This window comes from Syzygium oleosum, unplaced genomic scaffold (genome assembly GCF_021117445.2).
Source record: "Syzygium oleosum isolate NSW1041296 unplaced genomic scaffold, Sole_v2.1 Sole_v2.57, whole genome shotgun sequence".
Taxonomy (NCBI): domain Eukaryota; kingdom Viridiplantae; phylum Streptophyta; class Magnoliopsida; order Myrtales; family Myrtaceae; genus Syzygium; species Syzygium oleosum.
The window spans coordinates 130,531-274,709 of NW_026607541.1; the positions used below are offsets into that span (position 1 = coordinate 130,531).

Genomic DNA, 144,179 nt, shown 5'->3' on the forward strand with positions numbered 1-144,179 from the left:
ATTTTGTTGGCTTGGGTGAATGAGGTTGGTTCGGTGAGAGGGGTGGTGGCAGTATTAATTTGAGGAGGACGAGAGCGAAGTTGCATGGTGTAGGTGCGTGTTGGCCTAGGTGGGGCCGGCGGCGGCGGTGGTGGAGAGGATGATGAGGAAGGAGAGTGACAAATGTCATGGAGGGGGTTTGGTTCTTAAGGTAGGGGAGATGAATGAATCGGTATTAGACGACATTGTGGGAGTCAGTAGAGGAGTCTGTGTTCTCACTATATTGGTAGGCGGAGGAACGCCAATAGGGGCTGAAGCCCACGGTACCAGGACAGGTGTAGGAAGTGATGAATTAGGTGATGGACCGAGAATGGAAGGAGTTGCAAAGGGAAAACAAGTTTCATCGAAACGAACATGTCGAGCAATGTATAAATGATTAGTGATAGGGTCAAGACAGCGATACCCTGTGTGAGAGGAACTGTATCCCAAGAAAATACAAGGAATGGAGCGGAAATCCATCTTATGGGCATTATACGGATGTAGATAAGGGAAACAACGACACCCAAAGATTTTTAAGAAGGAATAATTCGGAGGGTGATTGTAAACCATTTGAAAGGGGGAGATGCGATTAGTGACCTTGGACGGCATCCGATTGATGAGGTAGACCGCCGTTTCAAATGCGTAGTGTCAGTATTGGTGAGGGACGGAGCCATGAGCTAATAATGTTAAATCGGTTTCAACTATATGCCTATGACGACGCTCAACTGCCCCTTGCTGTTCATGAGTATGAGGGGCGGAGATGCGATGAGCAATACCAATTTTTGAGAAAAAGGAGGGGAGGGTACGAAATTCCCCACCCCAGTCTGTTTGAACGGCTTTTATTTTTCGTGAAAATTGACGTTCAACAAGAGCTTGGAATGTATGAAAAATAGAGTAAACATCTGACTTTACTTTAAGAGGATAAAACCAAACAAATTTGGTGCAATCATCAACAAAAATAATGCAATAGCGATGACCATCAGTTGAAACAAAATGAGAAGGACCCCAAACATCACTATAAATTAAATCCAGCGGAAATAAACTACGAGTTGGAGACAATCTTAAGGACTGACGACTAGCCTTGCCCAATTGACAAGCTGTACATAACTGACTCAACCGTGTTGATTGACACGACAAATTATTCTGTTTGATCATAAACCGTTAGAGACGCTCATGGGGATGGCCAAGACGTTGATGCCAGCCATCCATGGAAGTCCGTTTCGCAATACTGGCAGTAGGCATTGAATATTGTTGTGGTATGGTGTAAAGACCACCACTACTCGGGCCGGAGAGAAGAACCGCCTTGGTCACTAGATCCTTAACAAGAAAGTGGGTAGGATAGAATTCAAAGAAGACATTATTGTCAGACGCAAATTTTTGAATCGAAAGTAAACGTTTAGAAATATCAGGGATATGAAGAACATTATTTAAACATAAAGAAAGATTTGAAATAGAAGAGGGAATAGAAGAAGTACCAATATTAGTGATTTTAAGACCCTTACCATTGCCCACGTGTAGTTGATCCGATCCATTATAGGCTTCGTAGGAAGAGAGGGATTGTATGTCAGGTGTGACATGATGGGAGGCACCAGTGTCAGGGTACCAAGGTACAGTGTTGGTAGGTGTAGGTAAAAGAGGGGGAAGGGCATGGCTCAGGTTGGCATTAGGAGAGTAAGAGGGTCGATAAGATGAAGTATTCGAAGGGGTATGTGTAGGGGGCGGGTAATAAGGCATACCTAGAGGGCGATAGTAGCATGTAGCAGCAGTGTGATTTGTACGTTGACAGATGGAACACCATAACTGACCTTGTTGAGCACCACGGGCACCACGACCACGGCCAAAGCGACCACCACGACCCCCACGATCTCTGGACTGACCACGGCTAGAGAAAGAGAAACCAGGATGGGTGATGGCATTTCGTTGAGCAGAGTTGGCTGTAACAGAGTTAGCCAGAGAGGAAGGCTCAGAGATCTGCAACTTTTGGAAAGCCTTAATACTCTCGTGACTAAGGAGAAGACCTTGAAGATCCGTAAACGAGATTGGTTCAGAACGGCCAAGTAATGTAGGAACAATGTCTTGGAGATCAAATCGGAGACCACGGAAGATGTGGACATAGAAATCCTCCGGTTCAAGAGGCTTGCCTGCAGCACCCATCTCATCGGCAATGGATTTAGCACGCTGGAGGAAATCAATAACTGATTCGTCCTGTTTTTGTTGTAGACGTTGGAGACTAAGATGAAGAGAGAGCATATGCGTAGCGGAAGCTGAGTCAAAAGAGGCATTAAGAGCTTCCCAAATGGCTTTACTGGTTGATTTATCAATAATGAGAGGTAAAACTGATTCTGAGAGGGACGCAATTAGAAGACTCATGATGGAAGCATCCTGTTGTTGCCAGAGAGCTGCTTCAGCCGCATCAGAGGGACACAGTTTGGTTCCATCGACATGACCATAGAGGTTTTGTCCCTTGAGAAATGGGATAACATGTGCTTTCCATAGCAAGTAATTGGATGCCGTGAGACGTAGGGAAAGAAAGTGATGAGCAGATCCGAATGGAGGAAGTGTAGAAGATGGGTTTGTAATAGCAGTTATGGTGGTGGTGGTGGGGGGATTCTCTAGGGCCATATTGACCACCAAAAAAAAGAAGAAGAAGAAGAAGATGATGAGGAAGAAGAAGAAAGCTAGGGTTGAAAAGAGGCGTTAGCCCTAGATGGCTCTGATACCATGTTGAAACAGAAATCGTTGTATATTTCCATTAAGCTTAGTTGGGGTATATAAATACCCAAGAGTACATTCTAGAAGATTTACTAGCAAGAAAGAAATAAATAAAATACAAAAACTTTCTAATTTCTAAAGATAAGATTTCAAATCTTCTAAAATTGATTACCCTATATTTGGTAGATATATATTTGGTTGATAGTTGGGAAGAGGGGCACTTATAGATTTCATCAACCAAATATTGAAGCGCTCCAACGCTTTCCTGACGGAACTCCTCCGAGTTACTAACAATATCCCAGTAGTCTTCCTTTGTATCTTGATAACCGACACTTCTATTTCAGTAACTAAATCGGTCATATGTATTGGGTAGTCTAGGGTCTCTCTCACCCCAAAAACAAACTCAAAAGGTGAGGCTCTCCATCCAATTTATATACTGACAACCAGCTCCTTCCACAATCGATATGAGATAAATCTCAACAATTTCGTCCTAACATATTGGACTTAGGTCAGAATAGCAACAACCCTTTTCTAGTGAGAATTGGGTTCAGACTTGTTGGTAACATGGGCTCTAATATTAGTGTTGGGTGGTTTTGGACTCTCTCACTTCAAAAGTTAGCTCAAAATGAGTGACTATCACTTGCACTTAAAAACTGACCACCAATCCTTTTCACAATCGATATGGGATAAACCCCAATAGTATGTACTCCTGCATTCTTAACTGTTGCTCCAATTCATCCACCTTTGCTGACCATTGCGAAGCCTCGCATTTAGCTCGTGCATCAGAACAATCAGCTGATGTGAAATTCCGCAACTCTATAGAATCTGTCATATCTCTAGGCTCCACTTGCAACTCCACCTACTTTTTAGATCTCTCTTTGCAACTGATCTGTGACTCATCATCCGAAACAGTAGAGACTTGTCAAAGGTGACATATTTACTGAATATAAAATTAGGTGAATTCTCCGTAGTGCTCCATAGCCCGTAATTCTTCACCCCTATGTAAATGGATGGTTTTGAAGTTCGGAGACCACATTCGACATAAACCCCCTCGTCAAAAATCAAAGATATAATAGAGAAATGAGCTTTGAAGAGAATTGACTAAAGTGTTGGAAATCGCAAAAGATTTTTCATATCTCAAGGAGACTCTTCGTAACCCAAGTTCATCTTGATACTTGGAATCTAGAAAGTTGTTACCTAGGAGGTTATGTCTTTCAAGATAGCCTTTAATGTTATGAATCTAGACGTGTCTGTTCATGTGACTAGAGTAAACGTAGAGTCGTGTGTTAATCCTATATATATGTGCGTCTTGTAATCTTTTTTTTTTATATACAAGTGAATACAATAGTATTTTTCAAATTTTCTTCTAACATTTGGTATTAGAGCCAGTTGGCTAAGTTTTGAAAGATCTCGAGTCAGATGGCTTCTGTGAGTAGTGCCGAGAATGTCCAACCTCAACTCCCAAGGTTTGATGGGAAGAATTTTGAGCATTGGAAGATCCAGATAGAGGTGCTGTTCGGATTCCAGGAGCTGACCGAGATTATCGAAGAAAGATTCGTCGAGCCAGAAGAAGCGGCAGATTCGACAACGGAGGAGCAGAGGACGATAAAAGAAAATCGTAAGAAAGATCGTAAGGCTCTCTTTTACATCTTTCAAGCGATAGATTCATCAATCTTTGAAAAAGTGGCGAATTCGAAGACGGCGAAGGAAGCATGGGATACTCTCATCAAAATTTACAAAGGCGTTGAGAAGGTCCAGAAGGTTCGGCTTCAGACTCTTCGTCGACAATACGAGCTCCTTCAGATGGAAAAGTCGGAGTCCATTTCTGACTATTTCTCACGCGTATTGGCTCTTGTTAATCAAATGAAGGCTAATGGTTAGACTTTTGATGATCAACAGATCGTCGAGAAGATTTTTCGAACGCTAACGTTGTAGTTCGAATATATTGTGACTTCCATTGAAGAATCCCGTGATCTCTCAGTTTTGACCGTGGATGAGTTGATTGGCTCTCTACAAATGCACGAGCAATGACTCAAGGAGAAGTCCAAGATGGTGGAGGACGCTCTACAAAGCCAGTGGGTGTTACCCGATGAAAAGAAAAATCTTTTTACTCAAAAGAAAGATAAAAGGTGGCAGGAGAAGCAACCTCGACAACAAACAGATAAGTCCCATATTCAGTGTTTTAATTGTAAAAAGTATGGGCATTATAAATCTGAGTGTCGAAGCAAAAGGATTGGTGGTCAAAAGTTTCATGCTAAAGTAGCAAGTTCTGTCGATAGATTTGTTGAAAGCAATGATGAGCATGGTAATGCTCTTTTATTCACGTGTAATGCTTCAGTGGAGAACCATAAGAATGTTTGGTACTTAGACACCGGATGCAGTAATCACATGTGTGGCGAGGAGTTATTCTCGAATTTCGATGACACCTTTCGTTCGGAGGTGAGGTTCGGGAATAATGCAAAATTTCCTATCACGGGAAAGGGGAGCATTAAAATCAAAACAAAAGATGGGTCGGTTCAAAACATTTCCAACGTTCATTATGTTCCCGGTCTTTGAGAGAGTCTCTTGAGCATGGGACAGTTGTCCGAGCGAGGCTATCACATGATCATCAAGGATGAGGTTTGCACGATTCATGATGGCAAAGGAGGATTGATTGCAAAGGTAAAAATGGCCCGAAATCGCCTTTTTCCTTTGTATATTAATTATGCTACGTCATGTTTTAGTGCCTTAGTGCAAGATTCTTCATGGCTTTGGCACAAGCGGTTCGGACATGTGAATTTCGACAGCTTGAAGCTATTGTGTCGAAAGAAGATGGTGCGAGGTCTGCCCGAAATTTCTTCTCCAAAGGAGATATGTGAACCATGCGTCATTGGGAAGAAGTCTAGAGAAAGCTTTCTTTCAGGAAAATCATGGAGAGCGTCGAAACCATTGGAGTTAGTTCACTCTGATCTCTGCGGACCACTTGGTGAATCGTCGAATCGCGGGTACAGGTATTTTGTTACCTTTATCGACGACTTTAGCAAAAAAACATGGGTTTATTTCTTGAAGCAGAAATCCGACACCATCGATACTTTCAAGGAGTTCAAAGCCTATGTCAAAAACCAAAGTGGGCACAAAATTCGGATTCTTTGAACTGATCGTGGCACAGAATATTTGGTTGGTGACGGCTTCTTCAAGCAATGCGGCATCAAGCATCAATTGACAGCACGATATACTCCTCAACAGAATGGAGTAGCGGAGAGAAAAAACCGCACTATTGTCGAAATGGTACGTACTATGCTTTGTTATAAACATTTGCCGAAGCATTTTTGGGCGGAGGCGGTTGCTTGTACTGTTTACTTGTTGAACAGATGTCCCACTAAAGGTCTTGAGTTCAAGACATCGACGGAGGTGTGGAGTGGTCGAATCCCTTCAGTTCAGCATCTTCGTGTGTTTAGGTGTATTGCTTATGCCCATGTGCCAAATGAGCTTCGTAAGAAGCTTGATGAGAAGAGCGAGAAGTGCATCTTCCTCAGTTACAGCAATGAAACCAAGGGTTATCGGTTGTATAATTCGGTAACGAAAAAGGTGGTAATCAGTCGAGATGTTACCTTCAACGAGGAAGGTGAGTGGACTTGGAACACGGAAGAAAAGAAGCAGTTTCGCTTTGTCCTAGATGAGGAGGAGACGGTTCAGCCCGATTCATATAGTCAATCTGAACCAGTAGCGGCTTCGGTGGAACCAGGTTCGATAGCAGATTCGATAGTAGAGACTTCGACAGCAGTTACTTCATCGAATTCTGTTGAAAATCCTATCGAAAATCTTGCTGAAAGTTCTTCACGTCCACGGCGAGAACAAGTTTTACCGGCTCGTTTGAAGGATTGTGTTTTGTCCAATGATGATGATCCCTCTGATGAAGAAATTATCAATTTTGCTCTCTTTGCAGATTGTGATCCGACAAAGTTTCAGGAGGCTTCCCAAGATAATGGTTGGGTTCGCGCGATGAATGATGAGATCCACGCGATTGAGAAAAATGATACGCGGGAGCTCACATCTCTCCCGGAAGGCAAAAAGTCCATCGGTGTGAAATGGGTCTATAAGACCAAGTACAAGCCTAATGGTGATGTTGATCGGTTGAAGGCTCGTCTCGTAGTCAAGGGTTACAAACAAAAACCCGGGATTGACTATTTTGAGGTATTTGCTCCAGTTGCTAGAATGGATACCATTCGTATGATCTTTGCCTTGGCTGCTCAGAAACATTGGAAAATACACCAGATGGATGTCAAGTCCGCATTTCTCAATGGCGTACTTGAGGAGGAAGTGTATGTGGATCAACCTGAAGGTTATGTCAAGAAAGGACAAGAGGGCTTTGTCTACAAATTGAAGAAAGCTCTTTACAGCCTTAAGCAAGCACCGCGAGCGTGATATACTAGAATTGACTCTTATTTTCTGAATCATGGTTTTACTCGATGTCCTTATGAGCATACTTTATATGTTAAGAATGGCTTGAACGGTGAGATGCTCATTACTTGCTTATATGTCGATGATCTCATATTTACTGGAGATTGTCAAGAGATGATTTGTGATTTCAGGGAGGTTATGACTCATGAGTTTGAGATGGTAGACATGGGTCTGATGTATTATTTTCTCGGACTAGAAGTTACACAATCAGAGGATGGTATTTTTATTTTTCAACAAAAGTATGCCAAGGATATTCTTGAGCGTTTCAAGATGGCTACTTGTAAACCAATCAGCACTCCCATGGAAGAAAGGTTGAAGTTGACAAAAGACGGAAGTGGTTCCGAAATTGATCCCACGTAGGCTAGTTGGAAGTCTGAGATATTTGACTTCTACTCGGCCAGATCTTGTTTTTAGTGTTGGGATGGTAAGCAGATTTATGGAAACTCCTAAACAATCACACTTGCAGGCGGTAAAAAGAATTCTACGGTACATTAAAGGTACTGTGGATGATGGTATATTCTACACTGTTTCTAATGATTTTCAGCTTATGGGATATACAGACAGTGATTGGGGAGGTGATCTTGGAGAAAGGAAGAGTACTTCCGGTTATGTTTTCTCTTTAGGAAATGGAATTTTTTTCTTGGTCCTCGAAGAAGCAACAGGTGGTTGCTTTGTCCAGTGCAGAAGCAGAATACATAGCAGCAGCTTATTGTGCTACTCAAGCAGTTTGGCTGCGTTCGATGCTCGCTGAGTTACAACATAAGCAGGAGCATTCGACGGTGATTTATTGTGATAACAAGTCAGCAATTGCCCTTGCAAAGAATCCAGTCTTCCATGGAAGAAGCAAGCACATTGATATAAAATACCACTTCATTCGAGATCTGGTGAAGTCCGAGGAGATTGTGCTGCAGTATTGCAAGTCGGTAGACCAAGTGGCTGACATCTTTACTAAGCCGTTGAAGATAGATTCCTTCCTTAAACTTAAGAGAATGATCGGCATGGTCAAGATGAACTCGGCTTAAGGGAGGCTATTGGAAATCGCAAAGGATTTTTCAGATCTCAAGGAGACTCTTCGTAACCTAAGTTCATCTTGATACTTGGAATCTAGAAAGTTGTTACCTAGGAGGTTATGTCTTTCAAGATAGCCTTTAATGTTATGAATCTAGACGTGTCTGTTCATGTGACTAGAGTAAATGTAGAGTCGTGTGTTAATCCTATATATATGTGCGTCTTGTAATCTTTTTTTTTATATACAAGTGAATACAATAGTATTTTTCAAATTTTCTTCTAACATAAAGTCACTCATAGCAAGATGCATGTTCTTGGACAGACACATGTAGTTCGCTTCATTAAAAGTACAAACAATAATAGGAAAAAAAAGCAGCTTGAAAGCATGCGTGCAAGATGATTTGTCGAAGCCGCTAAGATGGCCTTCGGAAGGGAAAGCATTTGCGAGTTGCACGAATGAGAACCTGCCCCAAATTGCCCCAGAATCACGACAAAAAACTTTTGAGGATCACGCATCTCCCTTAGAATAAGATGGTTTAATGAGTTCATGACAAAGATTGGATTTGTATCTCTTGAAGATCTAGGTTATGGCTGTAGGACCGCAGAAAGAAGGGAGATCTCGCTCTTTGATTTCTTTGTTTTTAAAAAATTAAGTGGCGAACAAATCATTTTCTTAGATTTTCTTATCAACTTTGCCAATGAGAGGTAATGGTGCGAAGACACTTTATTGATGAATCTCGTTATATCATATAATGGTTAATTTCCCAATACGAAAATGCTTTAACTAATGATGCTGACTGTTAGAACTATGCATGTGGTTATAAAATATTTTAAAGTGGAGCACATCTGTGAAGGTAAAACAGAAGATATTCCTCTCGAGCATTCACTGTATTTATGGTCAAGTTTGAAAAGCAGCGAGGGAGGGAGAGACTGTTGTTGATCCATCGCGTGCTAGTAATTTGTTTTGATTTATCAGTTCATGACAACTGGAGTCTAACTGTTCTCTAAATTAGCAACGCAAGTGTACGTATCGAACAAGTAATAAAGTGATGAATTAAAGTATCGTTCCCATAGAGATTGTAGACAAATCAATCAAATTACTTACTAAAGGTGAACAATTCTCAACTTTATCTAACCGATTAAAGATTTAATAAAACAATCGAAATTATAAAGAAAACTAAATTAACCTATTACGATTGAAATTTCCGAAAGCTAAATTAACCAAGGCAGCAAACCAAAATTGAAAATAGAAATTCACAAACTAAACCTAGAAATTTCGAACATAAAGAAGCAAGAAGCAAAGGACTTTGATCAAGAATTAAAAACGTTAGAGCCTCCGATTTCACTTAACCAATCAAGATTAATTAACCAAGCTCGTCATGCAATCAAATTTAAATCATAGTGTGATGGTAGAACTTCCTAATTTAAATTACTATCCTTGGTCTGGTATAGCAACCCTACTTAGATTTACCAACCCACACTTGGTCCATGTGAATTTAAGTAAACCTAAGTGCATTAAAATCTATGAATGTTCCCGGATTCAATAAACCACCTTCGATTTACTTACTACCGAAACCACACAAACAACCTAGTATATCTCTATCTAAGTTAAATTCATCGCTATATATCATAAAGCACTCGCAAAGAATCTCCTTTCGGTTTCATCATGCAATAAAAATCATTCAAGTGGTGATCAAGCACTTCAAATCATTAAGAACATGATATATAACTCACACATACGAGATCTAGAATTGCATCAACAACTCTTGAAAATTAATCAATCATAGTTAAGCTACATCGTAGCTCTAACAACAAGTAGTCTAGAACATAATGAACATTAAACTAAAAACAATAACTAAACTAAACATGATGAAGAACTAGAACAGGTTCACCAAGAATAATCAAATGCTTGATGTTTTTGTCGCCTCCTCCTTCCTCTTCCTCTTCTTCTCTCTTCTGAAATCACGTTTTTATACCTCCTCTTGTTTTCCAAGAAACCTTAATCACAATAGGATTGCAATTAAAGGTTCTTCCAAATTAGGACTCCTCTCAATAATAAAACTCCTTTTTTAGCTTGGACTTTGATTTTCTTCCCAAAATAGGCTTGATTCTTCTTGATTTCAGATTTGCATAGCTTTGATCTCCAATTTGGGAAGCTTCTACACGATTTAGGAATAATTGGATTGTTATGGATACTTTCACGCAGCTTAGGAAGACAAAACGCGTGGAAAGCCGGCAAATTACAGAATTAGTCCCTAAGCTTCCTTTAACTTCAATTACCTACAAAAATTAATTAAAATAAATAAAGTAGGCATCAAATTCAATTAAAACTAAGCAAATATTAAGTTAAAATAATAAATAAACTCTATATAAAATAGAATTATCACTAACGTTCGAAACAACAATAAAAAAGCTAGATCAATAAGAGGAAACTTTTTACAGTGAATACAGAAATTCCTAGCTCTCTCTATGCCATGCATACACCGTTATAAGTGTTCAAAATATTAAATCACGTCTTCATTTACTTTTAGAGTAGTTATTTACAATGATCTTACATAATTCTACATTGATATTCTGCATTCCACACCAATCTAAAAACAATGGCTTCGAGTGATCCTCCTTAAGCAAAATGAAGAGGCCATTGAACTTTATTTCCCCAACTAAAACGATTTCTCTTTGTTACAAGATACGAGAGCAATCGCGATAGATAATATTAACACCATAAGTTACGTTGTATAGTATGCGACTTGCGTCAATGTACGTACATTGGCAATTAGGGGTGTAAGAAAAAATTGCCCGAACCAAACAAAAAAATTTGGGCATGGAAACTTGAATGCTCACATCATTCTGGAAAAGAGAGAGATGTCAACTATCGATTGACATGGAATAAGAGTAGTAGATGAGCTCAATCAAGATGAGGCAATTGCTAGAGAACAAGTAGAAATGACATTCACCACTGTGCATTGTTGTGGCTGTCGAGCCAGTAGCCATCGCGACCTCCACACCGCTCACCACAGCTCGCCTTTGCTAGCGAGACCCCGACCCCTTGGCCCATCATCTCTCTCTCTCTCTCTCTCTATTTGATTTGCTGCATCGCTGACAAACCCAACAGCTCCTTCATTGCCATTGGACCTTGGCCTTGCTGTCAATCATCGATGACCATGGAGGAGCCGTCGCCTCTAGATCTGCAGGCTCGACAGCTCTATGGCCCATCAAGCCTCCAAATCTGGAGGCATCTCTAGCAGATTGAAGGAGATGACTCCACCAGTGACGACACGCTGCGGTCCTGCATGGTGCCTGGCTAGAAGGTGGTGGTGCAATGGTGCCAATTTTTTGTGTACTATGGGTGGCTGAGAGAGAGGGGGCTCCATCGTTGGCGGCGGCGGCGGTGGCGAGAGTGGCGGTAGTTTCGCTGGAGGTAATGGGGTGGCATTCAATGGCGGTGGCTGGTGGTAGGTCAGAGGAGTTTTGAGATTTGTTGGTGTTTTTAGAGTTTGGAGATTTGGGAACAAGGAGTTGAGGTCAGTGATATGAGAAGAAGGGTGAGCTTGGTGTTAAAAAAAAGATAGATAACCGGATCTGAACCGAATTGATCCCATTGTTTTGCTTCAAATTCTATGAAGGTCGGGTCTCGGGTTGGATCACAAAAAACATACTAAATAGTGTCCAGGTTGGGCCGAGTATCAGTGGCGGCCCGGCCCGTTGACACTCCGAGCGGCAACAATGTATCCACTATAATAAACGGATAATTGCTAGCTCAATGGTCCAACTCATATTGACCAATTTTATCCGTTTTGACCCATTTTCATGCGATACAAATCTAGTGACTTAAATCTGACCCGACCCATATTGATAAACACTTCTATATTTAACCAAATTTAGGAAAATTTATAACCAAACTAAGGTGAAAGCACGGAGTAAGCGAGCGTGAGATTGAGAGAGGACGAGAGAGAGTGAAGAAAGAGTCATAGATGTGAGTTTTACCAATTTGTTTTAAATCCATTTATGACCTATTTAATGAATCTAAATAATATCTTAACCCATCAAATATGAGTTAAGAAATAGGCTTGACAGGTCTACCTACACATAAATATTAATAATTCATCTTTTTTCTTTTATTTTTCCTTTTTGGTTTGCTAGGAAGATATAGGGTGGGGAGGGACGACCAGATTAGCTACTTTAGTCATTACCATGAGGATCCCAAACTTGCCACGGAATGTCCCAATAATTAGAATCGTGGGGTAGACTTTATATTCCATAATACTAGCAATTTATGGATATGAGGTAGGCGACTTTGTCACTGTAGACGCACCAAAGTGCTAGAGGTTGAGGTTTCACTCACCAGTACAAAATATACGCTCTACTTCTGCAAGCGAGCAGGCCACTAGGAAGATTAACCTCGTGCCACTATGCAACCACCAACGCAAGTCGTCTATTCTATATGCTGATATATCTTTGTTCTTTCTCTTATAATCTGTCTTTAAATGAGGATCTCGATTCTTTCGGTTTGCTAATGGGAAAAAATACAATATTACGGTGTTTGTTAGTGCTTAAAGAGTAGCAAATCTCATAACCCAATCCCAGCAAACTAAGAGGAGGAGAGGCTACGGTAAACAAAGGAAATTTATGATCCTAAATTGGACAAAATTTAAGTTGTTGAACCAATCAGAATGTCAAATTCATTTTAAGCTAGTTGGATCCTATGACAACAAACTATTTTCACAGGATTCATGTAACATAGATATTTTACCTCGGATTTTCGGAGTGTTCTTAGCTGGCATGCTTCCTATATTTCATTATATATGAAATTATTTTCCTAAAAAAAATATCGGATTTACGTCCATATTGGTCTTTCCAAAAGGCTATGCTCGCCAGGATAAAAAAAGAAAATTTAAATAACATGCCTAATTTGATGTAAAAGCATATCAACTCTTAATGGAGACTCCTTAAACAAATCAGACCTTCCTTCTTAGAATCGATCTTTCTTGTATGTGCTCATCTATAAATACGTGTGGTCCTTCTCTTGATGTTCTCGTCTCTCTTCTTTCTTAGGTTGTTCTTCCTACATCAGTGTGTCTTGGTAAAGGTCTGCTAATCTCGGATTTTGTATGCATTTTGGGATTGACTGAAGCAGGAAGTCTTGGACAAGCATTGCAATTCAGAAATCGGCTCAATCTTCGTCGTTTCAGACCATCTCTCGCAGGTGGTGCCAGAATAATTCAGCAAAAGATGCTAAAGTGAAGCATGCATGGCTGGTGGTGATGGGAATCAGGTTTGTGACATTATAGGTTGAAGTCACGCTAGGGCTTCGGGCATAATTGCAATCTATGAGTTGGGCAACGAAAGTAGACTCGAAAACGATTAAAAAATACAATTCGATTACTTCATAGGAGGGTGTGAATTTGGAAATCTCTCCAAATTTTAGTCACGGACCGCGCTTCTTCAAATACATCAAGAGTACATTGATGAGAAGGGGATAGGGAAAGCTTGAACCCAATTCTTATCACGGCTTTTGGAGTGTTTCTCACCTCTCACATTCATCATGAGCATCAACTGCATGTAAGCCAGTCCAATCGAAGTGGAACGAGGAAATCAAATGGCTATTGCGGTTGTGGATGAACTACCCAAAACAGGAGAACCAAAGTTTTATGATGGAACGAAGTTCAGATTGCCAAGGGAATGGATAGGAGAACCAAAATGACTAACATTTATCACAAAGGTTATCAGCAAACAGAAAGGTTGATTTAAAAGGGATTGATTGACAGCTTATCGGAGAGATTGTCAACAACAAATGAGTAGAGTTATCAACCAGTACCATTGATAGTTGACATCCCTTATTGATGGTTCGTCAAGGCAAAATTTACAAATGATGTGTCGATTTCGACAGCAAATGATGTTCCAATACTATTGACAGCTAATTATCCTAATGACTTTGGAAGTTGTAATTTCTAGTGGATAATGATTATCATCGTATGAAAAACATGCCTATGATCTCCTTGTACGTAATTGTTGTTAGTAGGCTATAAATAACCACGTTGAATATTGTAAAATCTCCCTCTCTTTTCACAGACACTCCAGTCAATATAGTTTTTTATATTCCTTTTATCTTGTTCCTCGCTAATTCACTATTCCTGCATTTCATATTCCAGATGTTATTATTTACATAGCTTAATTATGAGCAAAGTAAAATCCTTTCCAAGATGAACACATAACCCCTTTCTCATAAAAAAAGTAAAATCAACCTTTATGTTGAACGATTTTTCACTTTATGAGTGAAACGCCATGAAAGCTTTGCCAACTCTAGCAAAAGTGATACCTCCCCTAGAGTTATATAGTTCATTACCTTCACATGGTAGCTTTAATTTTTTTTATTTCTTGCCAGAACTTGGCATTGAGTTAATTGATATTCAAAATCTCCTGCAATTATTACTGATAGAGACCATTATTATGCGGACAACATGAAAAAAAAAATGGTGACAGGTGAAATTGCAAAAAAAATGCGAATCTGATTTTTCGTTATTTTCTAATGAAAGTTGCAAAGTCTAGAAATATGATTTACTACTGATACTGTAAAGTGCCTCTGTTTTTCCTTTCCTGTAGAATTGGAAGAGTAATGGACACTGACTATGGAGTTCAATTTTTATTGCAGAAACTAGAACCTAAAGCAGCCATGGAGTTCAAAACCAAAGATCCGCGTGCAAATTTAGAACGCCAAGTAATGCGAATGAACATACTAGTCTATACTTCTGTACTTAATTAACTAATGCTAACAATCTCGTGACTTGGGCGAACGAATTTGATTTTATCATAAGGGCGACGAGAAAAGACATTTGGATCAATGACAAACAGCTTTTTATCCACTGAATCAATGCTACATCATGAGATCAATCGATTAGTACTGAATCATGCCGTAATGTACGAGTGAGAAATCTCCATCTTTCCAGAATTATCTTGACACCAAAACTCTCACAAAGCAATTACAACATCCAGCTCTGCCTACATTTGCATAGTCACTTCATTCTTAATCTCAAATTAGAACCGACTCCACATATGGTCTCTTTGATTTCCATGTCCCAGATAAAAAAGAACGTCGTTTCTTTTGTCGTATATGGCATGATATAGTATATCTCACAATTTCAAAGGTTCATTTCGAGTTTCAATGGAACAAATCTTGCATAAGGTAAAAATTCTAATGCTTGAAAATATTACATAAAATCAGGAGATGATTTTTCCAGACAGGATGAATTTGATCGATATTCCATCCTCGGTCAAATTCGACATGTAAGTTTAATCATTTACTCCAAAATGGCTAGGGAATTTTGTGGAAAATTATATCATTATATCATAACACGCTAATGATTTATCATGAAGAGTGGTTAAGGAATTAGATAACCAGAGTTAAGGGATTTCCTGAAGAGCAATATGGCTTATTTGGAGAAATTGATCTTCCAATTGAACATCCTCGTGGATAATATGAAATTGAAAGTATCTGCAGAAGTGAATAAACATAACCAAATAGATTTCAAAGGGAGAAAGCCAATCATTCTTCAAAAGTAGTACTTCGAGTAGATTATAACTCAGATTTGCTTGCGATAGTCATTGACAGCTTATCCAGGATCAACAATCTTCGCTTGATGACTCATGAGATCTGACGTACATGGAATGCATTCTGATCATTGTCAATGTTATCAAGAGAATGATTTCTTTGAAGCTTAAAACTTCAAAACTTCACAGAATAGCTTAAAACACATGTGGCCACCCATTTTAAGTGAAATTTAAATTTTTTGAGGTGCCCAAAAAAATATCAAAAATTTCAAAACTTCACAAAATGGCTTAAAATACCTGTGGCCACCTACTTTGAGTGAAATTTAAATTTTTTTGCGGTGCCCAAAAAAAAGAAAAATAATAAAAAAATTTAAAATTTCAAAACTTCACAAAATGGCTTAAAATACATGTGGCCACCCACTTTGAGTGAAATTTAAATCTTTTGAGGTGCCCCAAAAAATAAAACTAAATAAAAAATTTCAAAACTTCACATAATGGCTTAGAATACCTTAGCCACCCACTTTGAGTAAAATTTAAATTTTTTGAGGTGCCCAAAAAAATAAAAAAATAAAAAAATTCAAAACTTCACAAAACGGCTTAGAATACCTGTGGCCACCCACTTTGAGTGAAATTTAAATTTTTTTAGGTGCCCAAAAAAAATAAAAAAATCAAAAATTTCAAAACTTTACAGAATGACTTATAATACCTGTGGCTACTCACTTTGAGTAAAATTTAAATTTTTTTAGGTGCAAAAAAAATCAATAAATCAAAACAGATTTCTGTTCCAGAAATCAATTTCTGGAGCAGAATTAGTCATGTTTTACCAAACAGATTTTTCTTCCAGAAATCAATTTCTGGCAAGAATTCCAGAAATCAATTTTTGGCAAGAATTTGATTTCTGGAGCAGAATGGTTACCATTCGCACCCTTAGTGACTCCGGCCAAAAAGCTGACCTAGCATTTATATTAAAAAAATGGTTTGACTTGTACACGTGAAAATTATGTGGCTTTCTTCGAATTTTTTGATTAAAAAAAAAAACGTTGCAGTAGCGGCGAGGGAGCCCTCGCCGCTGCTGCCGCCAACCCACCACCGCCGGGAAGGGCCGGCGGTGGTGGGCGGTGTGGTCGGCGAGGGCCAGATCCGGCGAGGTGAGACCTCGCCGTCGTGACCAGGCGACGGCGAGGTCTTGCCTCGCCTCTCGCCCAACAAAGGCGAGGCCGACCTCGCCATCGCCCGGGTCGCGACGGCGAGGTTGGCCTCGCCTTTGCTGGCCGAGGCGAGACCTCACCGTCGCGACCTAGGCGATGGCGAGGTCTCGCCTCGCCCAGCAAAGGCGAGGCCAGACCTCGCCGTCGCCTAGGTCGCGACGGCGAGGTCTCGCCTCGCCGGATCCGGCCCTCGCCGACCACTCCGCCCACCACCACCGGCCCTTCCTGGCGGTGGTGGGTTGGCGGCAGCAGCGGCGAGGGCTCCCTCGCCGTTGCTGCAACGTTTTTTTTTTTTTCTATATAATTTTAATTTTTTTTCTAAAAAAGTACACGTCAGCGGGCTAAACGACGTCATTTTTGGTTTTTAATGCTGACTGGACCTCTTCGGCGAGCCATGGACCTCTCCGGCGAGCCATGTTAGCGCCACATCGGATTTCCGGCGAGCCACGTTAGCATTGGCACTAAAATGATCGTTTTTAAAAAAAGTTGGCACCAAAGTGTTCCGAAAAAAAGTTATGGCACCAAAGTGATCTCCGTACACAAGTTGTGGCACTTTTGGTGTCCTTTTGCCATGAAAAATGATTAAATCCAACCTAATTATTTTATTTAAAAGGAAATAGACAAATTGAAAATTTTATCAACAATTCCCTATTTCATCAATAAACGTAAAATTTTGGATATTAAGCATTTTTCAGCCGCATTTTTCGGCCCTAAACGAAAAATACAAATAAAAAAAAAGAACTAGCGTACCCAAATTGCAGCTGGTTCACGAAAAGGAATGTAAAGGAATAATAAAAGATTCTTCATTTCTCCTTTTTTTTTTTGTTCTCTTGAAATTATGTTTGGTTGTTAAAAATAAGAACTTCGTATAGGAATAAAAATTTAAACTTGTTTGTTGTGTCTTTGCAATCCATCATTTTGTACTTTCTTTGAACTAATAATCCATCTTTTCATTTGGTGATTACAAAGTACCATAGCGGGCTATCAAGAAAAATGGTCTGATCAAGTAGGAAATGCTGATGATATTGGCAATAATTCTCTGCCATGAATATTGTGGCCTGCTTTATTTACATTCGAAATGAAACTGTTAAAAAGAAGTGATCCATTTTCAAGAAGCATCGAAACCTCTCCTCTCTATACATGCAACAAAAATCTTGGATATAGTCAAAGAGCCTATAAATTACTTGAGTACAAATAGCCTTATGTCTTTGACCACATTTACAAGGTAACTCTAGAACTTGATGAGTAGGCAAAATTCCAGCCAATGGCCTTATAGTAGAGTCTGTGGATAGACATGCTTGACTTTTATTGGGTACAGTAGCTTAAAGAGCGATGTGGTTCGGGGTCGCCAGTCTCTTAACTCTCTACTTTTCCAGGGGCGGATGTAGTTACTGATAAGCAGGAAATGCTAACACAAAACTATGGAATCCATAGGGTACCCTTTGAGGCAGAGTGATTTTTCCATTGGCTCGCCTTCAAACTTCTGCGCATCAATCCTGAGACTGTAGATTTCACAATTTCAAAATCATATCAAACATCATCACCGGTAGGCAAACCTACATGATGATTGTATTGAAACTCTTGAACTTAACCTGGGACACATCTGTTTCTTCATTACGTACCCAAGAGACAATGCAACCACTGTCCTCTCCGACACCATCTTTCTTAGGGACAAGAATACACCCGTTGCAGAAGCTATCCTTTTCGAAATTATGGTACTAGACCTTCGTCAACTTCTCGTGACATCTTCCTCTCTAATTCCAGGCCACAGTAAGGTACATTTCGACATGTACAATGGATTATCAGAATAACTTGAAACACTTTCACTAATACCTCAGAGTCAAACAGCCCAGGACAAGGTTCGTCGAAGTATAATTTCACTAGATTTCCATATTTAGCCATTCCTGAATCAAACAAGTGATGCATAAACAATAGGAATCTGATCTTATGCACTACTTTGGGCAAGTGGACATGGACTAGAGAGTAGAGACTAGCATTGCATTACCCCATTCAGAGCTTGACTTTGAATTGATGACTTGAGCATAACCACACTTGTTAAGCAAGCCGGTCAAAATGGCATTTATGAAAGGGAGGTCCATAGAGAATTTAGTGCCCATAAGATTCGACTTCTGAACTTCCCCAATTTCCATTTTCAATCTCCACTCGTAGGCACGGGTAAACAGATAGCCTCTATGTTTGTTAGCATTTGCATCCATTGGTTCTCTAAAGTTGAATCCTCTCGAGAACCAATCGAACTTGTTCATACCCCAATTGGGACACGGAAACACCAATGTAAGAGCTCTGCATCTTCTCACCACAACCTGCATTGTTGGGCAATATCATTCAAATTACGTTTAGTCTAAGAGGATTTTAACCTTCAAATTAGGCTTCCAGGAAAAATATACCTCATAACCGTCCTGAAAGCAGCTGAATATGTGAATTGTGCAGCTTGATTCTACATAAAACCATCGGACTGAACTCATGTCTCCAAAATGTAGCATCACCCCTATCCTCGCATATCTTCCTCGTCATACTTCAGTAACCTACATTCCAAGAAAACGATTAGCTGCTTCAACAAACTAAAATATCAAGTAATAGTTCAAGAAAAGATGGGCATTCATGAATTCAGATCCGCTCTCAAACATTCCAGGAGTGAAGTAAAGCACCCGTTTTAATTACTATGATGGACAACTCCTGTTCGTAAAGCAGGACACAATGTAATCGGCTTAAAGAACATCCCGTCGCATCCATATCCGAGATATTGGCTCGGATCACAAATCATTGCCAAAATTACAGTGAAGCTCTTGGTCATTTAAAGCATCACGGGCATGAGAAATTGTCATCACCAAATGAAGAATGGACAGAAGGATGCAAGTTCGATACGTAAAGACACGGACTGATGGCACAAACTTGTGAGATGGATATAGGCATGACAAAAGACAAGAAAGAGTGCAAGATGATTCCTACCAGTTTTTCCACCGTACAGAATGTCACTCTTGACAGCATCAAGGCCATAAATCCACCTTCAGATTGAGAAACCTATGTATTACCATCTCAATTGACAAACAAAGTAGAATATAGATCCATGGAATTTCATCATCTCAACATCAGTGTCCTATATCTGAGAAAAGTAAAAAATGTTATGATGGTGTCTTTGGTGGCTTATTAATCCATGACAGAATAAGTGGACATAAGCTACTAAAAATGCAATCAAAACCACATAGACATGAGTAGTTGCCATGATCATCAATCGTTGAAGTATTATTCCACACTGGTTGAATAAAGGGTTTCAACAGGGGTTATATACATTGAGTCTTCCTATAACTAATAGTTTAAGCTTTTGGGTGGGACTTTTGCTAATAATGAATGAAGTTCTATTTTATTATGCATGAATAAATGAAAGAATCACATAATAAACATCCGATGCTCTAGGAAACCAACTTTAATAGAACTTGGAAAATGGTATAACTCTCTGTTTGCATAAGAACATATTCATGTCATGTCAAGGATTAAGAGTCTTTCTCTGTGACTGATGACGTATAATGACATGCAATGTACTTCGAAAGCATTCTGATCTATTTTCATTCCCACCAGGATCACAAGCCAGATGACACTGAAGCATCACATTCACGTGGTCGACCAATTTCCCCAAGATTTGTTGAAATAAGACAGAAAACAGTGAGACATCGACACAAAAAGCCCCATGCCAAACTGAAAATACTAATGTGAGATGGGTACTCTCAACTGAATATGATAATAAAAGAACATGATTTTTCTCATCAGGATTCAAAGACACGCATCAAACTATTGTGCAAATGATAATGAAAGAACATGACATGTATCTTCCAAGTCAATTTGCGCTCCTAATATTGCCAATGAGCTATTCCTATGTCAAGATGACGGTTGTAGTTGGAAGTCCTCGCTTCTGATGCAGTACCAATTAAGCTCTCCACAGATTTAAAAATCATATGCACAACTCATGCCACTTCATTTCAGTGCCATAAACAGCTAGGTGATACCTAAACTCTGACGATTTTTTGTCCCCGCCATCAGTCTAGCCAAAAATGGTGCACATTTCTGGCTAAAACCACAGCTATTGCAGGAGCGGCTTTCCAATTTCATTCAGTGGCAGCTGTAACAAAACATTCTGATTTGAGCTGCAGTTTAAGAAAGATGGCATTAAGAGGTCTAGATTAGCTTTCAAAAATTAAAGGACTTAAGAAAATCACCTTTCTAGCCACCCATTGATTACTTGTCATGTTTATCCGAAAAATGTGGAAGCAATACGGTTGATTTAAGGACTTCCTCCATACTTCTGGTTTGGATCTCACACTGTTATCCACAATACAATGGAAATCTTCTGTTGTTCTAAAGCCTCTAGGGCATAGACATCATCATCACCAACAATGACCAAACTGAAGTAATAAATTGCGAATGATGTCAAGGTACGAATTTGCAAGATGATTCATGAAGGCATAAAGTCAAACAAGGAAAGAGTCGCGACATGATTTGTACCGGGTTTCCACCGTTGATGATAATACTTTCAGCCTGATCAAGGCCATATATCTTCCTTCAGAGAGAACAACCTTCACATTGGCATATTAAGTGACGAACAAAGTTTGATACAGAATTCATCATCTTGACATTAGTGCCCTGGCTTTGAGAAATTGCAGAACACGTCTATGGTACCTTCACTGCCTACTTCCATGACCAAATAACGAGTTAATAAAATGCACTCAAGATCACATATGCATGAGCAGTTTCCAGAATCCATCAGATAGTGAATTTCTCTACTTCATAGAAGTTGGAGAGGAAGTATTACTTTATTTACACAAACGCAGATTGAAACCACGTCAAGAACGAAGAATCTTGTACTGTTTGACTGAAGACATCAAATATCCTTCTGGAGGCAATCTGATCTTTTTCATATCATGATCATGAGCCGGATAAAACTGAAGCATTACAATTTCTTTGCTCAAACAACTTCCTCCAGTTGCTGGAATTAAGACAGGAAAATTATCACGTGTCAAAGAAAAGCCTCGTCCAAACTGAAAATACTAATGAAAGCAGGTAATCTCCACAGAAAACGGCACTATACCTGCTATATTTTTTGTTTAGTAGGAGACGTTAGCTATCTCCAGAATCAAATCTTTTTCTCTCTTCTCTCCATTTTCCTTCTACATGAGCTCTTAGTTTAAGAGGCAGCCGAGCGTCTCTTTTTTCTCCCCTTAAGCCGATGTCCACTTCCCTTGTTAAGTTGACTTTTCAACCTTCTCTTTTGTTTTTTCGTTTTTTTTTCACGGGCCCCAGAATTGTTTTTTTTTACTTGGTCAAATCCCAAGTATTACAGTAACTTCATCACGATAATTCAATTACAACATACTGCACCAAACTACCAGGGATAAAAATTAACACCAAATTAGTAACTCACCTACCAACCGGCGTGCTTCAACTTTAAACTTGCGGATGAACACCTCAAACAACCTTTTATGTATTAATGTAAAAATAGAGTACACTTGTTCAACAAAAGCGGATTTGAACAGTGACACATAATTATCTGCAACAATCAGATTGGACAAAACAAATGTCACTTATTTTATGGTGGCAACATCTAAAGCCACCACGCTAAGCTCCAAAGATTGATGTTCTTCCTTAACATTCCCCAATCAAGCTTCCCAAACAGTACATATGGAGTTTTGCAGGTGAATTGGGGAGAGATTCAACGATGGAACAATGCAGCACCAGCGATCGAGGGCACAGCACAATCGTGGACCAACCTTCTTGCCCAACATGAGAAAAGAAAAATGTTGAAAAGCTAAGGAACAGACAATAAGTTGGCCAAAGCAGTCTCCACCCCTGCATCAAACATAACCCATCCCTGCTGGAGACGCAATCCTCAAATTCATAGTTGAATTGGCCAACGACCAGATATTTCTCAAGCACGACTCAACTCAACGTCATTCTTCGACGCCTTTATGTGAACTGAAATCGTCAGGTAACTTAAAAGAAAAGCCACTTACTGTCAGATTCAGTCAGTTCTGTACTCTGAATTTCGCATTGGTGCGGGCAACAGTCGACTAGCATAGAGTTTGTAACCTTCAAAAAGCAAGACCATCACATTATAGAGGATCCATATAGAGGATGACAGAATGAAAACCAGCCATGGAAATAGAAACAAATTCAATGGTGTTTCTGTTTCAACATTAGAAATCAAAAGGTATTTCCTGACTTTGTCAGCAAGACAATAATTATTTTGCTATAATTGGCCAAAAAATGCAAAGTTTTATGCTTTGTGAAGGTTTGAAGCACTGAGCATTGAACAAAAGACACATTGCAAATGCTAAAAACAATAGTATATATGAAAGTTAAAAAGCAAAAGTTCTTCCAAACACACCACAATGTCAGAGCCCGATAAGGAGCAATTCCATTCAACTAGAAAGCTAGCAAAGAAGAAGTAAGGAAAAAATGAACAAGCCATATCACCATCACAACAATTCAGACACTAGCGTCCTTTTCCATGTGAAATTAGAAGCCTTCAACACCATTTCACTTCGGTATTAGCTAACTGGGATGAGTGAGGACATCCTTGGAGAATCTTATGAGAAGGAATTTCCACATACTCATGGAGAAAATGCTACTTTGGATCATAGTTACAAACAAAGTCTGGTCATTTCTTCATCAGCTTCCTCATCAACCTCATCAGCTTCCACATCGGATTCCCCATCAACCTCGTCGGCTTCCTCATCAGACTCGTAGTTGAATTCCTCGTCGGTTTCCTCATCAACCTCGTCGGCTTCCTCATCAGACTCGTAGTTGAATTCCTCGTCGGCTTCCTCATCAGACTCGTCGGGTGGTAAAAAGTCTGGTAATTTCTGGAGTGACTCGCACCCATACCTTTCAAAGCGCTTTAGGGATTTACTAGGGCAGCGAATTTCAACTAAGCTTTTGCAATTCCTAACAATCAACTCCTTCATATGCTCTGACTTTGAAAGGTCCAGTACTTGAATGTGCTTGCGCCCAGAGATATTCAACACTTCCAGGGATCCCAATTTTTCAAGGCCTCCTATCGCATGGAGATTATCTTCCTCTTCTTCAAAACGGAAATACCCTAGGTCTCTGGATAGGCGTAACACTCTTAGGGATTTCAAAGCTTCCAATCCATCCAATTCCTTCAGCCCATAGCAATCCGCGAGCCCTAATTCCGACAAAAATTCCAAATCGGAAAGCTTTGGCAACCTTTCCAATTTGGGACAATCGCCAACGATAAGCGTCTGTATGCAGGAGGGGAGCCCTGGGATGCTTTGAAGAGACGTGCAAGACCAAAGCCAAAGCTCCTTTAGTTGCTTGAGGTGAGAGAGCGATGGGATGCTTTGAAGAGATCGCAAGAATCAGTGAGATCCAGATGCTTGAGGTGAGAGAGCGATGGCAGCTCATTGCTCCGACAGGTGAGCTTCAGGGATGATAAGCTAACAGGAGGTTTTGGGAGTGACTGAAGCTCTCTACAGTAATATAAATGGAGGTGTTCGAGAGAAGAAAGCTCGCTGATATTTTCTGGCAAGCGTGAAATTTTTGTACCCCATAAACCAAGGGTCTTTAGAGAAGACAATCCACCTTTATCAACATGAATTTCTCCTTCCAGTTCAAAGCATCCCCAGGCATCGAACTCTTGGAGGCTATGCAATTTTCCAATAGAGCTCGGTAACCTTTTTATCGGACTCCCATTAATGCTTAGAGTTTTCAATTTGTTCAATTCTCCAATAGATTCGGGTAATTCCATAATCCCAGTAAATGACAAGTCCAGCTCAACCAACTCTCCCAACTTCCCAATTGAAGAAGGGATCTGTTGCAACGCCTCGCAATATTCTAACGACAAACTTACAAGGTGCTTGACATCTCCAATGGAAGGGTGGATTTCCATCAAACGAGTACAATCTTTTAGGATTAGCATCTCTAAATTTTTAAACGCGGAGAGATTAGGGGTGCTCTTCAATCCTAAGCACCATGAAAGATTGAGAACTTTCAACCTCGCCATCTACAAGAAAGAAACATGTTCCAAGATTCGTTGTTAGAAAATAGAATGATTTACCATCAAATGTAACAAAAGAGAAAGCCTTTTTCATCTTTACCTTAATTGAACTCCATCCTTTCCAATTTTCACTAATACAGTTTCCACTATATGATAAATCAAGTATGACCAATTTCTTCAAATGAACGTTGGTTGCCTCGAAAGAGTCAAGACAACTCTCCCACTTTAGCCATCTTAATTCAGAAAGTGATTCTTCGAAATCTCCAGCAAAACCCATGGCCCTCAAATGAAGGAACTTCAGGTTAGGCATTCTTTTGAAGCTCTCTTGCTTCGTGAACTCTTTGGAGCCCTTTTTGTCCAGACGTAGTGCCTCAATATTTTCATTTTCCTTCTACAAAAAATAAAATAAAATTGAGGATTGTAAATACCATCCAACCTCCTTTTGTTAGTATACTCTGCATGTTATTGTGGCCGATGCATTTTGTCTACACTTGTAGGAAAAAAAAAATATATGTGATCTTTTATAATTACATGATCATGTACTACGTCAATTTTCACTCGTATGCCCCAATTTTAATGTTTTATGTGAAATTCATATATGAAGTTAGTCAAGTTTTCTTATAAATTTTGAAATTAAATTTTGTTAAATCCGTAGTATTGACAACTAACTAAATATGGTGTCCCTTTGACATATGTGAGAACTGTTACACGTTTCAAAAACAAAAAGTACCTAATCAAACTTATGCATTCATAAAGCATGACAACTCATTCCCTTCTTGATCATAAAATATTTTTGGTTTTGGCATATGGCTGGATGGAAACGAGAATTTGGTCTTTTGAAATGGAGACTTCGTTTTTGGATATTCAAGCTGTAAGCTCAACAACTAATCCTTAGACGAGGGAGAAATTGTCCAATCAATTCTAAACTTTTCAATTTTGCCGATTTCGTCTTAAAATAGTTGCGTGAAATTCCAATGTAGTTATTGCGGCTAATTTTTGCAGGAAATTGCTGATGTGGCGGTGTGCCATGTAGGACAACCGTAAATGATCGTGGCGAAAATTGATCGGAAAGACTACATTGGAATTTTGCACAAAAGTTTAGCACTAATTAGCAAAATTGATAAGTTTATGATTGAATGGACATCCGCACAACAAATTTAGGACTGATTAGGTAATTTTCCCCTAAGATGAGTGCACTACTCAATTAGTCATCATTGAATTTGCCCCAATCAGTCATAAAATTTGGCCCGATCTTAAGAATTTGTTCGTGCATTTTTGCATTCACCAATTCATACAAAAATATATGAATTAATAAATAAAGGTTAGCGATTATTATCGTTTACCTCTTTTTGCATTCTCTCATTTATTTTTTTCTCCTCCAGTTATCTTATTTGATATGTTAATTATAATGTTTTTCTTCGCTAATATCTAACAATAGATTTTTTGTCTCTTCTTTGTCTGTGCGCGCGCGCAAGGACACAATTATACTTACCAAGAAGGCTTGTTCATTACAGAATAGAGGTGGATATCATATTACACTAAAGACAAATAAAATGAGAAGAACACAATTTCTTTCACCTTTCACTACTCCGTCACTTACTTCCTACAATCATTTAATTTCTTAATTTCGATCTTTGCTTTTCAGTTTTTTTATTGGAAATTACTTGTATGAATATGTACAAAATCATATGCCCGTTGTTATTTAGTTTCTTATGTCGTAATTTATTGTTGTTTGATTTTGCACATCATTTGTTAATGTTGAATTATGTGCTCAAAATACCTATGACTAGATCCGTGCATAGCACCAGTATAAACACAAGAATATATTATGAAAGCTGGGTAGAAATAGAATAGCCTTGTGACGTCGCATCACGTTGCAAAATCCTGTGAGTTCTCATCTTTCATATGAATGAACATGATTGATCCATTGTACACATGCAAAGCTCATAATTAAAACTAAAAATCGTTAATTATGCCACTTCCTTTATAATTAATGTATTTTGAACAATCTTCCAATTTTTTTTATGTAATTTGTTAATTTGACCGTAAGTTGATATAGGCGACAATAAAAGAAAAGCCAAAAGAGAATTTGAATTAAATTTTTATTTTTAAATTTACCAGTCCTTTAAGTGAAAAGAAAAATAAGAGTTTTCTATTTATTATTGACTAAGAGGCATCCAAGTTATGTAGTGCTGTTTCAAGTTATCAACTAACCCAACCATGTTATTAACATACTTATGTATTTCTAAATTACTCAAAAAAATTGATATATTTCATGGTGCTTCCTTCAATTACGTTAATAACATTCACTGAATAATACAATTTAAACTAAATCTTTACTTTTCATTGTATTAAGTACACGTAGTTCTACATTTACATTATCATATTGGATTTACATCGTGAACATGCATAATAAATCCTAGAAAACAAATTGTAAAAATTCTTCATACGTATAAAACCACTGCATAACATCTTATTACTTGAAATTGAACATAATCTTAAGTTGATAGCCAATAGTTGAGGTGCAAATAATATAACTGAAATCTCTCTTTTTGTTGCAAAAAAAGTAGAACCCGCACACGAGCAAATTGCATGCATTCACGGTTGGAATTTGAAGATAGAATAATGTATTCAATTTTTGGAGAAGGAGACTATCACATATATCATATGAAAGTAAGATTTCAAGAGTGAAAAAGGTGGATTATATGTGATCCATGTATTTATCCTCACGACAACTTACTTCAAAAATAAATTGATGATATATTTTGGGAAGATAGAATGAAAGTCAACAAAGTAATGATCAACAGTAAAGCTTTTGTTTTTTGGTTGAATAATATAAACCAATCAGCATAAGGTTATAATGACTCTTGTGTGTTTTAGAGTGTGAGGGACCGGATTTATAAGTGGCTTAAAGTAAACTTTCAAACCTGTGTGATGCTTGGTCTTCAACAAGTAATATAGTAAGAAGCAGTATTAAATCTGCTAGAAAATGATTTTAAAACGACACGAGCAAAATAGAAAGAGTTAATAATACACAATTTTAATAGCTCTTTTCTGAGCCTCATAATCACGAATGCAAACTTTTCATGAACAAAAGGCCGAAATCGGATGTAGCTTTTACCAAGAAAATGCTAACAGCATGTTGAGAATGGTCAAATATCTAAAGCAAAAGAGCAGAAACAATAATAATTAGGGACTACCATTAGAGAACATGAGATAGGCCAAAAGTAGACGCCATTGTTACCTTGCGTCGTAGGACTTTCATGGCGGCTTCGTTGTCCCATAGTCTGCTACAATGCCAAGGCTTCTTATCTACTGGACAAGCGATAGCTCTGCCTAAATCTCTTAGTTGATCATGCATTCTCAACTGATTCTGATCATCAATTTTTATTAACGAACGGTTAATCAATATTTTCAATCCGATTCTTGGGCAGAATTTGAGATCCTCCCATAAGAAGGTGGCAATTCTTTTGTCAGTTCCAATGAAAAAACATGCTATGTCTAGAAACATTTGTTGTTCCTCATATTCTAATGAATCGTAACTTATCTTCAACTTTTGTAGTACTGTCTTAACAGGCGCGTTCCTCAATTTCTTTAACATTTCTCCCCATATATCTTGATTTTCTTCTCCTTTGAGACGTGAACCTATAACCGTGAGAGCTAAGGGAAGCCCTCCAGTGGTGGCAACGATATCATGAGAAAGAGTCGCTAGTTCTTTTGGAGGTGGTTTGCCTTCAAATGCATATATGCTAAACAAATGCGAAGAGTCTTCCCTATTCATTTCTCTGAGTTCATACCTTTTATATTCGGACTTCAAGAGGGCCTTATCTCGACACGTAATGATGATCCTACTTCCCGACCCGAAACTACAACCTCCAATCAATTTATCAAGGTGGTCCGGATGATCCACATCATCAAGAAGAATAAGTACCTTCTTATTTTCACAACTTGATCGGATTTTTCCAATCCCTATATCAGAATCACGTACACTACTAGTAGGGCTTTTTGTTATATCTGAGATTAGTAGAGATTGGACATGCTTGATACTCTCGCGATTAATTGTTTCCCTAGTATCCTTGAGAAAGCTGCGCCACTCAAATTTGTCAAAAAGTTTGTTATAGACGATCGTAGCCAGAGTTGTCTTACCAATACCCCCTATCCCATGAATCCCAACAATTGGAGCGTCAGGACGAGCAGTATCCATCAATTTCATAACCTCAGCCACATAGTCATCAACTACAACCAAGATCTCGGGAAGACGTGGCTGAAAATCTCCTTGTTGCTCACGCAATACACTTTCTATGAGTTCCTTCACTAATTTCCCCTCATGCCTGTCCAACAAACAACAGATGAGAACTTATTAACGGCTCCACAAGACAAGGATCACGGATGATAAATTGAAAAATTCTTCTTCCGACAAGAATATATGAAAACAAGGTAAACTACGTACCCACTAGCAAATTTCTCTGATTCGAATACTCTAAAGTCAAGTACTTTTTTGAGCGCTTCCTTCCCTTGTCGCTTGACCTCTTTATCAAATCTATGCTTGCGGCGTCGGAAGGCATCTCCGAATTTTCCCAGCATGTTTCGCACATCATTACATTCCACCTTGTAAAGCACGGGCAGGACTTTTTGCTCTCCTCTTTCAACGCACTCTACTATTTGAATGAGCTCACGGAGACACCATTGACTAGCAGCATAATTTTCCGAGATGACCGGGATTGAAATCTTAGAGTGCTTGATTGCACTGATAAGATTTGCAGCAACGTCCTCACCGAAGGGGAGGTCCTCATCATCTCTGAACGCGAAGTTTGGATGGAACCTCAGGCCCACATCTTTGAGTTTATGGTAGAGGTGATCGACGAAGCCATTGCGAGTATCGGGGCCTCTAAAGCTCAAGAATACATGGTAATTGTTTCCAATCACAGGAGTGGACGAAGCGGATGGGTCAGAATTCGCTCCGTACGCCAACGGCACGTGGATCTTCTCCGATGAGTCCGAAAAGGGAAGAAGAAGAGGCGATTCGCTCACGCGATCGGGCTGTAAATCAGACCTTTCTTCGAGGACGTCAGGTCTTGGTCGCTTCGACATGGTCGGAGTCGAAGCAGCTTGGGTGAGTTCAGCTCGCTTGAGTTGTCGTGTCGAGGGATGGTCTTCCATTACAGTGCACGACTCTCTCTCTCTCTCTCTCTCTCTGAGACTCACAGAGGTGGATGAAGCAGGGGCTTTAGCGTGGGTGAGAACAGAGGAGAGGATGGCTCTGTTCGGCTGCTAGGGTTTGAGCTGTGGGTAGGAAGCGTCGCTGGTAAAGAGGCAAAAGTGAAAGCAGGAGGCGAGACCTCATTATTCGACTTTTATGGACATTTTATTATTCTCTCCAAATACGTTTGTGGTTTTATATTTCGTATACTCGGTTGTTGGAGTTTGCGTCGTGCACGCGCTTTTTAATCGAGTAAAAATAATTCCTTTCACAGCTTTCTGATTGATTCTTCCATTCGCTATTTTAAAGCATGATAATTATTTTATTTCTAGCCAAATTTTTTTTCTTTCAGAAACATATTTCGAACAAAAATCCGTTTTATAATGTAATTTCGTTCTTATATTTCTAGAACAAATTAATTTTCTCACTCTATATTTCTCCAAAAGAACATAATCGCTATATTGCCACTATAATTATATTACCGTGATCACAAGAAGTAATTATTCAAGAAATATACTTTATCTTCTTGAGAATAAGAGATTTCCGTAATATTGAAAGTAATTATACACCCATTGAATGAAAGCCGAAAAATACATAGTTCAATTATAGTGGAAAAGTAGAAGGAAAAATTTTCAAAAAAAAAGTTAAGATAAACATCAGTCATAGTGAGTGTCACATGTCAGTCATCCATTGAAAGTGTTTTGCAGAAGTACTTTTACATTTATCTAATAAGATAGATTCGTTGTATTCATTTTAGATCTATATATGAAACATATTTCATTTTATAATCTTAATTCATAGCTCCAAGAAATTATGCTCTCTTTTTTGTGCAAGCACATCAAACAATTTGCTTTAAATTAACTTATGAACTTTGACACATGACAAAAGATAAAAAAAACTTAACTATCAAACACTCATGTTCTTACTTACTTTTCTTTGATTATTGGCCCAAATGACATTTAGCACTATTGGTTTTGAGACAATAGCCACCATCACATTATTAGAAAGCATTCGCCAATTATTTTTTTCATCCGGCCCTACCACTCTTCTTTCTAAGTCTGCAAGGCCATCACGAACCTCTTCTTTTCAGGGTCAATGTGAAACGCACTGGTTGCCAGTTCGAAAGAAAAACGAAAGAGCTTAAAGCACCGCGAATGGTAACCATTCTATTCCAAAAATCAAATTCTTGTCAGAAATTGATTTCTGGAATTCTTGCCAGAAATTGATTTCTGGAGGAGAAATCTGTTTGATAAAATATGACTAATTCTACTCCAGAAATTGATTTATGGAACAGAAATTTGTTTTGATTTGTTGATTTTTTTTGCACCTAAAAAAATTTAAATTTTACTCAAAGTGGGTGGCCACAGGTATTATAAGCCATTCTGTGAAGTTTTGAAATTTTTAATTTTTTTTGGGCACCTCAAAAAATTTAAATCTCACTCAAAGTAGGTGGCCACAGATATTCTAAGCCATTTTGTGAAGTTTTATTTTTTATTTTTTTGGGCACCTCAAAAAATTTAAATTTTACTCAAAGTGGGTAAGCCATCTTATGAAGTTTTGAAATTTTTAATTTTTTTTGGGCACCTCAAAAAATTTAAATTTCACTCAAAGTGGGTGGCCACAGGTATTCTAAGCCATTTTGTGAAGTTTTGAAAATTTTTTATTTTTTTATTTTTTTATTTTTTTTTGGGCACCTCAAAATATTTAAATTTCACTCAAAGTGGGTGGCCACATGTATTTTAAGCTATTCTGTGAAGTTTTGAAATTTTTGATTTTTTTTGGGCACCTCAAAAAATTTAAATTTCACTCAAAGTGGGTGGCCACAAGTATTCTATGTCATTCTGTGAAGTTTTGAAATTTTTGCATTTTTGATTTTTTTTTGGACATCTCAAAAATTTAAATTTCGCTCAAAGTGGGTGGCTACATGTGTTCTAAGCCATTCTGTGAAGTTTTGAAATTTTTGATTTTTTGATTTTTTAAAATAAAATTCACCAAATTTCATATTTTCCCAAAAATCTGATTTTTTTTATTTTCTGGAAATTTTTATGAATTTTTCTAGAAATTTTCAATTTTTATGCATTTTCTGAAAAAAAAAAATTTGTGAGAAAAGAGGGAGAATGCATTCCGGAAGAGAGAAGCTATTTGTAGCTTCTCTTTTTCTTGCCAAAAACTCATTCTGGAATCAAGTATTTTTAACAAACACATTTTTATTTTAGAATGCAAAAATCGCTCCAGAATGCATTCTGGAATTTTTTTAACAAACACATTTATGTTTCGAAATGCATTCTGGAGTAGAAATTCTGCTCCAGAATGAATTCCATGCGCACCCTAAAGCACCGACGCAATCAGTACGTTCGTCCGCGTGAAGTTTCGTTCGTAGAGCCTTATTTCCTCTCGATTGAACTTCTGTGCAGCAAGGGCATCATTGGATCGACAAATCAACGTCTATAGCAAGTCTAACAATAGGGAACTATTTGGGAGAATATAGCTCTTGAAGTCGCACGTGAAGGTAAAGCTAAGGTTCTTAAAGTTAAAGGATTTTGCCTTTCGAAATTAGGTTAATATAACGAAAAACCCCAAATTGATACATTTATAACAAATATACTTCAAATTAATTTTTTTACCATAAAAAGCCACAAATTGGTACACCTTTGACAAATTTACCCCAAACTGATACATTCGTAACAAATTTATTATCTTTTAGTTTTCGTTAAATTTTACCATCAAATTGCTGAGTTTGATGACACGCGTGACAGTTGACCGGTGTACCAGTTTGGAATTTTACTCTTCGTTTCTCACAGTTGTATCAGTTTTGTTGTTTTTTGTAGTATTAATCCAATTTAACATAGGGTATATGTGTTCAAATGTACCAGTTTAGAGTTTTTAGTGGTCAAAAATTAGTTTGTGGGTAAATTTGTCAGTTTAGGGGTTTTTTTGTGGTTATTTGAGGTAAATTTATCACATGTATACTAGTTTAGGGTTTTTATGATAAAAAAATTAATTTGGGATAAATTTGTCTTAAGAGTATCAATTTGAGATTTTTTTCGTGGTATCAACCCTTCAAAATTTATGGGCTTCAATGAATTTCTTGTTCAGGAATTTTGGCTACACATTTCCTCATGAAGCTGTTAGTGGAGCAGCAACAATCTCCAATTGAGCAGTAGATTGGAGCCTATACTAGGGCAGTAGAAAGCTTCGGAGTGCAAAGCTTCACAAATAGAAAGAAAAAGAGGGTTGACTCCTCCGTCCGTGAGGGAAAGAAATGTTCTTACTTTTTTGCTTTAACTTTTGGGCCGACTGTTCCAAATAATATTGGTTTTTGCAATTTTTTATGATAAACAGTTTTAATATTGGGACCTCATGTTTCACTTGTTTATAATTTTTCTTGTACCAATTTGCAATTTTGGAAGGGATCCAAGCGGCGTCACAACTCAAAATATGACATGATCTTAAATTGAAGAAAGATAGAGAACAAAAAGCAAAGTGAGTTAGGTGGCCACACGTCTACCACTTAGAGGTTCTGTCTCTGTGCACCAAAATACGTATATTCTGGAGTATTGCATGATGGGTCATATTTTCCTTTATAAATGCAATCTCTAAGATACAAATATAGATATCATCCGTAATTTACTTTAATTAAGTTTGCATATGAATATTTTTATGAGTTGAATACCAGTCAAACATATGGTTGGTAGAAATTTTCTCCAACAAGTACGGAGGAAAATCTGATAATGCTTAACAATGAGGAAAATCACTTCAAATCAGGCACATTATGATGATGAAAAAGAATGAGAAATCTCACTCTTACAATTTAGGGAAAGTTTCATTTTACCCTTCACAACTTCGAAGTGGGTGCATGTCACGTCTTGAACTTAAAAAAAGTTGCATCTCCTATATACCAAACTTGAACTTGTATTTTGTTACGCTCGTTAACACCGCTAACCTTTTTCCATTAACATGTACCGTGCACATGTCTTTAAGGGATAAATAAGTTACATATCCTATATAATCTAAAATCCTTTGTTAGATAATCTACACCCTCTATTAAAATATAGATCCTTTAATAAGGGGAGGATCAATTGTCTAATGCTTTTTATGGATTACTCATACGAGATGTTATTTTGTTGCATTTGTGTTGCCATAAAAGTATTCGACTTTGTGAATAGAAGTAAGGTTCTAGAGAATCAGCAAACTTTGCAATGAAATTGACATGATCGGCGAGTTTCAAGATGGGCATCAGAGGCGGCAGAGCAACTTATAGGCTCCAAAAGTTCAAAATTGGTAAGTACTGAGTGGTTGTGCTACTAATCCTATACCCCCCATGTAGCCTATACCTTGTATCTTTGACAGGATGTCCTTGAGAGGGGTAGTAGATTCAAAATTTATTAATTAAATAATCATTAACTACTTAATTGTTCATGAAATTATCTTTTACGTCTAGATTTTCATGTATAAATTTGTAAAAAACCATTACTAGTTAACAATCTCTAGCTCCGCTTCAACCCAGTCCTCTCTCTCTCTCACTCCCTCCAACAAAGCTCTCACTTTCTCATATTAACAGATAAGTAATTTTTATAAGGTGACATTTATTTCTTCATGTTCTAATTTTGCAATTAAAAACACGTCATTTATTTTAGAAAAAGTAACATTTAATGATAATATTAAATGGGCAAAGGGAAAAATCAAAAGTCAAGTGACGCCAAACACTCATTCAATTACAAAATTATCTTCGTACAAAGTTTTTTTTTTGATATCGAGATCTTCATGCTAAGTTGAAGGAGTACCTTGTTGGCTTTTTCAGCATTGTAGAAATCATATTTACAAAATGAATACTACATCTCCATTCGGATGTTCTCTTTTCCATTTCTCCCCCTTTTCTCCTTCCTTTCCTACCGAAGGAACCTCCTAGGCTACTACTCCTTTCGTGCGTGGCCATAGAGAGAGAGAGAGAGAGAGAGAGAGAGAGAGAGAGAGAGAGAGAGAGAGAGAGATAAAAAAAAAGGTTGTCTTTGGGCGTGAAACGATGGCTAGAAGAAAATTGAAAAAAGAGAGAGGAAAGTAGAAAACAAGAAAATAAGGATATAAGATGAGACGTGAATGAGAAGGAAGGACTCGTTTAAGTCGGGAATGGGATGTGTGGTGGGCCACACATTACATCTTACAAGTCAAAAGTGATGTCATATCTCCATTAGATTTGAATGAAGAACGACCAAAAACCACTTTATTTACTGAATCAATTACCAAGCAATGCAACATGTAATTACCCGTACACTGCATCAGTTGGGTGGCCATTTTCTATTATTGAATTTTGCAAATGGGAAAATCGGTCTTTCCATCATAATAACCGGGGACCTTTGTCACTTTCCTCATCCGTTTGTACTGCTCTTTTTTCCGAGTCTGCAAAGCCATGGACCTCTGTTTCTTGGCGTCAATGTTTCGCACGTTGGTTGCCTCTAACTGTTCAAAAGAAAAAAAAGGAAAAGAGGCTTAGGCTGCGCATGACAACTTGCCAAACAGTGTTTGATTCTGTTCTTTTGTTCCCAGAATCAGTTTGGGAACAGAAATGCGTTTGTTTAATTTTTTGATTCTGGGCACAATTTTGTCAAAAATTGTTCCTAATCGTTTTGAAAGAGAATCAAGAATAAAAAAAAGTAGCTTCTTGATTCTGGGAACAATTTCGAGAATCAATTTTTTTTTTCTTCTTCCTTTTCTTGGTTTTTAATTTAACTTCTAATGTCCGGCCCGAGGACCGCCTCTCGGATGACGACGAGAATAAAATATTTTAATATAAAATATTATTAATAAAAAATATTTTACCGGCCATGACATGGCCGACTGGCCATGGCCATAAAAAGAAAAATATATATTTTTAATAAAAATATTTTAATAAAAAATATTATTAATAAAAAAAATATTTTACTGCCCATGGCGAGTGACCGAGCCATGGCAAAAAAAGAAAAATATATATTTTTAATAAAAAATATTATTAATAAAAAAATATTTTAGGCCATGGCCAAATGACCTGCCATAGCTAAAAAAAAATAAAAATGTATATTTTTAATAAAAATTTAATAAAAAATATTATTAATAAAAAAATATTTTACCCGCCATGGCGGTGACCAGTGCCATGGCAAAAAAAAAAATATATATTTTTAATAAAAAATATTATTAATAAAAAAATATTTTACGTACCATGGCGACGACAGGCCATAGCTAAAAAAATAAAAATGTATATTTTTAATAAAAAAATTATTTTACAGGCCATGGCCGGCGATCAGGCCATGGCCAAAAAAAAGAAAAATATATATTTTTAATAAAAAAATTTTAATAAAAAAATATTTTACCAGCCATGTCCGGTGATTAGGCCATGGCAAAAAAAAATAAAAATATATTTTTTTAATAAAAAAATTATTAATAAAAAAAATATTTTACCGGCCATGGCCGGCAACCAGGCCATGGCCCAAAAAAATGTATATTTTTAATAAAAATATTTTAATAAAAAATATTATTAATAAAAAAAATATTTTACCAGCCATGGCCGGCAACCAGGCCATGGCAAAAAAAAATAAAAATATATATTTTTAATAAAAATATTGTAATAAAAAATATTATTAATAAAAAAATATTTTAGGTCATGGCCCGACTGTGCCATGGCAAAAAAAAAAGAAAAATACTGTTAATAAAAATATTATTAATAAAAAAATATTTTTCCGGTCATGGCCTAGCGAGCATGCTATGGCCAAGAAGGAGGAAAAGAAAAAAAAAGAAAAAAAGAAAGAAATATTAAAATATTTAAAAATATTATTAATAAAAAGAAATTTTGTGGCGTTACCAAACGCATTTACGTTCTTTTTTATTCCAGGGATGGAATTTTGGGCCGTTAACAAACGCCTTAAAATGCCCAGAATCAATTCTGGGCACAGAATCAAAAAGAATCATTTCTGATCAGAATCTGTTCCCGGGCACAGAATGGTTGTCATGCGCAGCCTTAAAGCACCCACATCAATCAGTACATTCATCGAATTGTCCGCCTGATGTTTTGGAAAAACAATGTCAAGGGAGAATTATTGGAGAGAGTGACAAGGGGGGACCCACTTTGCTTTGTCTACATCATGGCATGACCATCATTACGCGTTTTGTGGACCATCTCTCGAGATCTTTTCCCGATTGGGGTGAAGGCATGTGAACCTTCAAGAAACCTATCTACACAGTAATTGTCTGGGGGGCTTGTGTGCTCTACCTTGGTCCAGCGCATCGACTAGAACTACACATACATTTCGGGCCTCAACTGCTATATTATGACGCTTGAATGAACATAACATAAAATCGGAACATGATTTTTTCCAGACAAAATGAATTTGATTGATATTCCGCGCTTGGTCAAGTTTGACACATAAGTCCGATCAAGAAATCCAAAATGGCTAGGGAATCTTGTGAAGAAAATAGAGCAGTTGATAAAAAATATACTCATGATTTACCATGGAAAGAATTGTTAAGAAACTGGGATAGCTAAGCTTAAGGGATTTCCTGAAGAGAACATATGGGTTAGTTGAAACACTTGTTCTTCCAGTCGAGCATCCTCATGGATAATATGAATCGGAAAGAATTTGCATAAGGGAATAAACATAACCAAAGAGATTCAATGGAGGAAGCGAATCATTCTTCAAAAGAAGAGAAAATTATCACTCAAATTTGATTATGATAGCGCTTATCTATGACTCCTCTAACACTTCGCCAGCTTCATCAAAGCCCCAAATTTCATCAATGAAGTACTAATCTCTCCGCTACATGCAATTTTGAATAACAAAAAAAGAAACCACACACGTACATATATACATATGTCTCAAGAAAATATGGTACAAGGAAGCACTAAAAATAAACAAAAACAGGAGTACTACCATTGCATATACATATTAGAGTTTATAGTTCTAGACTAGATGTTCATTACATAAATGAATAATACATGCTGACTGGTGATCCTCGATATAGTGATAGTATAAAAGTTGAGCACGAAATGATTACTCCGACGGTCTTCGCTCCACATTTATAGCACTGTTGGTAAAAAGGAAGGGAAAGCAGGAAGATGAAGTGCCAGATAGGGATTGACAGATAATTCAAAAATTTCTCAAATTAAGCTTGTCGTTTCATATATTTCTTTGGTTCATATTGAGAATCTGGAGATGCCTTCATATTTGGACTAAGAATATGATTGGTAATTGACTTAAAATAGTTCTTTCCTCATTGCCTTCTTGTGATCCTCGATGTATGCTCCCTAATAGCCTTAACAATTAGTAAGGGTGTCAGAACAGAACCAAAAAATCGAACCGAAATTCTATACATTTTCAGATTAGTTTCGCTTTTGATTTGGACAATGAAAAAATAACCGTTTGTTTTTTTTATTTATTTCGGTTATGATATTAATCAAATCGAACTGAAAATCGCATCTCTTTTTAATATTACAATTTACACAATCTCTCTCTATTCATTAAACCTCTTCTTAATATTAAAATAAAAGAAAAATTAAAAGATCGAATTGGACCGAACCAAACCAAATCGAGTCTTTGGTGCACACTCAAACGGTTCAATTAGGTTTAATTTTCCTAAAAATCCGAGCCGAACTGTCGATAGCCTTAACAAACAGCGAATTACTCTTATTGGCTCTCAGGAGTCACCATTTCTTCATTGATAATGATTACAATGAACTAATCTAATTGAAGTAATTAGTTAAATAAACGGGTCAATTGACCTGGATTTAGAAAAGTGCTGGATCTGCGCCTTCTTGGCATTATTCAGTGAATGATCAGCATTCCATTCACTGCTCCAAGCGGAACTTTCCTTTTCACTTAAAGTTTTCTTCCTCTGCGCATGCTTAGCCGTTGCCTTCTAGGCATTGTCCAGCGAATGGGGTCAACCGACATAATCATACTCGATCGTCATAAGAACATGGGACTTTCGTGATATTGAAAGGAATTGTATGCCCCTTGAATTAAGATGGAAAATTTTTAGTTCAAGTAAAATGAAAAAATAAAAGGAAATTTTTTAAAAAAAAGGTAAAGAAAGATGTCACTCGTGGAGGATACCACATGTCAACAACACATTGAAAGAGCTCAGGAGCACCACTATGCGTTTATCTAATAAGATGGATTCATTATATGTATTTTAGATCTGCACATGAGATGTCTTTGATTTTATAAGCTTATTTCTAAGCTCTAAGAAATTTTGCTTTCTTTCTTTTCGCAAGCACATCAATAATTTGATTTTTATTAACTTATGAACTAAAGAACAAAACTTCTGACCAAAAAAAAAAAAAAAACTAAATAACAAAACTAAACAATTTTACTCGAGGGTACTCATTTTCTTGCTTCTTTTCTTTAACTTTCGGCCCACATGTTCTTAATACTAGTGGTTTTACAATTAAGCAACCCATTTTAATGACAAACAGTTTAGTTATGGGACCTCACGTTCCACTTGTTTATAATTTTTTTTTGGTGCCAATTTGCAATTCTTGAAAGGAAGCCAAGCAACACAATATATGACGTGGCCCATAAATTAAAGGAAAAAGGAGAAAACGAAAACCAAAGTGAGTTAGGCATCATTTCGGGCATGATCGATACCGTCTGGGAACCTCATTGTGCCTAATGACAGGCACCACAATTTCACATGGGATCCGATGCTTTCTAAAAGTCTTATATAGACTGAAGCAATTTCTCAAGTCAAGGATCAACAAATTTACCATATGGCTAATTGAGTCAGGAAGCCCAAACAATTATTTGCAGCCATAGTCATTAACCAATTAACAAGTCTAAGTTCGCAGAAGTTCGAAAAGAGTTGGGCATCACAAGCAGGATGAAGGTAGTACCACTACCTAGACTACCATGTAGCAGATAATAAGGCTAATAGCAAAAAGATATGAAATAAATGCTTCCGTCAGAAAATGAAGATGAGGAGCTCTTTAAGTCATACATGAAGCTAGGCTCCTATAGTTAAGGGTTGTGTCTCTCGAAGTTTGTGGGCTTCGAACTTTCTGGCTGACACAGAGCGGTGCTAATGAATAATGATATGTATCGTTGGGTATATATGGTCGATTCAGGAGTAGGATCTTAAGGATCTTAAGGGAAAACTATTAACAGGTATTCTTACTCTTTGTTACACAGCAGATTAATTGCAATCCTTATATGCATGTTTATAAATAGGGTTAATACCCTGAAAAACTCTAAACTGGTACGCCAGTGACAAATTTACCCAAATTAATTTTTTTACCACAAAAAACCCCAAACTGGTATACCTGTGATAAATTTACCCCAAATGGCTACAAAAAATCAAAAACTGGTACACTTGTGATAAATTTACCCCAAAACTAATTTTTTTGACCATTAAAAACCCCAAACTGATACATTTGTGATGAATATACCCTATGTTAAATTGAATTAATACCACAAAAAAACACAAAACCGGTACTACAATGACAAACGGAGAGTAAAATCCCAACTTGGTACATTAGTCAACTATCACGTGTCATCTAACTCAGCAATTTGATAATAAAATTTAATAGAAACTAACATAGAGTAAATTTGTCACAAGTGTATTAGTTTAGGGTAAATTTGTCAAAAGTGTACCAGTTTGGGGTTTTTCGTGGTCAAAAAATTAATTTGAGGTAAATATAACACAAGTGTACCAGTTTGGGATTTTTCAGGGTATTAACCCTTATAAATAACATAAAGTACAATTTACGAGCCCAAATCTTGATATTTATGAAAAAGTTACAAGTGACATAACCAAAATTTGAGGAAAATTACTATCCTTCAAAATAAAAAAAGTTTACTATGTATCATTACAACCGAAATAGTAGACATTTCTAGCTGGGACCGTAGTTGGTCATTACTGCGGTCCTCTCGTATTTAGTAGGTTGAACTTCCAATTCTGTTCTGCTGCGGTGGCATTTGCAAGAAAGTATTCTGATTTGATTAAGTAATACTTCAAGAAAAGATGGGCATTCATGGATCCATATCAGCTCTCAACCGTCCCAGGAATGAAGTAAAGCAACTGTTTTCATTACTACGATGGACAGCTCCCGTTCATAAAGCATGACGCAATGTAACCGGCTTAAAGAACGTCCCTTTTGCATCCATATCCCAGATATTTGGTTTGGATCTTACACCATTGTCAAAAATTACAGTGAAACTCCTGGTCATTTAAAGCATCAAGGGCATAAGAAATTGTCATCACCAAGTGAAGAACGAACAGAAGGATGCAAATTCGATATGTAAAGACAATGACTGATGGTACGGACATGTGAGATGGACATAGGCATGACGAAAAACAAAATAGAGCGCAACATGATTCCTGCCAGTTTTTCCACCGTACAGGATGTTACTTTTGACAGGATCAAGGCCATAAATCCACCATCAGATTCAGCAATCTATGTATTAGCACCTCAATTGACAAACAAAGTGGAATATAGATCCATGACAGAATAAGCTACTAAATTATACAATCAAAACCACAGAGACAGTAATTGCCCTCGGTTTGGGCTCTTTGTCTATGAACCTTTTATCTTCAATGATATCAGTCTCCACCAATAACAAAACACACACAGAAATGAGTAATTACCATGATCAATCAATTGTTAAAAGTATTATTCCACGTTGGTTGAATAAAGGATTTCAACAGGGGTTATATGCAAGCAGTCTACCTCTAACTAATAGCTTATGTTTTTGGGTGGAACTTTTCCTAACAAGTAATGAAATTCTTTTTTTATTATGCATGAATGAATGAAAGGAGCACATAAGAAACATTTTGTGCTCTTGGAAACCAACCTTAATAGAACATGGGAAATGGTAATACTCTGCATAAGAACATATTCATATCATGTCAAGGATGAAGAGTCTTACTCCGTGAGTGACGGCTATAATGACATGCAATGTATTCAAGGCATTCTTATCTATTTTCTTTCCTACCAGGATCACAAGCCAGATGATGCTGAAGCATCACCTTCACGTTGCCGACCAATTTCCCCAAGGGTCCTTGAAATAAGAGGAAAACAATAAGACATCGACACAAAAAGCCCCATGCCAAACTGAAAATACTAATGTGAAGTAGGTGCTCTCAAATGAATACGATACTTTACCTGCTATATTTACATTTACTAGGAAACACGGACAATCTCCAGAATCCGATCTCTGTCGTGCTGCTGTCATGCAAATATTCTTCATAATTCTACATGGGGCATATGTGTTCTCCATCATTTTGGTATTTTCTGTGTAAATGAAAATAAAAGAGCACGATTTCTCTCATCAAAATTCAGAGACACGCATCAACTAATGTGCAAATGATAATAAAGAGCATGACTAGTAGCTCCCAAGTCAATTTTTACTCCTAAAATTGCTACTGAGCTGTTCCTATGTCAAGATTATAGTTGTAGTTGGAAGTCCTCGCTTCTGATGCAGTAAGGAACAACCCTGGTTAATCCTCGCCCAAATATCAAACCCAAAATTCCCCGCTACCCCATCAGCCTCCCAGAGCACTGCATTGTCTTTGGACAGTATTTTGCCATTACTGTATATCAGGATACAACCCGAGAACGAATTTACAGGAATAGCTGCTTCTGCTGTACTTTTCTCACAGGAAGTAAGTTGTCTGCCTCTCGTGCATCTTCAGTGGAAGAATTAGATGCCTTAGGTTCTCGAGTTACTATCCTCTGCAGAAAATTGGGCAATTTTTGGTTAGAAAAAAGACCTGGCAGAGATAGATGGTATGGTCCCGACTGAGAGAATATAAGAATGTCGTCTAACCATGTTTGGGCAATTGTTCTCCAACCCCAATATCAATCTCCAAGCCTTCCAAAACACTATGAAGAGGGCATGGAGAGTGGATTCAGTTACCTCTGGTTGGGTAGACTCGAGAACTTTAGCCTTTACCTTTAAGTCTGAAAATGAAATGAACAGAATTCTTGAGACAAAGCCTTGGTCTTTCTCTAGCAATCTTTTGGTGCTTAAACTATGGATGCCAACTACTTCACAGTACCGTTACGATTACACACATTACGAGTTCTGGGTGCAAGTGCACTGATTACTGCGGATTGGGTCTCGGAGGAAACCATAAGGTGAAGAGCAAGCGACGTGGCTTGGTAACTAAAGTGAAAATTGATACAAAGGGGTTTAGCTCCTATACAGGTGGAAAAGCTAGAGTAAGAATTGATCTTTCATCCCCCTTGAAACCACGAAATTTTCCAGCCAAGGAGGAAAGAAACTATGGGTCGAGTTTTAATATGAGAGATTACCGCACTTTTGTTATGCATGTGGTTGCATAGGGCATTATGCTAAGTTCTGTGAGGAAGAAGAATATGATGAGAACCGGTTAGAAACTAATGATCCTAGTTGTTTGGCCTTATTTGGAAGTTGTTCTATGCAAAACCAGACGATATAACCATAGATGATGAGATTATTCCAGAAACTCCTACCCCCACCCTACAAATGGTGTCCTAGGAGCCTAGGGGATAGAATCCGTTGGTTCCTAGTAGTGGGAACAATCTGAAAAAGTCAGCACAGATTTTTGCCGAGAAGATAGAAGCAATTGGAAAAGGTGGCATCGGTCCATACAAACACTAAGAAAAGAGCTTGATGCTGATAACAGCTCCAAGCCACTCTACAATGCTGGAAGGCAGCTCAAAAGGCCCCCAAAAGTAATGTAGCAAGGGGAAGAAAACAGGTGGAAACAAAACACAGTAAATGTATACTCCTTACACTTCTCAAAAGGCGAACTCTCTTGCCTTAAATGAGACCAAACTTTTGGAGACTCCAATTCAGGTTTTGGAGGATCCTAAGATATGGGCTTTGGTGGCTAGCACTAATAAGCCACCGAGATTCCCATGAAAATTTTATGCTGGAATTGTTAGGGGTTGGGCATGCCCTAGAAAATCTTAGCATTGGGGCTATGCAAAGGCCAGTCATTATTTTTCGAATCAAGAACCTGTGGTATAAGCTTGAAACAAATCCAATTCCAGAACAATGCAGTGATGAATTCAAATGGAATTACAAGGGGATTAGCAATTTTACGGAATGATAGGGTAGCACTAACAATGGAATTAGTCACAAATGAAAATTTTGACCTAATTTGTACAGAAAGTGGAAAACATATGAGAATTCCCTTTGTGCGTGCTCCAATAATTAGTCCCACAACCAGCTTCGTTCGATTTGGTTTTGGGGGGGACTGGACTTTCATGAAATTTTGTATCACCGGGAAAAAGTAGGCAGGCAAATGGTGGAGCACCATAGGTTAGTGGCTTTTTGAGACATTAAACATTATAAATGCATGCTCTCTAATAGATCTTGAATGCAAAGGATGCGCATTTACACGGGCAAATAATAGGATTGGGGATGCCTTTGTGCAAGAAAGACTAGATAGAGCTCCATGCAATGTAGAATGGAGAGTGACATCCCAGAAGTGGAAGCATATGCATTACTTGCTATAGGCTCGGACCATAGTCCTATCTTGCTAACTCTCTCAGCGGAACCTGCAAAAAGAAATAGAGAAATGAAGTTAGAAGCATGCTGGCTTGAAGATTATGAATGTGGTCAGCTAGTAAGTTCAATGTGGAATATTCCAGGCATGGAAATGACACTTTCTGAAGAAACTACAGAAAGTAATAGAGGCCCTAAAGAAGTTGAGCAAGCAGAAGTTCTCTAATGCTAATAGTCCAATCAATTGCTTGAATAGGGAGCTTTAGGATTCAACAAATGAGCAGAGCTTGCATGACTGGGACAAAATGCAGCGACTGAAAATGCAAATCGAAGATCTGTGGAAACCAGGAGAAATGTACTGGGGTATGCGCTCAAGAATATACCGGCTGAAATGTGGTGATAGAAATACTAAGGAAGTGCAATGGAATGAGTACATGCTGCTCTCTCTTTTTGATGAGCATATAGTAAATGATATTCTAGATATCCCACTCTTAACAACACCGACGGAAGACAAGCTAGTCTGGACACGCAACCAAGCAGGAGGCTACGTTGTTAAAAGTGGCTCCAACCAACTCCAGGACATTGAGACTAAGCATGAAGCGAATCAAGCCTCATCGTCCTACCAAATTCCAAAAGCCCTCTGGACTAAGGCATGGAATCTAAAGACTCAACCCAAAGAAAGGGTATTTAGGTGAAGGGTGTGCCAAAATACCCTACCCACAAGAGAAAACCTATTCAGAAGGAAGATTGCACCTGAGTCGACATGCCCTCTTTGCAAAAAGGAATCTGAAACTGTTAAATATCTGTTCCTTCTCTGTCAAAGGACGAAAGAGATAAGGTTGGCCTCTGCAATCATGAAAACTGAGCTGTTTTAGATGGATTAGATGAGAAAGTTGAGGCAATGTGCAAAGATGACAGTTGACTACTAGATCTGTTAAACTGGTAGGAAGCTTCGGTAGCGACTGAATCATGCTGCGGTCCTTTAAATCAAGTTCTTCAAGACAAAAAAAGCTTTGCAGTTGCATTGGGGAAGCCATAAATGCACGTATAACTTAATCGAAGGATCTTCAACGAAGACAACCTATCTATAGGAACATCCCCTCCCAGACTTCGGCAGAATGAGGCAATTAATACTTCAGTTTAATCAACTTGCTAATAGTACTGAGTAAACTACTCAGTTTCGTACAGTAAGCAATATTCAAAATTTTCAAGTTTTTCAAATACCCAATGGATTTAGGTAATTCTAAAATTTCTGCACTTGACAAGATCAGTTCACTCAATGATTCATCACATCTTACTTTGCTGGCTGGTGCTAGCGGCCTTTGAGCCTGTGCCATAGGCGAAACTTTGCTTGCACTGCTTACAGCACGCCCTTCTACATCCAGGACTCATAATTTCTATTGTGAAGTGTTCCCAGATGATGGACTTCTTTTTTCTCCGCTTGTTGGGCTGTGTTTCAAGAGTTTTCACATCATTGTTTTCTTCTGGGGTTGCCATCTTCTATCTAAAAACAGATTCCTGCCCAATAAAGTCAGAGATAAAACAACAAAAGAAAAAAGACAGGTATGAAAGAGAAGGAGATTTAGAATATTTTGATAGCATAAGGCAAGATAAATTAGAAAAATCACTGATGAATGGACTTGAACCAAATATTAGAGTAAGATGGACAAAAGATCTGTACAAGGATTAAAAATCTTTTAAAAAAATTGGACAATGGTGGCCAATCATAGGGAATTGATAAATTAGCTTTCAATATGATGATGAGAGTTTAGAGATGTTTAGCTAGCAACAAAACATCATTTTCCCCTTTGTATTGCATTATGTGGGTCAAGGATCCAAAGTATGGTGAATGTTCCTGCATAAAGTCCACACCAAAAGCACTCCAAAAACTAGAAGGCAGATTACACAGGTACCTGCATTTTATACTCAGGAAACACAATCTAGTAGTAGCTTTAACATTCGATACCTCATCTCACAGATCCAACATGAGTTATCTTGGTTGGTGGTTGGTGATCTATGCCTCAAGAAAGAACCAACTTGCGTTGGCCTGTCTTAGTTATAGAATTCTAACTCTCGATCTAGCTGAAAAGTGCAAACAACAGTAGGGTAATGAATCTTTTTCACAAACTAATTCAACTTCTCATAGTCAACTTACACACAATCATCAAATGCAGCCAAAGAACTTACATCTGAATGAAAAGGAAGGGTACTACACAAATCACCTTGGTCTCCTAGATATATCAAACACGAAAAAGCATCCAATTACAGAGAACTAACCGAGACAAAAAGTAAAACACCATGATTGCAAATGCCCGTTTTTCAATAATTGAAATAGAAGTAAAAGCTTTGCGGCTTCCACTGGTATTAGACTTGCACATACCACTTTTCACTTTTCAGTGGATTAAAAAATTTCAGAACATACCACACAAAATTCATTAAAATGTCTGCCAGCATGCACTGCGAATTGAGCAAAGGGTGGTTGTTTTTTAGAAATCCTCGATATCTCATGGAATAAGCAGACACACATATTGTGATTCCTCTCCACCATTAAGTGTATGTCCAAAAAAAAAAAAAAACAAGCATAAAGAGAGCAAAATTTATCCAATGAGTACGAGCAGAATTTAACCGATCAATGGAGTACCAACCAATTCCCGATGCCCATTTTGAAAGACTCGAACTTTTTGTAAGAACACGGTCCAAAGCTATCAAACCTCCATCGAACAAGTCACACAGCGTCTCCACCTTCGAAGGGGCCATGGTTGGGTTGGTGGTCGGAGCTTTCTTCCTTGTTGCAGAGCCGCCGTCCGGTCAAACGAAACACACACAATCGAAACAATTTTTGAATTGGGGGCGAAGGCTTTGCGTGACCTGGAGTTTTTCCTTTCAGTTTTTTTCAAAATCCTTCAACTTTCAACCCTCATCGCCGCTGCCGCTCCTTTTGTTGGATGAATGTTGCTGCTGCTGTTGAAGAGCGAGCAATTGGAGCTCCTTCTTGGCGGAAGAGAAGCACCGTTCTCTCATCCTCGAGCCCTCTTCTGCTCCTTCTCAAGCTTGGCTCTCTCCATCTCCATCTGGTTCCATCAACGAATCTTCAGTTCACAAATACCTCCAAAGATCACGCCACCAGCCACCTAAACCATTGGTTTCCATCAACATAAATAAAAAACAAAAGACAAACTTTTATCTTTAGTTCACTCCTATGAATCTTCCTTTCCTCTCAGAAATGAATCTCCTATTCTCGATTTTGCAAATAAAGACACTTTTTTTTTACCCCCAACAAGGCCAAATGCCCACATACAGAACCAGACCTTTTTTCCCATGTAATGAAAAACAGAGATATTCCCGTAGCGCCCAACAGATAAAAGAACATGCCCGAGTCTGCGAAACCTCAAGAAAGAAACCCCGAAATGCAACACCGAGAGCCGGGAAAGCCTCATCCATGGAGTGCAAGATTCCTTTTTTCTTTTTTTAAACTCAGTTCAAGATATACAGCAAGCATAGCAACTGGTTTTGAGGAGGGAGGTTTTCTCGTGGGAGCTAACAGAAAAAACTGCCCATGTTTTTAAGGAGAAGTCACGCCCATCTTCGGAAGCCAAAACACACGAGATAAAAAGGAAGAGAGAAGACCCATATGAGATGGAGAGAGAGAGAGTAAATGTGGGACCCATGGACGACACGCGGCATCCACTAAATGGGCCGGCCCATGATTACGTGGAGAGGCCGGGCCTGCACCAATATTTTCTCGCGAGGCGCCTGCCAATTTTTGTGGGCACGCATGCACGTGGAGAGAAAAATGGACGCGGGGGAGACGTGCGCGTGGGCCCTTCAGATTTCCTCTTTCTTTGTCTTCAATAAGTGTAAGGGAAAATTCCATTTTGGTACTATAAGTGGAAGTGTTTTCTCAATTTCGGCATCCAAAGTGAATATGGTGTCAAATAAGCAATAGAAGTGCCCAATTAATCTCAAATAAGGATCCGAAGTGCCCAAAAATCTCAAATAAGGGCCTAGGTCGCCGTGGTGACAAAATTACTCACGGCCAAGAAGAATGTTATTGTTCCAAGACCGAACAAGTAACTTATTATTATTATTTTTCCTTTCTTCCTTTTTTTTCCTTTTCTTTTTTTTTCCTTCTCTTCCTTCGCCGGACATAGCCGGGCCCGGCGAAGGTTGCCCGCCTAAGGCGGAGGCGGCCCTCGCCGGTGTCGGGCGAGGTCAGCCTCGCCAGTTGCCGGTGAGGCTCGACCGACCTCGCCCAGCAACGGCGAGGTCGAGGCCAACCTTGCCGGCGTCGGGCGAGGTCGGTCTCGCCCGCAACGACGAGGCCGGCCTCGCTCCGGACGCCGGCGAGGTCGGCCTCGCCCTTGCGTGAGGTCAAGCCTTGGCCCGTGGCCGGGCGAGGCTCGGCCCCCGGCGTTAGGCGAGGCCGACCTCGCCGCTGTAGCGAGACCGACCTCGCCCGAAGCAATGGCGAGGTCGAATCTCGCCAGATCTAGCGAGGTTCGCCGTTCTTTGGGCGAGGCCAACCTCGCCGCAAGAACCGGGCGAGGTTGACCTCGCCGGCCCGGGCGAGGCTCGACCTCGCGGTGTCCGGGCAAGGTCGGTCTCGTTTGCAACGGCGAGGCCGGCCTCGCCCGACGCCGGCGAGGTCGGTCTCGCCCGCAACGGCAAGGCCGGCCTCGCTCGACGTTGGCGAGGTCGAGCCTCGCCGCCCGGCGGCGGGCCCGAGCCCTCGCCAAATACGGGCGAGGCTTGACCCTCGCCGAAGAAGCGGCGCGGGCCGACCTCGCCTGACCCCAGGCAAGGGCGGCCCTTGCCCGACGCCGGCGAGGGCCGCCTCCGCTTGAGGTGGGCGACCTCCGCCGGCCCCGGCTATTGCCGGCGGACGAAGAGAAGAAAAAAAAAGAAAAGAAAAGGAAAAGGAAAAAAAAGGCAGAAAGGAAAAATAATAAAAAAGTTACTGTTCCGGTGCCGAATCAGTAACATTCTTGCCGGCCGGCAAGCAATTTTGGCCGCCCGGCGACCCAGGCCCTTATTTGAGACTTCTTGGGTATTTCGGGTCCTTATTTGAGACTAATTGAGCACTTCAGACCCTTATTTAGAGGTGGCCACGGGCCGGTTTTGGCCCGGAACCGGATCGGAACCGGCCCGGTCAAACCCGGGCCCGCGGTTCGGAACCGGAACCGGCCCGTGGCATACGGTCCCTGTTCCGGTTCCAGGGAAAATTTGAACCGGCCCGGAACCGCGGTTCCGACCCGGTTCGCGAAAAAAAAAAAAAAAAAAAAAGTGCGAGGTGCAGGCTACAAAGACACGCAGTGCAGAGCCATGCCTTTGCGCATGCTGCAGCCCGCCAGCCCGCAGAGAGAACGGGCCAACGGCCCAACCAAAAAAAAAAAAAAAAAAGATTTATTTGCAGCAGGGCCTGCAGACGTGCAGGCCCTGCTGCGCCGTAGCCCGCAGCACCTTGCGGCTGCGGTGTGCGGCCCGTTGGGGCAACGGTCGGCTACGCCCCAACGGGCATTTTTTATAATTAAAAAAAAAAACACACATAACCGTTGCAATTTTGCAACGGTTATGTTTTATTTTTTTTAATTCTAAATTTTCTTCTATTTTTTTCCTATAAATTCTCTCAAATTCTCACAATACACACACAATTCTCTCAAATTCTCTCCAATTCTCTTCTCTCAAGTCTCAAATTTTCTCAATACTCGAAATTCTCTCAAATTCTCTGAAATTCTCTCAATTTTCTCAATCCACGCAATTCTTTCTTAATTCTCCCAATTAATCCGCTCAATTCTCTCAATCCATTCGAAAAATGGCAAGTGGAAGTCGAGTGCCAACTGGCAAAGGTAAGAATATCGAGACGGAATCCCATCATTCTTTTGATCCTCGTGAATATGCAGATTTTCAAGATGATGAAATCAACATTTTTCACGATGTGGAGCGCGTCCCGACGCAAGAAAGTTTTCATCCTCCTGCTGAAATATCTACAACAAAGGAAGCGGAACGGGAATTTACATCCGACATTTGGAATCACTTCACGAAAATGGAAAGGTTTGATATCGGTCAAAAAAGGTATGATATAATTTGTAAATATTGTGGAAAAATATATAAATATACATGTGGACAAGGATATGGAACATTTAAACGACATCTTATGAGCAAACATCCAACCGAAACGGGAATCGATATCGGGCAACAACAAATTTCCGGGTACGTCAATCCTAACACTTCCCCTTTATTTCGTTTTAATGAAAAAACTTATAAGGAAGAATTAGGAAAATTTATTTCCGTTGAGCATTTAGCATTTAATTTTGGAGAAAGATTTGGTTTTAATGAATTTGTACAAAAAGCATGTGCTCCACAAGCAAAACGTGTTTCTAGAAATACAACTAAACGAGTAATTAAAGATCTTTACAAAAATGGAAAAAATGATTTACAAAACTTTTTTATGCAATTTAATGGATGCGTGCATATAGGTAGTGATATTTGGAGTGATCATTGGCAAAATCATTCTTACATGGGCATAACATGTCATTGGATAGATGACGAGTGGACTATTCAAAAAAGAGTTATTGCATTTAGAGTTTTCGATGATCATCATACGGCAAATAATATTTATAGACTAATTAGGCAAGTTTTAGAAGAATATTATTTGCTTAACAAAATTTTTTCAATTGGTTTTGATAATGCCGCAGCAAATACCGCTTCAATTGCCGAGTTAGAAAATATTTGTAAACCCGCTTTTGGCGGAAAATTTTTTCACATTAGATGTGCTTGTCATGTTTTAAATTTATGTGTACAAGATGGTTTGAAAACTCTTGATATTTTTCTTCAACCAATAAAAACGGCGATTCAATTTTTATGGAAACACCCAAAAAAAAATGAAAGAATGGGGTAGATTTTGTAGAGATAATGGCAAAAAGCCAAAAAGATTTCCAAGAGATGTTCCAACTCGTTGGAATTCTACTTTCCACTTGCTTAGTGAATCTTTAGCATATAAAGATTTATTATGTGCATTCATTTCTAATAATATACCTGAGATTAATTTATATCCACAAGAGTGGCATATTTGCCAAAATTTTTTAGATCTTTTAAAGGTTTTTAATGATGCAACTTATACTTTGTCTGGTGTTTATTATCCTACTACACATTTATTTTTAGTAGAGTGTACTAATATTGTCGGAACTTTTGATGAATATGAAAATGATGTTGAATTACAACATACTGTAGTTGCAATGAAAATGAAATGGCTTCATTATTATAGTGAAATTCCCATGATTTATTTAGTTGCTTGTGTTTTTGATCCGCGTTGCAAATTGGATGGCTTAAATGATTTTTTGCGTGCGTATTATCAATGTTTACATTATGATGTGACAAATGTTACAACCATAGTACGTGAGGTTAAAAACGTAGTAATAGAATTATATAATGAATTTTATACTAAATATAATTTAGGTGATATTAGATCTTCTCAATCTACGGAGATACAAAATGACAATACAGGTAAAATTAGTAGAGGGTACCAACTTTTATTACATAGACAAAAAAAATAAAAGGGAGTAATAGGAAATATTTCTGAATTAGAGAGTTATCTAACCATTTTATTTGAGTTTACTGAAGCCGAAGGTGGTACAGATTTTTTTATTTTGGATTGGTGGAAGAGGCACGCAAGCCAATACCCAATCCTTTCTCTTATTGCAAAACAGATTTTTTCAACCCCTTGTTCTATAGTTGCGGTCGAACAAGCATTCAGTGCCGGAGGTAATATTTTGAACGAACATCGTTCAAGATTATATCCAGAATCAGTGGAGATGCAAGCTTGTGTTGCTGATTGGACGAAGGCTCAATACCGGCAACAAGAGATAGATCGGAATAATGAATCCGAATTCTTTAACGACGGAGATACTACCGCTACCACTATCGGTACTGGAACGGGTAGTGACGATTGAGGGTAAAAGAACTATTGGAGTTGGCAAATATTTCGGGAACTCTTGTTTCTCATACCGGGTACGCCCACGTGAGCTTAGGGAAACCGAAATATAATCCGACGATATGTGACCTCTGGTCCCCTGCGCACGGAATGCTTAGGTTTTGGGATAATTTTAGGGTATATATATTGTACTCCTTTTTTTTTAAGATCGTTGTAATGAATTGTAATGTGCTTAATGATAATTTATTAAGTTGAAGGCTTGAAGCCCTCTCTTTCTCTCTTGTCTTTTTGTCCCCAAATTTGAGTACAATTTACATTTTAATCACAATTTATATTGAATAATGTTCTATCACAAGAATAGTATTTTTTTAAATTTTTTTATTTTCATTTCTGTTTTTCCTTTTCTGTTTTTCTTCTTTTTCTTTTCCTTTTCCTTTTCTGTTTTTCCTTTTTCTCTTTTGTCTTTTTTCCTTGTTTCTGTTTTTTAAAATTATAATTTATATTTTAATTTTTTTTTCTTCCTCCGCGGCCGCCGGCCGGCCATGGCCGGGGCCGGCGCGGAGGTCGCGGCGTCGGGCGAGGGGCCCTCGCCGGCGTCGGGCGAGGGCCCCTCGTCGGGCCGGGCGAGGCGGGCCTCGCCTCGCAACCGGCGAGGCTCGACCTCGCGGCGTCGGGCGAGGCCGGCCCTCGCTTGGGCCGGGCGAGGCCGGCCTCGCCCGACGCCGGCAAGGCTCGGCCTCGCTCGCAATCGGCGAGGCTCGACCTCGCGGCGTCGGGCGAGGCCGGCCTCGCACTGGGGGCGAGGGCCACTCGCCTAGAGGCCGGCGACCTCCGCGCCGGCCCCGGCTGTGACATCCGGAAATTTCGTAATAATAAATAATTGACGTGGGGAATTTTCTATGATCGAGAATGATACGGGGATTATAAAGCCAAGAACTACTTAAGTTGGTATTTTTACGGACGCGTAGAGATTTTCATCGGATCGTATTTCGCGAAGTGCGGATTTAGAAATGAAATCGTTCCGAGTTCGACGTGTTTAATATTTTAAACGTTATCGTGTACGCTAATCGTAGTGCAATATTGGTGGGGATTATTAGTATTGATTAATTTTGGTAAAGTAAGGTTAGCCTTTTTCTATTTGGTCGTTAAGGAAAGGGGATGAGATATTCTTATGAAAATATCTTCTGGACTCTCCTATTTCCTCACGTGATTATTGAAGAGGAAGCTTGATCGAAAGCCACCTGACCCCTTAAGTCATCTTCTGCCCAACTAGACACCTAGCCTAAGTAATGATTTTCCTTGGCCATCACTTCTTCTTTGATCTCTTACACGTGGCCATGATAGAAGGAGAAGATGCCACCTGTGAGTGCATTGAATTTACCCACCCCCTTCGTATACTTCTCAGCTTTCATCTTCGTATGGGAAATTACCGAAGACAATTTCACCAAACCTACACTCTCTCCTTCACTTTCTACTTCCACCATCACCGATCCAGAATTTCCGAGAGAGCTTTAACCTTTGGGGTGTTCAGATTCTGCACAAGGTAAGTGAAAACTCTAGGTTTAAGCTAAGTAAATCTACTTGGCACTTGCAACTCGGTTGCTTGAGAAAGGTTATTTTGAGGTGCAATAGTGAGGTTGTGATGATGGTTGAATCTGTTTTGCTGGTTCTGTGCAAGTTCAAATGGATGTGATTTGTTTCCTTAAAGTATGGCGATAATCGGCAAGCGGAACGATTAAATCGGAATGAGTAAGTGTAAATTTTGAGGTGATTGTTGGATTCTTATTATTGGTTTATGTATGCTTAAAAGGGTAGAAAATCGTTTTACTCAAAGTGATGATTATGTTTATTTTTGATCTGAGCAGATTTTAATCCTCAAAATTTGGTTTTGTGTACCTTGAAACTGCTAAGACTTTGTTATCAAAATCTGGTTCTGTGTACTTTTGAAAAATATTCAGACTTTACTTTCAGACTTTAACTTCATACTTTACCTTCAGACTTTACTTTCAGACTTTACCTTCAGATTTAACATCCAGACTTTGCAGTTCAGACTCTACTTTTAAAATTGCTTAGACTTTGCTGCTCAGATTTTACTGTTCATACTTACTATTCAGATTTTACTGTTCAGATTTACTATTCAGATTTACTGTTCATATTTACTGTTTAGACTTACTTATAAAACTGATTCAGACTTTATTGTTCAGAACCTACTTTTGAGTCTGAATTCGGTTCTGAGTCTGAATTTACTTCTGAGTCTGAATTCGCTTCTGAGTTTTAATTCAGTTCTGAATCTGAATCTGTTTCTCAGTCTGAACTTGTTTCTGATTACTCGAATTTGCTTCTGAACCAGAAATTGCTTATGAGCTGAGTTGCTTCTGAGTTTGAAATGTATTGTTTTCATGTTTAAATTGCTCGGATGATGCATTTCATGGCTTTAAAGTTCAAAAACCGTGATGGCTCGGTATGGGACGGGCCAAAACGGACTTTTGCATACAAGTACTTGGTTGTCATGACTTGCATGGGAATAATATTAATTCCGTCGCCCATTTAGTGGTGTGTGACGATGCCCCGTGTATCGGGATGCCCCGTAGGTCGGGATGCCCCGGGGAGTGTTTCGGGATGCCTCGGGAGTCGAGATGCCTCGTTGGTCGGGATGCCCCGGGTGTGTGCCGGGATGCCTCGGAGTTGGGATGCCCCGTTGGTCGGGATGCCCCGGGAGTGTTCGGGAGGATGAAGTAATGAACTTAATCGCATGAGCATAAATGTTTTACTTCATGCTTGCGTCTGAGTGGAAATATCATGATATGTTGCATTATTCAGATTTTGCGGCACATCCAGACGGAAAAGGTATAACTTGCACTCAAGTTCTATGCATATCGCTTGCTATGCATGCGTATGTGTTTATGCCAGGTGAAGTGGTAAGCTGATTTTCCTAACTTAAAACTAGAGATTTCATTTACTGGGCTTCGGCTCATCCCACTATTTTTCAGACATGTAGGAATGGACAAACCTGCTACCAATGCTTGCTGGTTTTTCTCTAAATATTATGAATGCCAGTACGTTGATATGCTTGTCCCGAGGGCGGATATAGTTTGTACAAGATGTATATCTACTATATGGGTTATGCGGGATAAAGGTTGATACGAAGGCGATGACATCTACAACTTGTTGTAAGGTCTACTTTTGTGCGGGCCGTCTTTGGAGTAAATTGTAGCATGGAGATAGGCAACCTCGACCTACCCAGATGTTGTTCTTTGTGATTTTATGATGTATTGTCTGGTCTTGTAATTCTCATAAGTATTGTTAATGAAAAGCAAAAGTATTTTGACAACTTGTTCAGACTTTGACTTCCGCTGGCCATTTTATTAATAATATTAATTGGTACGTGTTTCGCGTGACGTTCTGGGGCGTCACACCGGCTATGGCCGGCCACGGAGGAAGAAAAAAAAAAGAAAAGGAAAAGGAAAAGAAAAAAAACAGAAAAAAATAGGAACCGGCCCGGAACCGTACGGTTCCGGTTCACACTTGGTCACGAACCGGAACCGCCGGTTCCGAACCGGAACCGGTCGGTTCCGAACCGTGGCCACCTCTACCCTTATTTGACACCGTGTCCACTTTAGGTACCAAATTGAGAAAACGCTTCCACTTGGGGTACCAAAATGGAATTTTCCCTAAGTGTAACTACGTGCTGCGGATTTGTCCCACTCCATTTAATAGGCCAAGTCTTGGTCTTCTTGGACCATGGATTTAATTATGCAATACACGCTTGGTCGATAACCATATCAACTGTCGACATAAACTCATCAACGTTCCTATTGCCAATTATGGGGACCAATTCTTTCTCGAGGTCATTAATTTCGACTAGATTGTGGCATTTTGCGACTCTTAAAAACTTCAGATGTGTTAATTGTGAAAGGTTTGGTCTTATAAGGGACCGGCACCTATCCAAAAGCAGCTCCTTCAAGTTTTTCAATCTGTCAAGGCCTTGAACTTGAAATAGATCATCAATCACTAGTGAAGCATTTGACTCAAAATCATGCAATTCCAAGCATCTCAAAGACTATAGGTGTTCTTTAGAAATCCTTTGTAACTCGTGGAACGAGCAGACACACACGTGTTGTGATTCCTCTCCACTAATAAGTTTATGCCCAAAAAAAAGAAAGCATAAAGAGAGCAAAATTTAGCCGATGAGTACGAGTGGAATTTAACTGATCAATGAAGTACCAACCAATTCCCGAAGCCCATTTTGAAAGACCCGAACTTCTTGTAAGCATACGGTCCAAAGCTATCAATCCTCCATCGAGTAAGTCACATAGCATCTCCACCTTCAAATCGGCCATGGTTGGGTTGAGCCGGAGTTTTTTCTTTTAGTTTCTTTCGAAATCGTTCGCCTTTCAACCCTCATCGCTGCCGCCACTCCTTTTGTTGGATGAATGTTGTCAATGCTGTTGAAGAGCAAGCAATTGGAGCTCCTTCTGGCGGATGAGAAGCACCATTCTCTAGTTCTCGAGCCCTCTTCCGCTCGTTCTCAAGCTTGGCTCTATCCATCTCTATCTGGGTTCCATCAACGAATCTTCAATTCACAAATGCCTCCATACTTCTGTTCAAGTCAAAAGTAGTGTCAGATTTGAATGAGGAATGACCCAAAGCACTTCATTCACAGTTACCAAGCAGTCATTGCATCGGTTGGTGGCTTTTTCTATCATTGTATTTCGCAAATGGGAAAGTCGGTATTTCTATCTCACGAATCAACATCTACTTATCGTGGCTATTGCGTGGGAAATAATGAGGGTTAATAGAAGTGAACCGTTTGGGATAGGCTGATTAGAAATCTAAGTAAACTATTGGGAGAAATATTTTATGCCAATGCAACTAGAGAAACTAGGATCGGAGACTTGATTACACTAGTTAATCAACTAATGCCCTTCTGTGCCTAATCTTGTTTAAACCTTGAGATTTGGTTTTTTTTATTTGGATTTTTTTTGAAGATTTTCCATGCATTTGTGTAGAAAATTAGCCAATAAACTATTTTTTTTGGGTTTTTCTTCATTTTTGGAAAATATAAAATATTTTTGGGTTTTTTTTTTATTTTGTTAAAATATTTTTTAATATTAAAATAATAATATTCTATTATATTATAAAAGAAACTGGGTCGGATCACCGAATCCAACCCGACCCGGGTCTCTCACCCGCAGCCTGCTGGGCCTGTTAATAGGCCCAGCCACAAACATAAAAAGAAAACATCCTCGGCCCCATAAAAATGAGCCCGCCACCGGATAAAAGCCACGTCCGGCCCGTGCCAAAATTCCCTAAGCCCACGCGCCCGGCCCACCTGCATCAACACGCTAGTCAGAAGCCACATGATAAGCTAAGGTTCTTTGAAAGTTTGCGAGGGGCTTCAGACGGAAGAGAAAAAGGAGTTGGCTCATCCGTGCAGGCAAGAAATAAAAAAGAGTTTGCTCCAAATGTTTTTGCGTGTCGTGCGAGAAAATCAATTGCAATAGTAAGTGTAAGCTTTCACGAATCATAAATTGTGTGTGTGATAGTTGTGTGATAGCTATTTTATTTGTGTGTTGTGTACATACTGTATTTTCAGATAAGTAGGTCCTGAATTGCCTATTACAATTTTCTCTTATTACCATTATTGTGCTTCTAGAGGATTTTCCAATGGAACCATTAACCACCTCATTTTTTTTAATTAAGGATTTGAAGAAATGGTATAATTTGCAATGCTCATTGGTCAAAGTTGGGATTCTCACACGGGTTAGCTAATTTGTAATCGTACCAAACTGACATGGTGGGGGACCGTGAAATTACGTTTTCTTTGGCCAAAAAAGAGTGGAAAAAGCTTGGTAAAAAATCTTCATTACAAAGCCTTATCTCTTGACAGTAGCTTTACTATTACTTCCATCCAAACCTAGTTTGCTCTTTCGTTCGAACACCTGATTTCCTTCAGACTCAATGATTCTCCCTTCCCACGTCTTCTTGATTTGAGGTTAACTAGCTATTTAGTGTGTTATGCGAATTCACTATTAAAACCAATAGAGATAAATGAAGAATTTCATCATTGAAAATTATTTTATTTTTATTTCTACTGACTACTTATGATATATCCTAGATTAATCATCTTGATTTCTAGCTTCTTAATGATGTAACATGCAAGGACCCGGGGTCTACCACTGTGTAATATTATTCGCTTTGGGCCTTCGGCTCTTACGGCTTTAAAACGCGTTACACAGAGTAAATAACCCAAACCTTATAAACTAGCCTAGGACTCTCTCCCTAAGTGATGTGGGACAAGAGACATGCCCTGTAGGTAGACATGGCCATGGTTCGGAACCGGCCGGTTCTGGTTCGTGGCCATGTATAAACCGGAACCGCCCCTGGTGGTTTAATTAGCACTAATCCCTTTATTTTTTATTCTATTTCGTAAGGTTATCTCATTAATCTTTATTAGTTGAAAGGTTGTTTTTTGTTTATTAAATAATTTTCGAAATTATGAAAATTCGAAATTTTATTTATATATATATTTATTTTATTTTATTCCGAATTTTACATGTGTCTTTTCAAGATAACTTTTGGAGATTATACTTGTTCAGTTTTCAATATTTCCCGAAGGGTTGCATTTGTTCAGTTTGCCACTTCTTCCGAAGGAACATCTTTGTTAGCTTTGCAACCTTTCGTGAAGAGTTGCCTATGTTCTTTAAGACCGATTTCTTTCGAAAAGTGCAACCATCATTTTTCAATTGTTTCCTAGAGTGATCCTGGAGAAATACTAGAATTGCTATCTAGTATTCTCATTTTGAGACTTTGTTGTATCTTGGAGGATTTTTGTCGGTAACCATTAGCAACATTGTGGGGCAAATAAATCCTTAAGGAAAGTGATATCATGCCTCAAAGTCCGATTTGATTGCTCTTTTGATTCGAAACCATTTATTTTAACAACAATCTTAAGGATTTATTTCTGTTCAACAATGGAGTTGGAGACAATCAAAATCATGAACCAAGACATGGTCAAACTTGATCGGTTCGATGGGAACAACTATGCTCGCTGGAGGGACAAGATGATGTTCCTACTCACTGCCCTGAAGATATCCTATATTCTGGATCCAAAATTGGCGCCTATTGAAGATCCGAAGCCTATTGTTGAGGGAGAACAACCAAGTGCGGAAGCCATTGAAAGGGTTAACAAGGAAAAGAGGAAACGGGAGGAGGACGAATTGCTGTGTCGTGGACACATTCTGAATACACTGTCTGATAGATTGTATGACTTATTCACTGAGATGAAGTCGGCCAGAGAAATTTGGAACGCACTGGAATTCAAGTACAAAGCGGAGGAGCAAGGTACCAATAAGTATTTAATCGCAAAGTATTTCGATTTCAAGTTTATTGATACTAAGCCCTTGTTGGAACAAGTCCACGAATTACAAGTGCTCGTCAAAAAAATTCGTGCCCTCAAAATTGAAATTCCAGAAACCTTTCAAGTTGGAGCAATTATTGCAAAATTGCCTTCAACTTGGAAAGACTACGAAAAAAAAGCTGATGCATAAGTCGGAGGACTTCACCTTGGAGCAAATACAGAAACATCTTTATATTGAGGAAGAGTCACGTACACGCGATAATTCTGTTTTGTATAATTCCAAGGTAAATGCTGTGGAAATAAAAAGAAAATTCGGCCAGAACTTTAAAGTAAAGAACGAGCATACATTTAAGAAGACACACAAGAAGAAGAAGGGTTGTTATTTTGTTTGTGGCAAATAGGGACACTATGCCAAGGACCGCATTCACCGCAAGAGCATATCAAAGGACAAGAACATTCCAACGGTGAAGTCAGATGCAAATTTGGTTGAAGAGAACTATGTGGCCATGATTTCAACCATGTTTTCAAATATGAACATTGCTGAAATCAATGGTTCGATGGCTATGGTTTCTGAGATCAATTCTACTACTTCCAATCCGGTTGGTGGTTAGATTCTAGAGCGACAGTCCATGTGTGCAAGGACAAATACATGTTCAAGCAATTTGAAGAGACTATCGACGCAAATGTTCAAGAGGTCCTGATGGCGAATAATGCTGTTGCAAAGGTTGCTGGCAAAGGCACGGTGGAGATAGATTTCACTTCTGAAAAGAAAATAACTCTTCTTAATGTGTTGTTTATACCTGAAATTAGGAAAAACCTAGTTTCTATTGATTCACTTTGTAAAAGGGGGTTTCGGGTTTTGTTTGAATTTGACAAGGTTAGCTTGTCAAAGAATGGGCTATTTGTTGGAAAGGGCTATGCCAATGATGGCATGTATCAATTGAGTATCAATAATAATATCGCTACTTCTATTTATATTGTTGAGTCTCTATCTTTATGGCATAGTAGGTTGGCACATATCAATATTCGTTATTTAAAGAATATGAAAAGGTTAGGCTTGATAAATTTCAATGGCGAATTTGATAAATGTGAAATATGTGCTAAGTCTAAATTAATTAAGAAACCATTTCCAAGTGTAAAAAGAAATTCAAGTTTATTGGATTTAGTACATACTGATATATGTGAATTCAATGGAATGATAACTCGTGGCGGTAGAAAGTATTTCATTATCTTTGTGGATGATGGCAGTAAGTATTTATATGTTTATCTCATGAGGTCGAAGGATGAAGCATTCACCATGTTCAAGAAATATAAAGCTGAAGTAGAAAATCAATTGGAAAGGAAAATCAAAGTTCTACGTTCAGACAAAGGTGGAGAATATTTCTTAAATGAATTTTCTTCATTCTGTGAAGAACATGGTATTATTCATCAAGTTTCCGCACCATACACTCCACAACAAAATAGTATGGCTGAAAGGAAAAATCGATCTTTCGGAGAAATGGTTAATTGTATGCTTTCAAATTCAAAGCTACCAATTAATGTTTGGGGAGAAGCATTGCTTACTGCATGTTATATTCGTAATAGAATACCATCTAAGAGAAATAACGTAAGCCCTTATGAATTATGGAAAGATAGAAAACCAAACATGTCATATCTTAAAGTGTGGGGGTGTTTGGCATACTACCGAGCACCGGACCCTAAAAGAACTAAACTTGGTCCTAGAGCTATCAAAAGTGTCTTTATTGGATATGCTGAAAACAGTAAAGCTTATAGGCTTCTTGACTTAGAATCCAATGTCATTGTAGGATCGAGAGATGTTGAATTCTTTGAGAACAAATGTTCTACAGGTTCTGAAATTATTGAAAATAATTCAAGACCTATAGAAACTCATGTAGATTCTCAAGAGAAAGGAACAAATGATTCTAGAGACATGACTGAATTGAGGAGAAGCTCTAGAGCAAGAAAATCTAAGGATTTAGGTCCAGATTATATTACTCACGTTTTCCTTGTTGAAGGAGACAGAGATAATAACGTGGTAAATAAATACCCTTTAGTATTAAATTTAGAAGACGATCCTAAAAGCTTTGTTGATGCTATGTCTTATAAAGATGCTTCTTTTTGGAAAGAAGCTGTAAATGATGAAATGGAGTCAATTATGTCCAATAATACTTGGGTGTTAGTAAACTTACCTAAAGGATCCAAGCCTATTGGTTGCAAATGGGTTTTTAGAAGAAAATATCATTATGATGGTTCTATCCAAGCTTTTAAGGCTAGACTAGTGGTAAAGGGGTATAGACAAAAGGAAGGAATAGATTATTTTGATACGTATGCTCCTGTTGCACATATAACTTCTATTCGAATTCTTTTTGCTCTAGCTTCCATTTATGATCTTTGTATTCATCAAATGGATGTCAAAACTGTTTTCTTGAATGGAGACTTAAATGAGGAAATTTACATGGAACAACCAGAGGGTTTCGTTCTTCCTGGAAATGAAAGGAAAGTATGTAAATTGACGAAGTCTCTTTATGGGCTTAAGCAAGCTCCTAAGCAGTGGCATGAAAAATTTGATTCGGTCATATTGTCTAATGGTTTCATCCACAATAGTGCTGATAAGTGTATATACTTTAAATTCACTAAAGACTATGGTGTCTTAGTGTGCTTGTATGTTGATGATATGCTTATCTTTGGAACGAATATGACTGGAATAGTTGAGACTAAGAAGTATCTAACCTCCATGTTTAAAATGAAGGATTTAGGTGAAGTAGATACCATCTTAGGTATTAAAGTTAAAAAGCATGGTGGGGGTTATTCTTTGAGCCAATGTGATTATGTTGAAAAAATGCTAAATAAATTTCAGCATCTTGGTTTCAAGGAAATAAGTACTCCATTTGATTCCAGTATTAAGTTAAATTATAATACTGGTAGAGCGGTAGCACAACTTGAATATGCGAGTGCTATAGGGTCTTTAATGTATGCGATGCATTGTACTAGACCTGATATTGCTCATTCTATGTGCAAGTTGAGTAGGTATACTAGTAATCCAAGTATAGAACATTGGAGGGCTATTACCAGAAATTTTGGTTATCTTAAGAGAACTAAAAATTTAGGTATGTTCTATAATAATTATCTGGCTGTATTAGAAGGATACACCGATGCTAGTTGGATTACAAGTGTGGGTGATAAACATGCCACTTCTGGATGGATTTTCACACTTGGCGGAGGTGCTGTTTCTTGGGCGAGCAAGAAACAAACATGTATAACTCACTCAACGATGGAATCCGAATTCGTATGCGTTAGCAAAAGAATCGGGAAAGAGGCTGAATGGATTAGAAATTTGTTGTTGGATATCAAATTATGGCCTAGTCCTATGCCTCCTATCTCTATTCATTGTGATAGTCAAGCTACTTTGGCAAGAGCTTATAATAGCACTTATAATGGTAAGTCTAGACATATTAGTCTAAGACACGAGTATGTGAGACAATTGATTCAAGATGGTACCATAACAATTGTCTACGTGAGGTCAAGTAATAATTTAGCTGATCCTTTTACAAAGGCTTTACCAAGACAGAAGGTAATTACGACCTCGAAAGAAATGGGGCTGAAACCCTTTAATTAAAATCACCAGTAATGGTAACCCAACCTTTTTCTAGAACATCACTAGTTACAAGGTTTAATGGGTAAGAACAAGTTACTGAATGTGATTGTTTGATACTAACGCTAGCCCTGATATGAGAAGTTATTATCGTCTGTTACGTTTTAGAGGATGAATTGAATTCTTAATGAAGTATAGTATAAACTTGTGATGTGTTAATAGTAACAGAAATACATGGTAAATACTTTACCTATATGAGCTTAGAAGTGGTGCCACTTCTTACGAAAGTTTGGGTTGCTTTCTAGAGAGCTCATGAAACAGGATCAAGCACAAGGCCATAATAGTGCGGAGTAATATAGAACTTCTCACTGAAACAAGAGGTTAATATATGTGCGGTATGCCCAATTCTATTATTTAAAAGTACAAGTTTAAAGCCGAGCTACTTGTCCCTTTGATAGAGTTTTGAGATACTTGCACTAAGTAAAGGTTTAACTCGAAAGAGACCTTTATGCATGTATATTAATCTCATCGAAATCTTGGCTGTATGGTTTTTGTTTTTTAAATTTTTAAAAAGCTTTTATTCATGAAATCTTTGTTTTACAAACAAAGTGGGGGATTGTTGGATGTTTGTTTGTAAAACAAACAAAATAATACTCTTTCCTTTGTCCCACATAGGAAAATTTTGAGAAAGTGGATCATTTTATAACTGTGAATATCTTCTTGCTCCTTAGAGTGAAGATAATGGGTATGTGCTAGTCCACACAATACTCTCGTGCGGGTGCGCGAATAATTACGCAATTTTGGCGCCGTTTAATTAGCACTAATCCCTTTATTTTTTATTCTATTTCGTAAGGTTTTCTCATTAATCTTTATTAGTTGAAAGGTTGTTTTTTGTTTATTAAGTAATTTTCGAAATTATGAAAATTTGGAATTTTATTTTTATATATTTTTATTTTATTTTATTCTGAATTTTACATGTGTCTTTTCAAGACAACTTTTGGAGATTATGCTTGTTCAGTTTTTAATCTTTCCGGAAGGGCTGCATTTGTTCAGTTTGCCACTTCTTCCGAAGGAACATTTTTGTTAGCTTTGCAACCTTTCGTGAAGAATTGCCTATGTTCTTTAAGACCGATTTCTTTCGAAAATTGCAGCCATCATTTTTCAATTGTTTCCTAGAGAGACCCTAGAAAAATACTAGAATGGCTATCTAATATTCTCATTTTGAGACTTTGTTGTATCCTGGAGGATTTTTGCCGGTGACCATTAGAAACATTGTGGGGCAAATAAATCCTTAAGGAAAGTGATATCACGTCTCAAAGTCCGATTTGATTGCTCTTTTGATTCAAAGCCATTTATTTTAACAACACAAAAGACACATTGCAAATGCTAAAAGCAATAGTATAGATGAAAGTTAAAAGCAAAAGTTCTTCCAAACACACCACAATGTCAGAGCCCGATAACTCCTGGTGAAAGAAGAAACCAATGGACTTCTATTATCGCAGCTCAAGCTTTTGCATTTTCCCATGGTCAGAAGGAGATAAGGAGCAATTCCATTCAACTAGAAAGCTAGCAAAGAAAAAGTAAGTAAAAAATGAACAAGCCATATCACCATCACAACAATTCAGACACTAGCGTCCTTTTCCATGTGAAATTAGAAGCCTTCAACACCATTTCACTTCGGTATTAGCTAACTGGGATGAGTGAGGACATCCTTGGAGAATCTTATGAGAAGGAATTTCCACGTACTCATGGAGAAAATGCTACTTTGGATCATAGTTACAAACAAAGTCTGGTCATTTCTTCATCAGCTTCCTCATCAACCTCATCAGCTTCCACATCGGATTCCTCATCAACCTCGTTGGCTTCCTCATCAAACTCATAGTTGAATTCCTTGTCGGGTGGTAAAAAGTCTGGTAATTTCTGGAGTGACTCGCACCCATCCCTTTTAAAGAGCTCCAGGGATTTACTAGGACAGTGAATTTCAACTAAGCTTTTGCAATTCCTAACATCCAACTTCTTCGGATGCTCCGACTTTGAAAGGTCCAGTACTTGAATGTGCTTGCGCCCAGAGATACACAGCACTTCCAAGGATCCCAATTTTATCGCACGGAGATGATCTGCCTTTTCATCATAGTCGTCCAAGTTGTGTATGCTTAGGTCCAACCATCTTAGGGATTTCAAAGCTTCCAATCCATCCAATTCCTTCGGCCCTTAGCATTCCGAGAGCCCTAATTCCGAAAAAAATTCCAAATCGGAAAGCTTTGGCAACCTTTCCAATTTGGGACAATAGTCAACGATAAGCGTCTGTATGCAGAAGGGAAGCTCCGGGATGCTTTGAAGAGACTTGCATTCAATAAGGTGGAGATCCTTTAGATGCTTGAGGTGAGAAAGCGATGGCAGCTCATTGCTCCGACAGGTGAGCCACAGGGATGATAAGCTAACAGGAGATTTTGGGAGTGACGGAAGCTTATGATAGTAAAGTAAATGGAGGTGCTCGAGAGAAGAAAGCTCACTGATATTTTCGGGCAAGCGAGAAATTTTTGTACCCCATAAACCAAGGGTCTTTAGAGAAGACAATCCACCTTTATCAACATGAATTTCTCCTTCCAGGTCACCGCAGCCGTCGGCATTTAACTCTTGGAGGCTTTGCAGTTTTCCAATAGAGCTCGGTAACCTTTTTATCCGACTCCAAGAAATTCTTAGAATTTTCAATTTGTTCAATTCTCCAATAGATTCGAGTAATTCCGTAATACTTGTACCTGACAAGTTTGGCGCAACCAAGTCTCCCAACTTCCCAATTGAAGAAGGGATCTGTTGAAACGCCTTGCAATTTACTAACGACAAACTTACAAGGTGCTTGACATCTCCAATGGAAGGGTGAATTTCCATCAAACAAGCACAGTTTTTTAGGATTAGAATCTCTAAATTTTTAAACGTATAGAAATTAGGGGTGCTGCGAAAGATTGAGAACTTTCAACCTCTCCATCTACAAGAAAGAAACATGTTCCAAGATTAATTGTTAGAAAATAGAATGATTTACCATCAAATGTAACAAAAGAGAAAGCCTTTTTCATCTTTACCTTAATCTACAAAGATATCAGTTCTCACTGTACTTAGTTTCTTTTGACATCTCTGGCTCCGCCTGAACACTGAATTAGCCCATTGTTCCAAGCCACGGTCATTAACAGAGACCTTTAACCGTAGTGCGTCTTCCACTTCTTCCATTGTCCCTAAATGTTTGGCCTCAATTTTTTACGAGACCACCGTGTCTCGTACTGATTCCCACAAACTCATTGCACAACCTAGTGCATCGTGACAATCTCAATGACAATTTACTGCAATTGGGAAGAGGGGCACTTATAGATTTCATCAACCAAATATTGAAGCGCTCCAACGCTTTCCTGACGGTACTCCTCCGAGTTACTAACAATATTCCAGTAGTCTTCCTCTGTATCTTGATAACCGACACTTCTATTTCTGTAACTAAATCGGTCATATGTATTGGGTAGTCTAGGGTCTCTCTCACCCCAAAAACAAACTCAAAAGGTGAGGCTCTCCATCCAACTTATATACTGACAACCAGCTCATTCCACAATCGATATGAGACAAATCTCAACAATTTCCCCCCTTACACATTGGACATAGGTCGGAGCAGCAACAACCCTTTCCTAGTGAGAATTGGGTTCAGACTTGTTGGTAACATGGGCTCTGATATTAGTGGTGGGTGGTTTTGGACTCTCTCACTTCAAAAGTTAGCTCAAAAAGAGTGACTTTCACTTGTATTTAAAAATTGACCACCAATCCTTTTCACAATCGATATGAGATAAACCCCAATAATATGTACTCCTGCATTCTTAACTGTTGCTCCAATTCATCCACCTTTGCTAACCATTGCGAAGCCTCGCATTTAGCTCGTGTATCAGAACTATTAGTTGATGTGAAATTCCGCAACTCTATAGAATCTATCATATCTCTGGGCTCCACTTGCAACTCCACCTACTTTTTAGATCTCTCTTTGCAGCTGATTTGTGAGTCATCATCCGAAACAGTAGAGACTTGTCAAAGGTGACATATTTACTGAATATAAAATTAGGTGAATTCTCCTTGGTGCTCCATAGACCGTAATCCTTCACCCCTATGTAAATGGATGGTTTTGAAGTTCGGAGACCACCTTCGACATAAACCCCCTCGTCAAAAATCAAAGATATAATAGAGAAATGAGCTTTGAAGAGAATTGACTAAAGTCACTCATAGCAAGATGCATGTTCTTGGACAGACACATGTAGTTCGCTTCATTAAAAGTACAAACAATAACAGGAAAAAAAAGCAGCTTGAAAGCATGCGTGCAAGATAATTTGTCGAAGCCTCTAAGATGGCCTTCGGAAGGGAAAGCATTTGCGAGTTGCGGGAATGAGAACCTGCCCCAAATTGCCCCAGAATCACGACAAAAAACTTTTGAGGATCGCGCATCTCCCTTAGAATAAGATGGTATAATGAGTTCATGACAAAGATTGGACTTGTATCTCTTGAAGATCTAGGTTATGGCTGTAGGACGGCAGAAAGAAGGGAGATCTCGCTCTTTGATTTCTTTGTTTTTAAAAAGTGGCGAACAAATCATTTTCTTAGATTTTCTTATCAACTTTGCCAATGAGAGGTAATGGTGCGAAGACACTTTGTTGATGAATCTCTTTATATCATATAATGGTTAATTTCCCAGTACGAAAATGCTTTAACTAATGATGCTGACTGTTAGAACTATGCGTGTGGTTATAAAATTTTTTAAAGTGGAGCACATCTGTGAAGGTAAAACAGAAGATATTCCTCTCGAGCATTCACTGTATTTATGGTCAAGTTTGAAAAGCAGGGAGGGAGGGAGAGACTGTTGTTGATCCATCGCGTGTTAGTAATTTGTTTTGATTTATCAGTTCATGACAACTGGAGTCTAACGTTCGAAACAACAATAAAAAAGCTAGATCAATAAGAGGAAACTTTTTACAGTGAACACAGAAATTCCTAGCTCTCTCTATGCCATGCATACACCGTTATAAGTGTTCAAAATATTAAATCATGTCTTCATTTACTTTTAGAGTAGTTATTTACAATGATCTTACATAATTCTACATTGATATTCTGCATTCCACACCAATCTAAAAACAATGGCTTCAATTGATCCTCCTTTAGCAAAATGAAGAGGCCATTAAACTTTATTTCCCCAACTAAAACGATTTCTCTTTGTTACAAGATACGAGAGCAATCGCGATAGATAATATTAACACCGTAAGTTATGTTGTATAGTATGCGACTTGCGTCAATGTACGTACATTGGCAATTAGGGGTGTAAGAAAAAATTGCCCGAACCAAACAAAAAATTTTGGGCATGGAAATTTGAATGCTCACATCATTCTGGAAAAGAGAGAGATGTCAACTATCGATTGACATGGAATAAGAGTAGTAGATGAGCTCAATCAAGCTGAGGCAATTGCTAGGGAACAAGTAGAAATGACATTCACCACTGTGCATTGTTGTGGCTGTCGAGCCAGCAGCCATCGCGACCTCCACACCGCTCACCACAGGTCGCCTGTGCTAGCGAGACCCCGACCCCTTGGCCCGTCATCTCTCTCTCTCTATTTGATTTGCTGCATCGCTGACAAACCCAACAGCTCCTTCATTGCCATTGGACCTTGGCCTTGCTGTCAATCATCGATGACCATGGAGGAGCCTTCGCCTCTAGATCTGCAGGCTCGACAGCTCTATGGCCCATCAAGCCTCCAAATCTGGAGGCATCTCCAGCAGATTAAAGGAGATGACTCCTCCAATGACGACACGCTGCGGTCCTGCATGGTGCCTGGCTAGAAGGTGGTGGTGCAGTGGTGCCGATTTTTTGTGTACTATGGGTGGCTGAGAGAGAGGGGGCTCCATTGTTGGCAGCGGCGGCGGTGGCGAGAGTGGCGGTAGTTCGCTGGAGGTGATGGGGTGGCATTCAATGGAGGTGGCTGGTGGTAGGTCAGAGGAGTTTTGAGATTTGTTGGTGTTTTTAGAGTTTGGAGATTTGGGAACAAGGAGTTGAGGTCAGTGATATGAGAAGAAGGGTGAGCTTGGTGTTAAAAAAAAGATAGATAACCGGATCTGAACCGAATTGATCCCATTGTTTTGCTTCAAATTCTATGAAGGTCGGGTCTCGGGTTGGATCACAAAAAACATACTAAATCGTGTCCAAGTTGGGCCGAGTATCAGTGGTGGCCCGACCCGTTGACACTCCGAGCAGCAATAATGTATCCACTATAATAAACGGATAATTGCTAGCTCAATGGTCCAACTCATATTGACCAATTTTATCCGTTTTGACCCATTTTCATGCGATACAAATCTAGTGACTTAAATCTGACCCGACCCACATTGATAAACACTTCTATATTTAACCAAATCTAGGAAAATTTATAACCAAACTAAGGTGAAAGCACGGAATAAGCGAGTGTGAGATTGAGAGAGGGCGAGAGAGAGTGAAGAAAGAGTCATAGATGTGAGTTTTACCAATTTAACACCCTTATTATATTGGATTTTACCGTTTTAAACCCATTTATGACCTATTTAGTGAATCTAAATAATCAAAATAATATCTTAACCCATCAAATATGAGTTAAGAAATGGGTTTGATAGGTCTACCTACACATAAATATTAATAATTCGTCTTTTTTCTTTTATTTTTCCTTTTGGTTTGCTAGGAAGATATAGGGTGGGGAGGGACGACTGGATTAGCTACTTTAGTCATTACCATGAGGATCCCAAACTTGCCACGGAATGTCCCAATAATTAGAATCGTGGGGTAGACTGTATATTCCATAATACTAGCAATTTATGGATATGAAGTAGGCGACCTTGTCACTGTAGACGTACCAAGGTGCTAGAGGTTGAGGATTCATTCACCAGAACAAAATATACGCTCGACTTCTGCAAGCGGGTAGGCCACTAGGAATATTAACCTCGTGCCACTATGGGTGCGAATGGTAACCATTCTGCTTCAGAAATCAAATTCTTGCCAGAAATTGATTTTTGGAATTCTTGCCAGAAATTGATTTCTGGAGGAGAAATTTGTTTGGTAAAACATGACTAATTCTGCTCCAGAAATTGATTTCCGGAACAGAAATCTGTTTTGATTTGTTGATTTTTTTTTGCACCTAAAAAAATTTAAATTTTACTCAAAATGGGTGGCCACGGTATTATAAGCCATTTTGTAAAGTTTTGAAATTTTTGATTTTTTAAATTTTTTTTGGGCACCTAAAAAAATTTAAATTTCACTCAAAGTGGGTGGCCACAGGTATTCTAAGCCATTTTGTGAAGTTTTGAATTTTTTTATTATTTTTTATTATTTTTTGGGCACCTCAAAAAATTTAAATTTCACTCAAAGTGGGTGGCCACATGTATTTTAAGCCATTTTGTGAAGTTTTGAAAATTTTTATTTTATTATTATTTTTCTTTTTTGTGGGCACCTCAAAAAATTTAAATTTCAATCAAAGTGGGTGGCCACGGGTATTTTAAGCTATTCTGTGAAGTTTTGAAATTTTTGATTTTTTTTTAAAAAATTTCACGAAATTTCATATTTTCTCGAAATCTGACTTTTTTTTTATTTTCTGGAAATTTTTATGATTTTTTCTAGAATTTTCTAAGCCATTTTGTGAAGTTTTGAATTTTTATTTTATTTTTTATTATTTTTTGGGCACCTCAAAAAATTTAAATTTCACTCAAAGTGGGTGGCCACATGTATTTTAAGCCATTTTGTGAAGTTTTGAAAATTTTTATTTTATTATTATTTTTCTTTTTTGTGGGCACCTCAAAAAATTTAAATTTCAATCAAAGTGGGTGGCCACGGGTATTTTAAGCTATTCTGTGAAGTTTTGAAATTTTTGATTTTTTTTAAAAAATTTCACGAAATTTCATATTTTCTCGAAATCTGACTTTTTTTTTATTTTCTGGAAATTTTTATGATTTTTTCTAGAATTTTTCAATTTTTATGCATTTTCTGAAAAAAAAATTTATGAGAAAATAGGGAGAATGCATTCCGGAATCAAGAAGCTACAAAAAGTAGCTTCTCTTTTTCTTGCCAAAAACTCATTCTGGAATAAAAAATGCATTCCGGAATCAAGAATGCATTCTGGAATCAAGTATTTTTAACAAACGTATTTTTATTCTAGAATGCAAAAATCGCTCCAGAATGCATTCCGGAAATTTTTTAACAAATGCCATTCTGTTTCGGAATGCATTCCGGAACAGAATTTTTATTCCGGAATGCATTCCATGCGCACCCTATGCAACCACCAACGCCAGTCGGCTATTCTATATGCTGATATATCTTTGTTCTTTCTCTTATAATCTGTCTTTAAATGAGGATCTCGATTCTTTCGGTTTGCTAATGGGAAAAAATGCAATATTATGGTGTTTGTTAGTGCTTAAAGAGTAGCAAATCTCATAACCCAATCCCAGCAAACTAAGAGGAGGAGAGGCTAGGGTAAACAAAGGAAATTTATGATCCTAAATTCGACAAAATTTAAGTTGTTGAACCAATCAGAATGTCAAATTCATTTTAAGCTAGTTTGGATCCTATGACAACAAACTATTTTCACAGGATTCATGTATCATCGATATTTTAGCTCGGATTTTCAGAGTGTTTTTAGCTGGCATGCTTCCTATATTTCAATATCCATGAAATTATTTTCCTAAAAAAATATCGGATTTACGTCCATATTGGTCTTTCCAATAGGCTATGCTCGCCAGGATAAAATAAGAAAATTTAAATAACATGCCTAATTTGATGTAAAAGCATATCAACTCTTAATGGAGACTCCTTAAACAAATCAGACCTTCCATCTTAGAAGCGATCTTTCTTGTATGTGCTCATCTATAAAAACGCGTGGTCCCTCTCTTGATGTTCTCGTCTCTCGTCTTTCTTACGTTGTTCTTCCTACATCAGTGTGTCTTGGTAAAGGTCTGCTAATCTCGGATTTGTACGCATTTTGGGATTGACTGAAGCAGGAAGTCTTGGACAAGCATTGCAATTCAGAAATCGGCTCAACCTTCGTCGTTTCAGACCATCTGTCGCAGGTGGTGCCAGAATAATTCAGCCAAAGATGCTAAAGTGAAGCATGCATGGCTGGTGGCGATGGGAATCAGGTTTGTGACATTATAGGTCGAAGTCACGCTAGGGCTTCGGGCATAATTGCAATCTATGAGTTGGGCAACGAAAGTAGACTCGAAAACGATTAAAAATACAATTTGATTACTTCATAGGAGGATGTGAACTTGGAAATCTGTCTAAACTTTAGTTGCGGATCGCACTTCTTCGCATACATCAAGAGTACATTGATGAGAAGGGGTCAGGACAGCTTGAACCCAAGTCCTACAGCGGCTTTTGGAGTGTTTCTCACCTCTCACATTCATCATAAGCATCAACTGCATGTAAGCCAGTCCAATCGAAGTGGAACGAGGAAATCAACTAGCTATTGTGGTTGTGGATGAACTACCCAAAACAGGAGAACCAAAGTTTTATGATGGAACGAAGTTCAGATTGCCAAGGGAATGGATAGGAGAACCAAAATGACTAACATTTATCACAAAGGTTATCAGCAAACAGAAAGGCTGATTTACAAGGGATTGATTGACATCTCATTAGAGAGATTGTCAACAATAAATGAGTAGAGTAATCAACAAGTACCATTGATATTGGACATCCCTTATTGATGGTTCATCAAAGCAAAATTTACGAATAATATGTCGATTTCAACACCAAATGATGGTTCTAATACTATTGACAGCTGATTATCCTAGTGACTTTGGAAGATGTAATTTCTAGTGGATAATGATTATCATCGTATGAAAAACATGCCTATGATCTCCTTGTATGTAATTGTCGTTAGTAGGGTATACATACCCACGATGAATGTTGTAAAATCTCCCTCTCTTTTCAAAGACACTTCGGTCAATATAGTTTATTTTATTCATTTTATCTTGTTCCTTGCAAATCCACTATTCCTGCACTTTATATTCCAGAAGTTGTTATTTACTTTCCCTTAATTATGAGCCGAGTAATTTCCTGTCCAGGATCAACACATAACCCCTTTCTCACAAAAAACTAAAATCAACCTTTTGGGTGAAAGATTTTTCACTTTATGAGTGAAACACCATGAAAGCTTTGCGAACTCTAGCAAAAGTGATACCTCCCCTAGAGTATAGTTCATTACCTTCACATGGTAACTTTAATTTTTTTCTTTCTTGCCAAAACTTGGCATTGAGTTAATTGATATTCAAAATCTCCTGCAGTTATAACTGATAGAGACCATTATTATGCAGACAACATGAAAAAAAAATGGTGACTGGTGAAAATGCAAAAAAATGCGAATCTGAATTTTCGTTATTTTCTAATGAAAGTTGCAAGTCTAGAAATATGATTTACAACTGATACTTTTAATTTTGGAATAATAGTACAAAACTCCGATAAACTTTGGGGTATTGTACGTTTGCCTCGAAAAATATCTGTTTAAGATACGAGTTCAGTCTCGATAGATAAGTAGCAAGAAAGAGAGAACCAACACAAAACATTACGTTGTTCTATATGAGAGAGTGACAACGATAAATAAATGGAGAATTGCAAAGCTCAATAGGTGTCTCTCAAACTACCTCTAATTGCGCACATAGTTCGCTCAATGTTTGGTTCAATCTCTCGTAGTGTTGTCTTCACTAAATGCTCATTGAGAGAACTCTAAAATACCCTTACAAAGTCCCTAAAGTGGAATTCATCAAAACCTGTCGGGAGATGCAACTTAATAGTTTGCAAAACCTGAAAATATGATGCCTTCGGGCATCTGGATCAACCCGTGTAGGTGCACGCCAAAACTCGGTGTAGCTACTTGGGCATTGCCCGGGCCTCCGGCAACCCCTGGCGAGGTTTTGCCGGAAGACCAATGGTAGCTATCAGCCAATCCTAAGACCCCCAAAATGGGTACTCTAGAGGCCTCAAAGCTTGGGCTTCCTCGCACTTCGTTTCGAGTAGGTTCATTGATCAAAATCAGCTCTACGTTGAGACACACATACAACACTCTGAACCTTACATGGTACCAATTTCTCCTCTACGACAGGTATTACCATGAGGATCCCAAACTTATCATAAAATATTCAAATATTAATTTCGCGAGGTAGATCGTATATTCCACACTACTAGCAACTTATGGATCTGAGGTGGGCGACCTTCATCGCTGTAGACTCACCAAGATGCTAAAAGGTTGAGATTTCATTCACCAAAAAAAATTACAAGTTGCAAGCGAGTACCACCAGGCCACTAGGAGTATTAGCCCCGTACCACTATGCCACCATCATCGCAGGAAGTCTATATGTCGATGAATCTTTATTCTTCTCTTATGATATGTCTTTTATAAATTTAGACGATCTCAATTCTTTTTTTTTTTTTTAACCGAGGATCCGCCACCATTCCCCGGGGACAAGCCCGCACAGGTAATCGGGGCGCCTATACCTCGGGGGGGACTAGCCCAGCAACCCACCGCCAGGGCCCCCCACTTAAATTACGGAACCGAGTGGGGATTCGAACCCAGAACCTCTCTGAGGGAAGGAAAGCGCCCACCAACTCGGCTATGCGCAAGTGGGTGAGGATCTTAGGCTCCGTTCGTTTGGCGGAAAATATTCTCCCGAAAAATATTTTCCGGGTTTTCCGGTGTTCGGGGGGCGGAAAACGTTTTCCGTGGGAAAATATTTTCCTTCCCCCCCTCACAAAATAGCCTAAGTCTACGGAAAATGACTTCCGCTTCTTCAAAAGCGGAAATCATTTTCCAGAGCTTCTTCTTGTTCTTCACTAAGGTCGCCGGCCGCCGCCGCCGCCGGACGCCGGACATTGGCCGTCGGTCGCCGGCCGCCGCCGCCGCCGGTTGCCAGCCGCCGCCGCCGGTCGCCGGCGAAAAATATTTTCCGAAACGTTTTCATATTGGTCGCCGAACACCGGAAAATTATGTTCCGGAAAAACATTTTCCAGGAAAATGACTTCCGGGAAAATATTTTCCAAAAGGAGAATATTTTCCGCCAAACGAACGGAGCCTCAATTCTTTTTTTTTTGGTAAGGCGTGAGGATCTCAATTCTTTCGGTTGAATATTTTCCAATAAATTGGAGCTAAATATTTATGACGCCATGATGTATAGAGACAAGCATATTTTAACTCCTCCATCTTCATTATATATTTTCAACTTGCTTTTGTCACAAAGATCCGGTCGTAATGTACTAACATTCATTTGATTCCCTACTAGTAGTACACGACCGACATTCAATCATGGTTTGCTAACGGAAAGCTATAATCCTGGTTGTTCTTAATATTTTTTTTTTGGTCGAATGTTGTTCTTAATACTTAAAAAGTAACAAATCGCAGAATTCATGCACATTGATATTTTGCTCTAGCATGCTTCAAATATTTCAATAACCATGAAATATTTTTTCCTTAAAAAGAAATCAGATTTATGTCTATATTGGTCTTTTCAAAAGGCTATGCTGTTATAATATCAATAATGTAATCCCACGTTCAGTTAATTTCATTAACGTTTATTGTCCATGTTAAGTTGCGTGATAACTGCCCGTTATTTTGTGACTACCCAAAAGACATGACTTCTTGATGGAAGAAGTCATGTAGGGGTGTGAATGGATACAAAAGGATCTTCCTAGCCAAACCCTCTTACAATTAGAAAACACACCATCGATGTTTGAGAGGGCAATTGGCTGGAGATACCCTTCACCGACGCTCGACGATTTAGGTTATTCATCAATGGCCGGAGATTAGTAAAGAATTTTCATGTTTCCACATAAGTCCTAATTATGCATGATTTTTGTTCATTCATGTGTAATCGGGATCTTCAGTCTTTTAGAATTTTCTAACATTTGGCATCAAAGCGTAATTAAATATCTGTTTTGATGAATTTTGTGGGTTTTTGATTGAACTGAAAAAATGGGGCAAATTGGGGCCGAGATAGAAATTGCTGATTCCGGCCAAATTCCAGTGACTCACCACCCGGTTTGTTATATCATTGGTTTGATTGGCACTTAGATTTTCACTCGTAGACAAAGATGAGCTGCTTTTAGAGCATTGTTTCGTATAAGTCAATTTTCATGATGTGTAATGTCTCGTAACACAGTAGCCTTAGTGAATAGTCTTCAACCACCGACATTGATTATCCTCGAGAATAAAAAGACTGCAATGATTTTGGCGCAATGTCATTTTCATCGAGGGAACTAGGAAATCCAAGAATTGAGAATGTTTATGAAACTTTAGATTTCGTTATTAGAAATATAAGTGCTTGACATAATGGTTTGCAAATAGATGGGAAGTCCTATCAATAGGTGTTGACCATAATAATCTACACACATTCCTCCCTTCATTTAATGTTATCCGGGCATCGAATTTATGGGTATCGAATTTATGAAAACAGAAGAACTTGGGGGTATAGAAAGCCAACATCAAACTTTTTTACAATTTTTCTTGAACGTGAATGATCAAACTGGATACCAAGACGTACATTATTCATGAAGGGAAGGAAAGAAGCATATTCCCGCGAAATCACTTCAAGCACAATTTCGAAAAGTGTCTCCTTCAAACATTTTTATATAGAATAATAAGTTCCTCCGAGCCATGTTGAAACACAAAAGACAATACCCGCTTCCATTAACATTGAAGTATCATCACCACCATGTATACGCAGTGCAAGTTCAAAAAATTTAACTAGTCCCTCTGGATCACCACGCTTACACACGGAATGTTTTTTTTTTTTTTTGTGTAAAATGTAAGTAGTATTTAAAGATGACGTACAGAAGCTTAGGGGCATTTCCCAGTATTACAAATAGAACTAAGATCCCAAAAAAATGGAGTGAGGGAGTCTCCATATAGTAGCCAATATTTCATTTGTCCGGGATGGTCTAAAAGATTTGTAATGCGAAGCTCGCCCTGTGACAAGTTTGCGAACTTTAGCTAAAATGATAAGAGCATCATTTGACTTTTGTTGGAAGCGTCGACGATTACGCTCCATCCAAATGCAATATATGATCGCTAGGAAAGATTCTGAAGTCTCGCCACCAAGTCCTTGCCTTTGGTAACCCTGATCATCCATTTGAGTTCATCATTCCATCCTCCTAAAGGACACCGAATTCCGTATTGTGCAAGAATAGTACGCCAAATGCTTCCGGTCCAGGTGCACTGGAAGAATAGATGTTTTCTGCTTTTCAGACTAGACATACAAAAATTACAGTGGATATCTACTTCAGATTTCCAACGTGATATAATTTCTGCTGTTTGTAGTCTATCCCTACAAACTAGCAGGTCTCACACTCCTAGTTTCATCGTATACCTCTTGGCAATAATATCTTGGTCTAGATATGACCGAAGCTAAAGCCGGTCTCAGTTGAAGAATACAACGCCAACTCCATGCCATATCCAAAGCATGCGGCCAAGCAAAATTTTGTTCCATAATTTTAGATGAGGCAACCCTAGACCTCCTTCCTTTTTTGGTGAGCAAACAACTTCCCAAGCAACTTTGTGTGATCCGTGGCCCTCTGTATTTCCAGCCGATAAAAAATGTCTAATCTTTTTTTCAATTTCATATATAGTTTGCTTCGGAAGTAAAAACATTTGCATCCAAAAGGTACAGATGGAAAAAAGTACCGATTTGGCCAACTGGAGACGACCAACGTAGCTAATATGTTGCATGCCCCATCCTTCTATTTTTTTGAAGATTTTATCAGTTAGACTTTTACAATCTGCATGTGTGAGTCGTCTTGTAACAAGCGGAACACCTAAGTGGAATGTTAGGTAATGATAAAAACCTTGGCCTTAAAGGACACATTCACCGCATCACCAGCACATAATTGAGATCATCAAATAAAGGCGTCATTAAAATGAATTTTATCCCAGGAGTTGCACCAGAAACATAAGCTTAGAGTCCGATCCAATACATGGTTACAACTTCACTCCATCTAGTTGAGTAACTAGCGTATCAAATCAGAAGATAAACCAGAGTAAGATGTTAGATTCCTAGAGTATTATCGATAAACAAAAAAAAAAGATTCCTAGAGTAGAGTATTATCGATAAAGTTCATACTGCTGTACGGTCACCTTGGCGGGACTGAGTTCTTGTTCGTGGTGATCGCAAGCTTCACGTGGGTGCTCTTCTACTTGATGATGCCAGAGACAAGAGGGCGGACGCTTGAAGAGTTGTTTGGTAAATACACCAAGTGGAGGTCGCAAGATCTGCGAGATGCGAAGGACCAGCCACGCGACTGAGGCAGCCGTGAGGGGAAAATAGTGAGGCTTCACCTGTAATGATGATCTGCACAATATTAACCGTACATCATGCATTACGGGTGAGGCCTCACTATTTGCCCCTCACCGCTGCCTCGGTCGCGTGCCAAGCGTTCACCCTTCGTCTCCGCCATCATCAAGTAGAAGAGCAGCCACACAGCCACGCAAACTCGCGATCGCCGCGAACAAGTAGGAGTATGAACTTCATTAATAATACTGAATTGGAGTTTGTCCATCAGTCGACTACGAGAACCACCACACTAAACTCGCTCATAACATTAGCCTACTAGCATTTCTCCCATAAAGAAATGCAGAAAATTGAGATAGCTACAAGCATATCATCCCAATCATCTCTCCATCAGGACACGCTCGTGCCAATTAGTTCAACTTCAGCTGCGGCGGCATTGATCGACATCCAATTTCCCCCTGCTCACCGCCTGATCAATTGGCGTCCGCTCGTGGCTGCACATTACCTAGATGGATTAGGTGGTGCAGAAGTATGCCAAACACGTAGGAGGCATTGCAATGTCAATGCGCTAAGGAATTTAATAAAGATGCACTGCAAGCTTCGCAATATGATCAAACAATCACCTGAACATGACCGTTGAGACAAACCCAGTGAAGCGGAGTATTCTTCTCCGCATTACCAGCGCTTAACATCCTGAAATTGGAAGAGAGTCATATCAACACTAGTTCCAATAAGACACTGAGATCAAACACATAATAGAACAACCACAGAGCAATGCGCTGACCAACACTTGAGAAAACTCATCTGGGTCTCTCAAAACCATTGAATATTGCCAGAACTGAGAGTGGTAAGTACTACTAGTGCAAGTGACAAACATGGACATCTCCACAAACTAAAGAGATAACAAAAGGAAAAGAGAGAGAAAAAGGAACGAATCAGGCTGTAAAGAATATATCGTGACCTTCTGTTTTGCTTCTTCTTCTTCGTCTTTCATCTTCTTCCCGAAAACGACCTCAGTGTACAGGTGGTTGGCCGAGTACTTGTCCACCCTGTGCTTGAGCGTCACGTGCAGCACGCATATCCCTCCGAGCTTCAGCGTCAGCTCGATCTCCCCGATGAACTTCCACGGGTACAGCGCATGGTCGAGCACGCTCGGGAACTCGAAGTCGCACGTCGAGTTCGGGAACGGGAACTGCTGGTCGTGGAAGTCACCCTCGATCACCAGCGAGGATCGACGCACCACATCGATTCCGATCGAGTCATTCCCGCCGATCAGCTTCAGCGCCGGCACCTCCTGGCCTACCCTCGCTCGATGGAGAGCGATTTCGAGGACTCGGAGAGGAGAGGTTCCTGCTCTTCAGGCTCTTGAAGAAGCGGGCGAAGACGCAGACCTTGCGGTCCCAGTCGCGTGTGCTTGCGGAGGTTAGGGTTGAACTGGTGCTGGATGTAGGCGTCGTAGGGAGGTGTACCCGGGGCGGACTCGGATGCCACCGGCGCCAGAGGAGGAGGGCGGCGGCTTGTGGGAGGCGGCGGGGCGGCGGTTTGGGAGTTGAGGAGGAGGAGGAGGAGGAGGACGGAGAGGGGATGACGAAGGGCTTAACGATGAGAGGCAGTTTGGAGATAGCGAGGACTTCATGAAGCGAGAGAGGCTGGTGTCAATATTTATGGTTTTTCTTTTCAAAATTTTTTTTTTGGTCGAATTCTTTTCAAATTTGAAAAGTAGTAAAACATACGTGATCTTTGAAGTTTTGAAAATCGTGAAAATTAATATAGGATTTTATGTGTCAATATATATATAGTTATTGATTTTAAAAGATATCGAATACTTCATTAAAATTTGAAAAATTTGCAATAATGAAAAAGATATGTTGTGGTCTTTCTGATTATCTTTAACCTAATTCATGAAATGGAGCTGCTCATTCTTTTTAGTTTTATCTTCTATAAATGGTTTTTTTTTCTCAAAATTTAAAAATAGTAGAAGATTCATGATCTTTCAAGTTTTTGAAAATCGTGAAAATTAACATAGGATTCTACTTATCAATATATATATATATATATATATATATATATATATATATATATATATATATATATATTGACTTATTGATTTTAAAAGATATCGGATACATCATTGTGAAACTTGAAAATTTTGCAATAAAGAAAAGAGTTGGTGTGCTTTTTCTGATTATCTTTAACCTAATTGATGAAAGAGACCTACTTATTCTTTTTAGTTTTATCTTCTACTTATGATTTTTCTTTCAAAATTTAAAAGTAGTAAAAGATTCATGATCTTTTGAGTTTTTGAAAATCGGGAAAATTAATATATGATTTTACTTATCAATATATATTGACTTATTGATTTTAGAAGATATCGGATACATCATCGTGAAACTCGAAAATTTTGCGATAAAGAAAAAGATGGTGTGCTTTTTCTGTTTATCTTTAATCAAATTGATGAAATAGACCTGGTCATTCTTTTTAGTTTTATCTTCTATTTATGATTTTTCGGTCAAAATTTAAAAGTAGTAAAAGATTCATGATCTTTCGAGCTTTTGAAAATCGGGAAAATTAATATAGGATTTTACTTATCAATATATATTGACTTATTGATTTTAAAAGATATCGGATACATCATTGTGAAACTCAAAAAAAATTGCGATAAAGAAAAGAGATGATATGCTTTTTCTGTTTATCTTTAATCTAATTGATGAAATAGACCTTCTCATTCTTATTAGTTTTATCTTCTATTTATGATTTTTTTTCAAATTCAAAAAGAAGTAAAAGATTCACGATCTTTCGATTTTTTGAAAATCGTTAAAATTAATTTATGATTTTACGTGTCAATATTTATTGACTTATTGATTTTTAAAGATATCGGATACTTCATTGTGAAACTCGAAAAATTTGCAATAAAAAAAAGAGATGTTGTGCTTTTTCTAATTATCTTTAATCTAATTGATGAAATAGAGCTGCTTATCCTTTTTAGTTTTATCTTCTATATATGACCTTTTTTCAAATTTGAAAAGTGGCAAAAGATTCATGATCTTTTGAGTTTTTGAAAATCGTTAAAATTAATAGATGATTTTACGTGTCAATATTTATCGACTTATTGATTTTAAAAGATATCAGATACTTCATTGTGAAAGTCAAAAATTTTGCAATAAAGAAAAAAGTTGCAAACAAGTCGAAAATGTTATATAGAGGCTTGTGAAACTATTAAAAACATTGTTTACACACTATGTGCATAGCATAAAAGTTCTTGTTTTTTAATATCTATGTGTTTTAGTAATGTGGGAGTCGAGTATTGACTAGATATGAGTCGAATTGAGTAGGGGTCGTTGGATTTGTGTGGCATATAAATGGGTCAAAATAGGTTAAATTGGTCGATTTGGGTCGGAACTAGTAATTAATGTTCAGAGATGGTCATATTGTGATTTTAATAATATAATTACATATATTAATAATAAAAAGCTGATTTAAGTAAATCAATTTTTATATTAATGAAATCTCAATAAATATATTAATAAGTGATTTATAGCTTCTCAAAACCTACTCAAGCACTATTTTGCCGTCGTGCTTTTATGATACAAGATTATAAATAAATACAAACAATAAAGCACAACTAATGAAACATCAATAGTTAAGTAAATAATTTTTCCAACGAATTGAAATACAAAATAATTTCTTTATATTTTGAGTAGTGTTTTAGGTGATTGGAAGTGTTTTTTTTGGGGGAGAAGAGGAGTTTATCGGAAGTCCTAAACTCTCCTTTCGGACCAAGTCATCGAGTGCATAATTGTCGAGAGAGATATTTATATATACTTTGTCAATATTATAATCTAGTCACACAATTAAATAACAAATGATGTAAGCGCATAACACATTTATGTCGCATGTTAAATGATAAAAAATTATTATATTCTTCATCATGTAATATATAACTAGCCTTTGCTATGTACATGTTACATAAGAATATATAATTCCTCAAAGCTTGATCGTTCTCACATCAGTTTATGGGACTTGCACGACACTACCCGGGCCTCCAGGAATTAATCTACATTTTTTGGTAATTATCTCGAGCGTGCAAAATGGACGACTACCACACTTAGTGAAAATTAGCTGACTACTTGAAGAAACCTAGATACTCCATTCTGAACCAAGAATACTTTGGTCGGTAATCACACTTGATAGAGATTAATTGGGTGTGCGAAGGACGTAGTAGACATTCCATCGTAAATTGAAAAGAGTAATATAAAAAGAAATAAATAGAATCACCTGGCAACAAAGCGTGATTATGGTGGATTATGAACTTGCCTGATTTACACCCTGCGAAAATGTTCATGCAATGGAAAGCTCGGCGAAATCGGCTGAAACAAATCATTATGCCCTACTAATAGAAACATTTAGCATCTTTCGAGCGTTGTTCCATTGGCAAGCATGTAGCTTCCATTGAATATGATTAACTAGCGTACTCGCAAGCTTGTAGTCCTGAGAGAATTATGTCCAGGATTCCCTCAGATGTCGTCCTGAGAGACAGATGATGAAACAATACCAAGATCATCCCACAGATGAAGCTGCTAAGAAATGACACTTCATGACCAATTCACATTATTTACCGACCTTTCTTCCCTTCTTTTTCCTGTCTTCGAACAACGGGTTCTCTGGATATGATATCAGTGAAAGTCTCTGGCATTGTTTTACTAGCTGTCGTAGATGAAACTGCGGAGTTAATCGCTGTATCACTAGTGGCTGTAGATTAAACCCTAGGAGGAGCAGGCTGCTCTCTGCTTGTATCATTTGTAAATTAACGTGCCCAGCCAAAACCACCTTCACTAAGAAGACTTGCAGAACTAGAGTTTCTTGCAGGGTTAATTGCTGCATTACCAGTGGCCCGTAGATGAAACCACAGGAGGAGCAGGCTGCTCTCCGCTTGTATCTTTTGGAAAACTTTGTGCTGCTCAAATGCAAAATCAGCATGTTATAAAAAGCGATGAACCACCGATTTCGGTCACTTATATGAACAACAAGCACGAAGCCACTTTATCTAAACAGGAATTAAAGATGAATGAGCTAATCTGCCAGTTGGCCTAGCACGTGTTACTTTTCCAATTCAAGGAAGCATCCCCCCCAAATAGACGAGGGTATGTAGCAACCCAGGTGGATGTGTGGTTTACACCGAATAACCATGACTACATACTTCATTTGCCTATTACTGTAACAGATCGTATGGTAGGCCATAAATTAGGAGAATTTTCTCGACTTGCAATCAAATAGATGGAAAAAGATGAGCAGCAATGAATCTACCTGATCTCTTGATATAGACTAAAATTATTCTATGCAATCACTACAACCTCAGTCTACTGGATACAATCAACTCCTCAACGAGCTTCACCACTTTCAGCTCCAATTCATCATATAACCCCACTCATGTTACTAAAGTTAATTTATTACTGCATTATGTTGATGAAATATTTTAAAATTCCTGCCCACTATGACCATATCCACTATTTGAGGCGGATATGCCCGCATCTGCAATTATTGCAATGCAATCGGGATTGCAATTTGAAAATTTGATAATGACGTCGTGTCACGTAGTCTCCCTTGCCTTAATAGCTTAAGCTTTTGGTTGGACTTTGTAAGGAAAACCAAACATTAACTTCAACTTCATTCCTTCACCAGACCAAAAATAAATATAACCTTTCCTTTTTCCCATATAGTACCTCCAACAAACACGCATAGAATATCACGAAGTAACATCTTCATATCACCAGATAAAACGTACAGTATTTGTACAGAACGTAAAACAGGAGTTCTAATAACCTAACCAAAATTTTGACATCTGTAATAACTCCATAGGCACTCTAATATAATAAATTCCCCCACCAAAAAAAAGTAACTAAACCAGATATTGTAAAGGCACTCTACAAGCTTGAAGCATGTTTACAATGGCAAAAATAAGCTAGCAATCCAAATCAGTGCACACTAATGCTATGCCTTCGTACACTGAATTATGTATGCATCTGAAGAAGATTTCATAGTTCTGAAGATAACAGCGGATCAAAATGAGTAAAACGATTACTTAGCTCCATTCAATGAGTAAAGGGAAAGCATGCTATCATCCAACTCTTTGCTAGATTGCACCGGCATTACGTTGGATGGCTGGTGTACACGTTAGTGATTTCCGTCCAAAATTTGCCGAATGGACTCAATTAGCAAAACGTGAAAAGGTTTATGACTTAATTGTCAAAATTGAAATGTCTTGGATTGAATTGGAAAAACTACAATAGGTTTAGGATTTTTTGGACAATTTTCCCAATTTCTGCTAATGTCATCATAAACTGCCTCTCAAGTTTCTTGATGTCATGAAAAGAATAATATTGGGGCTGAATGGACGTGGCAGCAGCTGGAAAGCAGAAATAAAACAATTAATTCCGTCAAAACTTAAGTGAATGTTGCAATACAGGGAGAAATCTACCGAGCAAAATGTTGTTCATATGAACTCAAAACTATAAAGATGAAGCATGATCATCTTAGCGCAGAATGAAAATGTTCCGTTTGACGATTTACTCGGTGGTTCAACAGCCTTTCTAGCCATTTTACTCGGATAAGATTCGAACAGGATGCGGTTCATTAATAGCAGCAGAATGCCCATTCAACCGTTCTTGTAATGAGAGAAAAAACTGCTGATTATCTTTTACAGTGTTTTCAGTCCTCAAACGAGCTCTGTATCGATCCATGTGACTCGCTGCTTTTCGCCAGTTATGCCGATGCATCTCAAATGCATTAAAAAAAACTTGTATGGACAGAATATCCGACCCCTCTGCCTGCAAATTATAGAAGCTAAGAATCGTTTTGATTGCTTCATACGTTTGTATAGAGCAATCAAAACTCACTTTACAAAAGGATACCCAAAAGAGCTCGTGATCAACCTTTTCCATTAACCCTATGAATGGCAGTTGACCAATAGAGAGAATCTACAATGTGATAATTGAAAGTAGGCTTCAAACAAGATAAAATTTAGCAGTCAGATTGGGTACATTGAAATTGCTAATCGAGCCAGAAGAAGTAAAAGATAAAAATATAATCACATAAACAACCCCAGCACAAACAAGATTCAGGGAAAGAACATCACCGAATGCATACATCCTGATGTAAGAATGTTGAGTTTACCTTCTTAATAACTAGATTTTAGTGTTGTCTCATACATCATCACATTATATCATCACCATTATCCATCTAAACGTAATGCTATCAGATTCTTAACGAAGATAATTACCTGATTATACTAATTCATGATGAACAACACCCCGAAAGGTTCGACTTATTTTCGTGGAAGAGTATTTTAACAGAAATGGTCCAAGAAACAACTTTTTGCTCATTGTAGCAAGGATATGTAAATTGATACGATGTTGTTCATTTACCAAAATCACTTGTCACAGTGCCAGTCAACAATTATCATCACTTTAGCCCAAGCAATCGAACATTCGACACTAATATTCTTAAATTGGTTCCGAGAAAGCTCTTCATTGGCTGCACTTCCTATCAACTGGGGAATATAATCTGAAAAATCAAACTTAACTAAGGTATTAAAAGACGATCAAACCCACTACAAGGTTGGCCTATACCTCATGCGAAAACACAGCTCATTTTATCTCCACAATCAAGACCGTCATGACCAATCATCACCACTGAAACTGCAACCGGCCATGACCATTGCCCACAACCAATACTTGTGGGTGTGGCACCCGATGGCAGTGACTACCACGATCGCAGTAAAACTCCCAAACTATTTTAAAATTTTATGACTCAATTGAACTTCCGCAACAAATTTTAATACTTCTAGTGCACTTATCCCTTTTCAAAATTATGAATATTAGGAGGCTGTTATTATTTTATACAAAGGTGAGGGTGTTGGCGAAGACGTGGGTTCTGATAATGAACCTTTAACTAATTTCAATGTCGATAATTTTGAAAAATTAGCGGAGAATTTTGGACGCGGGGGCAGATTTAGGGCTATAGTGAAAGATTGTGATATTTTTTTAGCCAAAGAAAAGTTTGGGGCAGAATTGGGATTACACCTAAAGTTGGAGATTTTCTTTTGCAAATTAAGCTCCCAAACATGCCATAGAATGTCCATATACGTAATGTCACTGGGTAAATCGTATAATCCGCACTATTACCGACTTATGGATTTAAGGTGGACGACCTTCATCACTGTAGACGCACCAAGGTGCTAGAGGCTGAGATTTCATTCACCAAAACAAGGTACACGCACTACTTCAGCAAGTGGGTAGCCCTTGGCCGCTATGAACTTTAGCCTTGTACTACCACTATGCCACCATCATTGCAGGTCGTTCATTCCATAATGTTGATATATCTTTATTCTTCTCTTATAATAAGTAGTTTCAAATTAAGAGGATCTCAATTCTGTCAGTTGATTATGTTCCAATAAATTGGAGTTTAATTATTGTAAGGCCGTGTTTGTGAAGAAACGAGCATATTTTAACCCGGGCCCTTTTGTTGCCCCTTGCTTCCTAAGTCAATATCATATATTTACAACTTGCTTATGTCACAAACATCCCACCCGTAATGTAACAATATTCATTTGATTCTCTATTAGTACACGACCAAACACGCATTCAATTAGGGTTTGCTAATGGAAAAGCATAATTATGGGTGTTCTTAGTGCTTTAAAAAGTAACAAATCTCGTTCCCCATGCCAACAAACTAAGAGAAGGAACGTAAAGAGAGAGGCTAGGGTAAAAATAAAGGAGATTTATGATTCTCCATTCGACAATCATTATGATTCAATTGAAGCAAGTATTGATCCTACGCAACAAACCATATTCACAGAATTCATGTACATTGATATTTTCCCTTCGATTTTCGGAGTATTTTTAGCTAGCATGTCTCAATATTTAATACCCATGAAATTGTTTTCCTAAAAAGAAATCAATTTATGACTATATTAATCTTCCCAAAGGGATAAAATAAGAAAAATTTAAATAACATGACTGATTATGTAAAAGCATATCCACCCTTAATGGAGACTCCTTAAACCAAAAAATACCTTCCATCTTAGTATTGATCTCTTTTATATGCGCTCATCTATAAATATGTGTGGTCCTTCTCTTAATATTCTCATCTCTCTTCCTTCTTATGTTATATTTTCTGCATTAGTAAATCTTTGTATAGGTCTACTGATCTGGGATTTGTATGCTTATTAGAATGACTGACGCAGAAAGTCTTGTGCAAGCATTGCAATTCGAAAACTAGTTCAACCTTCCTCGTTGCAATCCTTCTCTCACAAGTGGTGCCAGAATGATTCATCAGAGATGCTAACGTGAAGCACGCATGGCCGGAGGTGAAGGAAAAAGGTTTGTGAGACTATAGGCCGAGGTCTTACTGGCGCATCATGCATAATTTCAATGTATGATTTGAGCAATAGATGAGAAAACAACTCGAGATATAACAAGGTGATAAATAAATTTTTGATACTTCGTAGGAGGTTGTGAATATGAAAATCTGTCTAAAATCTAGAGAAGGGTTTTTAGCGTTTCTCACCTCTCACATTCATCATCATCATCAACTGCATGTATGCTACGTCTCTCTCTTTCTCTTATTTTACCTGGATAGCTCATTTCCATGAGTGGTCTTCTTTGTTTTTGACAGGATCCAAAGCAAAAGGCAAAAACCAATGGGTGATGAAACGAGTCAAATCGAAGTTGAACCGGAAAATCAACTAGCTCTGGTGATTGTGGATCAACCACCCAAAACTGCAGAACCAGCATTTCTTAGATGGAATGAAGTTCGGATTGCCAAGGGAATGGACAGCAGAAAAAAGGCTGTCGCGACCCTCCCGAATTGCTAAGCGGGCGTGAATAATTCGCACGGATTCTCCATGATTGCAACTTGGTTTCTCATTAATTATTTATCAACTACATTAGAGTCGCCATTAATCTATTGGCACCTTTTATCTATCCAATTTTATTTCCTAAAACATGTAGATCTATGCTATCATGCATAAATACTGAAACAATATAATTAAGCAATCAGTGACAGAGCAGCAACATGATCAGCAACTGCCAATGCATGACATCCATGGACGAATAGTGACGCTGTGGCAAACCAGATAAACGGCGCATTTGGACTGGTGACAGGCCGATCTGATTGGTGAGCCGGTGATCTGGGTATCCAATTCTGCATGAGCTGTAATGTCCATGAAGAACTACAAAGAAACAGCATCTGGTTTAGGATGGCACGACAACCTCGGACTGGGCCATTCGGGAAGACACCTTCGATGAAATGCTTTTAGCAACCAAATTTCATTAGATTTTTTTTCTTGCCTCTAGTTTCTTAGTTGGAAATCCTCGACATTCAACCAATTGCCCCAATCCTGAGGAAGTCCTTCATGCCTATATCTCACAAAGCTTAGGGTGTCTGGTTTGGATATATCTTATCAACCTTTCCCAATAAGGGGTAATAGCGCCAATATACTTCTTCTTAAGGTCTCTATCCATGTTGGGAAGTTTCATTTCATACGAAGAATATTCTAGTTTTATATATCTTGAAGACTATGTTGGGTAATTACACTTATTTTCCATTCATCTTCCCCTCTATTCACTCTTATGGCATGTCATTTTTTCATAAATTCTACTGAAAGGGATGTAAATTATCTCAAAAAATTGTAGTAAAATTCATCTGCTTCCATATTGCGCAATCACTTCAGAAGTTGTATGAAGATTTTAGTACAGGCTGAACTTTGACATGATGAAGTTGTTATTAACATATTGATGGTGTATAGTCTGGCCCTAGATAAAATAAGCAATACTTTTTTTTTCTTGCAAAAATTTAGAGTCTTCTTTAAATTTTAAAAAAATTATGAAACGAATATGCATAAATTTACCTGCCAACATTTACCTTTTGTGAAAGTTTCAAGTGTTTTGTATTCTAAAAAAGTCAAAAAGCATGAGCTACGAAATTTCAAATTTTTTTTTCAAATTTTTTTAATTAATTTGTTCTTTTCCTTTTTTTCTTTTTTTCTTTCCTTTCTCTTTTTTCTTGTTTCCTTATTTCCCTGTACCAATCACCAGCCTTCGTGATGGCCGACGAAGGTTGGCGATCGCCGGCAAGGGCGAGGGTTGGCGAGGTTTGGGCAAGGCCCCTTGCCAGTCTCAAATGAGGATTGGGCAATGGCCGGCCTTGCCGGTGGCTAGCGAGGGCATCCTAATCCTCGCCCTCGCTAGTGGCCGGCAACCTCCGTCGCCATGATGAAGGTTGTCAATTGGCGGAGAGAAATAAGGAAAAAAGAAAAAAGAGAAAGGAAAGGAAAGGAAAAAAAAAGAGAAAGGAATGAAAAGAGAAGAAAAAAGAAAAGGATAAAGAAAATAAAAAATAAAAATAAAATTCGAAATTTATATAGAAATTATAAAGAATGTCCATGTTAATGCCAGCCGTGCCATGTAAGATGGCCAGCATCTACGTTAGCAATTTTTGGCTTAAATTGGCCGAATGAACCCAATTGGTACAAATATAAAAAGGAGTAGGATTAAATCGGTTCAATTTAAAGGTTTAGAACTGAATTGGTACCAATGCAATAAGTTTAAGATTTTTTTGGTATTTACCCCTAAGATTGGACAAGTTAAAGCTCTAATGGAACCTCTCACGTTCTCGTGTTTATTTCTCTAATCGAATTGAAGTTCCAGACAAATGACATAAACTTAGTTGTGTAATAAACGGTTTCTTGGCTTTTAATATGTTGGTAGTAAACAGATGTATGAAATTACTTTAATTAATAAATTAAAGAAAAGCACAATGTATATATAGGTTTCATAGGTTGAGAGAGAGTTTTAAGACCAAAAGTTTGAAGGCCAGCATTCAAAAATTAAAGGCGTGTCCGAATAGACTTTCGCTTTTTGTATTTTCACCTAATCTAATTTTTGCGGCTAACGTACTTTTACTTTTTGTTAACTCGAAGCATCTAATTTTTCATGGCCTAATCGAGTGACAATTCTGGCCCCAACTTTTTTTGTCTTGTAAAAAAGCATCAACTTTAAGTCGAGTAATAATTCTGGCCCCAACTTTTTTTATCTCGTAAAAAATCATCAACTTTCACTTAAATCCCAAATTTGACCCCCATTGACTTAGAATCATTGATTATCCAACTTGATTATTCCACCTCAGCAATAAATCCACGTGGCATGCTGACTGGATTATTCATTATCTTCTTCTTTAAGCCACAGCTTGAAGAATAATGATGAAACTGTTCATCTCTTTTACTTTACCGGCAAGTCAAAAAGATTTCCAGATTGAACTTTATGGATAAGATCCGCCAAGCTCACGACCATAACCTTTTATCTCGCACAAGGGTGAATTCAGACAGTAAGTCAACGGGAGGCTAGATTTAGGATAAGGGTGAAATTTGATAATTTTTTTATGAGAAAAAAAAAAGTTTGGGTCAGAATTGTCATTCGACCTAAAATTGGTGCTTTTTTACTAGACAAAAAAAAGTTTGGACTAGAATTGTCAGTCGACTTAAAGTTTGTTCTTTTTTATTGGAATTAGACCAATTTTTCACAATACCAACGTTGCCACATAAAGTTGCATATCATTTATTTCATAATTTTAAAAAAAATTAGATGATGTTTTACATTTTGAGCATGAATAAAAAAACATAAACAAACACGCCCTAAATATTTTTAGATTAACAACGCGAAAAATCCCAAACTAGTACACTTGTGACAAATTTATCCTAAACTAATTGTTTGACTAACAAAAACTCCAAACTGATTTACCTGTGATAATTTTCCCTCTGTTAGTTTCCATTAAATTTAACCATTAAATTTCTAAGTTGAATGATACTAGGCAACTAACGGATGTACCAGTTCGGGATTTTATCCTCCGTTTATCACAAATGTAACGATTTGTGATTTTTTATGGTATTAATCCAATTTAACTAAAGGTAAATTTGTCACAAATGTGCCGGTTTGAGGTTTTTTATGGTAAAAAAATTAGTTGGGTAAATTTGTCACAGGTGTACCAATTTGGGTTTTCCATGGTAAAAAAATTAGTTTGGGGTAAATTTATCACAGATGTACCAGTTTGGGGTTTTTGGTGGTATTAACCCAATATTTTATATGTCTTGGAACATGTTAACGAAATTTACAAATATAATGCCTTCTCGTCCGTACCTCAGTCCCAAGACATTATAGTATGCACCCGATAATGCGCCTATACACACTGTTCCTATTCTTTTTTCTTAAGTAATTTATCGTATGTACCTGAAACGGATGGCGACTGCATGCTCTTTCATAAGGAAAGCGATAGGTTTTGTTTTTTTTTAATAAGGTGTATTTTCCCACTTGCACATGCAATTGCGTATCCTTCGCGGTCACCGACACAAAGAAAGCAACCTCTTTCTCAAGGTGTCGGTGCACCTTTGCTGATTACATTCAGTCACCACCATCGACGAAATGGCTTTGTCCTATGTTCAGCAACTCTGGATTGACCGGATCCTGATTCTCCAGCAAAGTAAGCTGATCGATCCCAGAGGCTTTCTTCAGATTCGTACCAGGTGTGGTAGCTTCCCTGGTCGAAGGACTGTAGAGGAAATGAAGTAAAAAGGTGAGAGATGAGAGCAAGTTGATGACAGAGAAAAATGAAACAAAAGATGATATAAAGAAATTCGAATTAGCCAGTGCAAATCAACTATGTAAAGATGAATAGGGAAGAAGTGAGTGTAGACTTGTTTCGCCGAAAGTTTTGATGAAATACCTTTTAGAATATGGATGGATCGATATAGACAAAGGTTGCAAAGGGTCCTTTGTGGATTATTAAATAGGAAATGCGGATTAACAAGAAAATTAAAGGTACTGTGACTGGAGACAATCGGGGCCAGCCATGTAAATTGCATAAAAGTAAAGATAAAGAACTTTGCATAAGAACATTGAGTTTTGCGATTGATTGAGGTGTCTTTACAAAGAGTATATTTAGGGTATCTATAACTCACAATCAACGGGTACACAAATGATTACAACAATATTATCGACTCCACTACTGGACAGTTATGGACTCCACTATTCGATGGTTATTGATTTAACTACTCGATGGTTACCGACTCCACTACCTTGACAGTTGCATTTGAGACTGTCCATTCCATTAGTTGACGATCTTGTCGCCTCCACTTCCTTAACGGTTATCTTATTATCAATTGCATTTGAGATTGTCGACCGAACACTTGGATATTTTTTGGTATCAACATATACCTCCTTTTAAAAGATAATTCTAAATTAAATAATCAAGGGTCATTATATGGCCTATTATCATTGCAAATATGATTCCTCATTGTTGAATTTCATTTTGGTCAGATTCATCATCTGACTCATATCTTTCTATTGAAGCCAAGTTTTGTATAAAGTTTTCTTGTGGCCCTTTATTTCTGTCTTTAAGCAATTACTCAATCTTAGGCATTCTCATTGCCAATTGAATAAATAAGCAAAGTCTCGGCCTTCGGATCTTTCCCTTAAATTAAATTTCAACCCATTAAAGTCCAAATTTTTATATTTCTTAGGCATATATTCTTATCTTTCTTAAACCAACCAACAAACTGGTCAACTGAGTCATTGCTATGTCCATACAATTTAGCCAGGTTGGCATTGGATACCTTGAGTATTATTTTCATAAAAATTGAAAATGAAATTGTCTTTCAATCTTTACCCTCTCACACCGAATTAGGTGGTAACTTAGAGTATTAAGTTAAAGCAATTTTTGACAAAGACAAAGAAAATAGCCTAAGTCTTAATCATTCGCTCCTACTTCTCCACGTTGGGTTAAAAATCAATCAATATGTTCAATGGTTGACTGTTCATCTTCGCCAATGAAGATGGCAAAGTCAGGAATTTCAAAACCTCTAGTAAAAGGTTGATTATCAACCCATTCGGGATAAAATTTCTTGTAAACAAGCCTAACAATTCCTCTATATAAACCCAATTCTTGTCCAATTTCTTCAGCAAATTGTGTTTGGTTTAATTGAGGATTTGGTAGGTCGTCTTGCCCCCTCTGCAGTGATGCTGGCCTTTTTGGATTATCTATATTGACAATGATCGATAAGTTAGGCCTAATAGAGAGGTTGGCATTTGGCGGTACCATAATGATGGCCTGAAATTTTTCACTTCCAGCATTTGACCTGTCTGTTGACCAATCTAGTTTGCCGATTTGCTATTACCAACTAGATTGTTTTGACCAACATTGTTTCCATTATAAAAAGTAGGGAAACTAGGAACATACGTTGATAACATTGGATTGACTTGGAAATTGGTGGTTGATTGGACGATCCTAGCCTCGACAGATTGTCATGCACAGCATTGATGACTATTGGCTTGATCACACCTAATATGCGGCTCACGATGTAATTAGCCATATCATTTTACTGTTCTTCGAGCAATCTTCTCATGGCAGATATGATGCTAGGATTTGATGCAACTTCCCCCAATGGTTCCTTACTTAGGCGTCGGGGAAGGTCTACCCCCCTTGCGTTGGACTTCTTCTACTGCTCGGTTAATGGCTAAAGATTCAGAGTGTGTGGTAACTTCACTCCCAGTTCGTGTTACTACTTTGTTATTACCAGCAACACTGTTTAGCTATTGTTGGCATCTGGTTCCTAGAATGGTAGCTTCCTTAGATCAACAAACAAGTCCCACCAGGTGTGCTAAAGCCAAAAGTGTCGATGAAATACATTTAAGAATATGGCAAAATCGATATGGAAATTGACAAAGGTTATGAAGGGTCATTTATTGATTCTTGGATAGAAAATGTGGATTGACAAGAAAATTTAAGGTATCGAGACTGGAGATAATTGCAGCCAGCCATGTAAATTGCAGGAAAGTAAAGATAAGGACAAATTTGGAGAAGTTTGAATTCTGTGATTGATTGGGACGTTTCTACAAAGAGTACAACAGTTGGCATATTTATTACCCACGATTGACGATTACACAAATAGCTACAACCATGATTATTGACTTCACTACTCGACGATTATCACTCCACTTCTCCACCATTATCGACTCAACTACTCGACGGTTATCGACTCCACTACTCGACGGTTATTCACTCCACTACCTAGATGTTTACCTCTTTTATGGTTGTATCCAAGATTGTTGACTCAATTACTTGATAGTTTTGTCGTCTTTACTTTCTTGACGGTTATCTCTTTATCGGTTGCATTTGAGAATGTTAACTAAATATTGGGACTTTTTTTGTGTCCATAAACTATTGTGAAATGATGAAAAAGCAAGCTAAAAGACCAAGAAGAGAAGACAAATCCATTCAAATTAAGAGGAAAAAGGTATGAGAAGGTCAGAGATCTTTATCGAGAAAGATGTTGGCAGCACCAACAAGTAGTGAGAACTTTCATGCAGAGAGAGAAGCTCTCGTTCAAGAAAGAGAGAAATTTAGAAGCGAAAAGTCGAGAATATTGTAAGGACACCTGTTAATAAGACCCATTTTGTAAAGGAAAATATTAAAGAGAGCCCTTAGGACCCTTGTTAAGAAACATTAATTGTACTTTGGAAATATATAACTTCTAATTGAAGTAAGTGACTTTCAAATGTGTTATTACTTAGGTTCGAATGTACTTTTGTATCCGTTATTACTAATTTTAGCGGTGTTAACAAGTGTCCAGGTCAACTAGTGCCGTCTGGACACTTGTTAACAAGACTCATCTTGCAAATAGATCTCAATAGAATTAACATCATGCCTGAGCTTCAGTGCCATTTGTTTTAATTCAACAGTGGAAACTTTTTTGTCATCCAACGGTAGACATCAATTCTTTTTTATCAGACGACTGGGATTCCACACCACAATTCAGTCGTGCGAAATTGCGCGACATGGTAGAAAAGTCCCTTCACATTATTCAGTCCACTCTTGCAATTGCAGCTTCAATTTCGATTTCCAAAGTCCAACGCGAGGCAAAAAGAAGAGTAAAGGTAATGCCCCACAAACGAAGTTGATCTTTGTCAACATAAATGGTCAACAACTCCACCAATAAACCTAAAAGTCAGTGAGGGCCGGAAGAGCTGACGTGGGGCCTAATGCTTTCGCCCCCTGCCTTTGACTTTCAGGCGCCAGTGTCGATGTGCATTATATTTCTAATTGGATTAGAAATCGCTCAAAATGTCAAAGGACGAATTTGGACATTGATCGAGCCACTAGTGTCGGCGGCAGGCTAGGGCACGATGCGCATCCTTTCTCGAACCTAAATCATACGCCATGGCCTCCAATAGATTCGTCACCAAGCAATAAAAGTTGTCTGTTTTTTTTTTTTGGTCGAAAGCAATAAAAGTTGTCAAAAGGTTATATTTGTGGAAATTTTCTTCAATCATATATTCAATTATTGGGATATTAAACTATGGATGATATTTTGACTAAAATTAAAAGTAGATGATAACCATATTTGCAATTCATTGTAATTCAGGGCACGATTGTATGAGACTTTCTTCAAAAACACGGTGCCGAGCAAAGCTAAAACAAGATGTTTAAAAATCACTAGCTAGTTTTTCTTGTTCATATCTAAAGATCTCATCGTCTACTTTTAAGATCTATCACTTTACATAGTGGACTTTAATGCTGTATTTCGAATCACATTCGGCATTATTGGTTCATTCACTGATGGTCATTTCTTTTCAAGAAAATGTCATTGTCACTCTTCTCAGTCACCCCGCTACATAACTCTAAATGCCAAATCTGATCTCCTCTCTCTCTCTCTCTCTCTTCTATAAATGCAACATTGCTCACCGCCGTCTTCACTGTTGCTGTCGCCTTCACTGTTGATAATTGCTTCTGCCATTATATCCATCTCTGTTGTCATCTCCAATGACTCTACTTGCACAACCGCCATGACCGCCCTCCCCTCCTCTCTCTCTCTCTCATCGAGGTTGCAGTCAGAGATAGAACCTATCGGGAGAAGCCCGCTGCAATGCTGACGATTGAGCTCGAAGGCGATAAGATGGTGCCGCCGATAGCAAGTAGGGCGGGGTGGAAAGACATCAAGTTGTTTTGGCAGTAGGGTTTACCGGTGATTTTGGATGAACGGTCTTTTCAAGTGATTTCTTGAACAGAGTGGACTTTAGCTTTTTTCTCATTGCCCTGACAGCTGACGTCAGAAAAATGTCAGTTTTAAAAGTAAAGCCTGCAACTGGGAATGTGATGTAAAAGTGAGGAGAGCCTTGAAATTTTCTCATAAGATATTCTAGAGAGTTAGGTTATGCAAAATTATATTACCAAATACTAGAAGTGGCCACGGGCCGGTTTTGACCCGGAACCGGATCGGAACCGGTCCGGTCAAACCCAGGCCCGACCCGTTGACCGGGCCCGCGGTTCGGAACCGGAACCGGCCCGTGACATACGGTCCCGGTTCCGGTTCCAAAAAAATTTGAACCGGCCCGGAACCGCCGGTTCCGGGCCGATTCTCGCGAAAAAAAAAAAAGCTGCAGGCCAAGCCACGACTGCGGTGCGAGGCATCTTGCAGTGCTGCAAGAGCCTGCAGGAGAACGAGCCAACGGCCCAACAAAAAAAAAAAAATTTATCCGCGGCAGGCTCGCAGACGTGCGAGCCCTGCTGCGCCGCAAAGACCTTGCGGTGCGGCCGTTGGGGCAACGGCTACGCCCCAACGGGCGTTTTATAATAAAAAAAAAACACATAACCGTTGCAATTTTGCAACGGTTATGTTTTATTTTTTTAATTCTAAATTTTCTTTTATTTTTTTCCTATAAATTCTCTCAAATTCTCACAATACACACACAATTCTCTCCAATTCTCTTCTCTCAAGTCTCAAATTTTCTCAATACTCGAAATTCTCTGAAATTCTCTCAATTTTCCCAATCCACGCAATTCTTTCTTAATTCTCCCAATTAATCCGCTCAATTCTCTCAATCCATTCGAAAAATGGCAAGTGGAAGTCGAGTGCCAACTGGCAAAGGTAAGAATATCGCGACGGAATCCCATCATTCTTTTGATCCTCGTGAATATGCAGATTTTCAAGATGATGAAATCAACATTTTTCACGATGTGGAGCGCGTCCCGACGCAAGAAAGTTTTCATCCTCCTGCTGAAATATCTACAACAAAGGAAGCGGAACGGGAATTTACATCCGACATTTGGAATCACTTCACGAAAATGGAAAGGTTTGATATCGATCAAAAAATGTATGATATAATTTGTAAATATTGTGGAAAAATATATAAATATACAGGTGGACAAGGATATGGAACATTTAAACGACATCTTATGAGCAAACATCCAACTGAAACGGGAATCGATATCGGGCAACAACAAATTTCCGGGTACGTCAATCCTAACACTTCCCCTTTATTTCGTTTTAATGAAAAAACTTATAAGGAAGAATTAGGCAAATTTATTTCCGTTGAGCATTTAGCATTTAATTTTGGAGAAAGATTTCGTTTTAATGAATTTGTACAAAAAGCATGTGCTCCACAAGCAAAACGTGTTTCTAGAAATACAACTAAACGAGTAATTAAAGATCTTTACAAAAATGGAAAAAATGATTTACAAAACTTTTTTATGCAATTTAATGGATGCGTGCATATAGGTAGTGATATTTGGAGTGATCATTGGCAAAATCATTCTTACATGGGCATAACATGTCATTGGATAGATGACGAGTGGACTATTTAAAAAAGAGTTATTGCATTTAGAGTTTTCGATGATCATCATACGGCAAATAATATTTATAGACTAATTAGGCAAGTTTTAGAAGAATATTATTTGCTTAACAAAATTTTTTCAATTGGTTTTGATAATGCCGCAACAAATACCGCTTCAATTGCCGAGTTAGAAAATATTTGTAAACCCGCTTTTGGCGGAAAATTTTTTCACATTAGATGTGCTTGTCATGTTTTAAATTTATGTGTACAAGATGGTTTGAAAACTCTTGATATTTTTCTTCAACCAATAAAAACGGCGATTCAATTTTTATGGAAACATCCCAAAAAAATGAAAGAATGGGGTAGATTTTGTAGAGATAATGGCAAAAAGCCAAAAAGATTTCCAAGAGATGTTCCAACTCGTTGGAATTCTACTTTCCACTTGCTTAGTGAATCTTTAGCATATAAAGATTTATTATGTGCATTCATTTCTAATAATATACCTGAGATTAATTTATACCCACAAGAGTGGCATATTTGCCAAAAAAATTTAGATCTTTTAAAGGTTTTTAATGATGCAACTTATACTTTGTCTGGTGTTTATTATCCTACTACATATTTATTTTTAGTAGAGTGTACTAATATTGTCGGAACTTTTGATGAATATGAAAATGATGTTGAATTACAACATACTATAGTTGCAATGAAAATGAAATGGCTTCATTATTATAGTGAAATTCCCATGATTTATTTAGTTGCTTGTGTTTTTGATCCGCGTTGCAAATTGGATGGCTTAAATGATTTTTTGCGTGCGTATTATCAATGTTTACATTATGATGTGACAAATGTTACAACCATAGTACGTGAGGTTAAAAACGTAGTAATAGAATTATATAATGAATTTTATACTAAATATAATTTAGGTGATATTAGATCTTCTCAATCTACGGAGATACAAAATGACAGTACAGGTAAAATTAGTAGAGGGTACCAACTTTTATTACATAGACAAAAAAAAACAAAAGGGAGTAATAGGAAATATTTCTGAATTAGAGAGTTATCTAACCATTTTATTTGAGTTTACTGAAGCCGAAGGTGGTACAGATTTTTTTATTTTGGATTGGTGGAAGAGGCACGCAAGCCAATACCCAATCCTTTCTCTTATTGCAAAACAGATTTTTTCAACCCCTTGTTCCACAGTTGCGGTCGAACAAGCATTCAGTGCCGGAGGTAATATTTTGAACGAACATCGTTCAAGATTATATCCAGAATCAGTGGAGATGCAAGCTTGTGTTTTGATTGGACGAAGGCTCAATACCGGCAACAAGAGATAGATCGAATAATGAATCCGAATTCTTTAACGACGGAGATACTACCGCTACCACTATCGGTACTGGAACGGGTAGTGACGATTGAGGGTAAAAGAACTATTGGAGTTGGCAAATATTTCGGGAACTCTTGTTTCTCATACCGGGTACGCCCACGTGAGCTTAGGGAAACCGAAATATAATCCGACGATATGTGACCTCTGGTCCCCTGCGAACGGAATGCTTAGGTTTTGGGATAATTTTAGGGTATATATATTGTACTCCTTTTTTTTTAAGATCGTTGTAACGAATTGTAATGTGCTTAATGATAATTTATTAAGTTGAAGCCCTCTCTTTCTCTCTTGTCTTTTTGTCCCCAAATTTGAGTACAATTTACATTTTAATCACAATTTATATTGAATAATGTTCTATCACAAGAATAGTATTTTTTTTATTTTCATTTCTGTTTTTCCTTTTCTGTTTTTCTTCTTTTTCTTTTCCTTTTCCTTTTCTGTTTTTCCTTTTTCTCTTGTCTTTTTTCCTTGTTTCTGTTTTTTAAAATTATAATTTATATTATAATTTTTTTTTCTTCCTCCGCGGCCGCCGACCGGCCATGGCCGGGGCCGGCGCGGAGGTTGGTTGCCGGCGTCGGGCGAGGGCGGCCCTCGCCGGGCCGGGCGAGGCCGGCCTCGCCCGACGCCGGCGAGGCGAGGCTCGGCCGCTCGCAACCGGCGAGGCTCGACCTCGCGGCATCGGCGAGGCCGGCCCTCGGCGAGGCTCGATCGGCGTCGAGCAAGGCCGGCCTCGCCCGGCCCGGGCGAGGGCCGGCCTCGCCCGGCGCGCAGAGAGGGCCGCCTCGCCTAGAGGCCGGCGACCTCCGCGCCGGCCCGGCTATGGCCGGCCGCGGAGGAAGAAAAAAAAAAAGAAAAGGAAAAGGAAAAAAAAAAACAGAAAAAAATAGGAACCGGCCTGGAACCGGTTCCGAACCGGAACCGGCCCGGAACCGGACGGTTCCGGTTCACACTTGGCCACGAACCGGAACCGCCGGTTCCGAATCGGAACCGGTCGGTTCCGAACCGGAACCGGTCGGTTCCGAACCGTGGCCACCTCTACCAAATACCACGTTATAAACTCTTTAAGTAAATATATAAGCTGCATAAGTAATCGATTCTCAACTTGAACGCACTTTATAAAAATTTTAAAATTGTAGATAATTATCACTGTAATTGATTTGAAGTGTGCTCTTGACTAGTCGTTACCGAAACTTTTACTAATATCGTATCAATGTGACGAAATATGTTCTTTGCATTTGAATCATGGGAATCCATCGAGTACGACTATTGTGCGCCATAAAATTGCTTCTCCCTAGTATCAATATAACAATACTCTGAAAAAGTATATAAAAAGATCCAAAAGTTTGTACGAAACTTAGTTCAGTGTCGTAACTTTTCAATTGCTTGTTGAAGTTCCTTAGCTTTCAAATTTGATTTATTTAAGTTGCTCATCCGAGTTGCAACGACTTAGCATTAAATTTTAATGAAGAAATTACTCCCACCCGAACTTTTTAAAATCACCACGTTAGCTTTTCCGGTAAATGAGTGGTCAATATAACTTAAACGAACGAAATTTGAAAGTTAAGGAACTTAAATGGACAATCGAAAAGTTTTAATACTAAATTGAACGCCATATGAAAGATTTAGAGTTAGTATACTTTTCATGAAATTCTCTCTTTTTATGTGGAAAAAACTCCTCTTTCTCCTGCCTACTTTCTACTTCCTACTTCCGTTAATAGGAATGTCCTTACTCTAAATTGAAGACATTGGAATGGAGACACGAACATCAGATAACCACATAAATTGACTAAAAGAGGGCAATGAATTAAAGAAACAATCTCGGTTCCGTCTCTTTCTCCGAAGCAAAGCAATGACACCATGGTTCTTTGCCCCAAGCGGTATCATGCAAAATCATCACTTCAATTACAGAATTACACCAAAGTTGCTCGGCCAACATTTTTGCAGAACAATGCTCATTATTTCAAATAGGAACACCAATACTGCATTATTCCCATTTAATCTTGGGAGGGGGCAAAAAATTAGAGTAAACCCTAGTATTTAAGAATGGAAAAGGACAGACCCAATTAAGAAAAAGTCCAATGGTTGACCTCAATCAGATCCTTGGACATCGAAGAAGCCCATTGTAGCTTCTGTACCAATTCTTGCACCAAATTGCTTTGATTGCAAGTTCCACTCCTTTGGAGCCGATGCTGGATTATGTAACAACAAAGAATTCACATGTCTTTGAGCTTTAGCTCTTCTTGCCCTCCTCACCACCATCTTCCAAGTAAGCCTTCTTCCTGCGTTCAGCCCTCGCGAACAAGCAGATCGCGAGGAAGCAGACGGCGTAGACCCCGTGGACCTTCCAGTTGGTCCGCGGCGGCTGATGGAGCACCATCCTGTGGAACACCGCCACGTAGTAATGCAGCCCGACGGCGAAGCCCACGAAGGTCTGGACCAAGCCCAAGAACTTCGAGCCCAGCCTAGTGTCGGTCGAGAAAACGAGCACCAGGTACATCAGCAGCAGAAGCAAATACAGGACGTACCCAAACGTCTGAAAGATCTGTATGCACACGTACGTGGACCGCGAAGTGGCGTAGAAGAACCTCAGGGGCTCGAGCCCGGTGGCCAGCGAGGAGAGGCAGAGGATGGAGAAGTAGATGGAGAGGTAGACCTGGACGAAGATGAGGAGCTTCTGGAGGGAGAAGTAGGCCTTAATGCGATTGAAGACGAGGGAAACGAGGACTAGAGGGATCAAGATGAAAGCGCATGAGACGAGGGTCGCGATGGTGGGCGCGTACTTGTTGCCCACGTAGGGCTTGAAGCCCTTGGTCATCTGCTTGTTGGCTTGGGTGAGGTAGGCCTTGGAGGTGGTGGAGATTCGCTCGAGGTCGGGGATAAGGGTTTGCTGGAACTTGGTGGGCAGATCTCGGAACTCGGAGACCAGATCGTTGTTCTCCTCTGAGTCGAGCCAGTTCGGCTGCTTCGGCTTCTGGGTCTTGGGGGTCTTGGGTTCTTGGTCGGTGGAGTCTCTGTTTGTGCTCTGTTTCTTGGAGTCGGACTGAGCGAGCTTCTTGCTGAGTTGGAGCTGGGACTCTTTGGTTTTGTTCTCGGGTGGGGCTAGCTTCCCCAGATCTGAGCTTTTCTTGGCCAAAGACAAGGCGCCTTTGGTGGAATTGGAGGCTTTCGAGGTCGTATTCAGCTTCTTGAGCTTCAAGGTGGAGTTGAGCTTCTTGAGCTCGGATTTATCAAGAATGGTGGATGTGGGCGATGCTTTCTTGGTCGAATTTGTGGGCTTGAGCGGCCTGGTTTGGTTCTTGGAGGACAGGATCGATTTGGGTTTCATCAGGTTGGTCTGGTTTTTGGCGGAGACAGTGGATTTAGCAAGCTTGGTTTGGTTCTTGGACTTCTCCGTGGTGGTAGCGAGCGTGGTTGGTTTGGCCTTCTTTTTGGGTACAATGTTACGGTCATCACCGTCCTCCACTTCTCGAACCTCCAGCAATCTCCTTCTCGCAGCGCCCAGAGACTGCTCGCTCCGAATCCGAGACTCCGAGCCAGCACCGGCGCAGAGGAAGACGAAGGAACCCAAGAAAACAACAGCAACGCAGAGAAGAACGAGAGCAACCCTTCTGCAACCGAAGCGCGGGAGCGGAGCCATTTCCGACGCTCCGAGCTCTCTAGCCCGCTTGGATTGGATCTGCAATTATGGAGTGAAGGGGAAGGAGAGAGAGAGAGAGGGGGAAGGAAGGAGATGGGATGGGGGTTATATATACCTTTCAAGCGTCGGCTGATGGCAGGGAGGTGAGGGACTTCGATGCGGTGGGATGCGGTGAGGTGAGATCAGTCAGTCACATGGTGGGCTGTTCTTTTAAAGTGTTTGTTCGTGTGGGGGAAAAGGGGAGTGTTCCCCTCTTTTTCCCCTTACTTTCAACGCGGTTTTGCAGGTTCTGTTCTGCTCGCACTCACTCCCTCGCTCTCGCTCCACTCACTCACTCACTCCGATGTCCAAAAGCCGACAATACAAGGAATGCTATGTTCATCCTCAGATCGCAGTCGATGAGCTAGATTCTATCCCTTTCTTTTTTTTATTTTCATTCGCTTTTTCGACCCCCCGTTGAGGACCATGTCCGAGGGAGATGGCCCCCACGAGGCTGCTGCGTAAGTCCAAGATCGATACCGGGAGGCAGTACGGCGAGGGTCGTGTTTTTTGTCGGGCTCCTTCCTGACGGTGGGCGAATATAAATTAGGGTGTGAGGGCCAGGAACGACGACGTTTTAGCGAATAGATAGAGAATCCGTGGAATCAGAAGTGGACAGACCCTTTTGCCCCATGTCTCTTCCAAGGTTTTTTTTTTTTTTTTCGTGAGATGTATGGATTATCCTCTTATTTTAATATCCCTAAGTCCGAATAAAGCTTTTTAAGGACATGATTAAGACCAATTTCTTCTTAACGGTGGGCGAATAAAATTTAGGGTACGAGGGCCAGAGACGATGACATTGTTTGAACGGGTAGATGATCCATGGGGAATCGGAGGTGGAAAGACCCTTTCGCCCCCTCTTTGGTCTTCTGGATCATATGTGATGATAAGGAAAGGGTACGTTCTTGATTCCCAACAACTGAGTTAATGTAATTAAATGCAATCCATGCTGGAATGGGGTCATTAGCATGCAATCGATCCAAGCAAGAGTATATTTGCTTCTTGCTACTACTTAGGGTGCGATTGGGAGAGCTTTGGCGAGATGCCTATTTACGTAATGCGAAGGACTTTAGATTAAATGGTTATGACAATTGCAAATAGTGTTTGGGTAAACAGTATTGTATTTATTCTAAAAAGTAATTATTAAGTTATAAATTAATAAAAGGAAACCCCAACTTAGGCATGCCCTTAGGTCACCCACCTCATCCGCCGGAGGATGCACGACCTTAGGCAAGGCTCACCGGTGCCATATGTGACCGCCAACCTAGCCAGCGATGTTGCACGAGGCAACACAGTGAAAATGGTGAGGGTAAGCCTCGAATTTAGATAATTTAGTGAGGGCAAAGTTGGAAGAAAAAAATATTGTAGTATTCCATAAATGCTTAAAGTCAATGGTAGAGATAAAAACAACAAAAGTGCCATAACTTTCGTTCGGCGCTTAAGTAACTTTCATTTCACTCACTTAAGTGCCACAAATTTAAAAAATCAATCACTTAAATGCCATTGTTGATTTGTCTCGCTGGAAAATCCGACATGGATGCTGGTTGTCATAGGCGGTATTACCGGTGCCGACGTAAACAATTTTTATAATTTTTTTTCGCTCACTTAAGTGCCACACATTTGAAAAATCAATCAATTTAGTGCCATTTATAATTTGCCTCGCCGGAAAATCCGCCGCTAGCCTCACCCAAATCCAGTGAGGGCCTTCTTGCCCTTACCTGCGGCTGGCGAGGCAGCCATGGCCCCTCCGTGAAGGCCCTTGCCCATAGTCGGCAATGGCCTTGCCGAGGACCTTTGCGGTCCCGCCGGTAGAGGGCGAGGCCTTCACGGCCGAAAGACAAAAAAAAAAAAACAAAGAAAAAAGGAAAATAACATATAACAAATAAAAAATTCAAAAAATATAAAAAAAAATCAATTTAAAAAAATACAAAAAAATCCACGTAGGACGATTTGTGAGAAGTGGCACTTAAATGATCGATTTTATTTCGATATAGCATTTTAGTAAGCGAAAAAAACAAAGTTATGGCCCTCAGTGAGCACCACATGAAAGTTATGACACTCGTGCTGGTCTTATCCCTTAAAGTTGGGTAGACTTGCATTAGGTTAAGAGTTTCTGAAAATGCTAGCTTCGGCTCAAAAGCCTTTGATATTATCTTGCCAAACATCTCAACTTTGGAACAAAAGCCTTTCGTGGTCCAAAGCCCATTGCAAATGCCCAACCAAAATGCATCTTTAAAAAGTATTTCATAGAAAATGAAAATCTTAAAATAGGGATGAAATCGATGAATTTCTAAGGAAAAATGGGTTCTTTGCTGATTTTGGATAGAAAACTAATTGGTTGTAAAAGTAAATGCGGGTACTGGAAATTAAAGGTTTCAAGATAGGTAAATGGTTTGGGAAATTTCAAGCTCTGGAAAGGTAAATTATAGGAAACTTGAAGAGGAATGTAAATGAGCTAGAGTAAATGTTACGTGATTGATTGTGTGAGCTTTTGCAAAAATTACAATGTGGGTTTTTATATCCCACTAGCAACAGGTATTTACTAACAATTTTGCAGTTTGAATTCACAAATAGCGCATGTTAGGATTTAAGTTTAATTCAAAGGAAAGCCGAAAAGTTTTTCTCTCTTTCTTTTCTTTCCATCGTCTTCTTCAAACTTTAGCCATGGGGGAGGGTTTGAGCTAGTCTCACCCTCCCCTCTCGTTGATTTTGTTCAAGTCTTTTTGTTTTTTTTTTTTGCTTTTTCATCTTTCCCAATCTAAATCTGGGAGCTCTCTTCTTCCAATCTAATTCTAGATATGAGTTTAAACTTTCCTGATTTAGTTCTAGATTTAGAAGCTTTTCTCTCCCGATTTAGATCTGAGAGTTTAATAATATTTTTGGGGATTTGATACCCCGTGCTCTGTTTGTGTACAGGTATTCTGCTTCCAAATTCAATGATGATCGTAAGAGCTTTAGCGTCTAGCAGAACCATGAAGATTTGTTCTTCCAAAAGTTAGATCTGTGTTTTCAACTTGTTTGAGTCGTCTCTGTACAGCAATGGTATAGAGGAAGCCAAACCTAGGCATGCACCGCCAACAGGCAACGTCGTAGGAATTGAAGAATGACTTTTCGGCGTATGCTAATCACTGATGATGATATGAGATCCAATCATCGGTCGCCGTTTATTTTGCTTGACATATTTGTTTTTATCAAATGAGTATGTGCTTAACTCTGCCGGTGCCTTATTGATCCTTGTTTTCTGGATTTGGCTTTATTTTGTTGTATTTCAAGCTTTGCTCTGCTTCGATTTTCTTTGCCATGAAAGTCAATGTACTTTTCATGTATCATTTTGAACAATGAATACAATTTTCTTTCGACCAAAAAACAAATCACAAATAGCTTCCTGGTACTATCTACAGTTATTGACAAACAATTATGCTCTTCGAGAATTACCCACAAGAAGTTACAACTTCCTAGATTGTAGGCATAATCATATGGCGATCATGTGCTCGAGTCAATTCACTATCTTCATCTTCGATTGAAGCATCAGCAAACCCTTGTTAGTTAGTTAACGGCACCGCCTCTCCACTTAGCCGAAATCTGATATTTTTTTTGCTGTCGATGACTTTGTCGATCGATCTCCTTCAACTTGTCGATTGGTGAAGGCTCTTCTTGATAATCTCTGCACTATTCTCACCATCTTGTGTTATTAAAGTGTGCTCCAACTAACACATGTTAATCAACCATTAATAGTTTTAACTGCAATGATTGTCCTTGTATTATGTACAATCAATGCCTTGAAAAATTGAATTATACTGAATAAGTGTACTTAACAAGTGCATTAGAGACACTCGTTAGTAGGACCAATTACTATATAATAATATTTAAAGTGAGAATGAGAACTTTATGTAACACATTTATACATTCATTTAAAATACGCATGTCATGTTCTTTTTAACTTTATGTACCACACTGTACATTAATTTAAAATTCGCAAATTAACAACGTTAGATGGAAAGACGGGGTTCGCCTTTAATGATTTTTCGCTGGCATCAAACTTGATAAGAATATCTCGAATCAAGTGGTGAGAAGCAAAGACAGCTTTTGCTTGGACCATTGGCATATGGCCAGCATCAACCGTGTGTGATGCATTTAATCACGTAGACGAGTATTATGCAGCACTATAGGAACCCAATATGACCCAGATGAAGCATTATGGGAGCAAAACTTGAAATTTCACTTATTGTTATGGCAACCTTCTATTACACAACCTTACTGACAATTTCAATAATTTATGAAGTATGTTTGTAATGTATGTAACACTCTTTCTAGTAAGTATTAGGCTTTACACGGGCAGCAGCGAACATTACTATCGAATGGGAAAATTGTCCAAATAGTTATAAATATGCAATTCAACTTGAACTTTATAATTCTACCAATTTAATCCAAACCTTCGTGCGAAATTCCAATGTAATTATTATGGTTAGTTTTTTTCGGGAAAATTGGTAATGTGACAATCCAATCATTGTTGTCTGTCCTACGTGGCACACCGCAACGTTAGTAATTTCCGGCGAAAACTGATTAGAAGGATTACATTGAAAATTCACGCAAAAGTATAGGACTAAATATGCGAAATTGAAAAATTTAAAACTGAACTAGCATTCCTACAATAGGTTTAGTATTGATTGGGTAATTTTCCCCATACCAAACATATTTCTTAACAATCTCCATGTTACACCTATGAGATAATATCATATTATATAACAATCTTTCTAAAAAGCCTATATTGTCAACAAAATAAGTCTACGGTATAGTTGAAATAGATTAAGGGGATGTACATCTTAAATTACTTTACATTACTGTCGATAATGAATATATTTTCCATTGACTAATTATTTCAAGCGATGCAAATGATTATTTTTAGAAATTTATTTTTCAAATTGTTTATTTTTTGCTAAATAAACGGAACCTAAAACTTTAATACAGAAAACCGTAATTTATGCAGATTATGGCGACTGAAAACATTACTTAGTTCACTGTCTTCGTGCTCTCTGAAGCTTGAATGCCCTGATCTTTGGTACTTGGGTTTGAGATGGTAAAAGATGGTTGGTGCTTTGAAGCTTGCTTTAACAATAAACCCTATTTTGAGGGCCTCGATTGTATTGTAATGATCTAATTAGCAAACAAAAATTGGATTTCACAAGTTTATAAGCCTCAAAATACGTTTTTTATACATGTTAAAATATCCTACATCGCTTGACAACGAATCTTCGATGCTCTTTATATACTTGTGGTTTCTATCCACCTATTAAACTTAACCTTTCATAATAATTGGCTTTTGAGTTAGACTTTTTAACATGATATCAGAATCAGGCGCTATGTACGACTCGATTCGACGAGAGCGGGGGGTGATTGCCGGGGCTAGAGGACCTTGTCAAGGAGCAGCTCCCAACATCCTTTTAGGATGATGAAGGGGGCTTGAATGAACTAAACTAACTGGAATTAATTCACGGATGTGCTTTTTGACATAACAACAATATTTAACTCCAAAGGTAAGTGTGCTTTGGTGGGACTACTCTCAAGATGGGTGACCTCCTGGGAAGGTGCTCGTTCGAACACCAAAGGACAAAACCGTGAGGATTGATATAGAATAGGTCAAAGCGGATAATATCTCGGTAAGTTAATTTACAAATGTCACACTCCCATATGCCCGTTAATCAAATTTCACATGTCGCTCCTACTCCTACTCCTACTCCTACTCCTACTCCTACTCCGACTTACACGTGAAAAGGGGGGTGTTGTAATATCATATTCCTTGACAACGGACATCATTAAGGCTGCGTTTGGTCGTCCGGATTTCTAAACAGAATAGGACTGGATAGGAAAGGATAAGAAATCCTGGGATTTCTTCATATCTTGTCCACTGTTTGGTGGACTACGGATTTAAAGTCGGATAGGATAATTTTATTTTTATTTTTTTGCTATTCACGGGTCCGGAGGAGTCAGTGAAAGAAAAAAAATCGAGAAATTTTTTTGGTGAAAGCGCACAAGGTGTGGGGATGAAAATGACGGCGAGTGGAGCGTAGGGTTTTTGGAAAAATAGGCATTAGAAATCCTATCCGGGTCTATCCCACCCTCCTCCCCGGATTTTTTTATCCGGGCTATATCCGGTCTATATCCGACCTTATCCTATCCTGGACCACCACCAAACACAGGATAGTATAAAACATATCCTATCCTGACTTTTATCCGGTCGACCAAACGCAGTCTAAGAGGATTCTTTCATTGGTTGGGATAGGCGTAGTACTACTCTCATGGCACACCGCAATTATTACAACTATATACACTTACGTATTGCCCCTGGGTTTTCGCTCGCGTGCAGCTCATCTCCTTTGTCTTTGACACTAGACCACACATCTTGTGAGCAGCCCACCCCTATTGAAACTGAACTCCTCCAATTATCACCGACAGATGGGGCAAATATTCGGGATTTGACCGGTGGTTTGACTACGCGTTACCATCCGGATTCTCACGAGAGCCCTTTGATTTGCAGATTTTTATTTATTTATTAATTATAATAATAATAATAATAATTATTATTATTAGTTTTTTAATATTTCTATTTCTTTCTGGTGAGAAACCAAAGCGTTGAAAAGGTTGACTTTCTCCGTGCGTTTCCTCCTTCTCCTCCTTCCTCCTTGTTACCGGGGGCCGACAGCGAGACAGCGTTCGGTCGGTCCAATACGCGCCAGAAGACGAGTTTCTTCTTGCCAGGTAGGAGTCCACGTGGGCCCCGGGATTTTAGCATCCGAGGCAGCCGTGCCACGTCGTCATCGCCTTCGTCCCTTCGTTCGTTTCTTTCTTAGTAATGTCGTTTTCATTGAGATCTAAATCATGTCTTGTTTAGCCAAAAATTGGCTACCCATGGCTCTTCAGGACCGTCCGATCTTGAGCCCGGTTCGATCATTTGACTCTAAACTCGGGCAATTTTCTACCTTAAACCCTGGCAAATTTTTCGGGCCCGATCGATGGTTGATAATTGACGACGACTGATAATCCAACGGCTGGCAAAGATCATTGATCAATCGCTAACCATTATTGTTATTCATCCACGGACTTTTAAAGGGCCTGACAATTTAGTCATCCATGAATTTTTTAACTAGAATTTCTGAGATTGAAATATGGGAAATAATTATCAAACCATCAAATGATGACATAAGTGCACTTAAGTTCCTGATATTCATGCGTTCAATAGACATTGCACATGAGATTTACGCTTCTTAAGGGAACAAAATGCCAATAATGTTATAACTCGATCAATCCTTAGCCATTTTTGTTGCCTGCACATTGAGATAAAAAATTCCAAACTGTATAAATATCTGACGGTTCAAAGAAAATTTACAACTAAAAGAGGAAGTAAATGGCGACAATTAGAAAATTAGCAAATTATTTGACGATAAATATCCATTGAAGAAATTAGGTACAAATCAATGATTTGACAGCAGAAAATGCCAAAATAAAAAAAATCACGTGTAAACTTTACAAATTAGGCACAAATCAATTGCTTGTTTTGACTAAAACTTATCTACCCCTTTTGGATGGTTTCCGTAGATAGAATATTTCGGCAGCACTAGACCCTGTTGTAGCCCTGGTTGTTCGAGGGTTCACGGGGTCTAGCCTGAGCTGAAAGAGCTAAAGTCATTGTCGGGCTCTCGACGCATCTAACCTTGGCTCGAGTAGGCTCGCTAGCATGCAAGTTTATTATAACTCTTTTTTGCTAATGGCGGGCCTGGGCTATAATTTTGGCCTGACCCCGACCCCGACCCCGATCCCGCGTCGATCACCTCAAGGTAGCACCATGTTTCGTTCTCTTTTAGGTCGTCCTTGCAAGAAAAGCAAGTCTTACCTAAACCGTTGTCTTCCTCCTGTCTTTATGTTTCCAAGGAATCTAAAGAAGTTCTCAATAGCACTTATTTTGCAAGTTGCATCTACAAGGGTAGAGGGACGAAAGTGTAAGCAGGCTTATCGGTGAAAGTCCACTCGAGCAACACAAGATGAATTACGCATGTAGCGCAATGCGACAGTTTCATCGGGACTAAGCATTAAATTATCACTTATAAGCAGCTGGACTCTCTTAGCATTTATCTTGATAGTTCATTCAACTCAATCACACATAGGGCACAAGCTCAAAGAAGACAATATTTCAAAACGTTCTATTTTTAAACATAAGTTAGAGAATATGATATGTTTTCTATTTGTTTGGGATTTGGGTTCTGTGGGTCGTTTGGTTGGACCGTGGCCCATTAGTTCTTACCCCGACCAAGGATCTTCCACAGTCCATTGATCACTTTGTTGATTTCGTTATATGGAGCGAATCATCAATATATAAATGGGTTAATACCACGAAAAACCCTAAACTGGTACACTTGTGACACATTTACCCCAAACTATTTTTTTTGACCATAAAATCTTTAAGCTGTACACCGTGACAATTTTACTGAACTATTTTTTGACCACCAAAAACCCCAAACTGGTACACTTGTGACAATTTTACCCTGAACTTACCACAAAAAATCTCAAACTGGTACATATGTGACAAATTTACCCTGAATTAAAATTTTAATATTATTTTTTTTCGAATTTTTATTTATTTTTTATTCTTTTCTTTTCTTTTTTTTCATCTTCAAACTCGGCGGTCGCCGGTCGGCGACGCCAGCTCAGCGAAGCTGCGAGGGCCGCCCCGGGCGTGCCGCGAGGCGGCCCTCGCCGACGCGAGCGAGGGCGGCCTCGCCGGATCTGCAAGGGCGGCCCTCGCCCGACGCGTGTGGGCGGCCCTCGCGAGATCGGGGCGAGCCGGCCCTCGCCGTACCGGCGAGGGCGACCCTCGCCGGATCCGGCGAGCGGCCCTCGCCGGCTTGCCGCCTCCGGCTGTCGCGGACGGCGGCCGGCCGAGGTTGAAGGTGAAGGGAAAAGAAAAGAAAGAAAAAAAAAAAAAAAAAATTCAAAAAAATAATATTAAAAATTAGTTAGGTAAAATTGTCACATAATCTGGTTAGGTTTTTGTGGTATGTTTGGGTAAAATTGTCACAATGTCATTTGGGGTTTTATGGTCAAAAAAATAGTTTGGGGTAAATGTGTCACAAGTGTACCAGTTTAGGGTTTTTCGTGGTATTAACCCTATATAAATTTATTATAGCCGGACTACTTCGGTGGAAGGAAAACATGTAGCAACCATTGAAGAGATGGAACACTTCGAAGAACCTCAAATCACATTTTATTTTTTGTTGATTTTGTTCGTTTTTTAGATAATGATTTGATCGAGAGGATCGATCGTCATTGGTCTTTTGGTAGATGGATGACTTTTGTAATTTAGTTCGTGGATGTTGGAGACTTGTGAGGCTTTGTTCCTCATTGATGTTGGGGTTTTTTTTTTGGGGGTTTGGAATATGGTTCTCATTTCATTATGATAAAAGGATGAGTAACATAGGTACGTATTCATAAGATAACGAGACCCAAATAGCTTGAGGGAGATATTAGATCCAATTAGAAGAAAGATTTTTCTTTTGTTGGGCTTTTGCGACTCAGTCCGCCATCTTATTTGCCTCTTTGTTACAATGTGCCGCTTTGAGATCCAAATAAAAGCTAAGCTGGTCTGGGCTTCCTAGATATGCGTACTAATTCTCAATAAATTTCTTCAGTGCCTGATAATCCATGAATTAGATCAGACTGATTTGAGTTCGGTTTGAAGGAGGTGCGTGAGCTAGATCCAAAGAATCTTAGGGTTTCCAGTAGAGCCAAAGCCTTCGATTGAGCAGCAGATGATGCCATGACAATTCGCACAAAGCCATCCACGAGGAGACCAGAGCTATCGTGACACACACATGCTATGGCTCCCTTGTGTGTTCCTTCTATGTAAGCTCCATCGATGTTCAGCTTTAAGACACCCTCTTTTTGGTGATTTCCAAACTCAATCCGATGCTTGTCTAAGCTCGGTTCTTTACTTGGATCTAGTTGTCTGGCGAGCAATACTTTCACATGCTGTCAAAGCAGCTTCCGGTAGCTTTGCCGGGTTTGGCACTTGCACTCGAACGCAAAATTGTTTCTTTCCTCCAGATGAATCAAATAACAACGGAGAGAAATTCGAACGAAACCGAAGTATGTTGAAAGTTAAACAACCAATCCTTAATTCTAGACAAACCTGAGCTAATGTTTAGGGCCAAATGAGACCATAATTTCGATGTCCAAGGGCACAACAAGAAAACATGCTTAATCGTCTCAGGTTGCAAATTGCAGAGAGAACACACCGGGTCAGGTACAACTTTCTTCCAAAAAAGGTTATCCTTGGTAGTGAGTGCATTTTGGCGAGTGCTCTAGAACAAAAAATTTAAATTTGAGTAGAGTGTGAGAGCCCGCCATATTCTGTTCTAGAGAGCTCGGGGAGTTTGAAATGAAGATGATGCCGATTTTCTTATTTTTGTGACTTATGGAATGTGTTTATTGAGAATTATTTTACATGATTAATGATTAGATTATTGTATTACAGGTTTTTTTACTTTAGATAACAGGTTTTTGATTTGTTATTCTCCGGTCATAGGTTTTACTTTTCAATTAATATATATTTTATATGTTTATCAGGTTAACTTGATAGGTTTTATATATATGTTTCATTAAATTCCCATTTCGGGTTCATGCCCGGGCTGGCTTCAAATGGGCCGGTCTTTTTCAGCCGGGGTCATTGGAGTAACTTTAGTCCAGGCAAGGCCCAAAAAGGGAATAGGCCTGTGCTGGCCCGGCCCGTGCTCAACCCTAACCACAGCACTAAGGCTAGCGGTTCTGCGTGTGGTTGATGAGGGTCGCCGGTCCTTGCTAGACGACTAAGATGTAGCGGCAGCGGCACCTGGTATTGCAGGAGTCTTTGGCTTTCCCTATTTTCTTTTTTTTGGCTTTTTTTTAAAAAAAATTGACCTTTTTCTGACTTTGGGTCGCATTTGCGCCACGCCAATCCAATGTATACTTAGAAAATATTTCACAATGTCACATTAGACTAGCTTACCACGTTAGGAAATTTGGGTGACCAGTCACTAGACGGATAACATTTGTATATGATGGAAAACGTTTAGGATTTGATTGCATGTTTCAAATCGTTTTTAACTTGATTGCTGCTTATGCCAGAAGTTTAGGACTTTTGGGATCTATTTACACAAGAAAAGCAACCAACTCTTTTAAATCGACAAGCAATAAGTTCAATTGGTCAACTGATTTGATTGATATTATAAGTATGGTTACCAACAATTGCAAAACTAGTTTATCAATGACCATAACATGTAGCTTTCAATGACTATATGATACATTTATCGATGAGTGATGGAGTGTAGTCGATCAAGAGAGACTAGTCGGTGGAGGTCGTTCGAGCCATTGGACAATCAATAGCTATATGGCATGAATGTTGACATCTAGGAAGAAGAATCATCGATGGCTACATGGAATCGGCATCGACAAGTAGTTGAGAGGTGTTCCATAAAGCTCATCGACAAAACAAGCAAAGGCTTGGCCATCTTAAAATCTGGCTAAAGTGTTGGAAGCAAGGGGAAAATATCAGAATAAACGATACCAATCAAGGGCAAGGATACTGAGTGACGGTTGAGTAGACCAGTGGTTTTAAAAGTTGTAACCGTGTGTGAATGAGATTGGCGTATGAATAGGAGGCCCTAAATCACAAGAGTGCAGGTATAATCATACTTAGAGCAATAACCGCTAATGAATGGTTGTAATTAATAGGTTATACAAATGGCGGTGTGTAATCATAAAGGATATCATCATCAAACACATATTCCTATTATATATTTTTTTTCAGTTTATTAAAAATTATTGTCTTTTCAGTATCCTTCATCATTCGTAGTTTTTTTTTTAATCTTAAAATTCGTTATTCATCTTCGTGACAACACCGAGTGAACTCCTATCCAAAATCGCCTCGGAATCCATTTCGTAAAATACCAAAAATCAACTTTCGGTGGAAGATTGTTCGCTCTTTGGGCAAAACACCCATTTTCGACGGATCGGGGTCATTCCCTATTCGGTTACACATCATCGACGGGTGGTACGACAAGCCAATCACCATCTGGGTTTCTTTTCTTTCTAAAGTACAGACCTATGGGCGATTTCCCTTCACAACACAACACCTAATTACATCATACTCAATGATGCAACAGATGCATGTGAAACACCTCCCTGCTCGGAAGGGCACCCATTTGCATCCACCGCATCTTGCGTTCTGGTCATCGAAGCAGGCACAGCAAACCCAATCAAAAGCTTCAGACAAGACCTCGTCAACATGATTTCGCGATCCTGAATCGTGCCGAGACGGCTACAGCTATGCACTCCCCAACGTGCCCTCCTCTCTCTCTACTTACTTCCTCTCATGCAATGTTACGAGTCGTGACATCTTAAGAATCTCGTTTTTCATGACATGGGTCCATTTGGTTTGTTCTGAAAGCACAAAGAAAGAGCCAAATTGGACAAGAAAAGTCCAATTCGAATGCTCAAACACAAAGGGCATTTTTCTCAAAAGTGGGTATGACCACGTCCCTTTGTTTACTAAAAATTCTAGAGATCCTCCTTAATTCCATGACCGGGTCTATTGGGTTCCCCCCCAACCTTCTAGCACACACAAGCACACGGATAAAGATTTGCAAAAAAAAGAAAAGAAAAGAGAATTTGCCATTTGGATTATACTCACCAACAAAAATATTTTTTGGCCCCCCCTCTTTAATTCGTCAAATATTATTTTTTTTTGTCTCCCTCCATCATGACATCTTGCATCACATCTCCACCAGAAAGAGAGAGAACGAATTAACAGCTGTTTTCTGGCTGCCACTCCAGGAGACCTTGCAAATTCATCATTGAAGCACATACATTCTCTCCTGGAGCCAAGCCCCGGCCTAAACTGGACTCAATTCAAATTCCAATCACCATGCTCGTTGCTCAAACAATTTCATCAGATGGTCTCTTGTAGCATTCGGGGCGTTTGATTTCACGTTCAATTGGTGACTCCTTGTGTTTATCGGAATTCGACCTCCTGCTTCGTCCTAGGATCCGAAAGGAAAAGATGGTGGATGCCTCACCGGAGAGATCGTCGGGTTGTGGCCTGCTCAATGCGGTGTTCGGGAAGCGCACGTTTTGGCCGAGGAGGACAACCTCCACCGGGTCGATGACGCCCCCGATGCGCAGCATTGGAGGCAACGTGACTAAATTGCCGAGCACCCCTCATTCGAGGCAGCGGCACGGCAGGTCTGATGAGGCCACCTTCCTCGATGCCAATGGGTCAGAAGTCCCGCCTAAGCCGATGAGTATGAGGCCGTCTCCGAACCAATACGGTAATCCGAATATGTACTACCAAAAGCAAGCCCCTGGCAGGGTCGCCGACGAGACAGCAATGGTGTTGCCTTCATCCGGGGTGACCAGTCCCGCGAAGAATCCTCATAAACAAAGCTATGTCAACAAAGGTAGAAGAGTGCCCCCAGAGACGACCGGCATATCGGGCGAGCTAGAAAGCATGATCGCTGATCACCAAAAGTCCCGCGGAAGCAGCACGCTTGTCCGTGCATCGTCGAGCAATGTAATGCTCTTTGGGAACTTGGGCAATTTGAGGCAACCCGGGACGACGAATCCAAGCAATGTGAGCAATGTGCCGGACCCTTACATCCCAAAGACTGCTACGAGGAACGAGGGTCCGATGCCTAACGGAAAATACACGAACAGTGTGATGGGCAACATCGTGAAGAAACCGGCGGATAGCAATAGAAAGCCTAGCGAATCGCCAGCCCCTGCTTCTTTCTGTCGCGCTCTCTCGACGAGAATGGACCCCGAGACACTGAAGATAATGGGCAATGAGGATTACAAGAACGGTAGGTTCGCCGAAGCCTTGGCGCTGTATGATGCGGCGATCTCGATAGATCCGAACAAGGCTTCCTATAGGAGCAATAGGAGTGCCGCCCTGACTGCTTTGGGTAGACTTCTCGAGGCCGTTTTCGAGTGCAGAGAAGCCATTCGGATCGATCCTCGTTATCAAAGAGCTCATAATCGCTTGGCAACCTTGTATCTCAGGTAACTTCTGTCCCACCAAACAACGTTCCTTCGTGAATCTTCTACAATTGGCGCATACCATTTGAAGTTGAATTGCCCCGTTTCAAATTCTTTCCAATACTCAGAATATTTTCCCAAGCTATAGAACCAAAATCTCGCGACGGAACACCGCTCTGATAAATGCTCTTTCTCATCTGCATTAGATTAGGCGAAGCAGAAAAGGCGATGTACCACTACAAACACTCGGGACCCGAAGCCGACCCGGAGGACATTGCGAAGGCTAAAAGGGTTCAGTCCCACCTCAGTAAATGCACCGAAGCTCGCAAGCTGAGGGATTGGAATACTTTGATAAAGGAAAGCCGATGCGCGATATCGGCCGGCGCCGACTCGGCCCCTCAGGTCAGCCATCGAGCTTCTCCAATTTCGATCTCTGTGCATGCCCGGATTGAACAATTCCTTTATCTTTTCTTTAAGGTTGATGTCTGAACTACGGCTTGTTTATGTTTTGGAGAAGATTTTTGCATTGCAAGCGGAGGCATTGATGAAGCTAAGGAAGCACCAAGATGCGGACGAAGCACTGTCCAAGGGTCCGAATTTCGAGGTCGAGGAATGTACGAAGTTCCTGGGTCCTATTGGGAATGCTGGTTTGTTAGTTGTGCGGGCTCAGGTTGACTTGGCCGTCGGCAGGTCAGTGATCCACCTCACACATATATAAACCTTCCTTTCTCTTTGATTGTCATTTTATATCGGGAAATTTTAATTATCATCCTCGCGTTTGTGCACGCACATCAATTCGCATCCTCACTTTTGAAAATATATGTTTTGTATCTTAAGTTTTGTTACTAGATTCAAGTTTTGCCACCCGTGATTCCTTGCGAGTTTTTATTTTCTTTTCCAAATTGCCCTTGTCACTCTCGTATCCTCAATCAGTTTTAATGGAGCGATTAGTAAGGAAAATAATGGATTCAGATAATTATGAAGCGAAAGGACTTGAGGGTCCTGAGTTATGATGTTATATGGATGGTAGGGACGGAAAATGAATGAAAAAAATGTATTATGATTAGATATTCTTAGACAAACTTACAAATAAATGTAGGGTATAAGCGAGAAAGAAGACTAAATTTGTTAGATAATACATAAATCCCTACAAATCCCTCTTATTCGAATTAACCGGATGAATTCCGCATTATCCCTTCTAATCTTTTCCCTCCATATATTTCCCTTTGTCCAAATACCATTGTGCTTTTTAAGAACCCTTTCTCTTCTTTCATAATCCCTTGTTACAAATATAGTGTAAAGACTCTAAATCCCCTCCCTTTCCTCCTCCTCTTTCTTCCTCCCACCCACTTAGCTGCACTGCCCACGTCAGCTACCGGCACCTTCTTCGTCTGAGCCATCGTCTCAGATGGCTCGTCCTCACAAAGCATGCTCCACCTTCATCATGCATCGTGTTAGTAATACCAGCCTATTTACTTGATTCAACATATCTCCTAAGGTTATGCACATATATTTTTTGATAGTGCATATTCTTAATTGGTATATGTTACCTTCTATAATCCTTCCCCCTTCTCTCTCCTCCTTGGTCAGTCCACTCCATGATAGCCCAAATCGAGGTCGAGCTCGACCTCGATATGGTCAGGGAGCTTGCCTTCACGCTGAGCTTTGAATGGAGAGAGAGAGAGAGAGAGAGAGAGAGAGAGAGAGAGAGAGAGAGAGAGAGAGAGAGAGAGAGAGAGAGAGAGAGAGAGAGAGAGAGAGAGAGAGAGAGAGAGAGAGAGAGAGAGAGAGGCTGGTTTTGGGTTGGGCTATGAGACCGGTTGTTGGTGAGTTGGTGGAGGATAGGTTTTTTGGGGGTTTTCTTTTTGAAAGAGAGGCAAGCAAGTTTTTTAAGTTTTGGGGCTTTGTCTGAAGACACAAATTGCAGATTTTAGAAAAGTAAGGATGCATATTGATATGAGTGCTAAAATTGAAGTTAAAATTTGAAATTCCCTTCTTTTATTTGAAAACAAATGCACCTATTTGTACCGATTTTTCTTTTTCAGTAATTTTTCCTCACAATGCTATAGTCATCGTTGAAATATGTTACTTTTGATTAATTCCGGTACCACTTAACTTTTTCTCTTTTCAAATTACAGCTAACAGTGAACTTGTTTAGAGTGAAATTGTTGGATAATCGAAAAAAATTGGAGTTGCATTGTTAGGAATGTAAATCGAGTGCTAAGATTATGAGTTGAAATTCCGGCTGTAGATCCATAATCATACTCCTTTTGTGAGGCCAAGTCTGGGCCTAAATTGATTTTTAGGGATGGAGAGGCATGACACATAAATTTCAAAAGAGAAGTTCAAGAGGGTGAAAGAAATTTGTAGAAAACTTTAGAAAAATATTTACAAAAAAATTGGTTTTCGGAGTAGATGGAATGCAATCCTTAAAGACCACCGAGACCTTGCCGCATTCCAATGACCTAATCATTGCAATCACTAGGACATAGTGCCATATTCCTTGCCCTAAGAGAAAAATGCCCAATTTAAACATTCGAAAGCGTAATCTGTTCATCAAAGTCAGCGAGAAGAAGATAGAGATAAGTCCAAACACAATATTTGCCAAGGAAAAGCACAAGAAACATTATTAGTCTCGTAGGGGTCCATCATAAAGCATAATGCCATGAAGAAATCGGGGGGAAACAGGGGGGGCAAAGGTCTAGGCTGGTGCTCGACGCGGTTTCGATTTGGGCAAATTGGGTATCGTTAAACAGCTCAAAAGCGGAACCTTGTTAGCGAAAAAGAAAGAGCAAGAAAAGATATGATAGGGATTTGGGTCTCCATAATTTGACCTCTTACCTACCAAAAGTCCCAAATGGGCCAGCACCCAGCAATTCTTCCCGTTCCTTGCCGACCATGCACCTTCGAAGCTTTTGACCGACGAGCCTAGGCTGCACCAACTACAAGCCCCCAAAGAGTACCAATTGGCGATCGGTAACCTAGTCTATCTTCATTAGACATTGACATTACCCTACTCTATCTCGTGTGTCACTTTTCTCATCTAGATCTGGTTCACACGCTAATCTCAAAATTTTCAATATGTTATTCGAATAATAGTTTGTACTAACTATCCAAATAATTGAATCGAGTGATCACTTGTTTATCGTTTAGTTCCGTTAATGATTAGAAGTAAAAGGATATAGTCAAACACATACTTAAATAGACATCATGGAGGGCGAAATCAATAGAAGATACCAAGGAAGTGTACCAAATGTCATATTTTCTGTCACTTAGGGGTCCCTCGGTCCCAATCAACATTTTGAATGAAAACCAAATCATTTAACCAGTGTGGCTTACATGGCTATTTTGATTTGAGGCAGATTTGATGATGCCTTGGAGGCGGCTCAACGAGCAGCTCGGCTAGACTCGAGCAACAAGGAAGTGAACTATGTGATTAAGAGGGCTCGAGCCGTGGCGGGAGCCCGGTACAAAGGGAACGAGCTCTTCAAGGCTGAGAGATTCACTGAGGCTTGCGTAGCATATGGAGAAGGACTCGAGCATGACCAGCACAACTCGGTCTTGTTGTGCAACCGTGCCGCATGCAGGACCAAGCTAGGCCAGTACGATAAGGCGATCGAGGATTGCACCGCCGCACTCAATGTCCGCCCATCTTACAGCAAGGCCAGGCTAAGAAGAGCCGATTGTTTAGCCAAGGTGAGTTTTTTTGACGTGATCGAAATCATTTGATAAAATACCTCCGATTAACCTTGCAACAAAACATTCCATACACTTTACATGCTCATCAGCGAAAATGTTAAATATCTTTATTGTCATTCAAAACATTTATCAATCTTTGCCTAGTTCAAAGCCAAACAATCGTAATTTCAATATGAACAAATCCGATCTGTCCTCAGTTGATTATGATTTCGCAAAATTTAATGAGTATAACTATTTGCAAATGCAGAAGATGGGAGTTACTAGGGCATTTCTACATGACCCTAAAACTTCTCAATACTTGGCGATTTCATTGTAATTGATTAGTTCTCATGAAGTTTATGTTTGCTTTATATTTTCTTCAATCAGTTGGAGAAGTGGGAGGCTTCGATACAAGACTATGAGGTGTTGGCGAGAGAAGCGCCGGAAGACGAAGAAGTGAGCCGAGTGCTGTTGGAAGCCAAGGCACAACTTAGAAGACAATGTGGTGACATCGTGTAGGGTTTGCAAAATCTCAAATGTGGTGTGTTAGTGTTGCAGCTGTCTCTCTTGGAGGGTGTACTAACTCAAATTAGACAAAAACAAATCTCTGAAAACTAGAATGTTTAGTGATTTTTTTTGTGACGCTTTGAAATATTAGGTCAAAGAGATGCGTGTCTGCTTAAGAGCACCTTCTTCTATCTAGTTAAGTTCTCTGGTATAAGAGTGATCAATTAAAACTGACCAATCGATCGAACCGGATCCAACCTAACCTTTCGGTTAACTGATTTATCAGTTTGGTTTTGGATTGAAAATATTTGCTAATGCAAATCAAGCCTATAAACTGATAAAATTGCTTTTGTATTGACCTTTGATGTAGAAAAGCCAATAACAGAAGACCGGGGCTATTTTCACACCCTCGACCCAATCTTTTCCTTGAAAAAACCAAATTACTCTCACTCAAATGCTAAGTAAATAAATTGCTGCAAGAAATTTTCTTATGTGATCTATGTTTTTCCTCAATCTCTGGTTGGAGGAAACTTGTAACCAGTTTTGTAATTGGTGGGTTAAAACATAGACAGCGCAATACTTATATTTGCTTTAGTTTGCCAATCGTAAGTTAGTCGAGACTATAATTGTTCAAATATGGGTATCGGAATTGCAATTGACCCAGCAAGAAACATATTTCGCTGGATACAATGGCCACGAATTCGAGCTACGTCGACAAAAAAAAATTTTGGGTCGAAATAAAGTTCATTTAATATACTAAAAACACCCGAGAGGCCCAATTAAAGGGCATCAATACATAATAGATCCGACAAGACTTGGGGAGGGGGAAACAACTCAGTTCTAAGGTAGTGAGTTTCTCCTACGTTGACAAATTGTTGTGTCGAATCAGACTACCACAAAAGGACATCATACAAACCTTAACCATCTATAGATAAATTAACTCAATATAGACAAGTTAAATAAGGTTTTACCACACGAGAATTCCCCAAGACAAAATGCTCAAATAAGGTTTTCCATCGTTGCCGTCGCAATTATTACAAATTATTGAATATCATCCATCCCTTTATTTAGGAACGAATCCCAAATTTGTACAAAATCTCTCTTCATTAGAAAAATAAAATCATCAAGCTTTCAACCAACTCAGGGTTAAATGAAGAAAAATGATGATTAATCGGCTATGCTCCGAAAGAAAACATTCACACTTTCCATAGTTGTTACATTTTCTTTTTCTATGCGAATTTTTGTGTGATAAGTAACTCTAGAGTGAAAATTTTCGGAGAAATGATTTATTTATGTCCGATTTGATCCTTGATCTGATCACACAGATTCCTAATGAATTGATTCGGTCAATCCACAAGATTGGATATTCATAGAATAGGAAAGCATCTTCAAGTATATTGTTTCACATTTCTTATTTTCCTTCATGTACTATAAATACACCTATGTACATGTACAATTGGTTATTTAGAAATACAATCACAATTTTCCTCCATATATCCTTCTAATTTTCTGTCATGGTATCGGAGCAATTTTTCCTGACCTAGCTTCCGCAATTTTTTTTTTGAATTGCCTTCGGTTGTTTTCTAATTTGTTGTTGTGAAACATCCCTTGCAAAACAAAATCAGCACTCCAAGTAGAAATTCACACATCCATACACTAGTGACATCATGCCAAGATATCAAAACCCAGACCCAATCATACCTGCAATGGTTGAAACCTCTTCCAACCAAGACTCACTCCAAATCAAATTTCGGATCAAATTAATTTGGCACAAGGCGAGCATCCCTCTAATCAGCATCCGGCGATTCCAATACTTGCTCTAGCTCAATTTTCCAGCCCATCCCAGTGGCCTCCAGTCCACTGGTTTCTAGTTCAAGGCCAGTGGGCTACCGGACCAAATTAGTAGTGGACTTAACACATGCCATACGAAGCAGACACAAATTTGGGCCTCGGGACCCAGCCTAATGGTTATTCTTGGGCCCTACCTAAGTGGTGGGCCGGGTTAGACACCTTTGTGCCACACCGCTGAATTGGGTCCGATGGGTCCAGGGATGAATCCCTACCCAGTTTTCCAACCCGATTTCATGCCGTATGCCTTCCTAATCGCCGGCGGCCATGCAGAACTCAACGACCCGCTCTATACATCGCCGGCCAATGAATCGGAACGGCTACTCATCAACTTGCGGCTCGACGGACCAGATAATTATACTACATGGATTTGGGATTTCTTGTGAGCCCTAGTGACCAAGGACAAGGATGGTTTCCTTGATGAAACCGTACCCTTTTCCGGCCGATGACCAAATGTAGCGATATTAGCGCAAGTGCAACCAACTCGTTCAGACATGGATCGGGAACTATGTAGCTCCCAAGGTCGCGGCCGGACTTCCATCGACCAAGGACTCAAGAATCATGTGGGACAACATTCGCGAGATGTATGGGAAACTCAACCGTGCGAAATTTTTTCACTCACCCAAGCCTTGTCGGATTTGAAGCAAGGGAAACTCTCAGTCACCGCTTCTTTCAACCGACTGTCAGCTCTAAGCAATGAGATCGAGGCGGCCAAGGAACATCTCGAAGGACCCAAGACCATGCTCAAACAGCACAGAAAAATTAAGGAAAGGGAGAAGGTAACTCGATTTCTTCTAATCCTAAATGAAAGTTATTCACCCTTTTGCTCACTAATTCAAGCCATGGATTCCGTCCCGCCGCTTGGCTAGATTTATCAGTTGGCCATGCAAGAAGAGAACTAGCGACTGGCCATGATGGAGTATATCAAGGTGGGGGAGAGTGTAAGCTTGTCGCTTTGGTGGGCTCATCCCAACAAATCCACGGCGTTCTCGGACCGTTGCCATGAGCTCAGAGCATGCCCAGGCAGCACCGTGTGGCAAGTGTCCCTTGTTGGGATGAAGAAGATAGAGCAAACCCTAAAGGTTTGCAAGTGGACAGTCTGGATTAGAGGCACGGATCAAACGGCTCTTACTTGTCTAGTCATGCGGCCAAATCAAATAGCCCTATCAAGCCATGTCAGCACCGGCTTTCAAGCCATCCAATGGCTCACGCAGCGCCACGTCATCACAAAAGGAGGGGGGGACCAAATTTTAAACCTAAAGGTAAATACTGTGAATATTGTAAGCGCTCACTTCATACTATTGACATGTGCTGGAAATTATATGGAAAGCCAATTGACAGAGAAAAAATGGAGAAAATTTTTTCTGCTTATCAAGTTTTAGCATAAGGGATTGATAAGGCCAATTAGACAATTACTTAAGATGAATACCAGCATATTATGAAGGGTTTGAATCAATTAAGGACCACCGACAAAACTGCCAGATTTTCATGTACTTTTTACAAGATCAATAATATTTCAGTTGATATATGACATCCTTAAATTTTAACCCTATTCAGGATGTAATGAATGGTTATTTCATCAATGCACAATGAGTAGAATTAGACTCTGAATTGATTCCAGAATCATTCAAGAGTATTACAAGCTTAGAGAAAGGCAATTTAGGACTTCGATGCGCGCGACCAAAGAACACAATCATGGATTGAGAATTCAGCCATAAGGATCATTGATGGACAATCATAAGCTATTTCAAGCCGATCTAGGAATAGTTATATATCGATTCGACAATAATATATAATCGGATTGCGGGTGATTCCGCACGATTACTATATTGATTTCGAACGACCTTAAAACCAATCCCTAATGATCGTATACTTCGAAGCGGACAATTGACTTCACGATTATATGACAACCGAGGGTCATCCATGAGTTGAGAAGGTTTCAAACATGGATTGATTTGGAATCAACTACGGATTAAACGCACGAAACCCCTAAAAGTCGCCTATTGTTCTAATTATGCGAAAGACGCATTTGAGAGATTTTAACCATAAATTCTAATCCAGTTGAGGGTATCGGACTCTAGAGGATTAAAATATGACTATTGGATAATCTTAGGGGATCGTCTATTAATCGGTAAACCGCAAAACATTGGAAAAGTGAAAATTCTGGCTGGAAATTAGGGCCCATGAATTTTTTTAAAGGCCCAATGGGCCTTATGGACTGAATAGTCAGCCACAAGGGCCCAAGTTACGCGAAATTACGATTTTTCCCTTTTGGGCCCAAATTGAGTAATTTTGAGAAATTATGCAAGAAGAGCCCAAGGTAAGAAGCCACAAGGAATTAAACCAAGTTGCCAAGGCCCAATGGGCCTCATGCCTATTGTGGTTCGGCCGTAAGGGCCCAACAAGGCTCATCACGAAATAATTCAAGCCCATTTGAGCCCATTTCATAATTTAAGCCCAAGCCCATGTGAATAGTGTCTTGCATTATTGGGGGGTCAATAGTATCGTGAATAATGTCGTGAATAGTGTCAAGGGCTAAAATTACCATTTTGCTCCTAAGTCTTCTAGAATCCTTTTGGCTTGTTAATTTAATCCTAGTCATTCATTCAAGCTTGTTGAGCAAGGAATAATCTTGACCATCCATTTTTGAGTGTCAAGCAAGACACTTTCTCTCTTCTTCTCATTTCTCTCTTTTGGTCTCACTTTGCTCCCATCTCTCTCTCTCTCTCCTTTCCCCTAGTCGACCACCTCTCTCTTTTTTTCTCTTGCTTGTTTCGGCCACCCACCTCACCATACCGATGCCACCACCGCCCTTAAGCCGGCCTTGTTGCCGCCGTCTATAGCTGTGAGCCAAGTCACCGTCCGCCGTCGCCGCCATCCGTTGCTGTGCGTGGTTGTCTTGCCGCTAGTGATAGATTTTCTCTTTGGTTTAAGAGTTAGTTACTCTCTAAACCTTAATTAGGATGATAGGTTGTTCACGGATTAGGTTTAGGGCTAATTAGGGTGATTAAAGGTGGATTAGATAATGGCTTATAATGGTTTAGTTGATAGCCTATCTTGGTTAGTTGATAGCTTATCATGCTATAGGTGATAGGTTATTAATGGTTAGGATGATAGGTTATCAATGGTTAGTGATAGGTTATCACTTGTTTTGGTGATAGCTTATAATGATTTTGTAATAACTTATCTTGTTTGGGTGATAGCTTATCTTGAGTGATTGTTGTGTGTGCATGATCACCTAAAAGTTCCATTTGTGCCCGGTTATACTGGAAGACAGCGACCTAGGGTTTGGGGCAAAAGGACATTGCAAGTGCTATAAGTTGTGTACGGAGGACACTTTGGTGCCATAACTTTTTTTCGGAACACTTTGATGCCATGTCGGAGAAAAAGATATCACTTAAGTGCCAATTTGGCCGGAAATACGACATGGCATATTTTATTAATTTTTGACGCCGACGTGGCTCGCCGGAGGATGAGTCAGCGTGTACAACAGTCATCATTTTTTATTTTAAATAATTTTTTTATTTTTATTTTCCTATTCTTTCCTTTTTCCTTTCTTTTCTTTTTTTTCTTTTCTCCTCTCGCCGGCCGGTTGCCGGTGGGCGGGCCGGCCACCGGCAAAGCCTGGGAAGGGTTGGGCGAGGGCGGCCTTGCCCATGGCCGGCGAGGGGCGGCCTCGCCAGATCTAGGCGAGGGGCGAGGCCGCCCCTCGCCAGTCGCCAGCGAGGGTCGCCTCGCCCAGATCTGGTGAGGCCGCCCCTCGCCCATAGCCAGCGAGGGGCGGCCTCGCTTGTCGACGGCGAGGGTCGCCTCGCCCATGGCCGGCGAGTGGCGGCCTTGCTAGTCGTCGGTGAGGCCGCCCCTCGATCATGGCCGGCGAGGGGCGGCCTCGCCTGTCACTGGCGAGGGTCACCTCGCCCAGATCTGGCGAGGTCGCCCCTTGCCCATGGCCAGTGAAGCCGCCCCTCGCCAGTCGTTGGCAAGGGTCGCCTCGCCCAGATCTGGCGAGGCCGCCCCTCGCCCATGGCAGGCGAAGGGCGGCCTTGCCTGTCGCTGGCGAGGGTTGCCTCGCCCAGATCTGGGAGGCCGCCCCTCGCCGGCCATGGGCAAGGCCGCCCTCGCCCAGCCCTTCCCGGGCTTCACCGGTGGCCGGGCCGGCCACCGGCAACCGGCCTGCGAGGGGAAAAAAGAAAAAAAAGAAAAGAAAGGAAAAAGGAAAGAAAGGGAAAAAAAAGGAAAAAAATTATTTAAAATAAAAAAATGCTGATTGTACACGCTGACTCATCCTCCGGCGAGCCACGTCGGCGTCAAAAATTATTAAAAAATGCCACATCGGATTTCCGACCAAATTGGCACTTAAATGATCTCTTTTCCTCCGACTTGGCACCAAAGTGTTCCGAAAAAAAGTTATGGCACCAAAGTGTCCTCTGTACACAACTTATGGCACTTGTAGTGTCCTTTTGCCTAGGGTTTGGTCATGGCCGTGAGTGGTCGTGCCCAATTTGGTAACTAGAAGCCATCACGGAGGCAGGGTAAGACAAAGTCGTTCGCGAATGGAATTTGAAACGAACCTATTTATGGGATGCCGTCATTGAGGTTGGTGAGATGATGCCATGCCCAATGGAGCGGGACGATATCCGGTCATGCCGAAAGACCGCCTTCCTGTGGGATGTGCCGTGGCCCGAGGGGTCGTTTAATAATCTGGATTATCATGAGTGCGATGTGCATCGATAAGTGTGATGTGCCTGAGTATAATAATTGATTATGTCTGGGTTATTAAATTGTTGTCATGCATGGTTATGCAATAAAATATGCTGTAATATGCCTCTTGAACACGCACGTTAATGTGACTCTGTTATGTGCCCATTGTAGCGATTGTCATGTTAGGATGATAGTAAAGGGTGAGATAACCGCTTCATGTATATAGTTTAGGCAAAGCAAGGGCTTTGCTATTGATTTGCCATCGATACTAAAATTGCATGTTTAGGGCAATTCGGAGGCAACGTATTCTCCTAAACGAGGTTTAGAGGGTGTACTTACTGAGTTTATCTCACCTCTCGTTGTTAAATATTTTCAGGCTTGAAGTGACAAATAGTCATCACGTGCAGTTCGGAGACCAGGGGTGATGATGGACATTGGATGCCTCATCTTTTTTGGATGTCCTCTTGTAGAGGAGTTTAAGTTAACTCGACCATCCGATCCCTTTCGTATGAGTGGTCTTGTTAGGAAGTCGCCTTTGGATAGGCTTGTAAATTGAAATCTTCCTAGGGTTAACTATATGTTTATAAAATGGCTTTGTTATTTTGTGTCTCAAAGCGTTTTCCTTACTATCCCTTGCTATGATTGTTGATTTGGGAGATTTGAGTACGCTTCCGCATGCGTTTATATGAAAGACAAAAAAAAATAGGTCGGTAATGCGTCCTGGAACGTCGCAACTTATCGACCATAGAGCAATGTTCGCGTTTCCGTGGGACCGGGCATGACATGATACGTGGATAATTGATTTAGGTGCTACTGACCACATAATTTGCAATGGAAATTACTTTTCCAAAAAACACACAAAGCCTCATTCTTCCATGTCGGTATGCCTTCTCAATGGGAATGTCACTTATGTTACCAAGATTGGCACAGTTCATCTTAGCCCAAATATTGGTCTCAAGAATGTTCTCTATATTGCTGAATTTGAGTTTAATCTCATATCTGTTTCAAAAGTCTGTGAGGGCAATTCCTAATGCGCCATAGTTAACTCCGAAAGTTGTTTCTTTTAGAACCATTTGACCAGCAAACTGATGGGTTTGGGTAGTGTAGCACGAGGATTGTATTTTTGGATTAGCTTTCCAAGAAATTTTGATTTATCCTCATTATATTTATTTAATGTAATGTCACCAATAGCAAGAAAATCTTTGTTTCTGATCGATGTGTGGATCACAATGCTCATTTTCCTTATCCAAATTGTTCAATTTGCCCTTTCGTAAAACAATTACGAGCATCATTTTGAATCAACACACCCATGCTACTTGGGTTTTTCTAATGCAATCCAAAAGTCAAACTTTTTCCCATCTGTCAAATTTTTTCTCCTTGATTATAAATCAGTTCGATAAATCCATCCTAAGGATTTGCAAAGATAATGGATGAGAGTTTTTCACCATTTAGTGCAAATCTTTGTATTTTCCCATGGGATACTTCATGAAAGTTCTTACACTTACACTCCCCAACAAAATGAGGTTATTGAACGCAAACATCGACATCTCCTAGAAGTAGCCCGAGCACTCAAATATCAAGCCTCCATTCCTAAATTTTTTTGAGAGATTTGTGTGGTCACGGCAGCCTACTTAATCAATTACATGTCAACTTGAATTCTTGAAGGACGAACTCCTTTTGAGATGCTCTTCGGAAAACAAATGGATATTGCACTTTTAAGAGTTTTTGGCTATTTTTGTTATGTGACTAATGTGGGCCCTCGGGATAAAATGGATCCACGTTCCCTTCGATGTGTTTTCATGGAGTACCCCCTCTACAGAAAGGTTGTCGAGTTATGGAGATATCTACAGGTCATTTCTTTGTAAGTTGAGATGTTTTCCAAAAAGATACATTTCCATTCTAGGAGACAACATCTTCATCCGAATCGCCTATGTGAACATCCAATCAATGGCAGCTCTTATTCGAAGATGACCTAGTTGTGAATCCACAATATGCCTTCATTGCATCGGATAGCATCTCATCAATGCCAGCAAATCCTGAGTCCTCAAATCAAGCAATTGAGTCTTCAGTATCTCCTTGTGCAAAGCACAATTCACTTGCTCGGTCCCCACAACCACATGTTGATGAATCTTCTTTACCAGCTTCTGAGCAGATAACTATCGAGCGACCTCGACGCTCTGGACAACATGTTCGCCCTCCTACATGGACCAAATACTACACATGTCCCACATTGGACTCTCTACGTACATATTATCCCATCTCTTCATATGTCTCATTTAGTCGACTATCGCTAGAACTCATGTGTTGTATTAGTCGGATATCCGAGGAATAGGAACCTTCCTCCTATGAGGAGGCATCACGTGATCTACACTAGCAGTAGGCTATGGAAGCCGAATTACGTGCCCTCATAGAAAAACATACTTGGGATTTTGCTTCTCTGTCTTCTAATAGAAAACCAATTAGCTGCAAATGGGTTTACAAAATCAAATACAAGACCGACGGTTCCATTGAATGCCATAAAGCTCGGCTTGTTGCTAAGGGATTCATGCAACAAGAAGGTTTTGATTTTCATGAAACTTTTTGACCTGTTGCCAAGGAAGTAATTGTTCGTTCATTCCTCTCTATTGCTGCTTTTCGTGATTGGCAACTGCATCAAATGGTCTCCATAACGCTTTTCTTCATGGCGATCTGGATGAAGAAATTTACTTGAAAGTCTCATAGGGTTTACGAAGACAGGGGGAGTCTCGGGTATGTCGTCTCCGTAAATTTCTGTATTGACTTAAGCATGCGTCTCGGTAGTGGTATGCCAAATTTACCACTGCACTCACAAATGCAGGTTTTCAACACTCAAAGCATGACTGTTCCCTATTCACATGGACCAAAGGTACTTCATCAATTTATTTATTCATATATGTTGATGATATACTCATTATGGGAAGTGATGACTTAGCCGTTAGGAGATTTAAGAAATATTTGCATTCTACTTTCCACATCAAAGATTTGGGACCTCCCAAATGTTTCCTTGGCATTGAAATAGCTCGATCCGATAAGAGAATGTGCCTTAGCCAACGGAAATCCATTTTTGAAATTTTATCAGAAGTATGACTATCAGGATGCAAGCCAATTGTCATACCTATTGAACAAAATTCTAAATTAATGACGCTTGAATATGATGCGAGTTCATCATCACCTAATGAAGACCCGTTGCTTAAGGATCCATCAGGAAATCATCAACTTGTTGGGAAGTTGATCTATCTCTCCATGCCTCGGCTTGATATATGTTATGCTGTGCAAATGCTTAGCCAATTCATGCATAGTCCAAAGCAGTCACATATGAATGCAGGACTGAAGGTTGTAAAATATCTAAAGGGATGTCCAAGACTTGGAATTCTTTTATCTCGAGATTGCAACTTGAGAATGACGCCATGTTGTGATGCAAATTATGCTACTTGCCCAATGACTAGAAGATCCATCACTGGTTTCTATAGTAAGTTGGGAAGATCCTTAATTTCATGGAAACCAAAAAGCTGTCGACTGTCTCACTATATTTAGCTAATAAGAATATTGAGCTATGACAAAGATTGTTTGTGAGAAAGTTTGCATACGAGTTCTACTTTCGGACCTCTCATACCTCGGCGTACAAGTAGATGGAACCAGCAAATTGTTTTGTGACAATGATGCCGTGCTTAAACTATCGGCAAATCCGATCTTTCATGAAAGAACATAGCACATAAAAGTCGATTTCCATTTGACTCGAGATAAAAATAAAGAAGAGATAGTCACAACATGAGGAATCGGGATTGTCGAACAACCTGCAGACATTTTCATCAAACCATTGTGCTAAAGACAACATGCTAGCTTGCTAGGTATCTTCGATATGTACAAGCAGCCAGCTTGAGGGGGAGTGTTGGAGAAAGGATTTGATTTTGTCCGATTTGATCCTTGATCTGATCACATAGAATTCAGATTAATTGATTTAGCCAATCCGTGAAATTGGATATTCAGACGATAGAATAGAAAAACATCATGATGTATATTGTTTCCTATTTTTTATTTTCCTTCTTGTACCATAAATACACCTCTGTACATGTACAATTGATTATTGAAAAATACAATCACGATTTTTCCCCATATATCCTTCCAATTTTCTGTCAAAAATATCTGTTTAAAAGGAATAATCTACCTAAAAACTTGAACGTATGTTGTTGTTTTATTTTGCAATCTCAAGTGAATCTCACAAGTAGTTTGACAACTTGTTATTCATTCAGGATTTTATCGAACTTATTACAATAGTTCAAGGAACTAATTGAATCAGTTAAAAATTTAAATACGACATTTCATAAAAACGGAAAAGTCGAAGATATGATCGAGATCTAATTGAACTAATCGAAATCTAAAGAAAGGGCCACATGTGGTACCAAAATCGTGCAGACCAATAACTTTTAAGGACAAAGCAGTCCCATTGTGCATAATCCAAATGAAGGAAATTTCTTAAAGAAAAAAGAGAAAAAAGGAAACCGTAGTTGCAATTGGAGTTTAGCTAAGCTGGTGGTGAATCACACCCGACAGCAGCGAGTGCTTTAGGTCTGGGCCACATGGTAATATTCGCAATCGCACTAATGGTCAATAATGACAGAACGACAAATCTGGCTGTCAGCATCTGGATAAGGACAAGTCTAATCAGAGCGCCTATTTATATATATTTTTACTTTTAAAAACTTATAAATATATTTAAATAAATAAATAAATATATTTATAAATATATTTCACTTTTGAACATTATATTGCACTTTCAAATCTATCTTTATATTCAGTTTGCGAAATTGCCAGTTTCCTTCCAAAACCATCCTCGAATTCTAAATTCTCACGCCCACAGACAACACTTAAAATCGACAAATAACTAAACCACTCAAACCCTAATCAAGATATTAAAATGAATTCGAAGGGATGAGTAATTTGGTCTTTTCGATGTGGATGTGCATTGTATCCTAAAACTGGAGACATACAAATGTTCATTAAGTCGAAAGTGAGATACAGTTTTTTTTGTGTATTTTTCCTATTTTGCCGTGCCTGCATCAGCAAACCTCCACCTAACGAAGGTCATTATCAGGACGATATTTGTTCACGACGTAAAAAAATCTGACAAGCCTGTTTGATCAGATTTATCTAACAATATACTTCATAAAAAACAATTGTTACTCCATGGAGAAGATTTGCGAAACCTTTAAAGAGTGAAGTTTTGTTGAATAATAGTCAGGAATGCCAATCTTTGATAATTATATCACATCTAATTATTTCCCAATCAGATCAAATTAAAGATGGAAAATATCACATGGATACATTTAAATCACAATTAGATAACATCTCTTGAATCAACCCCTTCGATCTATCAATAGTCGAACATTCGCACCAAAGAGTAGATGGTCGATGAGGACGTCTCTTCTCGTGCTTAAGAGAAGATTGCTTAGTGAATAGGAGTCTATGTAGTACTTGTGCTAGATTAAATATGAGGCGTTCGAAATGGTTGGTTTCATGCGGTTTCCATTGGGCCAGATTCAGTTTTATACACACTAAATTCATTTAATAATCTTTCATAGTCAACAATATGATGAGATATAATGCAATGCTAGACCATTAAAAAGGCATGTCCTTATCATAATAAGTAAGTGGTGAAAACAAGGAAAGTTACCAAAGACCATGAGATTTACTAAATTAGACTACATTCACATTAGACGACAGATCACATCTCATTTATTTGAATTACCATGACAATGTCCACTACAAACTTACATCACAGCATCTACATCCACACGCGACTCGATCTTACCACTACCACCGACCCCATCTAGATCCGACGGACAGTGATTCCTGATCGCAGTGAGCTCGAACGGAGTCACGTCGATGGCCAGCCATTGCTCCACCGTGAACTTCTGCTGCGAGCAGGACGTGTGGACACCGGTGGTAGTTACCTCCACGTAGTTGCAGTACCACCCGTGGTGCAGGCCTGACCCATCTGAGGTCAGGTTCAGGGCGCAGATGGGGGCGCTGAGGCACGGGCCCCGGCCGCTGAAGATGTCCAAGTTGCCCCTCTCGTAGTAGTTGTGGCCCGGCTCCATCAGCCCTCCCCATGCCTCGAGGTCCTTGATCCAAAGCCCCTCACCGTGCACATCGTAGAGCCTCAGGCTGATGATGGAGTCCGTGCCGCCCTTAATTATCGACCCGGTTCGGATGTAGACCGTGTAGACACAATCATCCTGGAATCACTCATAAACAAAGTTTAATCTAATCGTATCCAGGTTACTAAGAAAGAAAAAGTTAATCTAGACAGTGCCTATTCACCCGTTGAAGGTAGAGATCCATTAGAAAAGAAGGAAAGAAAGGGAAATCGTTGATGACTGAGGATGAATAGAGAGAGGCACATGATAAAAAAAAAGCAGACAAAAGACGAGAAAAGTTATCTTACAGATTGAGCGGTGATGGCGAGCAGGAGGAGGAAGAAGATAGACCAAGTGTTGATGGAGGCCATGACGTGTTGGCGTGGGTCTCTCAAATGGGAAGAGGTGGGTGAAGCTTCGTTGGCAGCTTGGCCTTTATAGGGACAATGGGGGACGCATGCCCAAATTTGGTCGATTTGGGTATATTCCATGTATATCGACGATGGCGTGGCCCGTAGATGTACCCCTTTTTTTTTTTTTTTTGTTTTGAAGTAGGGCCAAGTTAATTTGTGTTTGGAGCACTCATTAAATAAATTTAGTGTAGAATAATCCGATTTCTAGGGCATTGATTGTCTTACGGCTAGTGCTATCACCTAGAGGGGGTGAATAGGTGAATTTATAAAATTGTATGATTTAAATGTGCGGAATGAATATAGTCGAGGTCAACAACTCGTATGTTCAATATCAAATGGATGCGAATTACAAACTTGTATGTAAATTGTCATTAGATGATTGCGTCTGATGACTAAGATGATCTTCTGACGAAATTGTTTGACAGATATGTATGCAGTATAATATCAGTAATAATAAATAAAAGTTTAGGGATAGAGAATACTGCACACGGATCTTTATAGTGGTTCGGCTTTATCAACCCTACGTCTACTCTCCACGCTGGCAGCCTGTTGGCTGTGTTTTACTATTGAATTACCAAAAGATTACAAGAGCAGTGATTCTCAAATGATAGACTACACTATCACGTACACTCTTCACTCAAGTAATTTTCTTTTCTAAGGTCACAACGTGGAAAACAGTAATCACAAGTGTGTAAGATCGAAGCTCTATTCAAACTTTGGAATTCTCGATTCTGGTTCTATATCTTGTACGACGTTTGCACTCCTTTTATACTCCTCTACTTCCAATTTATCCGTTGGACTGTCTTCAAAGGATTGATCTCCAAATCAACCCGTTGGAGAAACTTCCCAAAAGAAAATGCATAGCCGTTAGAAGAAGAACCATTATCTCCAAGTGATTTGATCGCCCATACAATCGAATCAAGGTTTCCATAAGTGTAGTTCTTTGTGTTTAATGAACGATCTTGTGATTGCCAATTAGAATATCTTGAGATATCAATTTGATTGTCCTGCATGAACTTGCCAAAAATAATACTCATTAAATCTGACGAGTAATTTTGAGTCTGATGATAAAGTCCTTTCATCGACTAAGTCTGATGACTCAGCATTTACCTGCATCAAATAACTTAAGTGTAATTCTGGTTAGTAACAGATAGTTTTGTCATTCCTCAAAACTCATTAGGGGTTTTTCTCAACAGATGGCAATAACATGAGTAAAATGAGTGTATTGGAAGTCGTAAAATTTCTCTACATGAGAGTTGCTTGGCTAGTGTCCTTGGAGGCTCTCGGAAGAAGTTGCCTAAAGTAACCCCGACTAGCCATGAAAGCATTGTACCGCTTCTTTAGTCGAACCGCAACCCTTAGGCTGTCTATAGAAAATCCCTTTGTCTAGTTCACCATGCAAGAACATTGTTTTCATATCCAATTGCTTTAACTAGAGATCTCGTGCAGACACTATAACAAGAAACACAAAACTAAAAAAATGTCTTGCCGCAGGAGAGAACACTTCTTTTAGTCAATGCACTCTCGCTGCGTGTATCCCTTTGCCATCAAATGTGCTATGAATTGTGCTCGACTTTGGAAATGCCTTCATTTCATTTGAAAATTCACTTGCACCCAACACTTTTCTTGCTCAACGGTACCTTGACCAACTCATATGTCTAGTTAACTTGGAGAGATTCAATCTCTTTGCTCATAGTAGCCAATAATTATGATAGCTTAGTACTAGCCATCTTTTTGAAGTACTACCATGGCTCATATGTCTCAATTTCGTCACCTACAATCATGGCTATACTCTATTGCGGCTATGCAGGTTATCATCACCCACTTCCTCGTCGATTCCGGTCTCCTCTATAGTATATTCCTCTGTTACCTTCAAAGTCATGGGAGCCTCTACCTGAAGCTCCTCTTCCTATATCTCTCTATTCCTCGGTTGAAGAATAGCAGTCTTGTCGAATATAACATCTTTCCTAAATATGAAACCAAATTATCTAGGATCCGATGATGGCAAAAGCACTATACTGAGCCAACACTGACACCAAGAGAAGAAAGCTATGGCGCCCGATACATTTCCCCTAGGGTGTTCTGAAGTTCCTCCGCCGAATTGTAGTACTCACTAACCATGTCCCATAGGAGTCATTGATTGAGCTACAAAGATAGTCATTAAATTGTGAGCACCGCATAAAAGCATTTGTTCTAGAGTAGCTGTCAATATGAATAAGCACCAACATGCCCCTTTTTCTAATTTATTCCTACCAAAGAATTGTAAACAGTTGATTTTCGCACATATACGGTTGATTTTCTCACCTACTATGGATCCCATACTACCCTCATAAGCTGAAAATCCAGAATTCCAATGAAAATAGAACAAATGCCCATTTGTGTTGTGTATGATCTTCTTTTTTTTTTTCCTTAAAAAACTCGTTGGTGCCAAGCGTGAGAGAATGCTAGGCATTTGGTAATTTCCCCACCGACCAGGATAAAAGATCCCACAACCGGTGACCTTTATGTTATAATATCAATAATGTGATTCCATAGTCGGTTTATCATTCCCACATTCGGTTAATTTCATTAACGTTTATTCTCCACATTAAATTGCGTGATAATTATCCATTATATGGCGACCGCCCAAAAGGCATGACTTCTTGATGGAAAAAGTCGTATGAATGGGTGCGAATGGATATAAAGCGATCTTCTAAGCCAAACCTTCTCATAATAAAAAAACACACCATCATGTTCAAGAGGGCAATTGGCTAGAGATATCTTTCTTCAATGCTTGACGACACTCGACGATTCAGGTTTTCATTCGAACTTCATCAATGGCTGGAGGTTAGTAAAGAATTTTCACGTTTCCGCATTAGGTCCTGATAATGCATGAATTTTGTTTGTCCATGTATAATTGGGTCATCAGTCCTTTAGAATTTTTCTAACACTTTCAACCCGTCTATATAACCCAGAAATAGTCACTTCTTCGCCAGTGTGGCTCAAACTAAGCATAATTTGCATGAGAAAGCGCAAGACATTCGACCTCTTGAAGATCGGAATAATCAGCAAGTTTTCCCGTCATACTTCTTACAAGATTCTTTCACTCAATAGCAGTTGATAGAGGTCGGTTTATCAGGTTAGAATCCATGTTCACTGCCTTTGCCTGGAATTCTTTGCCCAAAACGGCACGCCAGAGCACACACCGAGGTCTCTCAAGAAGAATTATGTTTACTATTCCGCCACTCCTTCTGTTATGGTGTCTATGGCAGAGTGTAGTGCGTCACTATCCCTTCATTATGGCAAAACTCTATAAACTTGTTACACTTGTGGGTGTGATCCTTTCCTCTGTCGTGACCCGTTTTGTGGCCAATTCCTCCTCGTAGCCTTTTACTCGGTCATGTAAGGGCTTGTTTGGTAATGTTTCTATTTTTTTGTTTTCTGTTCTTTTGTTCCCTGGAATAGAAAAAGAACATAAATCCGTTTGGTAACGTTAATTAATTTTTTTGTTCCCCAGAATAGAAAATGGCCAGGGAATTGATTTGAAACAGAAACAAGAAGTAAAAAAAAATCTATTCTTGCTTCTAGAACAAAAACGAGAAACGATTTTTCTCACAAACCATAATATCTCTATTCTCACTTGCTCGCCTCTCCAGTTCGTGCACGACACCTCCATCTCAGCTCACCACCACCAAAGCGTTGCCTCTATTCGGTCGGCTCTCTCCGGTGGCATCGCCTCTGTTCGATTGGCTCTCTCCGGTACCATCGCCTCTGTCTAGTCGGCTCTTTGCGGTGGCGCTGCCTTTGTCGCCTCTCGTCCAGTCCAGATCTACACGCAACTCACCTCCAACGATCGCCTCTGTTCGGTCGCCCTGTCCAACCACGTCGTGACTCTACGGTCACACCGCCTCTGTTCGGTTGTCCTGTCTTCGCTTGATTGTCGATTGCTCCAATCGTGCTCACCTCTCTCTCGGTTGCTTCTCTCGGTCGCCCTGAATCCAAGTTTTTTGCTTTGATTCCTTGTTTTGTACATTATCTAGTTGTGATTCTCACTTCTTGAAGTTGAATGGTTACGTTCTACATATGGATTTGCTTCATTGTGATGGAAATGCAAGACTTTGCGTCACGATTCAATGGAGAGATTAGGTAAACAAGCTTAACAAACTCAGTGCAAAGAAGTGCTGATTCTTAGTTAATAGTATAGCTCAAGCTCTACATAGACAGAATAAACATTTGCTGAGATGTTTAGAAGCCTGCTTTCCATATTGATTCCGTTTACATATGATTAAAGGATCCGGGTAGTCGAGAATCTATTTTAGTCTATACATTTTGGCCATGAGGCCTTTTGCAACTTCGTTAACTTGAACTACCCACTGCATATTAGACCCTTTTGAGATCCACTTGTGCTCTCGACCTGTTCATCATGACGAAGGGAACTTGTGTAAAAACAAACTATATATATTTTTAGGTCTTCTCTTTCTGGTTGGTTTCCACTTACTTTGCATGGGACATATTCACTTCTTGGTTGCAGCTGAGCTCACACACACTCCCACGACTCACACAGATGTGCTGCGGATTATTTCTCTATCCATGCAATGTATTCATGAATATGTCTGTATTTGGTATGGCACTATTTGAACATCTTTACTTTAAAAAACAACACAAAAAGTGGTTTTCCATCTATATGATTATCATGAACTCAAATGAAGCTCAACTAGTGAAGGTTAAATGACATCCAAGAAAGAGGCATTCACCGCAAAGTGGACCGAGTTTTTAACCAACTTGTATGTTGGTTTGTTGGTAGAAGAGGTCAAAAAGGGACATCACACCTCTTCTACTTACAACAAAGAAGATAATTGTATGAAAGAATTGGGAATAGAAATTTTTGTATTCCAGAAATAGAAATTTTGTGTAGTTACTCAACGAGTTTCTATTCTTTTTCTATTTAGGAATAGAAATTTTACATAGTTACTACATGCATTTCTATTCTTTTTTATTCCGGGAATAGGAAATTTTGTGCAGTTATCAAATGTGTTTTTTTTTGTTTAGAAACTGTTCTAGGAAATAGAAATAGAAAAAATTATTTTTAATCAGAAATTGTTTTCGGGAACAGGAACGTTACCAAACAGAAGCTAAGTGGTTGGCCTTCTAATAGTATCCGGGATATCCTCTAGTCAAAGTGTTGACCCAACCGGGTCACTCGGTTGGAAACCCCTTCTTTTCCACCCACTCTAGCATAAGTTGTAGCGAGAGTTCCCCGTTCAATTACTACCTGCACCTTCTACCACTCGACCGTGACTAGGCTTCTCATATTGAGGGGAAAAGTGCCAAAAAAGTCCTAAACCTTTTGCATTAGTGCCAATTTAGTCCTAAACCTTTTTTTGGTGCCAATTTAGTCCTAAACCTTTTGCATTGGTGCCAATTTAGTCCTAAACCTCTTTTTGGTGCCAATTCAGTCCTAAACCTTTTAAATTGGTGCCAATTCAGTCTAAACCTTTTGTTTTTGTGCCAATTTAGTCCTTCCGGCCAATTTTGACGGGAATTTGCCGACGTGGATGCCTGCTGGCCGTCGGCCGGTCACCGGCGTCGACGTGGACAACTTTAATAATATTTTAATATTTTTTTGAATTTTTATTTTTTTTCCTTTTTTTCTTTTTTTTTTCACTTTTTTTTTTGTCTCTCCCTCCTTCCTCTGGCCGGTCGTCGCCACCGGCCGGCAGGCGTCCACGTCGGCAAATTTCCGTCAAAATTGGCCGGAAGGACTAAATTGACACAAAAACAAAAGGTTTAGGACTGAATTGGCACCAATTTAAAAGGTTTAGGACTTAATTGGCACCAAAAAAAGATTTAGGACTATATTGGCACCAATGCAAAAGGTTTAGGACTGAATTGGCACCAAAAAAGGTTTAGGACTAAATTGACACTAATACAAAAGATTTATGACTTTTTTGGCACTTTTCTCCGTACCGACGGAGATTATCAAGTTTATCCCCCCATCCAGTTGGCTCCAGCATCGGTTGCCCAAAGTGTTGTGGTGGGGCATAGGTCATGTCATAGTCGAACTTCCTAGATGATTGGCCAACACTCCAACGCAACGATCCCCCTTGTGTATACCTCCCATGACGAGATGGATTGGACGAGTGAAACACTCGCCAGGGGTCTTGCATAACATTTTGCTTCAACATTATTTGAACTGGCTAAAAATTAGAGTCGATTAGCTTTAATCACTTCAATTTTATCGTCATTCGGGAAAAAAACATTACTTGATTAAAGAAGAGGGAACGCATCAATTTTCATGCAACCAATCTTTGCCTAGTAAAGCAATGAGTGATGCATTTATGTGGACCACGAAGAAAAAGGTCATGTGATAATCATTTGTTGCCTCGAAGACCGGACTAATCAACATGTTACTTTGACCAGTATCATGTGATAGAGCTCGCAACATGCATAATGGCAACAGACACATTGATTGCTGCGCTATTGTCTACGAGTATACTATTGACGGTGACACCGTCCATTTAGGCTTTTAGGTACAAGGGTTTATTTGTCATCTCATGCTTGGTCGTTCTAAAATTGATTTAGGAAAACCAAGACTCGTTAAGACTTCGAAATTCCTACCTGGATGATTTTCTGGTCGATCAATCTTCATGCTGTGTTTGATGTCTTCTTGATCTTTAGCTTTGAAGCTCACGGGTAATGTCAGAATGTTGCAATCCATGACTTGAGGGACATCAACAACTGCCCCTTCAAGTTGCTGGGTGTCCCATCCCTCAGGACCTCAAAGTCAATCCCATAGTTGAAGCTAGAATCGAGTTCTTTCAAGAGATCTTTTCCGCACCTTGCCGGCCGACCATGATCATCGATGGCCATCATTTGCCCCAAATGAGCTTGCTTGACATCCCTCTTATCCTGTTGTACTCGGACCTGATTTTGGTATTTCAGTACCTTTCTTTGGGCAGCTTTTTAGCCACTTCTGTGGCTTGCTCTGCATACCCTGATGCAGACTTTTCAGGAGGCCAAGTGAAGTTTTCGGGTTTGAGCTATTTGCAGCACTAGGTAGCCCCTTGGACTTAGCAAAAAAAGCCTGAATGAGATCTTGCTCGATTTTCTGATTTACAATATCACATACTCTATTCGTGTTGCTAGGATCCCAAATGATGGACACAAGCCGCTAGCGCAAAGTTACTGGAGTCGAATATTCTACTAGCCAATGTCTCTAGATCCGGTGGTGCCGAGTTACCCCCTTGTGGACCATGCGAGCAAGGGTCTGAATGTGAGGTGCCATTGTCTTTGGTTGACACAAGGCATTGGTGGCTTTTTAGGACTTAATCTGTTGCCTGCTTCTGTGAGAGCATCTTGCGAGGGGGACTCCCTCGGTAGGAGTTCGCATGACTTGGCCCTTTTGGGACTCATGATTTTAATCTTCTGGGGTTGGTCCTATATGCCACGACTTCATCGACCTGAATATCAGGCCCAATCTGCGTGATGCTTTCTTTTAAGGGGATGAGGTCGTACCATGGCACGTGCTTGTTGTGCAGGAGAAACCCCCTAAAAGTCATGCACAGATTAATTGTATGAGAAGAAGTCTGATGTCATGTGCACAGGGTTGACAGCCCTGCATCTTCTTGGAGTGAAGATATGAGCACACCAGCCCCCAAAAGACAATTAATAGCAGATTGGCTTCGATGGTGTGCCAAGTTATTGATAGCTTGTTATTGTTCTGCCACGAAAGTGATATGTCAGCTCCTCTATCAATACAGAATTAAAATCAAACATATTTGCTTCAAGAGGCTTATCAAAAGTATCCATCTATTATTATCATTTCTTTCTTCTTTAGAAATCTGATCTCTTTAGTTTCATTCTGATCTTGAATTATGTTCAGAAGGTTATGCAGTCATTGGTTGAGTGAGTGAGAACCATGCCATTTCCCATATGTTTCATACTTCTGCTCATTATCAGATGGAATTTCAGGACTTCCCCTGAACCTGATCTTGTTGCCGACTAAAAGCCAGTAAAAAATCTAGTCAATTTTTTCAATATCAAAGGAATACTTCTTCTCTTCATTTGACAAGGAGATTTATAAGCTTGCATTTTCTTTATATTCAATGAATCGCAAATCAGGGGCTCCCTTCACAAAGTCTGCTGCATCAACCTCGAATGTGCAAGACTCCACACAATAAGTATCTAAGAAAGTGTTCTCTGTTGTAACTACTTACCTAAGGATGTTCTCATATTTGGTAACTCTCTGGGACAGTTCAAAGAGATCTCTAAAAATTTATTCAAATTTCTTTCTTAGCTCTGATATTAAGCCCTTCTTGTGCTAGGGAGAGGAATTTTTCCTCTGGAAGATTAGTCCTACACCTAATTCTCGCTTTTTTAAACCTCATTAAGTATTGTTTAATGGACTCTCTAGGTTTGTTGGCGTATCTTGACTAGATCAACCATGGATACTCCAAGATCAGTTTGAGAGAAATGTCTGTGGAATTGGACTTGCATATCCCACCAATCTCTAACAGAATTCGCAAGCAAATTGAGGTACCAATTGAAAGTTGATGTTAACAATGAACTAGGAAAGAGTCTTATCTAAAGAAAGTCATCATTAGAAACTTCTCTATAGCATTCTCTAGTCTGTCGAGCATGGTATTCCAGCAGGAAATCATTCTCCTGAGAAGTTGGATCAGTTCTAATGAGACTTCATCCATTTATATGGCCGTTGTTCCCATCGGTCTTAATTTATTTCCCCCAGGTGCACTATTGACAGCTTTCTTACATTCATCTAGGTTTCAAAGTCATCAGTGAGTCTCCTGACATCGGTTCTAAGATTGTTATGGACGCTTCTCTGACTTACAAAGCTTGGCTCTATGGTTTAAACCACTCAAGCAACTATATTAGTCACAGGATCAGTCGTCTCTTTGACAACTTGATGAACAATCGTTATCACCCTCGCAGTTTGTTGATCAACATGGTTAATGATCTGACTTTTTGTTTCCTTTACCACATTGCCTGAGGGCAGTTTCATCCGGGCAGTGTGTTCAACTTGCTTAGCATTCACTCCTGACACTAGCATTCAAGGGCTCAAATTATTTGTCCAATTCTTTTCAGGCTTCATCTTGAATTTCAAAGATGACCTGAGTAAATTGATCAGAGGGATCTTCTTGCACACTTTTAGTGGCAGACTGAGATGGTAGCCTTTTATCCACTAGAATATTCTTTGCCCCAGAGGCTTTTGCTTGGTTGGAATTCAACTCCTGGTAATTGGAGTCGTTGGCATACGTTGGAAAGCCCAGACATGCTTCTAGTAATTCAGTGAGTCATTCTATTGTC

At 39.3% G+C, this 144,179-nt stretch overlaps 5 protein-coding genes and 3 pseudogenes across 7 annotated transcripts; 1 reads left to right on the top strand and 7 right to left on the bottom strand.

The window, feature by feature from the left end:
* Positions 1–18,090: 18,090 nt before the first annotated feature.
* Positions 18,091–20,933, bottom strand: LOC115667271 (uncharacterized). Its single transcript, XM_056307646.1, has 4 exons — positions 19,899–20,933; positions 19,337–19,474; positions 18,937–19,252; positions 18,091–18,835 (listed from the first exon to the last, which is right to left on the bottom strand). The coding sequence occupies exons 2-4, from the start codon at positions 19,430–19,432 to the stop codon at positions 18,642–18,644; spliced, it is 606 nt and encodes a 201-aa protein (XP_056163621.1). The 5' UTR covers positions 19,433–19,474; positions 19,899–20,933; the 3' UTR covers positions 18,091–18,641.
* An 851-nt stretch (positions 20,934–21,784) lies between these two features.
* Positions 21,785–30,200, bottom strand: LOC115664736 (disease resistance protein RUN1-like; annotated as a pseudogene).
* LOC115664525 (disease resistance protein RUN1-like) lies at positions 22,325–66,723 on the bottom strand (annotated as a pseudogene).
* LOC130136980 (zinc finger BED domain-containing protein RICESLEEPER 3-like) lies at positions 40,894–47,000 on the bottom strand. The gene is made up of 3 exons (XM_056307647.1): positions 45,915–47,000; positions 42,285–42,413; positions 40,894–42,180 (listed from the first exon to the last, which is right to left on the bottom strand). The coding sequence occupies exons 1-3, from the start codon at positions 46,111–46,113 to the stop codon at positions 42,095–42,097; spliced, it is 414 nt and encodes a 137-aa protein (XP_056163622.1). The 5' UTR covers positions 46,114–47,000; the 3' UTR covers positions 40,894–42,094.
* A 12,446-nt stretch (positions 66,724–79,169) lies between the features above and the next one.
* On the bottom strand, positions 79,170–96,691 carry LOC115664100 (uncharacterized; annotated as a pseudogene).
* LOC115668749 (uncharacterized) lies at positions 96,409–103,803 on the bottom strand. Of its 3 annotated transcripts, none has more exons than XR_008815678.1 (2): positions 101,897–103,583; positions 96,409–96,946 (listed from the first exon to the last, which is right to left on the bottom strand). XR_008815678.1 is itself a non-coding variant. In XM_056307657.1 (2 exons), the coding sequence occupies exon 2, from the start codon at positions 103,472–103,474 to the stop codon at positions 102,068–102,070; it is 1,407 nt and encodes a 468-aa protein (XP_056163632.1). In that variant the 5' UTR covers positions 103,475–103,513; positions 103,590–103,803; the 3' UTR covers positions 101,603–102,067. The 3 variants fall into 3 exon arrangements, 1 of the variants encoding a protein (XP_056163632.1); XR_008815679.1 differs by having other exon boundaries at positions 96,409–96,982; XM_056307657.1 differs by lacking the exon at positions 96,409–96,946 and adding an exon at positions 103,590–103,803 and having other exon boundaries at positions 101,603–103,513.
* Positions 103,804–116,265: 12,462 nt separating this feature from the next.
* Positions 116,266–121,939, top strand: LOC115687288 (inactive TPR repeat-containing thioredoxin TTL3-like). Its single transcript, XM_030612794.2, has 5 exons — positions 116,266–117,598; positions 117,781–117,976; positions 118,092–118,264; positions 120,937–121,270; positions 121,640–121,939. The coding sequence occupies exons 1-5, from the start codon at positions 116,601–116,603 to the stop codon at positions 121,769–121,771; spliced, it is 1,833 nt and encodes a 610-aa protein (XP_030468654.1). The 5' UTR covers positions 116,266–116,600; the 3' UTR covers positions 121,772–121,939.
* A 12,072-nt stretch (positions 121,940–134,011) lies between these two features.
* Positions 134,012–134,916, bottom strand: LOC130136984 (PLAT domain-containing protein 3-like). The gene is made up of 2 exons (XM_056307648.1): positions 134,772–134,916; positions 134,012–134,562 (listed from the first exon to the last, which is right to left on the bottom strand). Exons 1-2 carry the CDS (start codon positions 134,832–134,834, stop codon positions 134,095–134,097), a joined length of 531 nt encoding a protein of 176 aa, XP_056163623.1. The 5' UTR covers positions 134,835–134,916; the 3' UTR covers positions 134,012–134,094.
* Positions 134,917–144,179: the final 9,263 nt, after the last annotated feature.

Coding starts and splice junctions, on each gene's coding strand:
- LOC115667271 (XM_056307646.1), bottom strand. CDS start 19,432: ATGCTACATTTTGGAGACATGAGTTCAGTCCGATGGTTTTATGTAGAA. Junction 19,253..19,336: donor GCTTTCAGGACGGTTATGAG/GTATATTTTTCC, acceptor CCAACAATGCAG/GTTGTGGTGAGAAGATGCAG. Junction 18,836..18,936: donor AAAGTCAAGCTCTGAATGGG/GTAATGCAATGC, acceptor TGTTTGATTCAG/GAATGGCTAAATATGGAAAT.
- LOC115668749 (XM_056307657.1), bottom strand. CDS start 103,474: ATGGCTCCGCTCCCGCGCTTCGGTTGCAGAAGGGTTGCTCTCGTTCTT.
- LOC130136980 (XM_056307647.1), bottom strand. CDS start 46,113: ATGGCAACCCCAGAAGAAAACAATGATGTGAAAACTCTTGAAACACAG. Junction 42,414..45,914: donor CGCTAGCACCAGCCAGCAAA/GTAAGATGTGAT, acceptor TCATTTACACAG/AAAATACCAAAATGATGGAG. Junction 42,181..42,284: donor AGTAAATGTAAATATAGCAG/GTAAAGTATCGT, acceptor TCTTATTTCAAG/GACCCTTGGGGAAATTGGTC.
- LOC115687288 (XM_030612794.2), top strand. CDS start 116,601: ATGGTGGATGCCTCACCGGAGAGATCGTCGGGTTGTGGCCTGCTCAAT. Junction 117,599..117,780: donor TTGGCAACCTTGTATCTCAG/GTAACTTCTGTC, acceptor CATCTGCATTAG/ATTAGGCGAAGCAGAAAAGG. Junction 117,977..118,091: donor GCGCCGACTCGGCCCCTCAG/GTCAGCCATCGA, acceptor GTTTTGGAGAAG/ATTTTTGCATTGCAAGCGGA.
- LOC130136984 (XM_056307648.1), bottom strand. CDS start 134,834: ATGGCCTCCATCAACACTTGGTCTATCTTCTTCCTCCTCCTGCTCGCC. Junction 134,563..134,771: donor TCGCCATCACCGCTCAATCT/GTAAGATAACTT, acceptor GAGTGATTCCAG/GATGATTGTGTCTACACGGT.